Source organism: Carassius auratus, chromosome 48 (assembly GCF_003368295.1).
Source record: "Carassius auratus strain Wakin chromosome 48, ASM336829v1, whole genome shotgun sequence".
Lineage (NCBI taxonomy): Eukaryota > Metazoa > Chordata > Actinopteri > Cypriniformes > Cyprinidae > Carassius > Carassius auratus.
The window spans coordinates 7,854,162-7,978,684 of record NC_039290.1 but is presented as its reverse complement, the minus strand read 5'-3'; the positions used below and the strand labels follow the sequence as shown (position 1 = coordinate 7,978,684).

Here is a 124,523-nt window from a genome sequence, read left to right as displayed (position 1 = left end):
AATAAAACAGAGACAGAGACAAAAAAAAAAAAAAAAAAAGTGAGATAGAGACACAACATCAGCATATGTGTCAGGATACAAGGGATAAACTTTCAATAAAATGTTTTAAATTTGTTTTTATTGTTTTTGTATATTTTAAACTAGGTAAATCTTTCTGATTTATTAAAATAAAAAGTCACATACATGGATCTCCACTTACCCTAGAACCAACCCTGCTTATGGCAACAAACTGTTAGAAGAAAGGGATCATTGGGGTTCTATATAGAACCATAGGGTTCTTTACTCAACTCCAAAGAACCTTTCATGCTAAAAAGGTTCTATAGTGACAAGAAAGAACCATTTTGGCACAAAGGGTTCATATCTTGAATTTTGTGATCATTCACATGCATTCATAAATTCATTTGAATACACCGAATAATGCAGTGAAAGAACGCACTCAAAATGCACATGCGCAATAGTATGACTTCATCATGTAACTTTATATTAGCCTAGATGCATGCACTTTTTAGGCACGATTTGTTTAGTTTTTGAATATACTTGATACTGTTAAAAGGCACATCATTAAAACAAAAAATACGAGTTCACATTTCACACCTAAACAAGCGTGGAAAATGTAATTATAACTAGCTACTAAATTAGTTACAAATGCCTATCCATATACAGCTATGATTTACGAACCCAAACTGACTCAAATGATTCGCGATCCCGCTATGAACTCCCGAACTGATTCAAATGATTCGCGATCCTCAAACTGACTCAAATGATTCGCGAACCCGCTACGAACTCCCGAACTGACTCAAAAGATTCGTGATCCTCAAAATGACTCAAATGATTCGCGATCCCGCTACGAACTCCCGAACTGACTCAAATGATTCGCGATCCCGCTCCAACTCCCAAACTGGAGTCAGATGACTCAAATGATTCGCGATCCCGCTACGCACTCCCGAACTGTTTCAAATAATTTGCGATCCCCAAACTGACTCAAATGATTCGCGATCCCGCTACGAACTCCCGAACTTATTCAACTGATTCGTGATCCCCAAATTTACTCAAATGATTCGCGATCCCGCTACGAACTCCCGAACTTATTCAAATGATTCGCGATCCCGCTACGAACTCCCGAACTGACTCAAATGATTCGCGATCCCGCTCCAACTCCCAAACTGGAGTCAGATGACTCAAATGATTCGCGATCCCGCTATGCACTCCCGAACTGTTTCAAATAATTTGCGATCCCCAAACTGACTCAAATGATTCGCGATCCCGCTACGAACTCCCGAACTTATTCAACTGATTCGCGATCCCCAAATTGACTCAAATGATTCGCGATCCCGCTACGAACTCCCGAACTTATTCAAATGATTCGCGATCCCGCTAAGAACTCCCGAACTGACTCAAATGATTCGCGAACCCGCTACGAACTCCCGAACTGACTCAAATGGTTTGCGATCCCAATACACATAATGCTATAAAAGTGTGCACATCGAGAGAAATAAACAGCAGATGTTCATGTTAACAACTTCTTTAACTTGAGCAAACGCTGCTAATACACATACATGTTCAGTAATAAACTGAATAAAACAAAAAATGAATGTTTTAATGCTACTGAATAAAAATAAACGATCCAGTCGAAAGTCTCTGCTCATCATGACAGGACTTGGATCAGTGAGCTGCGTCTCGGGCTGATGACGTGACTTCCATGGAGGCATGTTGTACACGCCCCCGTCCATTGACTCCGCGTCAAAACCCCACGTCAAAAAAACGGTGCCACAAAGAGTGACGTGCAGAAAAGTGAAGCGCAAAGGAAAAATGGACTAGACTAGACTAGACTCAAACTAGACTGACACGCAAAATAAAAGCAGCGTTGCAAATAAATTAATAGATATGACCATGGAAAATATGTATTGCAAAATCATTGCTTTCGCGCTGTTTCATTTGTTTTGCAATTCTTAATTTTTGTTTGCAAAAAGAAAATGTATTTTCCTCAATACTTTAAATAAAATGTTTTACATTTGTTTTTGTTTTTATTGTTTTTGTATATTTTAAATAAGGTATATCTTTCTGATTTATTAAAATAAAAAGTCATATACATGGATTTTTCTGGGCTAAGCCCCGGATCTCCACTCACCCTAGAACCACCCCTGCTTGAACGTAAGCAATAGCATGACTAACGTTATCGTTTACGTTTTTGTCTTCTCCAAATTTATATATTTTTTTACTGCGCTACCGAGAGTTTCCACACGATGTCACTAAAACACCGTTTACTTTGTAATGCGCTGGTTTGACTCATGTCTCTCAGATTAACTAAAGTGCGTCAGTGTTGTACAACATTACGAAAATATACTAATATATATATATATATATATATATATATATATATATATATATATATATTAAGCATAAGAATTAAAACTAATTAAATTTAATCTACCTACATGCATGTTTTATCTGATAGTAGCCTATGTTTTGCCAGTGTCCTGAATTAAAGTGGATTAACTGAGTCTGTTTGACTACCAAAACGTGACTGACAGTTTCAGGCCAGTTACAATTATTTCTACATCACTCTGAAAAGCTCCCGATATAAAGTCTGCTGAGCAAAGGCATTGCAGTCTACATGGTTTGTCTACTTATTTTATCTTTAGAAATGCATTGGTGTTGCAATATCATATATTATTATTATTACTTTTGAGATTTAGTCTGCAAGCAATAAATATACACCACAGTTCAAAACTTTGGAAAAAAGTTGTGTGTGTGCATTTGAAAAATGTTTCTTGCTCACCAAGTGCATTTGTTTAATTAAAACCACAATAAAATAAATCTAAATAAAAATGTGAAATATATTTTAATAGAAAACAGCCATTTTAAATTGCATTAATATTTAACATGTATTACTTTTTTACTATATTTCATCCAGTCTTGGTGAGCAGAAGTTTTTAATATAATTTTATACATAAAAAAAAACAGACACCGAAATAGATAATCTTGTATTTATATTGGTTCTACAGAAGAAAATAATTTACAAAATATACATTACCATATGATTGAATAACATGAATTTACCATCCATAATAATAATAATAGACTATCAAATCAACCACATGGCAGCCCAAAATGCCTTTTTGACATGCTTTGTGATCTTAGTAAAGGCTGTAATGATTCTTTGCTGGTTCCAGAAGTTCAGGGACTCTTTCTCACGACACACACACTTCTTACAAGGCACCAAATGCCCCGTCTCAGTCAAACACACCACTGGGTATCCCTGTCTCTGAACAGGCAGTTAAATCAGTGTAAATGTACAATACTTACAGTAAAAAAACAACAGAAAACTGCTAACATAATACGCGTAGGGGAGAGTGCTGGTTTTGTATTCCTTGATTCAGATTTAGCCTATTAATAGATGAGAATGTGTGGAAATATACTTTATGACATTCTGCATTCAGCTTGACAATGATAATTAACGAACAGATATGACAGATTTATCCATAAATGACATTTAAAATCAGTTTCTTTTTTTTAAGGACTTAAATGGTCACTAGAGTTGTTGTCGATACAGTAAATCTTGTTTAATTCTTGTCTCAAACTGAAGTTTTAATGTGAGGTAACTATATAAGTGATATCTATGGCTTATGTACATGCTATTTCTGTCCCTTTCCCGAACACATAGGCACATTCACTCATACAATTGGCTTTAAATGGTCCCTAAAATTACCTTTCTATTGTATACATGGTGTACTTGACTAAAGACTGTGTGCTTCAATGTGTAGGCAGTACACAGGAATGACCCATTTTTGGTCTTCAAACGCTCTGTGTAAGCTTATTTATGATAATACGACTGGTGCAACTTTCCCTTGGATAAATATAATCAACAATGCTCTCAAGGCGAGCTGAACAGAAGCACAAAGCATGTATGAAAATAATCCGTGAAAGCTTAAATGGAGATATAGTCTTGTTTAGAGCTTGCTGAGAGCCATCTGTTCATTGTGTTTCTCATTAACACACATAATAACAAATGGTTCGCATGGGAACATGCTCCACATATCTTCTTCTAAATGAGCAGTCTTTCTCTTAACCAGGAAAGGTGTCCTCTGATTGGCCGGTCATGGCCTTTGGTTGAGTTCCAGATGCAGCGACCGATTGCTCAGGGATCGATACGGAAGGCCAGGAGTTTTTCGGAGTGAAGGTTGTTGAGGGTGCGCAGGTCTGGCAGGCGCAGGAGCAGTTTGGAAAAAATAGAGTTGTCATCAGGGCGGCGACGGGAAACTAAGGTGCGCAGCGCTCGGATGAGTCCTTCCTGTAACTGCTCCACAGCTACTGTATCCAAAATGCCAGAGCAATCTGTGGATAAATGAACAACATTTTACATATACATATACATATACATATACATATATATATATATATATATATATATATATATATATATATATATATATATATATATATATATATATATATATATATATATATATATATTCTTTTTTTCTTTTTTTTTACATAATTTGATAACTGTTAACTTTTGTTAACTCCCAAAATAAATATCCACTTTTCATATTAAACATTATAATTTAGTGATGGCTAAATTCACTTATAGCATTTAAAATGATTCATTTTAGTTTCTGGTGATTGATGGATTGAGTTTTAGTGTTTTATGTTTGATTTAAAATTTACTTATTTGTAAATGTATTTCATTTAGTATTTTTGGTCACAGTGTTTTTTCTTCTTCATCATACAGTGAAAGTCAGTGTTGTTTTGGGCCTTAGTGACTGTCATTGTATGGATAAATAATATCTAATATAATATATAATAATATAACAAAATATCTTGGGGAATTTTTCAATATCTCTGTTTCAATATTTCTGTTTCTTTTGTACTGACATCAAATTTGTGTTTGAACGGAGTTCTATTTGAGTTTTAAATTGATATCAACCATTTATCTGTGATTTTTCAGTTATCTGCTAGAACATTAAAAAATAATCAGTTTTTCAGCATCTGTCAGAATTTTAATATTGCTCTAACAAGCATCTCTATTATAAATCATTAGGATTACTTACATATCTGACACTTAGCATGAGCAATAATAATAGTGATGCACACCTTAGCAAATAGCACTAAATAATCCGATTCCTGTGCTGCTCTCACCTGCAGAAACCAGAACCACAGCCATAAAGAGAGCCATCTCATCTGACTCCAGGCCCAGAGAGCTCAGCTTGGAACTGAACTCAAACATGGTGTTCAGCAAGGAGCCCATGCCAAGACCCCTAAGGGTGACCAGCGGGTACGTCTGCCCATTCAGGAAAGTCACTGTTCTTTCTTTGTGGTTGAACAGTGAGCAAAACCTCACCATAAGCACCTGCAAACAGACAGCAAGATCAGACGGAAGCAAAAAGAAATAGGCCCAGGTGATGTATTTTTTGCACTCTCTAAATACTTTCGCCATTTGTAGGTTGATGTCCCTAACGGTGATAACACCTTGACGCTATCGACACATTGCTGTGTTTGTTTCGATTGATCCGACATGTCAAACTTGGGCTTAACCAGTGAGTTTGAGTTAGGCTGATGGGGAAATCTGTGCTGCTTGTGGCCTAGAAATGACACACTTCACCTTTAATAGTACAGAAAGAGAAGTACCTGGAAAGTGCCTGCTTTGAGCAACATGACTTGATCATGCTGGCAAAGCTCCTGGAAGCCTGGAATGCCCTTGGCGAACTCGACCACTTCACGTACAGCCGGGGTGAAGCACTGTGAGAAAGACTCCCACACCTGCTGACTGGAGACCCCAGGTGCTGAGACAGGACATGCGTTCAGTGGACAGGCCTATGTGAGAGACGGTACATCATATTTTTATTAGTACATGTGCTTAATTCTCATGTTGTTTTATAGTTATTGCATTGGATTAAAACATGCTGACTTTGCTCACACAGGGTAAAACAACATATTTTTTGTACTTCTCTGGGGGTTTTTTCCCACCTTAATGCACTTATGATATTCATAGTCAAAAATGACAGACCTACAAAAAAAATTGCTTAATAAATTATCGTTATGATTACTATTACCAAATATTTATTTCAGTCTTTTTGTCAGCTTGTTTTCTGTCAATTAGCAGATGTTTTGTATTTCTTTTTTTACTGACTGACTGAATATTGCCAAAATCTTCCAAAAATAATGCTTTTTTTTTTTTTTTTGGAGGTCAGGCCTGAGACCAATCAGTTCCAAAAAATTTAAAACCAAACTTGTGCTAACCGACAGAAAACAAGTTGACAAAAAGATTGAATTCAAGATTTGGTCATAACATTGCACAATGAGAAATTCATAATTTTTTTTTGAAAAGGCCGGTCCATTTTTGACAGGGAACACCAAATTAGGTAAAGACTTTTCAGCATTGCACAAGAGTTAATTTCCTCTATTTTAAACTTAAATTATAGATTTATATGATAGAAACACTTTTATGACAAACTTTTAAATAACAAAGGTTCCCTAAAGAACCTTTCAGCGAACAGTTCTTAAAATAACTATTATTTTCTGAAGGAAAAACATTGTAATTATCTAACAAACCTTCCATTATAAAGAAACTTTTGTACAATACAAAGTTTCCATGGATGTCCTATGTATATTTTAAGAGTGTATATACAGTGTATCTTGAAACATTCCTCACCAGCACTTTGGAGCCATCAGCCAACTTAAACGGACATGAGGCCTGGCTTTGGGACTCGCCAGCCGCATAGATGTTGTAATCGGCCTGCGTAGGTTGTGAGGGCTGGCTGATTCTACACTGGGAGTGATTTTGGCTGAATGAAGGAGCGTAGCTGTACCGATTACTGTCCACCAATGAGACCGGGCATTTGCTGTTGCTGGAAGCAACTTGGCAGCGAGGCAGAGCCGTGACGCTTTCGTGAGTAGTTGCATGAAACCCCACGAGAGGGTTCACGTGAGGATAGTTACTGTCCTGAGAAGGGATGTTTTGAAAGGTGCTCGATCCACTGCTGGTGTTCATGTTACCCGCACGTTTGCTCAGGTGGTCCTGTGTGTTTGTGAAGATGTCCTGGTAGGCTCGGGATAAGGCCTCTTTGGAGTGGTTCTCGCTGGGGCTGGGAGGTGTTTCGAGAGGTGGGGATGTTTCCATGCCCATGGACGATTCGTTGAGGCTATTCATGTAGTTCTGCATCTCATCCAAAAGCCGCTGTTTCTCTCGTTTTGGGATGCGGCCGAAACGCACAGCTAGAGGGCAGAGAGAAAAACCAATGGTTGACAACAGGAACAAGACAGCATGAAGAAAATTTGCGTTCTTAATAAATGTATTTGTTATTATTATTGTATGCTTTATCTGCACGTTATTTTGAAGGCAAAATATTTGTAATGTTTAATGTTTTTCTTTCAAAATGCAGTAATGTTTTAGGTTAGTTAAGTTAAAAGGATAGTTTTTTATAGATATCCTTTTTTTCAAATTCCTTCTCAGATAAGAAAATAAGTCTGAGTGAGTAATTAATGATAGAATTTTCATTTGTGGGTGAAATATCTATTTAAATGCATGAGGAATTTTCATTTCATATTGGCTTTATTAAATATTAAATTACATTTTAGACAAAATAAATGCCTGGTATGCTATGAAGACAATTAATCTGAAAAGAAAAAGAGTCAAAGTCAATGTTAAAAATAAAGAATATTGTGAAATTACTGCATTTTCTATGCGCTAATCACTGATGAAAAGATCCTGCCTGATCACTAATCAAAATGTCCATGTCCCATTTCTTTTATAATAAAGCACAAGGCAGCATCAGAAATAACGTAGTGTGACAAAATAAATGAAATGTTGTCTGAAAATTGCTTTGGAAGTGAAAAACAAAACAAAACACAAAAATAGCACATCTAATGTGTAGGAGACTTGGTTGTTGTGGTGTAAAATATTGATGATCATTAAATGCGTTAGTGTTCTTTGGCATGCTTTCGCATCTTTTACAAGGCCCTCACTTTTTTCCTCCATCACCACCCCCTCATCTAAGTAAATCTGTCAGCTGTTAAATCTAAAAATAGCACCAGTGTTACAATATGTTCCCTCCCCCCACTCTTCATCTCTCTCTCTCCATCACTACCTCCCCTTCCTCTCTTCATCCCTGTGCTACTCTCACTCCTCTCTGAAGCCGTAAGTAGGGCAGTGGGTCAAGCAGAACACGAGAACAATGCCACGGTAATTGGGTGAGAAACTAATGACTGTGATGAAGAGAAGAGAAGAGAAGAGAAGAGAAGAGAAGAGAAGAGAAGAGAAGAGAAGAGAAGAGAAGAGAAGAGAAGAGAAGAGAAGAGAAGAGAAGAGAAGAGAAGAGAATGTATGTCATTTGGCAGATTGAGGTGGCAGTAGACAAAAGGTTTTATGGTACATGGGTTTACAAGATGAGAGCAGAAGGAAGGCAAAGCGCGGAGATGTTCCATATATCATATATGTCTCACAACACCTGCATCTGAGAAAATTAGATAAGCCAACGGAGGGATACATTTCTTTTCGCTTTTCTGTAACTAACATGCAATGCATGCGTTACACTGCAGGATGATAAATATTTCACATTGCAAAGTCCATAACTGACATGCCATTTACCAATCAGAGTTGTGTGCCTGAAAATGCCTTTTAAATTGCAATTCAATTGCTAAGTTTCAGCTCCATCTTTATTGCTTAGCAAAACAGGATCCATAATTAGACTAAGAATTTGAATGTAGGGAAGCAGAATTAAAATTCATTCTAAACAGATATAGCTGTAATTTTTAACTAGAAAAGCAAAATAACCTTTGAATATTGGACAGTGCCTTATTCTGTCAACAAAAAAAAAGTTTTTAAAAGGCAGTTGTGTGTTTATAGATTGCAATTGAGAGAATTCCCCTTACTGTCCCCTTACTAATTTCAGCTCAGTCTTAAATAGTGTAGCAAACAGGATGCAGAATAGCACTTCGACTTTCAATGCAAGGCAGTGAAATTAAGTTTAACTTAATACTTCATTTCCTAGAATGCATTGCCAGTGTTGAGTTTATTTCAATTGTAATTTGGTAAATTCCTTCCTGTCATTTCAATTATAAATTCCAGTTCAACTTCCGGTGGGGTGTGGCCTATTCAAATTCCAATAATTCCATTCTCAATTTCACTTAAACCTGATGAACCGGGATTCAGGTCAAATTTCTCAGTATTAATCTGATATCAAGAGTGCTTCATCCTGCAAACAATGTGACACACATAGCCCCAGAGTGCTGCACTGATTACTAGTCTATCAAATGGCAAGTTCGTAGAGGAAGTGAAACCATGCCTCCCCACCGTGTCAAACCAAACATCTGTTTGTATCACACAACAGAAATTAAACTATAGACTTCAGTGAAGTGAGATGAAATCAGGGCGTCTACTTTATTGTGGTATTTGAGGCAGTTACATGAGGTTTTCCTGTTTGTGCAAGTGAACCCGTCAGAGAAACAGGTTTCTAGGTTGTGGGCCCTAACAATTTCAGGAACCAGGGTTAAAATGACTGTTTACCTCCTCCACTTTGTACCCAAAAACCTCATTTCTGTTAGTGCCCTTTTAGAACAACATCCAGTGCAATCTGCTATCATAGCCAACCGAACTTTCATGCAAATCCGCTGGCAACGCCGTGTGAAATGATGCTGCGAACCTGACGGAAGTCTTAAATAGGTCACAATGTACAAGTGTCTGTTTTTTTTGCTTAATTTCCTCAAAAGTTCACCGGACAAGATGTATTGTTTAATTCAGTGCTATTCAGGGTTAAACCGCCGCCAAAAGCAATCGGATGAGGCATTGTTCTTCTGAAGAGTTCAAATGCCTGGCTTTTTCTGCATCCCTTGCTTAATTTTTGCTGCAGCACAACATTAATTGCTGAGGATGTTATAAGGGCACAAGCGTGGTAATCAAGTTGCCCGCGTTCCAATTTCTCAAAATAATTCTTGTATTTGCTGCAGTTTTCCAGATGACAGATCGCTTCAGGGACTGCGTGACTCCATCCCTCATAAATCATTGTCTCTAGAAGGGATTGGGAGGCAGAGCTTAGGGAATCTACGAGGGGGAAGGGTAGAAAGAGGCGAGAAAAAGAAGGGACCACAAAGGGCAAACAAGAGATATAAATGAGCGCGCGGCCAAACTAAAAGAAACTTGCTCTAATAAAAGATAGTGGTGCAAGACTAAAAGAGGAAAGTAGGTTGAGGGGGCAGGTGTGGTGCTTCGCCTGAAGAATGCAATGAAAGTACAGATTTTCACATTTCAATGCACTGATAACCTCCTAAAATTCTCACCGTCACGGGACATGCCGACAGCCAGGCATTTTTTGAAGCGGCAGTGTTGGCAGCGGTTGCGGTTCATCCGCGTTATCATGCAGTTCTCGTTCTTCACGCACATCTTGTAGTTAATGTTCTGCTGAATGCTGCGGCGGAAAAAGCCCTGCAAATAATGAAAGACAATATGATAAACCACAACGATATGACAGATAAGTATCATGCATGTTTGTTTGATCAGAGGCCTGTTCTCTCTTACCTTGCAGCCTTCACATGCATGGACACCATAGTGGAACCCTGATGCGATATCTCCACATACTTTACAAAGGAGCACCATGCCTCCGGTCTCTATACAGATAAAGATAGAAACAGAGAGAGAATGGGCTCAGGACGTACAAGAACACATGTCCTTAATATTGGGAACTCGTTATTCCTCTGTGAAAGAAGATGCTGACTTTGTGTAATGCAGAAACTAAAAAGCGCACCCACTTACTGGTAAACGTGCCAGTGTATCCACAAGGCCTTTTAGCGGCGATAGGATGAGAGTAGCTGTGCGAGTTTGATCCCGCAGTAGAGTTGTTGTAGACTTCAGGGAACTGAAATACCAGTTTTGGAGAAGGTGATGTACCCATACTTCCCTGCTGCTTGAGGGCCCCAATCTCAGTGAAGGTGAAGTCCTCTGGGGAAGAGGGCTGGGAATGAGAAGATGGAGACTGGGTTTGATAGCCACTAGAGGGGCTTCCTGGGCTTGGACTGGCACTGCCATTGCTACCAGCGTAGAGTATCACACCCCCTGTAAAAATATAAAAGTATATGAAGCCTTTGACTTGGAAAAACATAAAAAAGGTGCTTTATTTTGTTAGCTGTTCAGTTTGTTGAAAATCTAATTTGCATTGGCATTAAACAGTGCGCTAAATTTAATTTACCTATAGACTGAAAGCCTTTTTGTATATCTTAATAAAACATTATTTATTTAAGCCAGCATATGAGATTGTTTATTTGTTGATAGATGTCATGTTATCAAGTCATATTTCCAGTATTCATTATTTCCTATTTGGCTATAAGAGTAACATCCTTGTTGTTACAGTATACCATCAAATTCTAGGTTAACCAAAAAATGCCCTTAATATTAGTTTATTAATCAGCTCTCTGATTTTCATGAACATTTTGAAAAGAGATGTTCATTAAGTACAATGTTTTCCTGGATAAACATCCTTGTTGGTCCTGGAACAAAGAGCTAAGTTCACAGGAAATGTCAGTTTTAGGTTTACAACCAAGATGAGGTATTTCTACATCCTTGTTATTCAACTATCATTTCCCTCTGATTTTAGGAATGAATAACGGTTAGGGTTAGGTTTAAGGGTAGGGATAGGGTTAGGTGTGCGTTTTTGCGACGTTCCACATTTGGTGAATTAACCCAATATATTTTGTATGGTTTGGTTTAATAGCAACACGCTACTTTAAATGAAAGCATCGGCTTGTTTTAGTTCCATTCCCCCGCAGGTTTCTGCATCCTATCACATCCTCTCAGGATGAGCTGAGACACTCTCACGTGTTCGCGAGCTCTCCTGCCTCTCTTCTCCAATAATAGCCCTGGCATAGTGCCCCAGCCAAACTACACAACACCTGACCGCAGCCTCACATGGATTCCTGACACCATTCTTACCAAAACCAAATCCGCAGTCTCGTGTAAACAGCTGCAACAATCGCGAGTCGCGCGCATCAAACGCATACACAGGGGGCGCGCGCCGGAGGTTGCCTTGTCGGCTTTGCGATGATGTTACGGTTCCCACGCAGATGCGTTTCCTGTGAGAGAGGGCCAACGGGGAGTCACGTTTTGGTAGAATGTGCACCGTGGCTTACAGTTTGACATTTAGTACAACCCGAGGACACAGTCGGTAAGATCTGGGCCAAGAGAATGCGATTTAAAGCCGCAGTGTCCAAAACGTTTCGGGAATCACTTGCATTATGGTGCTTTAACAATGCAATGCAGTAATGGCTTTCAACAGGCAAACTAACTTATTATATTTTTACTAAGTAAAATGGTTCTTCCTTGTGGAAACAAACTGACCTCGCAGTTTTCACAATAATTAAATATTTGAAGGTGGTTGCTTACTGTCAAGTGCTATGTTTGACCCATTTCAGTCCACATCTAGAGATGTTTTCCTAACAATATTGTCACCTTCAAAAATATTTGGTAAAAAAAAAACAACAACAACAACTGTGTCTCCAACATTCTGAATGATTTGAGGTATCATTAATATCTGTACACTCAGAAAAGCTTTCACATGGGCAGTACCCTTTCAAAATATGTAGATTTTATGAACTAATTTGTACCTTGAAGGTACTAATATGCAACATTTAGGAGTAAATAATGTACCTTTTCAAAGGGTACAACCCCATTGACAGCTTTTTTGGTGAACGTATATATGAGTTATATGGCAAATTGTGCACAAACCCTAAATCCCTAAGCAAATATATTAATCCACAATGACACAAACCTAGAGAGCACGGGATAGTTGACCCAGAAATAAAAATCCTGTGAAAATTTAGTCAACCTCATTTCATTGCAAGTACGCATGAGTATCTTTCTTGTGTGGAACACAAAAGGACTTATCTAACACAATGTTCAAGCTGCTTTAATGAGAGTTAGTAATGACCATGGCTGTTTCTGTTTTCTATCCACTTTCATTGCATCTCAGCACGAGGATGATTAAATGATAACAAATGTTGTTTTGTTGTGACACATGCCTTCAATACTGTGTTTATGAGCAATGACATAGGCTAAATATTTCCTTAATACCGTCCTTCAATGTTTGCTTTTGAACTTGGAACCTTTCTGTGGTAAACAAGTTCAAATTACCAGCAAATATTCCTTTGCATGTGTTTTCACATGCTGCACGCGGTATTTATTTAGCTCAAGTGTTTTTGTGATCCCTTCACTGGCACGTGCAGTGGGACTTTTTGTTGACATACTGCAGCGTAAGATTTTACAGCCTTGTGATAGCGAGCCCTTTATCTCAGCCCTACCCACCTTACAAACCCCACCCACACACACACACAGAAATACTCACACTCACACAGAGGTTAAAGAGAGAAAAGACATTATATGGATAACAGGGCATGCCCTTTATTAAATCAAAGCATAGTATCTGGGGCGCAGCTGTTTTTAACACTAGATTCACATGATTGCAAACCAGTCTAAGGCTTAAATGAGATACTAATCTAAAATAGGTGTGATATTATTTTTTCTTTGTCCTGCCAGTTTGTAATACGAGGGACAATGCAGCTAAGATAATACAGTTTCTACAAGCTTAATGAATAGCCGTGCACATGTTATTGCAAGCTGGTATAAATTAAGGTCAGTGGAAACACCAGCATTAATTGACGAATCAGCAGGCCTCTTTGTGAGCTTAGGCGACCCATGCAAACACTAATCTTCTAGTGAGCAAAGGCAGGCGTAGAAACGTGAGGACTTTGCAGGGACAATTATTCCCTCCTCCCTGGTCTCAAACACTGGCATTGTCTCCCTTCCTCCCTCCCTTGAGGAAAATAGCTGAAAGATTTGCTTACTAAGAGATGTGCTCACTTATCTAGGAATATTATAGATTTAATGGGTTAATACAGATAGAACTGCCATTCTAAAGTGGGCCAGAATCACATAAAAAATATGTACCATTTAAGTGCAAGAGTTTTCAGTTCTCCGACTCCCAGGGGGGTTTCATAAAAATATTTAGTATGAATATTATGTTATTTTATATTATATTATATTTTATATTATATAATATACTCGGTATACATGATATACTTAGTAATTATATATCTCTTTGCAATGCACATATTAAGTATAGTTGCTATTTGTGCTGAATTTTTTAGAGAGTTTTCTTCTTGCTCACTGGTCAAATGCAACCACTGAAGCTTTGAAACAATATTTATTATGTAAAGTCTAACAATTTAATTTAATTTAAATACGATAATAAATAAATTAAGGAATTATTAAATAATTACAATTTTGAAACATTTTTTATTGAATTGAAATTGTTTCTCTTATATTCAAGTACTGAAAAAAAGTTTTTGGTACCACTTAATACAAAATAAACATTTTCCATAATGTTTAATATTTTAACAATTTGTTTGCTTTACATTTGGATAAATCATTTCGTACAATGCAGGATGTGCTCATGCTGTCATGAGTCTGTTTATGCGAACTACTAAGTAAAAAGTTGCATGAGGCGGGAAAACGTGATGAGGCGCTGCACTGACTGCATGAAATCGCTGACCCACTGACCAACCCCCCCCTTTCAATCTGCATCAAAACATAGAATCTCTGAAAGAAGCAGTGAGGGCGGGGGCGTAAAAATCACGCGCCGCACGCGGCTGAAAGAGCGCATGCACGTGAGGACTAATGTGGGCGCTTGGGATGCGTTTAGTGGGAAGATACGCGCGCGCTGCGCTTCCTCCAGTAAAGCTAAAAGCCTCGCGCCTCTCTTACAATCGAAAAGCGCTATAAAATAGAGCAAGCGGCTATATAGAATGGAGGGGAGGGGTGGTGGGTGGCCTGATGGTCCGTTACCCTGCATAAATCGCCTCTGGAACTTCTCATTCACCTCGTATGAACTCACTGGCGTTAAGAGATTATAGATTAAATGTGTGGTGTGTATTTAAAACCCTTGGAACGTGTTACCGAGTTCCATAAACTTTTCACGAATAATGAAAATAAAGGGGACCACATAATAAAGTCAATAGTCACAGTTTCAAAAATTTCTAAAGCATCTGAAATCAGTAGGTTAGTAAACCAAACCATACTAGGCAAAGTTTTGCATAAGAGATAAACCTTTCGAAGGTGATTTTGATTCTATTTCATCTGATCTAAACCTTAAAATGACTATGTAACCTGATGAAGTTGGGTCAATGTAGGTTGTTTTGACTTTTAAAAACTGACATGGTTGCATCCCTAGACCTCCATGTGAGCTAGATCTAGTCACATGTTTGAGATGATGTAGTGTGTTTACTTGTTAATGTTACAGAAAATCTGCTTCCTTGTTTTCTGCTGTCTACCACTTAAAGGTCATGTTTTTGAATGTTATTATTTCCCTGTCTTTAATGACTTTATGCAGCATGTTATTGTGCCTCGTGTTTGTTTTACATCCTTTCAAGGCTTTCTGTCAAACACAGAGTTGAGAGGGTGCACCAGGCACGAGACAATGTTTCCATCACCTGTTCTGGAACGTGACTGCAGCTTTTGTAAATGAATCAGCCATCAATTAATCTTGAAGTGGACTTGGTTGACTGAGCCAGCATGTAATTGGCCCTTGGCTAACCTTTGTAATGAACCACTACCAAAATCAGCTTAACCGGTTAACCTCGGCTGACGGCTAGTGCACACTTGAGAAACGTTTAATTATTACAATCTTCATGAAATAAACGAAAAACTAATGCAACTTTAGTGCATTAGTATACATGTTCCTCAAGAGCTCACCAACTTTCCCTTAGTGTTGGTAGGACAGTGAACAATGTCTCTTCTTGAGTCTATTGCTTTTCATTTTCACAGTTGCATGACGTTTGTTTTGAATATCTCATGTGATTAAATTTAATTAATGGCCATATTCTAGTTTACACTAGTAAAATGTACTGATATGTCTGAGCCAAGTTTGACAGCACACTTATTTCTAGCTTGGACCATCCACATACACGTGAGTTTGTTTTCATGCCTAGTAGCAGGAAGTTGTCCTAGTGGTTTCAAGGCAGATTCCATGAAAGCAATCACATAGGGTTAATAACAGCAGTTACTCTAAGTATGACCATGTTTATTGCCATCATTTATGTGATTCATGCATTGGACTAGACTGATACTATATTTAGATGCACTTTGTAGTCTTTATGCTGCACTGATGATGAGTCTGCCCAGCGCAATCATCAAAGCATGCCAATACTTTCATGACACCTGCTTAGATCATAACTGCTAACCAGTGTGAATCATGTTATTCAGTGCAACACAGTAAAATGTCTTCGTTACGAGTAAATTTCATATGCAACTCGCATCTTTTAGATTGAACATGCCTGGGATATACAGTATCATTCAAAAACATAAAACTCTGCACATAAATACTTTATGATACCAGCATTTGTATGAAATGCACAATGAATATGAATATTATTCCATTTATTAAGAAGTGGAACAATATCACCAGTAACACTGCAACCAATAAAAATATTAATAATAATAGTAATCATAATAATATGAAACTTGCCCCAAACCCCAAAGCTTTTAGTGAAAGCATGTTTAATATCCTCAGGTTTTAAAGCATTATCTGTTAATTAAAGTGTGCATTTAAACACCACCTAATCAGAAAACTAATTTATGCAACCTATAAATGAACCGAATTATGAGTTCAGCATTTACATGAAATGCCAGGTTGATTACAATAAACATGATTAGTTATATTTATATTTTGGGGTATAAAGCACAATTACTTGGACTATATTTATGAATAACAATAATAATAATAATGCACTATATCAGCAATAATAAAACATTATTAAAAATAAGAATTGTAAGTAAATCTATCATAATGATAATAACAATAAATGGATTACTTACCAGGACTGCTGTCCATCCTTGATACGTTTTTCAAGATCCTCTGTCTTCAGAAATATTATCTTCAAGAAAGTGTGTGTCAGTATGTTAAAGTCTGGTAAAAACAGGTATAAAAGTCACGAAGAGCCTGGGCATACAGTCAGCAGTCCAAAGAAGGAAGACAGTATCTCGCGCACAGAGCATTTGGCAGAGGAGCCAAACAGTCAGTAAAAATTCAGTTGGTCACAGGTGTGCAGATGCACCTTCCGCGCGCGGCTACCTGTACTCTGCTCTTGATCTAGTATGAAGGACGCATTAGGTATTCTGGGTGATGATGTTTCGCGTCTGCCCATTCATTGCCATCAACGTCTCTGTGGGACTGTCAAATACCACTTCGACTCCTAGACAAGCACACGCCCTTCCACACCCACATCAATCACGTTTTCAGGTGACTGGATAATGTGACTGGATTTAGGGGAGCCGTCAACCTCTGTTGTTCTCTTTGGCGGGGATTTATATCACTCTAACGTGCCCCATGATCTCCTAGCTTTCCCTTTCCTCTTGATCCAAGCGTGCATTTTCATTGGCGGATGTGTGAGCGCAGAGCTGAGCTGGATGCGCTTATTCGAGCGCGCTGCGTGCTGGTAAAGCCACGCTGCATGTGCCCTCTGCATGTGCAGTGGAAAGCGCTGTCCTACTGACACACATTTTATGTTAAACACGGCGTGAGACTAAACAACATGAGAGGCTTGCACATGGACAGCAGGCGGGGCTCTGCGTGACTGCTGCCGCGCGCTTTTTTAAAAAGCTCTTCAAGTGTGATTGATGCTCAAAGTCATGGCATGAACAAGTGCATGAAAAAACAAATTATTGAGCTGTATGTAAGATACAGTATTATGATATTTAATTTGCCCATCCAATATTTTATTTTTATTTTTTATGTTCAAGGTCTAATGTATCTTGTGTTTATGTATAATTTATGTATAATTGTACAATTACAATCAAATATCACACGTTTTTTTTTTTTTTTTTTTTTTGCTTTAGGAAGCTATAATATGAAGGTATAATGTTAGTTCTAAACTGCTGGTGATAGAACTTTGTTAAAAATGGTATGAGTGGGGTAATTTGAGCCAAAAGTCCACATTATTATAATTATTATTTTACTAAAATTCTACTTTATACTTCATTAATTTTAACCCAGTGTCTTGAGCCACACTTCTCTTTGACCACCAGTCCTCTCTCTGTATACAATATATATATATATACACACACACACATATAACATTGAGTGATTTTTTTCTTCTTTTTCTTTTTTAAAAATTTCCTAGTAGTTGGTTTTGTTTTAATGCAAGCATGTTTTTGTGTTGCTGTGTTACAAACAAGTTTTCTGGAATAGTAATTTGTAAACAATAGCCCATTTAAACTGAATGAAGTGTAAAACAGCGTCCTCTTGTGGTAAATATCGCACATCGCTGTTTTCTGCACTTGAATTCAAATTTGATCAATGCTACTGCAGAGGCAAGGCCAGAAAAGGTTGAGTGAGTGGGCCTTCATAAAAGTGAGTGGGAAAAATGTATTGATGAAAAACAGCCAATAACAAAACAACACATAAGCAACTCTGACAAACAAACAATAAAACATTACTCCTTTTCTTTCAACCATAATGACAGTATAAACATTGCAGTAGTACATTGTACACTGTTTGAATTTTTCTGAACTACAAACACAGACAAAAATGTATCTAGTTGCCTCACCTGAGGAAAATTAAGAAATTGCCTTTAGTTGATCCTGAAAACTTTCATAATGTTAAAACTAAATATAGAAAAGTATAATGTGATATGATTTATTATTATTGTTGTTGTTTAATAAATTAAATCTCTGTGGACAATTGCTTGCTTTTCAAAGGGTGGGGCACAATTAAAGGGATAGTTTACCCAAAAATAAAAATTAGACCATGATTTAGTCCCCATCAGCCATCCTACAGTAGGTCTATATAGCCCCATTGGAAAATCCTGGAAAATTGCCAGAGTGCCTTCTGTTTGGATGCAAATACAAGTTTTATTATGGATGCACACGCTTTATTTAACATGTTTTTGACTGTTAAAGAGAAACACCCACCCCTCTGAAATGAAAACGCTTGGAATAGCCAGGACAATTTTTAATATAACTCTGATTGGATTTGTCTGAAAGAAAAAATCATATACACATAGGAAGGCTCGAGGGTGAGTAAAACCCAGGCTAATTTTAAATTTTGAGTGAACTTACCCTTTAATAAAGGCCTTCTGAAGCAAAGTGATGCGTTTGTGTAAGAAAAATACCTATATTTAAAACTTTATAAACTGTAATCTCTAGCTTCCTGTAACTGTCTTGCATTCAGAAAGAGAGTGGATTTCCAATGGATGACGTAGGATGCAGGCATAGCATAAGCTCCAGTGAGAATATCTTGTGAGAACCAAGTTTTATTTACAGCAATGGAAAACCAGTTTCCTCTTGGCCAACATTTTTCTTTACAAACCCTTGTTTTTTAGTTCGAATTCATGACTGGTGTTTTGTTTTGCTCTCTCCTCTGCACTTCCACATTTGTCCCTTCTCACTGAAGCTTACACTACGCTTTTGTCCTACGTCATCCCCTTGAACATCACCCTTGTGATTGCGCATATGACAGTTAAGAAATTACAGTTTTTAAAGTTTTGAATATGGATATTTTTATACACAAATGCATCACTTCACTTTAGAATGCCTTTATTAACCCCCCAGAGATGTGTGTAGTACTTTTTTACATGGATGGATGCCCTTTTACGGGCTTCAAAATCTCCACCACCATTCACTGCCATTATAGCTTGAAAGAGCCAGGACATTTTTTTGACTGTATTCATTTGAAAGAAGAAAGTCATATACATCTTGTATGGCTTGAGGGAGAGTGAATCATGAGATAATTTTAATTTTCAGGTGAACTATCCCTTTAAAAGTTATTTGCCACTGTGGTGGTTTAAAAAACAAAATTTGAAGTATTAATGTAAAATATATTAATGACACAGTTTTATTTGACAAAATATAATAATGTAGACTAGTTTTTTGGCATAAAATATATAATATTTTGTGAAATATAATCATTAATTAATTTAAATGGTTGAAAAGCCTAAACCTCGCATTTGGAATATGTATTGTTTTGACCATAAACTTGATATTTAGTTTGTCAGTGCTTTATAAAGTGTAGCAATAACTCTTATACACTGTAAAGAAATAACAGCAAAAAACACAGTATTCTCATGCATAGTGTATAATAATAATAATGACAACTTAATATTTATCAAAGTCTTCTTGTTTATAGCACTTTCTTACACACTCACTGAACTTGAGGAATATTGAGGGCTTATGTTGTACTTCCAATGTTGACCACTAGATGTAGCTTCAATGCAAGAAGTGGCTCTTAAACTCTGCATCTTAATTTAGCATTAGGCCACACCAATGGATCAAACCCTGTATTCAGTTTTTTTCAGTCCTTAAGATATTATATTCCCTTCTCTCCATTAATAAAATGTGCCTTGTAAATTTGAAAGTAAAGCAGTGTAACAGGCAACAGGAGAAGCTAAAATATGCTTCTACGTCAATATCCAAACCATGCAACATATCATAAACCTTCTTTCAATGCCTTTATTTGTACATCAAGAAGAAGCTCTGTCAAAGTCAGCCACGAATATTCTAGCTCACATTTCTTTTTTTCTGAATCCATAAAAAAAGCTTGATTACAGCTTGTGCGATTGACACGTTGATTGAGATGATGCATTTCAAAATAGAAATAATTAGAAGAAAATGTGGCGCCTTCTGTAAACCCTGTTTCGGTGGTGTTTTGACAGTTGCCAGGGTTAATTGGCTGTGTTAAATTTGGAGCTCTGTTCCACAGCTATGAACCCATGACTGTGGGCAACTCACGCACAGAGGAACATGTTATGGCAGGGCATGCCGATAATTACAGAGGGAGAGCGGCAGTGTTTGGGAACTGAACAGGGGCTGCTGCCAAAATGCACACAGTAGAAACACCTTGTGCCTCGGGCTAGGCAGACAGCCATCAGCGTCTGTCATCTTTCTGTTGCACTCTCCTGCCCACCAACACTTACCTGCTCAAACTTTTTTGCTCTTTTATTGAAAGATCACTGTATGTGAAGTCATGCCAGATTCTCTGAGGCTAATGAGCAATTTAACAAGTTTATACCAAGCTCCCTGTTTGGCAAAGGGCACTAGTATGGTGAAGAGCATATATAGTGCAAAGCTTAGATGCTACTTTTACTTTTACTTTTACCTGTCATGTTTTATAAGTTAAAGAGTGCAGCCATTTTTTGCTATTTTGCCATGCAAGCAAAAAAACAAAAACAAAGTTTAATGGAGTACATTTTACAAGAACATATTATTTAGTATTTCTACTTCAAAATGTAGTATTACATCACTTGCTCACTAATGGATCCTCTGCAGTGAATGGGTGCCGTCAGAGTCCAAACAGTTGATAAAGACATCACAATAATCCACTAGTTACCTACACAACTCCAATCCATTGGTTATGTTCTTGTCAAAAAAAGTTGCTTATTTGTAAGAAACAAATCCATCAAGACGTTTTTAACTTCAAACTGTTGCTTCCAGCTAAAATATGAGTCCTCACTCAATATTAATTTCTTCGCTGAAGAATACAAAAGTAATCTTTTCTGAATCAAGAGAGAAATATGCACTGATCAAAACATCAACTGATCCAAAACAGTTCTAAACAAAAATGTCGGTGGATTTGATGTGAGAGGACAACAGGACATGAATGTTTTACTGGAGGAAGCATAATAATGGATTACAAATGATTTAAAGTTAAAACGTATTTATGATACATTTGTTTTTAAAAAACATGCAGCTTTTCACTTCACAAGACATTAATTGATGGACTGGAGTGGTGTGGATTACTTGTGGACCACTGTGATGTTTGTATCAGACTCTCATTCTGACGGCACCCATTCACTGCAGAGGATCCATTGGTCAGCAAGTGATGTAAGGTTAAATTTCTTAAATCTAAAGAAACAAACTAATCTACATCTTGGATGGCATGAGGGAAAAGTCGATTTTTAGCTAGGTAAATTTTTGAGCATACTATTGTGTTAATCCAATTAGTTACTTTGCATTTAATTGTATGCTAATTATTTGTCAAATATAAGAGCAATCTCTTTGAACATTGAACATTGTTTCAAAGTCATTATTTTTTCACTGTATGGCAGTTTTATTTGCTATGGAGAAGACATTGAGAAGGGGACCTTTCCTCTGGAGCACAAAGATTTGCCACAATTACAGAATTGCTTCCATATGTGGATCTTGCAGCTTCTCCCACTGCCCCCTCCAGCCCCTCTCTGCTTCCTCTCTTTCTCCACCTTCTCTCTTTCTGTCTTTTATTGACTACCTTCCCTGACTTCTGGCTGTTTTTTAGTCGTATTTTTCGGCCATTGCTTTCTTTCTCTTAGCGCCTTTTAAACAAAGCATCTTAATCAGAACATCCTGGTACTTTTGGCAGTGGGCTTCGCTTGTGGTGATTCGATTAGAGTGAGAGAGCCACGGACAGATATGCGCTCAGATCCGAAAACGAAAGGGAGCGAGAGTGAGAGAGAGTTGGAGGGGGGGGAGTGAAGGGAAAGAAGCGAATGAGAAGAAGAAAGAAAAAATGTGGCTTCACCAAAAGAATTCGGACTGGAGGGAGGCAGCCTGGTGAGTGCAATAGGGAAAGGTGGAAAATGAGAAGCGAAGGAGAGGGAGAGAGCGAAATGTTTTTTGACAGAGGTCGGTTCAGAGAGGGTTCATGGTGACATCATGGCTGATTGTGAGGAAAGTATAGACAGGAGGGCCATTCACCTTTCATTGGACACATATGTTGGGGGGTAGGCCGCGCGCTCATTTGCATGCGCTTATTGGCACTCTGTTAGGTTTTTCCGACAACTCTGTTTGGACCTCGCTCAGTTTGACTCGCGCACACAAAATAAGTACAAGCATGCGCACATATGCGATCGCAGATTAAATATGACATATATGGCTTATACATTTACATGAGGTTTAATGCAAAATATTTACCACATCCTGTCCTGTTTTCCCCCCTTATAGCTTTTCCCAAAAGCTCTCTTTGTTGTTTTTCCCCGTGTATGTTATTTCTTCATGTCAGTTGGAGTCTAAATGTGTACATTTTGCCAAGCGGAATGAATGAGGCCCTTTACTGGCCGAGCCGTGCGCTTGACTTTGAAACTGAAAACGGATGCCCAAGTTCCGTGTGCGTGTGTCCGTGTATTTACGTGTGCGTGCTAATGTGCGTTGCGCTTGTTTGCGCGCGTGTGAATGCCCGACTTGCGCTCTCTCCTCAAGTCTCATTGCAGTACAAAACTTCACATGACATCAATCTGCATGCAAGGAAATAGTGATCTCATTACAGGCATCTTGTTCCTGATTAAAACCTGCCGTTGCCACCAGCTTCTCTCTTTATGTGTCTCTCCTCGTTCTCCCTCCCTTTTTCGTTTTCTTCCCCGTCTCTTTTTCATCCAGGCCCGCTTGTCCATGGCAAAAATAAATATACGTCTTAGTGGAAATGTTATTCGTTTATTTATTTTGCACTCCTGACAATTAACTCAGAGGGAAAGAAGGTCATGGATGAAAACGAATGAAGGAGGAAGGATAAAATAACGATGATTTCAGAGGCCTTTAATATGACTAATGATGTCATAGCAAAGAGTGACAAATGCAACCATTAGGGGTGAAAGAGGGGGAGAGGTGGAGCAAATGACAGAGAGCCTGTGCTCAAATACACTGTGATAAATGATTTTTGGATATTCGTGAAGTATTCACGAAAACACTATTTCAGTGTTTTTACTTCAAAATCTCATGTTTAATTAATTATTACTTGCTGTTTATTTTGTAAATAAGTGTGAAATAATCTAGAGTGAAAATTGTTCCTACACCAAATTGTTTTTACAGTGGGTTGTGCTAATTTTACAAATTTTACAACACCCAATTTAGCAATTTACTGAAGGTGTTTCAATAACCTACAATTTATCTATAAGGAACAACTTTCACAGCTTGAAAAGAGCCACGTTTTTTAAACTGTGAATCTTATCGCTCCTCAGTACTGGGACTTCAGAATCTCAGCAGACACAGTGTGTCATCCAATATAGTTCTCCTAATGTGTTATTATGACAACTACTACTCAATCAATGCCCATGCATATTTAAAGGAAGAGTCATTAAAGGGTTAGTTCACCTCAGACATCCGCCTGATCGTCTTCTGCGTACCACAGTCAGTGGAAGTGAGAACAAAGTGTTTATTACATTTGAAATATGGATATTTTATTTTACAAAAATGCATGTATTCGCTACAGGAGGCCTTTATTCACCCCCAGAGCCGTGTGAGGGATGTTTTATTATGGATGTGCACACTTTATTTCATGTCTTCTGAACTGTTGACAACCAACACCCGCTTACCCCCATCGAAAGGATTGGAGGGGCCAGGACAATTTTGAATATAACTCTGATTGGATTCGTCTGAAAGAAGAAAGTCACATACACCTAGGATGATTTGAGGGTGAGTAAAACACAGGTTCATTTAAATTTTTGAGTGATCTAACCCTTTAAGATATTAGTATCTGAATTCCAATTCCATATTCAGACTGTAATTTACTGTAAAAGAAAAAAGAAAAAAGTTTACAGACATTTCTTTCAGCCCTAAAACACACAATGCAATCATTCAAAATGGGTAAACACCTGTGAAAAATCAAGACGTAGACAAAGGGTTCCAGATTTGCAGTGATGTCATGTAAGAGCCATTTTGGGTTCCTCAATGAACCTTTCAGTGAGCAATTCTTAATATAACCACTTTAAGAACCCTTTTCCGCTATAAAAAAGTTTTTGTGCAGTGGAAAGTTTGGATGTTAAAGGTTCTTCATTAAGCCATCAATGCCAATACACTACTAAGTAGGCATAGTCAAATGCAAGAATTCTGTATAAAAGCAGAATAACAGGAAATAGGGAGAGTAAAGCAGGTGAAAGTGAAATGCAAAGTGGGAGACTGAAAGATGAACACAGAAAGACAGACAGGTAGTGTGAGAGAAAGAGGGGCGCGAGAGAGGAAGAGAGAGAGAGATAGCAGTCTGATCTATATTCATTATCCTCGACTCTGCAGTCTCCCAACACAGAGATCATAAATCTCAACCTCCAACACACTTCACTGACAATGAAACACAAACACTGCTAACCTCTGACCTCTCTCCTGCTACTAACACAGAGACACACTCACCCAGAAACACACGCAAAATGACAGCACATACTGTAATATTGTTTGAAACTTGGTAAACTAGATGCTCCAACATGAATGTAAGAGAAATGAAATCCATATACTAAGTATTCTGAAATGATTTAGAGACTCCTAAAGCATTGAATATCTTTTTTTTATCAATTTTTTTTCCATTCGAATTAAATATCCTCATATTCTTTGTGATCTAATTCTAAATTAGTAGTTCTTTTGACAGACATTCAGTATGTTTACATAGAGTGTTATGCAGATAAAGCTGTGTAGCGTTGGTTTGTGTGGCAAAGCAAACCATTTCCTGTTGACTGTGTTTTGAGACCTAGCGCCAGCCCTGCTGAAGTGTCCTACTGCTTCACTTTAGCTGAGCTCATTTTAGTAAAGGGCTTATCTTAGTAAATAAAAATCAGAATGCTGAGAACATTCTCAAATGTTATTTGACATGAAGTTCATATTTAGTCCAATTCAAACTGTATAGAACTTTTCTACACAGTGATGTTGTTTCATGTGCAGCTAACCTTTTAAAACATAAGAATATGATCACATGTAAATATATTTTTGTTGAACTAATAATTTAGTTTAAAATAAAAACAAGTGTTCCATTTGAATTACCATCAGAGCCAAGGCTGAACCTGACATGCCATCTCCCTGAGCTTGAGATGGCACTGTCAAAAAGTTTAGGTTAGCCAGTTAAGGTGTGTCTTCAGAGTGAGGTTTCTGGGGGTTTCTTTTGACCAAAGCCAGTACAGAATGGCAGCTTTAGGAAGAAACCAGGCAAACGCCCAGAACCACAAACAAGCCAGCGCAGAACTGTTCCATACAAACACAAACTGCACATTGTACTGATATAAAACACATATAGACAGACACACCCTCTGCACCATAAAGTTTGGAACTTCCCAGATTTACAGTCTCCCATCATCAAAAAGATTACATTTTCTTGTGGACTTTTGTGGCAGATAAATCATTACTGTTGGTGTAAACCCTAAAATGATGCATTGGTGGATGTTTTTGGTTTATTTAATCCTTTCAATTTGTTAATCCAACATAATTTTACATGTTTTCCTGTGTATATTTACTATTGTTCATGCAAGTTTGTAATTCACATTGCATGAATAGCATGATTTAGTGTTTTTTGCACTTTCACGCGGTGTTTGAAGCACCTCATTGCATTTTGATGACAAAAGTGATTGCAAAGACAGTATTTTTTTTCCAACCGGAATAACATGCACCAATGAACCCTTCACAATAAGACCAGGAACATGTATCAGTCAAGTAAGATTTCATGTAGCCTTAGATAAGAAGAAACTGTATCCAGCATTTTAACTAGAGAGTTCCTCGCTGACGTTCCTACATCACGTGCTACTCAGTGCTTGTCACTTTGTGAATACACAGAGTTCAATGAGTGAAAAGAGGAGAAAGAAAGAAAGAGAGGCAGAGAATTAAAAACAGAAATTTAAGCTTGCCTCTGTTCCTTCCCTCTAGGCATTTTACGGCTTGTGAAAAAAAAGTACTGTATATTTGAAGGGTGGAGTCACGTGACCCAGAGAGGGTTCATGAATCAGAGCGCATAATTATTTCTAAGAGAGACGAAAAGAAGAGAAAGAGGGAGGGAAAGAGAGCGAGAGAGGCAGAGAAAAGGAAGAAGAGGGAAATAAACGACCGTGTAGTGTGAAAGAAACGGAGGGTGCGCGCTTCTCTTCGCGGATTTTAGTCACAGTGGGTGAGTTTAACTTTCACAGAACCGATCAGATTATTTTTTCATCAGTTTACCCTCTCATGTCTGTCAGATATGGTGCATATGCATATGGTGATTTAAAACTGAACTAGAGTAGATGCGATCTAGAGAGTGATTAAATAATCGCATTGATTGTAACTTTTTGTCCGTTCGTTTCGCTCGCGCGACTCGGTTCACTTGAATTCGTTCTAACTGGAGCGCGTGCGAGAGATTTCTGGATCCGCGATGTGTTTAAAGAAATGACTTGTTACGTTGACGCATACCTTGACCTGGTGAGTTGTACCTTGACATATGTAAAACATTTCTTTGACAGGTGTTGTTTTCTTCTGGCCCCTTAAGTGTTGATGCCCTGTGGCTAACAAGTTGATGTGTGTAAATCTGAGATTGGTCGAGACGAAGTGTGTGCAGCTTGTGGTTTAGGGAAAGGTGTTTTCACGAGCATCTCATGCGGTGTAGAACTGTTCTGTCAATAAAGCTAAAATCTGGTAGCAGCTGCATTACCGGTTTTTATTACAGTTTAATAAACAATGTTATACTTCTGGATACATCGAGATGCGTCAAGTTAAGTTCTTTAAAGGGACAGTGGAGGAAGATCTATGAATGTGTTTTCCATACAGTCACAGTGAATGGTTACTATAGATGTTAAACTTCAAAACTGATGCAAAGTCACTGTATATTATAAAAATAATGCTTATAACTCACACTATATTCCAAGTCTTTTGAAGCCATATTTTAGTGATAATGCAAGGGACCAATCAAAATGTACTTTTTATCACTCATCATTTTGAGATCTGCCCTAGCTCTACATAAGAGAAGCAGTCATGTATAAATAAGTTTGATCTTTTCAATGAATTAGTTGATCTAATTCACAAAACTGATCTGAATGATTTGTTCCGGCTCTTGAGTTGACTCAGTAGTCCAGACACAGGCACGTTGTCAGTTAATTTGGGTTTGCTTCGCACACAAACCCATTTTATGGCTTCCGAAGGCTTGGAATATAGCATATGAGGTATATGGACTGTGAGTTTACTATCCCTTAAAGGTAACATCTACATATTGGCTTTGTACAGTGTAGTTTCTTTGACTAAGTTTTCCATTTGTTCTATTGTGAGAAGTAACAAAATACATACATAAATACACATATCAATGGCTTTTTGTGTTGATTTTTGTCTTGTGTTACCTGGTAGCTGTACTTCAGTACTGTGAAGTCCTTTGCATTGACTGTAGCACCTGTTCTTTGTGTTTTTCTGACTCAGTGCTTTAGATCAGTCTATGATCTGAAAGAAATTTGCTTTCTTTTGCTTTTCAACAGGTTGTGTGTGAGATTTTCATGAGCTGAAAGTTTTTTTTTTTTTTTAAAGTTTATGCCAGCAGTGTTTAATAGTGTCAGAGCCAGTCGTGATTTATGATGTCTTCTTTTAACATCTGACAGAATATTCACATCCAAACACACACATCTGGGCCAGAGGAGCAGCTTGAGCATATTACAACATTGAAAACAACAGACTTACTTAGCACTTGCACAAACAAATGTATCCACGGTACTTTATTTTTTTTTTTAATGAGAAAGGAATGGGCCAGCCCTTTTCTGTCTTCAGCTGTTTATGTCTCACATATCAGCAACATGAGTTTACATGAACTCAGACAAAAGAAGCAGAGACAAGGAAAAACAAACTATTGTCAAACCAGATATTCACGTTCCACCAAAACCAAAACTCCCACTCTAACTCCAGCGGGACTGTGGAGTCTGATCTCAGCGGTACAGCAACTGTAATGGAATACGGGAGTGTCTTAATGTGTTTGTGTGTTTGGGCAAACTGCTGTCATTATATTCTTGACTGTATTTTCCCTTTTGAGTGACAGTGAAATATGTTTTTTCTTCACTGTTTATCATCATATCAACTCGACCCCCAACCTTAACCACAAGTATTAGATGTTCAGTGTTACTTCCTGAATCTTTTATAGTTTATTTTTAGTAATGTTTTTATGATAGGTATACTGTAAAAAAAAAAAAAAAAAAAAAAATTCCAGCTTGGAAATAAAACAAAGATTATTGGTGTACGTTTTACAAGAATTACTTTAAAATTTCACTTTTATTTCAGTCTGTTATGTATGGAAACCTGTTTCCGCCAGAGAACAAAAAAATAAAAAAAGGTAATTGTGTCTTTTTATCGTACAATTTGAATTTTTTTATTGCAATTCTGAGTATATCAATTTCTTACAAACAGTTTTCTTTGAATTCAGTGAAAGAAGTCAAAATTTTGGAATGTATACTCAGAAAAAAACAAAAAACAGAACTGTAGTATAATATAATAGTGTTCCTGTAGTTCAATTGGTAGAGCATTGCGTTATCAAGCGCAAGGTTGGGGGTTCTATTCCCCAGAAACACAAAAAAGGATTGAAATTAATAGCCTGAATGCACTGTGAGTCGTCTGCTAAATGCATAAATTAAATTTTTTTAATTTTAAATTTTAATATAAACTCAAAACTGTGAGATAAAAACTCAAAATTCTTTCTTTTTTTGCATTACTGAGTTAATATCTCACAATTCTGTTTTTATTTTTCCGCAACGAAATAAATAATAAAAAAGTAATGACGAATATAGATCAGACAGGTTTTTTTTGTTTAGTTTTTTTCTGAAAATTCCGACTTTTTTCTCACAATTGCTAGTTTATATCTCACAATCCGGACTTTTTTCTTAGAATTAAGAGTTCATATCTTGCGATTTAAACATTTTTTCTTCTCAGAATCTCATGTCTATATCTCTGAATTATGAATTTATATTTTACAATTCTGATAAAAAGAGAAAAAAGTCGCAATTTCATTATGTTTCGACTTTACTTGTTGAGGCACCTGACTAACGAACTCATTCAAAATCTACAACCACAGTGGCATATTACTTAACAATTAGCTAATAGTTCTGTGCCTCAACAAGTAAAGTCATACATACCGATAGCTTTGCCAATCATTAGCTAATGATTAATTAAAGCAGACAACTAGGAGTTGAAATGCATGCTTCAACCCATTGTGGTAATTAACATAAGAATTTACTTTATTAGTTATTAGGGAATTAATACATTATGACACATTTAACTAATAACAATTTATTGATTACTTAATCTATGAATCATATAGAATGTTCATTAGTGGCTGGTGCAGTAATCATTAATAAATGGTTTATTTCTTCATGAGTTATACATTAACTCATGATTAACTGTGCATTAGTTACGCATTATTTATTGCATATTTGTGCACCCGTATTGTAGAGTGTTACCGACCACCCCACAGTCTTTCTGTCTAGATCCCAATTTTACTTCAGTCTTCAGCTCAGCTTCGGCTTCTTTCTGGCTTGGGATCATAAATCCAGGAGTTTATCCATGACTCTCAGGAATTTTGGGGGGTGATAGAATGCAAGTGGCAGGGAGGGGATGAACAGGTGGTTCATGGGGGATCAGAGAAGGTGGGGGGACTTTGTTCTGTCCTCTGTAATTATGAAGGAAACCGTCAGATCACTGCTTCCCCTGTATATTTTTGCAGGTGTGCAGGGATGTATCCCTTTGACTGCGTGTGTATATAAGACTTTATATGTCAGGCTGTGTGTCTGTGAAACAGGGAGGGTGTCCGACATCTGCTTATGAAAGTTCCTGTGTGTGTCAGGGCTTTTATTAATGTGTCTATGTTAGTGTGTGTTTATACTTACTAGCGCGAATGCTCCCTGTGCCAGTGCTACTGTAATGAGCACCATTTATTACCTTCTATTGCTCTGATTAAATAAACTGTGTTCATCTGAAACGGCTAGTTTAGCTCAGCGGCAATGTCATTTGTTTTTATAAATCTGATTTCTTGTCTGATTATGCTATGTAATAAACCACAACTACAATCTAGTAACGATCATGTTAATGCTCTGATCCTTAACCAATTATTTAATCTCATTTCCCACAGAGGAATACTTCAGGCTTACAGAGGAGTACAGGAATAAATAAGCTCACTGGTCGTGTTCGTTTTCCCTCCGTTCAGATGTTTTATGAGTCTATAAATATGTTTCTTTTTTTGTTGTTGTTTATCCGTTCTTTCAGTGTGCCTGCGCTTACCTTGTCCACATCACGTTGTGGAACAGAGTTGTCAGAACTGTCTTTCGTCTACTCTGTTTATCCCATCACTCTTTCCATTGCTCGTCCAAACCTCAGGAGTTTGGTTATTTATTTATTTATTTCATTAAAAAAAAGGAATTTAGAACAAGTGCGACTTACACCTGTGTAAATAATATAGTATAAAAAGGGACTGTTAATGAATTAAAAAGCTTTTTGAAAACATTTAACATTTATTATTAAATATATATATATTATATAAATATATAGAATAAAATAAAAAACAACAATTTTAATTTCATTTTTAAATAATATAACTGTAAAAAGATTTGTTAACGTGATGTTATATTTATAAAATATTTAAAATAATTGTAATAAATAATAATTATATATATATACATAAAATTATTGTTTTTAAATTAGTTTTTAAAATATATCTTTACATTTTTCATTATTTGTAAAATTATGATTTATGATCATAAAATCATATATATATATATATATATATATATATATATATATATATATATACAATTTTAATCATTTTAATAATTTTTAATAATATTTCTATCATTTTTGTAGCTATATAATATTTTTAGGGTAATTAATTCAAAACTTTGAGAGGAGTTACCTTGTCAGGCAATAAAGAGTTACCTTATTGATTGTCTTAGTTTAGAAGTGGGAAATGTTAATGAGAGTGTTAAATGATATCCAGTGTAAGAGGTAAGAGTTGTATGGTTTATAGTGAATGACAGGGTACTTGAGCCTTACATCTGGAGCTGTGAGACTACACAATACACTCCTTTAAATTATTACTTGAGGCGCAAGTTATACCCAAGTGGTGTGATGGAAATTATGGCATTGTCAGTGTTGTACAGTGATTGGGTGTGAAGAATGTTTGTTGGGTGCCAGGAAAGGGTTCAGTGTCAGACGGGTTTTAATTGATGGGATATGTGACTCCGAAGCAGAACATCATCCGTCACTCTTAATGTTGTGCTACCATTTGCCCTGTCAGAAAGCAGAGGAATTTAAATGTGTCAGTTTTATCTCCCACAATAAAAAGGTTTATGAAGGGCTTTCTCGGAAACGACTGCCTGATGACAATTATATGCTTTGTTTAATTTTGCATTGGACCAATTCGGCGAGGCTGTATTTTATTATTGTTTATTATTGCCACTTGACAGCACTGTAACCACTGTCCCCTGCTGTGATGCTGGGATAGGGGATGTAGGGGGGAAATAAAACAAGAAATGAATCATTAAAACGTTTTCTTTCTGAATTAATGTGTGTTTGTATGTGCGTGTTAATGACGTCTGGCCTTTGAACCTTCAGCACTCAGTTCTGACCCTCCTTATGACCATGTGACCTCCACAGCGCCTGGAGGTTCCTCAGCTGCAGACTTTCCACACAAAGCGTCTCGTCTCCAAACATCTTTCTTCAGTTGATTCCATACAGATTTCATTCAAGGTTACAGCACACAGAGCTGTGTCTTATTGTAATGTCTCCTGTGCATAACAAGTAGATATCAAGTTTTATCCATCAAAGCTTGCTGTAATCATCCCTCGGACACGTACGCTCATGTTTTATGCAGGATGCGACAATTATTTTTCAGCAGAAAATATGCAAACTACAAGCAGATCTCATCTTTTTAGGGTCAGATGTGGTTTGTGTTTTGCATATTTAAGCTGTAGTGTCCCTCCAGTTTTTGAGAAGCATTTAATACTTTTACTGTACATGCATTTTAGGAATCTGGTCATCAATAAACACAGTTTTTTTTCGTGAAGCATTTAGTGCATTCCCAGGGAATCGAACCCATGACCTTTTTGTTGCTGGTCCAATGAGTCTGATTAGATGAAAGTGGCTATCTCTCCTTTTCCTTCTTGTTTTGACTTGCTTTTTAGGAATGGAACAATTTATATGTGCTCTTTAAGTGAGCTTGAGTTTCCAGAGCCTTTGTCCATGAGACATTTGATCACTCTTGTGGCCTCCAATATACGGTTCCTTTGCCTTTCTGGAGCTGTTTAAAAGTATACGGTCGGATTTGTCAATCCGTCTTAGCGCTGATCGACAGCAGGAAAGCTAATGTGGAAAGTTAAAGTAGCTTTTAAAGTAGAGCGCCGTGAGCCTAGAACGAAGGAGTGGAAATATTCCGAGTGTAGACAGGAAATGAACCCAAACCGCTGTACCATCCCAAATCCGTCACAGCTTTGGAGGAAGAATGGATTGTGGTTTTAGCCAGGAAGAGGGAGGAAAAAAATAACTCGCCATCAGCTCCGGCGGTTAATGCCTCCTATGACGCCTTGGGTTTTTCAAAAAATACTTTTTCATTGCATACCAGTTAGGAGTGATTTTTGTGATGGCTCAATATGTTGATTTGGTGCTCCAGAAACATTTTCGTATTTATAAAAATGTTGAAAAGATGTAATATTTTTGTGGAGCACCAAATCAGCATATTAGAATGATTTCTGATGAATCATGTGACACTGAAGACTGGAGTAATAATGCTGAAAATTCAGCTTTGCATCATAGGAATAAATGACATTTTACATATTCAAATATAAAACAGTTATTTTAAATTGTAATAATATTTTACAGTATTACAGTTTCAGCTGTGTTTTTGATCACTTACAGTAAATTCACCCTTGGTGAGCATAAGAGATGTCTTTCTAAACATGAAAAAAATTCATAATTATTTAAAACTTTTGACCATTAGTGTATGTATTCACTTGTTGTTTTCCAAGCAAGAATGTGAAACCTTCGGCAACAGGGACACTTGATCGGCAAAAGGCAATTCTCTTTTGAGTTGAACGGGATACTTATCTTCCTCTAAACGCAACCTGCTTACCTTTTTCACAGTGGCAAACTGCAATACTTCAGAGGACGTCACTCGGCCCAGCCCCGAAGAGCCATGAATCACATAGAGCTGATTCTGTCATAGATACACAGCGCATCACCCAACCATGCCAGGAGCATTCTCTCTCTCTCTCTCTCTCTCTCTCTTCATCTCGCTCAATCTTTCTTTCTTTTTCTGTGGCTAATAGGCCTCAGCATGCTCTGCTAATGATGTGTTTGTTCTGTGAGGAGAAATGTAGAAACGGTGGTGAAATCAGGCTTTTGGAAAGTCCCAGCCTGTTCTTATAATCGCTGCAAACGTTGGGTCTGCGGTGGGTGCCAGCCGTTGCCCCCCTCTCAGCCCAGAGTGGGCTAGAGGAGTTTGAATGAGCATGTGTGTAAGGGTCAGCCAGAGAATAGCAGTAATGAGAGAACATGTGTGTATGTACTTACACGTGTGTGTGTGTGTGTGTGTGTGTGTGTGTGTGTGCCAGAGAGAGAGAGGGCGAGGGCCCTAGGATGAGCTCACTTTCTGCACAGCCCGCCTGCCATAAAAGCAGAACATACTCTGTTAAACTCTTTGCCGATGTGACTCATGAAAATACGCAGGCGCCAAGTGTTTTATTAATTCTTTATTGTGTTTGGGAAAATTCTTGGAACACACAGATCCCTTTTCAATCAGTTCCCCTCTTTTCAAATGGCTGCATGAGATTTGGATTTTCCCCGGTTCCCCTATTTTTTTTCTCCTCCTTGTCCACTATTTTTCTGCTTTCTTCTTCTCTCCCTGTAAAAGTTTTTTGGGTGTGATTTTGATGTTTTTCTCCTCTGTCATACTCTCTCTCGCAGGTCATTTTTTTTCTTTTCTTCAGCTTTTTATTTTATTCCCAACGTACTACTTCATTTTATTTCTTGATGTTCTCACTACTGGTGAGAGTCAAGAGTTCAGAAGTTAATGCAACCCCAAAATATTATAGCGAGGGCCAGATTTGTATTTCCAGAAGACCATTTGTTTAGACCATTTTTATTCTATGCTGTATTTAGTCCAGTTTCTAATTATTTCATCCTGTGTCTTATTAATTCCATTTAAAAATAAATACATAAATAATTAAATAAAATGTATATTTAAACAAATAAACAAATAAATACATATCCAAATACATAAAACTGTTTTAAAATGAATAAAATATGCCTTTTAAAAATATAAGTAAATATATTTAAATGTATAATCATTAATTTAAATAATAATCTTTGTTTAATTTCAGAAAATATACAATACTTGATTTGTCCTATCTGGTAATAAATAAATGAATAAATAAATAAGGAATTAAATAAATAAAATATTTAAAAAACATGTACATAAAAATGAATATATGCATTTTAAAAAATAAATATATTAAAATATATATAAATCATAAACAAAATAATCTTACCTTAATCTGAGAAATAATCTGAGAAAATGTACAATATTTTCAAGATTTGTCTTATCTTATTTCATCTTATCTCATATCTTAATTGACTGTTTTAGCATATAATTATATCTGATTATATTTCATGCCTTTTATATGACAGTAGAAATTAAGCATTTCAATTGGAATATTGGAATAGAAATCTGTAACATTCCCGGTGGATATAACACAAATATTTCCCAATGACTGATATGCGTGGAAAATGTAATTATGCTATCATTTTAGTTCACATTAACGCTTTTACTTCAGCAAATAGCACATTTGGCCTGAGAGCGAGCAGCTCCACTTCGCTTCAGTTGTGAAGAATTTATCCTATGCTGCCTCACGGTGATTTCAACAATGTGTGGTTTTGAATGCTGAGCCCTAAATGATATCTGTTACATATGGAACAGTTCTGAGGGGTCATGGACGGAGCTGCAGCAGCAGCGGGAGGGGGTTTTGGGAAGGGGGGCAATATGGGCAGGGATGGGTTCGAGGGCACACAGTCTCTGATGAAAACCAGACCTGGAGAAAAAAAGAGTGGGAGGGGGGAGATGGCAAGGCCTTGTTGTGGCTGGTTATGGGCGTGTGCCTATCTGCAGAGCTCCTTCCTTAGACGTGGCCACCCTAGCTTGGATGCACATGTGGAAGAGTTTACTGTAATGGAACTCTAAATTAGGGGTGGTTTGAAGCTGCCTGCAGCGGTAGGCTGTAATTAACGGGCTCTGCTGAAAGAAACAGAACCAGAGAGGCTGGAGAGAGTGTGTTTTGTGTGTGTGTGTGTGTGTGTGTGTGTTGGGCAGATGTGTACATGGAGCCATGAAAGAAAAATGGCACATTTTGAGGGAGAAAATATCTGTTTTAGCATGTATTAATGAATGTGTTTTTTATTTTATTTTTATGTTGGATTTTAACTTTTTTTCTAAGAAACTGTTTAATCATGTCTGCATCGCTGATTTTTTGCTGCTTTTTGAATGCACTTTTTGTAGGTTAAACAATTAAAAAAATCTATGATTAAAACTATCTTATAAACTGTCTTTAATCTAGTAATTTAATGAATTGATCTGTGAAAATGATTTATATCAATTTGTAAATAAAATTCTCAGTTGTGGCATTAGTTGCACAATTTGTAAAACAATTTTAAAATAAAATAAAAACATTAGTTCACTTGGTTGCTGTGTCAGTGCAGAGCTGGAGATGAAATATGAGTGATGCGTTACGGAAACAAAGCAAAATCAATAAATATTACATGGTTTTATATCCATTTTAAAAAAAAATATGACTGTCCTTCGGCTGTGGTATCATTTGCACAATTTTTAAAACAATTTAAATATATATATATATATATATATATATATATATATATATAAATATATAAATTTATTATTATTATTATTGTATTATTATTATTATAACTACTATTATTATTTTTTAAATAGTTCTTTTGATTACAGTGTCAGTAAAGAGACTGAGAGGAAATAAGAGATATGTGAGGAAAACAGGAAATTAAATCAATCAGTAAATATTACGGTTTTTATTGTGTTTTCGGATAAAGAAATAAGTAGCTAAAGTTTTACCTTAGTAAGACAAAGGAGCCTGCCATTTTATTTCAAAAGGTTTAAAATGTCATTTCCACCCCAGAATTTAGTTAAACACAAACCTTAACTTGATGTGTGATGGAAGAGACGTCTAGAAAAATTTACCAAAAAAAAAAGACAAAGAAGTCTTAGTCCTGTTATGCCTGCCTATCCACTGTTGGGCATTGTTAGTAGACAAATGAAACTAATAAAAGTTTGAAAATGTATTTTAAGTGCCCAAGAAAACCTCTTGAGGTATATGTGTGTGTGGCACTTGGAAAGAGGTTTCTAAGGGTTACATTATGTGGATTACAGTAGAGCTGTGTGCATCTGTTATGGAAAGGGAGCACAGTATTTCTCTCAAAGACTATGTGTTCAGGTGCAACTGTATGAATGTGTGTTTTGGAAAGCCCAGGCTTCTTTCCTGGCCACAGTGCCTCCCCGTAGTGCCCCCCAGTGCCCGGACTCCGTCACTGAATCTGTCTGCTTTTTTATTTCTCTCAGCTTGGTCAATGTTTATGCTGAATACATGAGCATGATTTTCCCCTTGATTTTTGCCCTGATTCTCAAACCACAGCACTTCCAAAAAGCGCTGAATTCTTTGGCTCAGCCCTTTTTTTCAAAAACCACATTTAAACAACAAGCCGCCAGCACCACCCACCCGTAAAAATCACTCAAGGGAGAAGGAACAAAAAACTGAAAGGGACATCCCAGCATTCACTAGTGCAGTGGTGAAGATGTTGTTTATTGAAACGTGTGCGTAAGAGAGACGTAAAGCAGGATTTGCATTCACTGCCAAAAATCATTTTGTTTTCCAGTACAAATACCTAAACATCCTTAAAACAAGACACAATGTTTTTGAGAAGCAAAACTGTATAATATATCAAGACATCATGCTTTCTTGTTTTAAGTATCAGAGGTTTCTGGTTTTATTTTTGACCAACTCCTTGTGTTTGTGAGAGAAATTGAATGGAAGCGTGATCGAAAAGATGCCCAACAATTTGGACAACAATTGTTGGCTGCACCTTCTTCCTTTTACTCCTTCTCTTACAGTTCCTCTCCAGCTCTCATCTTGGGGCCTCAGGTCCGTGAGAGGCCGACTGTAGTCGTGCAGGGCTGAGAGACTGGCAGCACAAACAGAGAAGCTCTTTCTTGTGGAGTTTGGGTGATTTAAATCATATGGAATAGCCTGGAAACACCACAAACGTCTGGACACCTTTCAAAACGGAGCAGAAAAGAGTGCTCTCTTCTCCCTCCCTCTGTTTCTCTTCTCCTGCCTCAACCGAACTTTTTTCTAACCGCTTTTTTATTTTCTTCCCTCCCCTTCGTTTCTTTTTTTGCGCTCTTTCTTTTCCTCCCTCCGTTTTCCCTCAGACTCCACCCTCCTCTCAAACACACAAGCGCTGCTGGGTTGTTGTTAAACTGATGCGAGAAACTCTCAGATTGCTGTTTGTGCTATGTTAGGGGTTCTTAAAAGATTAGTTCACCCGGAAATGAACATGCTGTTATCATTTATTCATGCTCATGTCGTCCCACCACCTTCATTTCATTTCACAATGTAATAGTCACATTTTCCATGCAATGGAACTGGAGCTGTCGAGCTTCATAAAGGATGCGAAAGCACCAGAAAAGTATGATTTGTGCACTATATTTCTAAAGCTGCATGATAGCTTTGTGTGAGGAACAGACAAAGAATATATTCTCTGAAGGCCTTGACATCTGCTTCATATCCTTGATGGATTAATGAGGGAACTAAGTGAACAAATCATTCTTCTGAGTCGTTCTTTTCAGTGAATTGGCTGACCTGATTCACAAAACCAGACTTAATGATTCATTCTCGAATTGTTCTGGTCTATTTAACCCACTCAGAGTCAGTGATTCAATCACAAGTGCTCTCAGATTCACCTGAGTGAAAAATTTTGAGTGAATAATGAAGAAATAAAGTCATCTGGGTTTTGAGCTGCTTAAGTTGAGAGTGAGTAAATGCGCAGTTTGCCGTTTATGTGGATCTTTGACTCATTGAACTGTTTTACTGTTTATAATTCTTTGTAAAAAGTGCTTAACTTATCATATATGTTTCCTCCTGAAGGTATGTCCTGTTGTATGAGTGGAAGCCGAGCCATGACGCAGACCTGAGAAGTTTGCCAGCGTTGTCACACAGGCAGTTGAAGCGCACGACAGGCCCGATCAGCCTTTGGCAACCAAACCTCGCCATGGCAACCAACCGGGAACGGCAGGTGGGTCACATGACCGGCTTCCCACCTGCTGTTTACCCCTTTGCCTTCAATTCCATGCGGAGCCACTCCCCCTTCGACCTGCTGACCAATAGCAGCCTGTTTGGACGGTTTGGGGCGGACCTTCCCAAAGAGATGGCAGCATTGTGTGAGTACTGAACCTGTTCTGCATTAGTTTATTGCTGTTAGGATACTGAATGCAGTTTTCCTTTAGGTTCTTAAAAAAGGCACTTTAGGCACTGGGAGGGATTACTTTTTATTTCTTGAATTTATTATTATTATTATTATTATTATTATTACGTCATGAAGATCTTAGATGGTTTTTATTATTCCTACATCATTAAATTTAGCTACTTTTCAAATGCATTTTATGCATCCCTGAAGATATGCATCTTCCACCGTAAGAATATAAATGTTTACTTTTTTTACGTGCTTTAAAAATATATATATATGTAAAACAGAATGCATTTTGCACCAGTATAATGCAACATGTAAAATAATGTGCTAGGGATGTTCATTTTGGTTATTTTTCCTAACAGACGAACGCTCGTTACACGGATTATTTAAAAATTTCGTTCTTGGGGATTCATTTTACAGAACATGAGGATTCACATGGTCTTCATATCACATCACACACCTGCAGCGCTTCTTCGAGCGGATAAAAACATAATAAAGCTATGCTATATATATAGAAAATGAAGAAAATGAAAGAAAAACTGTGCATCAAGTAGCCTAGTATGTAGTCTATTTTTTGTGCTGCGTGAAAGGAAACCAGACGGCAAAAATCGACATCCAATTTTTCTTTAGTCTTATTTTACAAAAGCACAAAGATTTGTTTTTATTTTGAGTGTACACAAATAAAGGCAAACCTTTTACAATTCCTATTACCTTTATGACAAAAAGGAATAGTTGCTTCCACTGTTAGAAGGAAACAAATAGCGTAGCTATGATTACAGTGATTATTATAATGTGTGTAAACATTTCGGTCTGCATTAGGCCTATTTATGAAAAGTGAAAGTCGTGACATCTGCCAAGTATAGTAAGATCCCAGGGAGCAACTGGGGGTTCAGTGGCTTGCTCAAGGGCACTTCATCCGTGGGTATTAAGGGTAGAAGAGAGCGTTGTTCATTCACTCTCACCACCTACAACTCCTGCCAGCAACAAGCAAAAAAATGTGTACCTGTGCATATATTAACCATGCAGCTAAACTTTTTAAATATTTTGATAAAAAATATTTTTTAAAAAAAAGAAGAATAAGTTTAAAACGTTTTTTAAACTGTTTATCTGATTGTATTAATTGGTCAAAATTCTTACAGTCGGTTAACGGTTAACCAGTTAACATGAACATCCCTACACTGCACGATAAATTGCATGCCATTATCATGTGCATCTCGTAACTAATGCTGGTTCTGTAACTAGTAGTAAATCTTCTTCACATGCTTTCAGATGGAGCGCCATTTACTACACAGAGCTGTAGATCACTGACAAGCTACGCAATATTGCGTTCATAATTGCAGATGAATCGCCTTTGTGATGGAGATTTACTACTAATCACAGAACTGGCTTTACTAACGAGATGCGCATGACAATCATGTGATTTATCATGCAGCCCTAGTGTGCCTGTTACATTACCTGTGATCAGATTTATGACTAATATTACATCCAGTTTAATCAGACTAGATTTGTGGGATTGTGGGATACGTGCACTATGCATTGTTGGATGCTGCACAATTTAGATAAAGTAGTGGGCCAAGCATTCAGTGTGTAAAGATACATAGTATGAGCAGTTTGATATTTCTGAAACATGTTTGTTTACTGTGAATAAGGAAGAAGAGAAAGAAAACTGTTGAAATAATTAAAAGAGAGGTGACTCTTTTACTGTAATGTTCTTGGTTCTTTCAAGTGTTTGTAGCTACCGTAGCTAGTCTTGTTCCCTAGAAAAAGGGACATTTCCTAAAGATGTTTGACTCCAGAGAGAAAATGTTCAGCATTTTAGCTCTATAGTCACAGGGGGCGCTGTTTTACATCTGACAGCAGAAGGAAAGTGTGTGAGAGAGGATAGAGAAACAACAGATGGCTGAGAGACAGGAAAAGAGCCATTTAACAGACATTTTATTCAGCAAAAAATACTTTTTGTCGGTTCAATACATCAAGTTTTTACATTTTATAGCGTTCCAGAAAAAGAGTGGGTTTCTCAAACCAGCTGTCACAGTTTTTCAACAAGAGATATTCTTTGTTTTTTTTTTTTTTTCTTAGCTGAGGTGTAGTACATTCACTGGCTCTTTAGATCCAGAATGTGTTTTGAAGAATGCAAGACGTCTGTGGATTTTCTTGTTTAGACAGTAGCTTAGGGGAAAACACAAGCCACAGACATCTGAAATCTCATCTCACGTCCTGAGGGGAGAATCTGTGATGGGTTTGGATGGCAACAACAAAGCAGAAGACTCTGCGTTCCCCCTCCTCAAAACACACACAAGCACGCACAGATATACACTACTCACCGTCTCCTGCTGTGCCTCTTTTACTCCTCTGCAAGTCTGAACAACACTCCAGCCTTTTAGATGTCAATCAGTACCCAGCCCCCTACAGCTGCCCACCTAATCCAATAGGGATTCACAGAGAGAGGCAGAAAGACAGAGCAAGGGAGGGGTGATGGAAGTACCTCGGGATGACGTCCTGGTGCGGTGGAATCCAAGAACACACCCTTCTGTGAAAACAATCTGACAGATACACAACAAACAAGTCTCTTCTGTATCCTGGTCATGAAAATTAGAAACATATTTCACCTTGCATATGCAGACGACCTGAATATGAAATTGCATTTGTGGAAAACATGTTGTAAAAAGTCACATGAATGTTTGAAAATCTGGCAAGTTATTGGAGGAGCTTGACGAGGCAGATGTTGATTAGCATGCATTAGTTTTAACATCATTTTGAAGCCGGCGTAAAATTAGAATTAACCTTGTTTACATTTCTGTTTTACTTCCAATTTTTTTCCTCTCTGCTTTTAGTCTAAATTATAAAACATACTCTTCCTCTGAAACTATTTTCCTTTCCGCACAACATCGACATTTTGTTTTCGACATCGATAATAATAAGAAATGTTCCTTGAGCAGTTAAATCAGCATATTAGAATGATTTCTGAAGGATCATGTGACACTGAAGAATGATGTAATGATGCTGAAAATTCAGCTTTGCATCACAGCAGTGGTGGTAAGTAACGAAGTAAAAATACTTTACTACTTTACTTTTACCAACCCTGCATCACAGGAATAAATTACATTTTAAAATATATTCAAATAGAAAACAAATATTTGAAATTATTGCACATTAGTGTTGTTTTTACTGTATTTTGATCACATAAATGCAGTCTTGGTGAGCATAAGACCCCCAAATTTTTGAATGGTAGTGTATAACATCCACTTTTCATGATCCAATCAAGTCCCAGGCCTTTTTTAATCTGTTTCAGACTGAAATCTGTAAAAATTTGGTTGCAAACGGTAATTCATGTTGATTTTTAAAAGTCAAATTAGGTAATTTTTTAGGAAACCATTTCTGCCTCTCTCTTTTTGTTTACATATCCAAAAGCACATCGGGCCCTAAGCAATACCAGGAATTGGGTGAGAGTCGAGACCACAGAGGCCCTAATTTGCTTTTGGGAACGCCGTTTGACATTCTTTTTAGACAGGCATGTCACAAGTTGTTTTACTGAGCCATTCTCATCCCTGGTTCTGAGACGAGAGGAAATGAAGGAAGACGAGCAACCGGCCCAGTGCTCTTATTGCTTTTTTGCGGGAGTTGGTTTATCAGGCCTCTTCATTGTGGTCAGAGCTGTCTGTCGGCTAGACTGTGAAAATTCCCAGCTCATAAAGACCTGACATACTGAGATCCCTTTCTTTAAATCTGCAGTAGGTAACTTTTGACGCTCTAGCAGTTAATAAACAGAACTGCTTGTGTCTTGCGGAAGAACATCGTAGCCGGAGCTACTTCTCTCTGTTTATGTCTATGAAGAATCACAAAGGTACTGGGTTACTCCGCCGCGGTGCCCCCGAAGCAAAATTTATTATAGGTATACCCTAGTGATTCAGGACAAGCTAAAAACACGGTTTGGAAAATGGATTCATGATGTACTCGCTTATTATGTACATTTTTCTACATTTTGAACACAAACAAAGTTACGGACCGCAGCTCTGATTGGTTGTTTTTTACCGGGAGCGGATGACTTTCTGCAAATGGAAATAGGACCACTGGGAGGAGCCAGAGGAGCTTGATTTTTTACACAGATTATCTGTCTCATATTCTACTGTCAGGACATAATGACAGGTTTAAATAAAAAAATGTAAAAAATATATTTTTACAAAAGTTCCCTACTGCAGCTTTAAGTGCGTCTGTGTTATTAGTCCTGCATTCTTCCCTTGACCAGTAAGTATTATTTCCAAGAGAAGACTGTCATGCTTTTGGCGTACTTCAGATAGGTTTGTTCAAGCACCTTCCAGAGATGTGCAGCTAGCACAGAGCTCTTAGATATACTGATCTCACACTGACAGCTGACACTATGACTATTTTTAAAACTGAAAAAAAAAAAAACTTTTTTTAAATTCTGTTGCAATGTTTTGCAGTAACACAGTGATAAAGTGTACAATGTTTGGACATTTACTTTTATGCATTTGACAGATGCTTTTATCCAAATTGACTTCGAGCCAATAGGTTTTGTCAAACTTGCGCATTCCCTGGTAATTGACCCCATGACTTTGGCACAGTTAGCGCCATGCTCTACAGTTTGAGCTACAGAAATTTTGTCACAAAATCAGAGACCTTGCCCTTGAAATGGTGATCTGTCTCATATTTTTATACATATTCTTATACCAGATGAAAACGGATACATTTCCTTACACCAGCAGTTCTCAACTACAGGGGAAAAACAAAAAGTGTTATATTAGTATCGTTAAATTATTGTTTATTGTTTGTTACATTTATTATACTTTTTATTTCATTAATATTTTGAATTAGTTTTTATTTTTATATTTTTTCATAATGTGTACATGTATATGTTAAAATCCTGAAATCGAGTAACTAAAGTAAATGAGTTGGAAATGGTAATTCACAATGACTTTTAAAAAAGCAAACTTAACTAACTGGAGATAATTTCTGCTTCAATCTGGCTGGTTTGTGTCCCCAAAAGCAATGCTAAATGCAAATAATACAATAATATAATTATATATTGAATTTGTTTTTGTTTTTATATTTTCATAATTTTATTTTTATTTATTTATTTATTCTAGTTTTTGTAGTTTTGTTATGTACAGTATATGTATCTGCAGTGTGTTTTTCAGTGGCAGGTATTCATTTTTTTTTAAACCATTCCTAGTCAGCATGGAAATTCATTGCTGTAGTCTCTTGCTGTATTTGTTTTTTAGAATGTTTTTTTTAGCATTATTTTTGGCATATAACACAGAGTTTTCTCTGTTTTACTCAAAGCTTGTGATGATAAAATGTCCATGTGCGGAGCTCCGCTGTTGCTTTGACACTGAGTATGTAAAGCAGCTGTGCACGTGGGGCCACCGGTCACTGCGTGTGAGGCTCCGAGTGGGAGTCTTACGTGCCGGCGTGCAGAAGCCGTTATCAGTTGATCCCTGTCATTATCGGAGCTCTTCAAACAAACAGTTGGAAGCCCATTATCAGCACTTACCATGTGATAGCATCTCAACTGAGCTCTCAAAAAAACGCTCCTGAAACCTTTTACCAATCAGGGGAGGAGGCCTCAGTTCAAGCCGCCAAGAGGGATGTTTTGAAAGGCTGCTTGGTCATTTCCTTTAACCAGACAGAAACCGTGTGGCTTTAATCTAATAGTCCTGCTAGGGCCGTGCACGGTCCAGCTGTCTCTCTTGCGCTCTCGCCACACATATCAATGATATTAGTTCCATTTCGGGCTTGCGAGCTCGGGTTTTTATTGTTGTGACTGGGGCCAAGCTGTTGTGTGAAGGCATTTGAATTGTATAAAAAAGAACAGCATGCTTGTTCCAGCTTGTCATCGAGAGAAAGGCAAACATTTTGTTGTTCGCTGCCCCCACAGGAATGAATCAGTACAGTCACACACTTTCACACAGTAAAAGCATAAATATGTGTAGCCTACTTATTGCAGTCTTATATAGCTTTTGTGGATGGTTATATAATTGAGACCATATCTGGTGATTTATTTGCATATGGCAAATGGATTTAAAGGCTCCGGGAGATGTGAAAGTGGAACATTATATGATAAGGACTGATTTTAGGGCTGCACAATAAATCAAATAAATAATTTTGATTATTATTTAGACTGCAGTAATTCGTAAAATGACGAGTACAGCATTCAAAGTTTATTTTATTTTATTTGTTCCTCAATTTTGCAGTTTTTGCCTCAATTCTGCTTTTTTAAACAGACATATTGACTGCGTGAAAGCAGAGACTTTTAAATGAGTATATAAGCCTTTCAAGTAATGGTCTTAGTTAACAATTTATCTATTTTGCGATCTGATCTACAAATGAGTGTTTTATGCACTTATTTTTCTTTTAGTACCAAAGTGAGAAGCATTGAATGTTGTGTAACTTGCTTGCAATGTAGATAGGGCAGCAATATACACTGCAGTAAAACAAGGTGTAGATACAGTGTAAATATGAGGTTTATTTTAATAGCTTTATTTATTAGAATGGGTTTCAAGCATTATTACACTGATCGTTTTCTGTGTCATTTCTGTTCAGGGGTTTTGATTTTTATGCTGCTAAGAGGACCTTGATTTAGTATAAAAATGCAAAAGACTTAAACATTTGGTCATTTTCAACAATTCATTATATTTATGATGTAATTGTCAGTAAATTAATATCAATTAAAAACATTATAATTGTGATTATAATGTCATGGGAAATAATTAACAGTTATGATTTTTATCATAATCGTGCAGCCCTAAGTGATCACACATAGAATACAGGATCGTTGAAAGGAAAAGTGTTTATAAAAGAGGAAAAAACGGGTCTGTGTCAGTAAAAGGGCAAGGCACAAGTACTACATTGTATCTTATTTATTTACAGAAACATTTTCCCGTCAAAGTGTTGGCTTTCCTTCACAGCTGGCATGAGTTTGTTTGCAAGAGGGATTAAACTGAAATGAGAGAAATGCATGTGTCTGAACACTTCACCATTTCCTCCGAGGTCCCACCATCTTTCATCTCCACCTCTGCTTTCCTGCCAGGTTCCTCTCCTTTCCATCACTCATCACCACCAGCACTTACTTCTACTGTAAACAGTCAGAGTCTGAAACCTTCTGGTGGATGAATCAAATATCTAAGGATCTTAATATTCTTCTTGTGCATTTTCCAATATGTTGTTTGATGGTTTGACTTTTAAAGTTAAAGTTAAAGTTTGGCTGGAAGCTGATGAGGTTGGCCAATGATCAACATCAAATGGTATTCAAGAACACATTATACTTTCTTAATATGGCATATTTTCCGATTGAGGAAGTGGAAAAAATGTAGGCCAGGACTTGATTTTATCCAGTGGGAATTGACTGGATTATGAACAGTGGGCGTTTTGCACCAGAATAGAGGCAGAAGTGAATACAAGTTTGCAGTTTATCACAACACGACTGACACTCATGTTTGAGGAAGGTCAAGGTCACTCAGAAGAGCATCTCAGTGATTCTCAGTGCTAACAATTCTTTTTCAAATCTAGTCTTTATTGGTTATTATTAACTGGAAAAATGTTTTCCAGTTAAAATATCTAAATTTATAAAAAGACTTCTTTTCACAGATTGTATCTTGAATATAACGGTCATTTGACTCACTGATCTGGCAGATTTTTCACTTGTTTTTACCTGGTTTATACCTTAAAATCTGCCAGTACAGTAAGACAAAATACACATATAATAAAGAATGATTTTCTGAAAATAAGTCTTGGTATCTTCTACAGTGTAGAAACTAAACTAAAAAGACAAACGAAAAAGTAAATTAAGAAGTAATGTTTCACTATTAGTAATATATATATATATTGTTATTATATATTGCAAAATACATTTAAATAAACATGACGTTTTTAAGTAGAAAAAAAGAAATGAAAATGTACTCCAACAACCTTTGTTTTATTTGCAACTTTAGAAAATATTTTTATTTTATATTTACCTTGTATACATATAATTATTTGCACTGACACATTGTTCACACACAGTTTACTTTGCTGCCCTTTATTGATAGAGGATTGTTCTATTTTTTATTCTTTAGTATGCTCTCTGTATTGCTGTAGCCACATATGCAATGCTATGCCCTTTATGTAAAAGGGAACCCATAAAGTCTTTGTTAATATTTTGGCCACAACTGCCTCCCACACTAGTCTGTTTTCGGGAGAGTTGGCGTAACCGCAGTCCGAGTGGGAGACCGAGTCAGGAGTGGCCTCACTCTGCCAGGTCATTAAGAGCTCAGTTTGGGAATTTTGCAAATTGTTCACAAATGGAATCTCAGCTTGACTGACTTTATCCCTAAAATCCGGCGGATTACTTTCCTCTCCTCTGCCCCTTCTATAGTCCTCCAATCCTGTGTGGATTTCCTTCCTTGATCCCACTGTTCTAGGCAGACATACTGAAGCGGAGGTGAGAGACGGTTTGTCAGGATGAGGTACAGAGTGTGAGCGAGCATTGAAAGGTAAAGAGTGCACCAGCATGTTAGCACGATGACAGATGAAGATAAAGAGCGTTGAGAAGGGGGCGGAGCTTCACTGCTTGCAACATGCAGGACTGGGCACGTGCAGTATGAGGATTCTGCCATGGCGACATGGAATGGGAGGGGCTTCCTAGTGGAAGCAGGGAGAGAAATTGTCAAAAGGGCGTGGCCTCAAAGTTAAAGAGAGGAGTGGGTAACTTTTTGCCAGTCAATCATTACAATCATGTGGTTTCCAATTTTGAATACTTCATGTCAAAAGTCGTGAGAATACTAAAGAAGCAGGAATACCTAGAGAGAGGATGAATTGGGAGGTGGGAGAGAGAAACAGGCACAGAGATAGAGCGAAGGCTTGTTTGAGAGATGGCCAAGTTTGATAAGTTTGTGAAAAGTTTTACTGTTTCTTTTTTATATGGCGCAAAACACGAGGAGGCCGAGTGAGGACTGGAACAGCCTGTCTTCTAGATCTGTTTTCCCCTCGGGTCAAGTCTTCAAGTGACACTTCCAGAATCTCGGGGGGAAATGTATTGTGTGGACAAGTCAGGATAAGATTACATGTCTCCTCGGAGCCAGACATGTGTACAATATTGCTCGAGGTGGACGCCATGATGAATGTCCGAGTGATGGCATTGAGATGGGAGTTTTGGAACTGATTTAAGTCTCAAGCGGCTAATGATTTTAAAGTAGTTACATTTCAGTCACACAACTTAAAAATGTTACTTTAAAAAATATATATATTAAATATAATTTTTTTAAATATAATCAAATTGAACTTTTATTAACTTTAAGTATTTAAAATGCTGCACGGAAACTTTTAATAGCATTTATTTATTTATAATGTTTTTACAACAAAATAAAATGAAAAAAATATTTTACAGATTTTAAAAACATTATTTGTTTTAATTAATTTTTAAAGAAAATTTTTAACTTTTTAATTTTAAATATTATGATTATTAAATTATTATTATTATTATTTATTTAATTAAAATTGTTATTATTTATTTTATTTTATAAAATTTAACTATTTTTATTTATTTATTTATTGTTACATTTCATACATTTTATAAAATTACACATTTGATTTGACACATTTTGAAACTAGCATTTATTTTCATTTTTCAAATCCAATATAGAACTATTGTTGTTTTAATTGATTATTATTATTTTTTGTATTTTTATTGATTTATTTCTGACTTATTTTGGAGCTGTTCTCACATTACTGACAATGTAGCTATGTTAGTAGCTTCGCTAATTTTACCTAATTGCTGAACTGGTGTTAGCAGCTACAGTTGCTCATGTGAGCCTCATATGCCAGGAATTCTGGAATGCGTCAATTTGTTTAAACATCCATACTTTTGTATAGGCTATGCTGTTGAGATCAAGCATTGTAGAGTGTTTAGTGTGTGTTTCATGACTCAAAATGTGTGTTTGAATTGTTTTTTGCATGTGTGTCAACATCTCCGTGTTCCCTGAGGGAGCTACAAGGACTAGTTGTTGTAATTTGAGGCGTGTGTGCACAGACGGAGCTGAAATGAAGTGGTGTTCTGTGTCTCTGTCATCACTGGCAATCTGTCTGGACATATCCATGCACACAGAAACACATGACTCTCTGTTGCTTACACTCTGCACAGACTTCCTGAGCTGTATAACATGCTGCACGGATCTAAAAACTAGCAGAATAGGCAATGCATGCTCAATCAATCCTTCCTATAAACATTTCAAGCCCCAGGGGAAATTTTCTTGCTCCGAGGTTGCTCTTTCATAGCTCAGGAGACATTATGAAGTTTCATTTAAAGGGTAGTTCATCCAAAAATGAATATTCTGTCACTTACCCTCATGTTTTTCCAAACCAATTTGTTTAGATTTTTTTCTCTTTGATACTTACATTTTTTATATTGGGTTAAAAGACATTTAATATTCAGTATTATGATTGATAAGACTGCACTGACACTATTAGGATGAGAATAAAACATAAAGTAATTGAGCTGAGTATACTATAGAGCTGCTTTTTAGTTGAACTGCACTGAAATAAAGTGGTGAATCAATTTTCACTCAAAAATTGCTAGCAAATTTCACAAAAGAAATGGCACAACAAATCAAATGTGAAATCTTGAAGACTTGAATAGTATTTTCTTGCAAAACATACTCCAGTAATCTTTATTTTATTTGTAACCTTTAAATATATATATCTTCTTGAGCTCACTCTGTCAGTGAGCTATACTGAATCAAATCGAACTAAATCGAGTTTATTCAAAGCGGATTGTATTCATTGCATAGTTTAAGAAATGTGCAACATTAATAATGTAATTTTCTTGTTTAATGCTGGGAAGCTGCTTTGAAGCAATCTGTATTATATAAAGTGCTATATAAATAAATCTAACTTGGCTCGAGTTGAGAGTCAGTAGCATCCAAAAACACTGGACATCATTCATTTTCATTGTATGAAAAAAAAATTAATGTTTCAAAATATTTTCTTTTATTTCTGAGAGACGAAAGTCATACAGATTTGGAATGACATCAGGGTGAGTAAACGATGAGAGAATTTGTATTTTTGGATGAGCTATCCCTGTTCCAGATGTCCTACTTTTAAAAATGCAAACGGATGCAAAAGTTTTAAAAGGTTTTTATCCTCAGGATAAAAATCTGAGAAGCAGGCGGCTTGGAAAAAAATAGTCATCATTCGCCGTCCATTTAATCTCTTTGCTGTCTATGAGAAACAGTTGAGATATTAAAGAGATCTCTTTTGTGATTTGTCATTCCTTTGAGGCCACACACAGGCAAACCAGTCTTGCCTAATATCTCTAATGCATTGTGTCTGCTATCTGAGGTCCACATCAGTGAGTCATGCGGCAGTTAAACTGATTCTGAGGCCCGGTGACTAGACGCCTGACATCGGCTCATCTGGTGCGGCTCGTCTGGCCTGGAAAGCAGAGATGACAGGGAACCAGCTAAGTGAGATGGATTTCCAGCAGATCTGGGTCTGTTTGTCATCTGAGTTTTGTCACATGACAGGAAGGAGGGAACAGTGAACGAGCGGGCGAGCGAGAAAGAGAGAGAGAGTTAGAGACAGAAGTATGGAAGAGCCAGGCCTTTAAGACAAAATTGTCTTTAAAGATGTTCCTCTGGGTTGTTTAAAAACTGTAGAAGGGTTGGACGAGTATAAGTTTGAAAACAGAAGGAAAACGAGGAAGTGAAGCAGAAGTGGTGGAGAGTGATAGGGAATAGCTTGGGCTCCAGAGAGAGAGATAGAAAGAGAGGGCGGGAGAGCAGGATAAGTTGGGGGAAAGTTAGTGGCCCAGTGGGGATTTCTTCTGGAGTTCAACCTCCTTGGCTGGGGCAGGGAGGGAGGGAGGGAGGGGGAGGAACTTGGGTCAGCACTATGAAGTTGGATTAAATGTCCAAGTCAACTTTTTTTCTTCACCCTCAGACTACACTAAACAGTTTCTAACAAAAGATTTTCAGCAGGAGAGAAGAAATCGCAGAGTTAGAGCTGTTTCTGTCTTCGAAGGACAATATGCAGGCACTTTTATCCACGAAGGAAAAAAACAATCAATTTATCACACGGGAGCCAAGCATTTAGGCAGTACCACAATATCAGATTTCATGAGTAAGAAGTGTATAGCTATGGAAAAAGTTGAGAACAGAGCTGAACAGAGAGTGAAAGAAAGAAGTATTTAATTGAAAAAAAAAGTCTGTGGTCATAAGGATTATTTTATATACATATACAATGCTGAAAATCATCATCATTTTTGTTTAATAAAAGTTTTAACATCCTCAATACTCAATACCACAAAATCAAATACTCATAAATTCAAAATAAAATTGTTTATAAAAATTGTATGTATAAAATATGTAAACATCCTTAAAATGGGATTAGTTCACTTGAGAAGCAGCCATCTATTTATTAATAAAATATATATTTTTTAGATTATATCTTGAGCTATTTGTTAATATTCATATAATTATTAAATATTTAAACCATTAAACTTTATGTTTTGTTATATTTAGATTTTACATTTTTGTGATAAAATAAATAAATAAATGATGATATTGAATATATACAGTACGTTTTTTGAAGAAATTGTATACTTTTATTCAGGAAGGACGCATTGCATTGATCAAAAGTTGCAGTAAAGACTTGCTACAAAAGATTTTTTTATTTCAAATAAATGCTGGGGTTTTTTTTAGTACCTATTAATCAAAGAACCCAGAAATGCATCAGAATTTCCACAAACGCATTATGCAGCAATACATTTGTAATAATATAAATGCAGATTTTTTCTTTTTATAAATGTTTTAAAGCGTGAACCTCAATAATTGTTTTTTTTACTTATTTCTGAAGCATCTCAAGTAAACTGATTTTTTTTTATTTTCTTTTTTTTTTTTTTAAGTATTTTTAGATATTTTACTAAAAAAAGAAAAGTTTTGCCCTTATACTTAAAAATACTTTGTTTTTATTAGAACACAGCTTCCTACTTCTACCATTGTACTTTTTGATCTGTTCCTTTGTCACACTTGGCCTTTATGACACAACAATTACATGAAGAACCTCAGTGTTGCAAGTGATGCACTTTACTGTCTGCTCAAACAAAAGGGCCATTAAAGTACCCTACTCTCTCTCTCTCTCTCTCTTGCTCTCTCCCCAACTCATATTCTCTTTCTCTCTCTCCTCCTTTCTCTCTCTCTCACTCTTTCTTCCTGTCTCTGTCTATGAGGGTCGCCTAAAGAAAATAAATGAGAACCATAACAAAGTCAAGAGCCACAAGATCAATAAACAGCCTAATGAATACCATTCTCAGCGCATGCCCCGACGTGCTCAGAGAAGGACTCTTTGTTTCTTTGTAAGTGTGAAAAAGCAAAGGGGGTTTGGGAAAATGAAAAGCAGAACTCCACAGAGTGGGAGATTGTGAGTGTATTTGGAAGGAAGGCCAGTATGTGTTTACGGAGAGCCTGACCAGCAGTGCAGATTGACAGGAAATAGTGTCTTTTCTTAGACGGCTGGGCCATACCACCATCAGAGGGCCGACAGGGGTGGGGAGAGGGGTGAAGATGGATGAGGCAAGGCCGAGACGCAGGCACCTCTGTTGCTTCTGGCATTGTGTTCAGCTGTTTGCTTGACTTGAACCCTGGTATGGCTCTGTCCACTCCCCAGCTGCTCACTTATTGAAAGCCATTGGCACTGACACTGGCAAAGCTATTTATTTCTTTGTTTTTTTTGTTTTTCAGGTCATGTAGTACTGATTGCCTGTGTGTGGTGGAGGTATATGTGGTTTATTAGGGGTAGGGGGAGTAATTTGTGGCAGCTAGGGTTGTGAGGGTTATTGTCAAGAACTTGTTGAATCAATTGGTAGTCTCTGAGCTGCTTGTTAATTGGTCTAGTACTTGTACATCAAACTCAATGATCATGGTCTTGAAAACATGAAAAACCAATTCCAGACCTGAATTTTCATTTCCAGACCTAGAAAGCTTGGGGGAATAAATAAAACCATAAATGGGAAAACACATGTTTCTTGTTGTGCTCTGCTCTGAAGGATATCTCGCCCGCATGTTGCCACAAATCACCAAATAACCTTAGTTTCTCTTATTAATGTACAAATGGCGTTAGTATGTATAATAGCTTACTTCAATTGATGCAGAATCTTGGTATCTGACATGCAAATGGAAATCTGTTGCAGCAATCTCTATGAGATGATTTTGAAAAGCTTGAAAGGTCATACATTAAAGGTCATTAGTCAAAAACATAGACAGTAAAAGAAATGGACACAGCGACCCAATTGGAACTCAATTGAGACAATTGAAGCCCATTTTTAGCGTTTTTTAGCACTTACGTTACTGACGCGCAGACTCAAACGAAGCTTGACAACGTCAGCAACCTGTCTGACAGATGTAAATCTTCTAGTAGCTGTGCGTGCAAACTGCCATCGTTAATCTTGCAGAGACGGCGAGCTTGAGCGGGGAGTTCTTTGTCGTGAGTGAGCAGGAGTAAGTATTCTGATTAATTATTTTGTATAGTATTTTAAAATGTAACAACAGTACGCCATATTAAGTTAATTGCCTGCGAGCTTCTCCACCTGTCTGTACGGTAATGCGACTAATGAGAGCCGATTTGTATATTTCACAATCGTTAGCCTATTTTTTACAAAAACTGTTTCTACGGGGCCATAATGTAACATAGAAGGTAATGGAGCCCTATATACATTGTCGTGTATCTTTAGAAATAATTAATGGACAAATGGAGTCTTTAAACGCCTCAGATGTAAAGTTATTCGCTGTCAAAGTGACGCCAAAATGAATGGGAGTCAATGGGAATGCTAACGCAAGTGAAGTTCTGCTACAAGATGGCGGCACCCAGCCGACTTCAACTTCCGGTCGACTTCCTTGCCGCCTGGTCAAAAAAAGGTCAAAGTATTGTGGGAGCCCTCAATAGTCAGTGTTTTACAGTTGTACTCAAACAAATACAAGGCTCTAAGAAATAGAAGTACAATTTGTTTGATAGGTTGTACTGTAATGTTTGGTAAAGTTTTAATTATTTAAGTGTATTTAATAGACATATTTTTGTTTATTTCTTTATCTATTTCTTTTATTTTATTGAGCATTTGGGGCTGTAACAGAAATCAAATAGGGTTGATTGGCAAAAAGTCATGCAATAATCTGGTAGTTATAAATTATACTGCTAAACCAGTAGACTATTATCAGAGTTGATATCCTATTTCATTACATGCAAATGATAATGAGGCTGTGAGAGATAGATGTACAGTGCATTCAAGGTCTTAGGTCATATCCAGGCACACATTTAGAAGCTGAGCAGAACTCTGTAGAGAGCTCATTAGAATTACTCATTAGAATTACCAATTAGAATCAGATCGCATGCTTGTTTAAATAGTTGACTTATTTGACATTGCTGTCAGTTACCAATAAGATATTTAAAAATAATTTAAATGTAAAAAACAACCTATTTTGACTTTTTTTAATTCACTGCGAATGTATTTAAAAAGTTATTTTTTTTGTAGTTCTGTCAGCTAAGCAAGCATCTTCAGTGTACACATCAGTCTTACATTTAACCGACTGTACGCTTCTACCCCTCACAGCCTAATTTTCACGCACGTCAAGTGAAGTATGCCGTCTACTGACTGTAGTCCGTGGGAAATGACTCAGATTCATCATGCCTTGATCGCAAGTGTGAAGACAAGCCCTGACATTCCTTCCCAAGTTCATCTTCCTGTTGGTCTCCTGCTTGGCGTCCTCTAGCGCATGGATTCTCCCCACGCAACTGAATAAAGTTCCTCTTTTAAAAGCTTCTATGAGGGCCAGAGGGGGCTTTGAATATTTGCCACATACTTAATGAGCTAGAGACAGCAGCGGCCATCAGTCATTTACTCTGTTTTTGTGGAGACAAAGGCAAGAATTTTGCCCTGGCATCTGCTGCTTGCACAATGCTTTCTCTCTCTCTCTCTCTCTCTCTCTCTCTCTCTCTCTCTGTCTTTCTCGTGTTCGCTTGCTCGCTCTGGACTTTAATGTGGTTATGATTAGAGACGGGGCTGAGGGTCGGGTTCGGGGAGTGGGGGGTTCTCATATGTACTGCAAGGGAAATAAGGGGGAGGTGCACAAAGCGAGAAAACGTGTTTGTATGCAGTGTGTGCTAAAATATGAATCACAAAAGAGACAAAAAGAGGCCAGAGAGAATCAAATAAAAGTTTGTCCTCTAACCAGATCAGAGCTGGCAATACAAACACACAAACACACACTTTGGCTCCTCCCTGTGGCCCTCTCTCTCTCTCTCTCTCTCTCACCCCCAACCCCCCACCCCCCAGTCGTTCTCTCTCTCTCTCTCTCTCTCTCTCTCTCTCTCACTCTCTCCCTCCACCCCCCTCTGTGTGCACAGGACTGAAGCAGTTGGTTCGCTCAAGAGTGTCTGAGAGCCGCGAGTGCTATGTGGGGCTGTTATTTAGGTCTGTTACAACACGCTAGGAGCAGCTCACCCCGAGCAACCAGCACCACAGATCAGCCGGAGAGGGAAAGAGAAACAAGCAGCGTGAGAGAGAGAGAGGAAACGCTTACAAGGGCAAAAACAGCGGGATCAGGCAGCACGTATATCCTGACTAGAGGAATTCCAGCAGGGGATTTAGCGCTGTCGTAGCTGCGGGTGTTGTTATTGTTTCTTTTGGTGACGCGAGGCATTCGGAGGCGGGTGGGCGACGGGGACGCAGCATGTTCGACTGTATGGAGGCTCTGGGCATGGGTCCCCGCCAACTCTACGATGTCACCAACCGGGGTGCATGCATGCTTCGGAAGGCGAGCCCCTTCTATGCAGGACTGGACCCTTTTGCTTGGACGGGGACAGCCAGCGTACGCTGTAAGTGTCTTTTCTTCTTCTTTTAAAGGAGGCTCCACTCTCACGTTGACCACAGGACGCTCTGTGCCAAACGAACCACTCGAGCTGCATTCATCAAGCTGTGTTTGTGTGTTTTAGAGATGCTGCTTGAGTCGGTCATTTCCATGATTGTCACGAACAGAGTCTGGTTTCACCAACAGTTTGGGTAACCTGATTTTTGACCTTGTCGGTTGCTGAAAAGTTAAACAGAAAGGAAGTAATTTGAGAGGGAGAGATGAAAGAGAGGGTGTTTGAGAAAGAGAGAGAGAGAGAGAGAGAGAGAGAGAAGTGGGTGGGGGGGAACCTGACACTCTGCTATAATTTCAGTCATGCAGATTGCATTTGTCTTCTTCACTTCACAATTGTGCCTGACAGCTCTGGTATCCCAGCATGCCTGACCACGGCTCAGCCCACACAACAGCATCAAACAAGCATAAAAGTAGAAAAAAACAAGAGGGACATTACTCATGTATGTGTCACTGTTGGAACTCTCAGATCAGGAATTGGAAAATGAATTGGGTGATTAGACTGTGACAGGAAGCAAAATTGTAAATTACATTAAATAAATAGTAAAGAATTGGTGTGAATATACTGAGTGGAAAGTTCAGTAAGTATGGGAGCTTGAAGACCTGGACCACTCTTCGATTTTCTCCCTTTTTCATTTTCTGACTCTGTTTCAAACATTTTATTTTTCCTTCCTCCCTTCCAGACCTTAGACAGCCTATGGCTTTAAAAACAATCATGCTTCAGCTTAGACAAAACTGGGGTCCGTTTTCGTTAGGGATCAGTCTGAAGTACCAAATGATACTTCATGAGATTCTCTGAAAAAACTCATATGTCCAGTTCAGTAATCATCCCTGTTACCCTTTTCCCAAAATGCACGGCACTCTTGCTGTTTTCCATTTGTATTTGTTGAAGCTTCTGCTTTTTGTTCCTCCTTCTCGGCCTCTGAGGGCGACTCATCTGTCTTCATTAATCGTGAAAGACACAAACGTTTCAGTGGCTGTCAGCCACACTGGGTTCTCTTTAATGAAGACAGATGCCCTGTCTGAGCTCGACCCAGAGGGGAGGGTAGGGAGAGAGGGAGGGAAGTCCATAATGCTTCTTCTCCTTGGCCAGGGCCCTGATGATAACAAGATGAAATCTGTTTATTTAATCAGTCATGTCTCACCAATGCTACACAAGCACATGATCAGGTCCCACGTTGGAAGTCGAGTCCCCCGATTGCATCGCCACTGCTTCTCGAATTCTGTTCCTTCCTGGTTCCAGGAAATAGCAGAGAAGGAGAGGTAATCAGACAGATCCCGCTGCCCTCAGGGAAGTGCAGGAGTGGTGTAATGTTACAAGCCACCATGCCCAGTAACCTCTGTAAACAAGACCGGCCTATCCGACCACAGGATACACTCAGTTGTTGCTCCTAAAGTGATACTCCATCCCAAAATGAAGATTTTGTAATTAGTCACTTACCTCTATGTCAAGATATTTTGGAGGAAAATTGGTAGGCTTGAGACTGTCTCATAGACTGCCAAATAAATAACAGTGTCAAGGTCCAGGAAAGTATGAAAACATCATCAGAATAGTCCATCTGTCATCAGTGATTCAACCGTAACATTATAAAACACTAGAAAAAATTTTGTACATGAAGAAAACAACAATAATGACTTTTTAAAATAATTCCTTCCCTCTGTGTCTCTCCAAATCAGTGTAGTAACATTTTGGCAAATCTGAGCTGTACAAAGATGGGTACGCTCGTCTGTATCTGCTGCGCCACAAGGATACGTATTTACGTGTATTTACGCTTTGGTTTGAAAGCAAACAACACATTGGCACAGCACGGCTGACACATAAGAGTGTACGAAGCTTTTACGTACGTGTGGCGAGTGGGGCGGGGCAGAGAAGCGTGGGAACGAGGAGTGAGGCCAGGTGTAGTGATTGGAGATGAGCTACACCTGCACCCCACCGCCGGTCTCGAGTCCCACATAGGAGATGGAAGGATATAAAACTGGAGCGACCACAGTGAAGGACGAGAGAGGACCAGGCCTGGACAATATTTTATGTTTGCTTTTTATTTATGCGCACCAGTCGTCCATGAGGGGCTGGTGCGCTGTTTTGTGTTTATTTGTTATTAAAGTCTTTATTTGATTGTGCGTCGGTTCCCGCCTCCTTCTTCCGGATGATTAGGAAGTTAATATTATTACAGTACGTTTTGGTTGTACGTTTGGAATGACATGATTGTAAGTAAATAATGACAAAAAAATATTTTTGGGTGGAGTAACCCTTTAATTGTGCTCTTAAACCAGATTCATCAGTGTTTAGTCCAGTATTTCATCAGGAGCAGGCCAGCTGCAATGTTTGTGGGTAAACTTTTCTAAGAGTTAAATTTGTCTCACCGTCTCTTAAAGTATTGGCCTAAAGTTTTTTGTGTCTTAATTTGATTAGTAAGCAGCAGAGAGTGCGTGGGGACACATTGCAGGCCAAGATTCAAACCTGTATCAGTAACAGTATGGCTTAACACATCTATGTGGGAGATTTTAGCACTTCTTATTTTGTAATCTCTAGTAAGGAAGTATCCTTCTCATAAAAAAACTTTTTCTGCATCTGGGACTTTTTGTTTTTAATGTTTGTCGAATTTTGCCACCATGTGCCTTTTCTAGGCTGTAGGCTAAGCGGTGTCTGTTTCTGCCTGATGTCTTTATAAATGCTATAAATATTCTGGATTGTGCTGGTCATGTGACTCTACACTAATCTTCAAATATTTAGTGTCCATAATATATATATACTTTTCAATGGTAGTATATATATATATATATATATATATATACATACCATTCACAAACCACACTGCTGCCTGTTAGAGGTGAAGAGCAAGAGAATCACAGCCTGCTGTCAGTGTGGCCAGTCTTTCCTGTTTTTATGTGAAGAAGTTCAAGAAAGTTTGCAGTTTTTTTTTAATTCAAAGGCAGAGATGCTTTGCACGGGCCAGTGTCAGCTCTCATGAATGTGAGCTGCTCTTGTTCCATCCCTTACAGGGAAGAGTGCTGAAAGAGCTTTTTTATTGAGCAATTTTTAAAGCACCATGGATCTATTGAGCCATTTGTTTTTAAAAAAGGAAGTTTGCAGGTGATTTAGTAATCTACACATAAGAAAGATATCATCATGTTCCTCTGAACTGCACTTGATGTCCCTTTGTAATTGCTAAGATGTTGCCCATGATGTGCAACACTACAGTTTCACAGTTTTGCTGCATTAAATTTAGGACTAGAATTCAGGATCGTCTTCCTGTCCTGATCATTCGTGCTCATACACACACGCCATTGTTTTCTGCAAAGTGTGCTGTCCACATCAGAGTCTGATAAGCTCTCTGAAACAGAGCTCTGCGTGAAAGACAGGGAAATGAGGGCTTCCTGTGTCTGCTGTCACGCGCAGCCCGATCTCATTTTTTATTTTAATGGAAGTCCTCAATTATTTCGTTATAATTACAAAAAGATTCAATTAAAAGATTAGAGCGCCTGACAAGGCAGGAGAATAAAAAATGGTACTTGATTGATTCAATGCTTGTGTGTGTGTGTGTCTCAGAGTGTGCATCTGTTTGAAGAAATAGGAAAAAGTGGCTGGCCATGAGGGATTCACACTGATCGCATCCCAGTTCAACAATAGAAACATACTCTGTTAATGTTAAACAAGCTGTAAATAATATTTTTACTTCTTAACTTGTGTTATTAAGTATTGCACTTCATTGCAAGGACATTTTAGCCTACAGGCAAATAAACTTTAGAGCTTCTGGGCTAAGCAGTATCGCTTCTGATGTATTTTAGCCCTCTGTTTCGTTTTATATATAATATTCTTATGAACTCTATAAATAATCAAGCTTGCACTCACTTAGTATGGGTTGTTAACTGTACAAATTAAGGATGCACTGATAATAGAATTCTTAGTGATAAGCCTATAATTATTTTCACGTTACGGCTGATAACTGATGAATGGCTGATATTTAAATGTTATAATATTTTGTCTACATAAATTAAATATAGAACACTAAAATCTGTTTTTTTTTGGATGCTAAGGCAATTTAGGCAACAAACCATTGCAATGCACAGCGAAAACGTGCTATTTTTGCTAAAGTGTTATTAGTGCTAACTAAATAGGGATTAGATGACAGCAAAGGTGATCTAAATGTAAAAATAGGGAAAATCAGAAACCACAATTATATATCCAATGCATCCCTAAATGTCGAATGTCATAAGAAATGTGTCTGTGCTGTCATTTTGTGCTTTTTTGTGTATTTTTATCTTCAAATTATGTACAGGATGTTTCAGTGCATTTTGATGATTTAAAGGTGGTGCAGTAGCTCTGTATGGATGGCCGATGAACTCTGTCTAAGAGGGAGTTGAAGGCAAACCCAAGAGAGGAGGCCTAGCACATCCACTGAGATTCCACAGTCTGCCGCTGGAATCCATTTGCTGCTGTTTAGGTCAAGGAACCGTAAATTAAGAGAGATCCGCCTCATATTGAACAGCAATAATGACTGTTTTGCACTGCTTTAGGGATGTGAGAAATTTTAGAGTATACTGTCTGTGAAATGTTTAGATTGTGCAATTTGAAAGAACATGGCACATGGCACATCAGAAGTTGCCTCACATTTATTCAGGAAGCATTGTTAAATAGCTAATCTTTCCTCTTCACTTTCATGGGTTTCTGAGAGACACAAACAAGGTCAGGCATCATGGGGTTGAATACTCTGGGTGAGGCTCAATGGCTTTCATAGTTTGGCCATCACCTCCCTTTTGACCAATGATTTAGTGATTTAGAAGAAATGTTTACTGACAGCTCTGGTGCCTGGTTGGCAGTTTCTCTCTGGGGGTGAGGCGTTGGCAGGATCTTTGTCAGTCTGAAACCATGTGTGAGCTCAGTGTGAGGGGAGAAGTTTTGTTACCAGTGTGTTGTTGACTGACAGCTTGGCTCCGTCGTTACTAGCGCTCACTGTTATGTGAAAATGTATGGCAAAATATAGCTCAAACCCCCACTATATTAGTCTGCAGCTGGGCTGTAGAAACTCCCCGTCAGTCAATCATTGGTTTTATCTAAAATGAGAATCAGGTTGAGGGGTTGTGTTGATGCTTCTCAGAAGACATTGATTCTGGTATTGTGTTGTATTACTAGAGCTGAGATCTGGTGCATGTTTCAGTGTTTAACATTATCTCAGTGCTTTTTTTATAAATCTGCACTTCGTTTCAGACATTGATTTTATCAGTAGTTTCATGTCACTTTCACAGAAAAACAACTTGTACTGTGGGGAGGGATGGTCAGATGGTCCACCAACCGACTAGTTGATATAGAGTTTTAGTATTTTCTTTGGTAATTTTTGTTGCAATGCTTTAAAGGGGAATTAAGACTTCTCTGAGATTTTCATGTGCTGAGTGTGTGCTGTGGTTTAGCATGCTAAAACTCTCTGTGTGGTAAAGCTCTGAGAGAAGTTGCGCCTTTATATTCATTCCTTTTAAAACACCCTCTCTACTTCCATCAAAGCACTGCTTGAATAACAAACTACCTTTGTTATTCTCAAATTTGCTAAGCAAATTGCCAGCTGTGAGCAATGTAACCATTGTTAGCCATGGATATTTTTAAAATGTTAGTCCCTGTAAAATTGAAAATGGACTGAATTTTGCCACATCTTTGGTATTTTTAATAGGGCTGCACAATAAATCGCATGCGATTGTCATGCGCATCTCGTCAGTAAAGCCGGTTCTGTGATTAGTAGTAAATCTCCATCACATGCTTTCAGATGAAGCAGCATTTAAAACACAGAGAGCCGTAGTTTGCTGACAAGCTACACAATATTGCATTCATAATTGTTTTTGCAACTAATACTGCGATAACTGATTATGAATGCGATATTGTGTTGCTTGTCTGCGGGTCTGTGTATTAAATGGCACTCCACCTTAAAGCACATGAAGGAGATTTACAACTAATCATGGAACCGGCCTTACTGACGAGATGGCGCATGATAATCACATACGATTTATCATGTAGCCATATTTTTCAGACAACACATAAATATCAAAACAGTAAAAATGTGTGTTAAAAACCCTCTCTTGTCTTCTAAAGCTGTTTTTGATCATTAGACTGCATTGAATGTGAGCACCATAGTGGCCACAATGTTCAAAATCATCCTTCAAACAATTACAGTTATGACATGTAGACTGCAAGATAGGTTTGTAGATGATATATGATATGATATTTTATACATTTTATATAAAATATTAAATTTTATTTATATAGATATGTAGAGAGAGAAAGAGACACAGCATTTCTATCATATATAGTAATGTAATAGTATAAGTAATGTAATATAAAAACATGTACATGTATTTTGCATTTTGTGTGTGTGTGTACATGCAGATGGAGGTGAGAGACCATCCTAAATCAGCCATAAAAGATGAATGGATACAAGAGCCCAAGGATGCTTGTTAGGGAAGACCATCTGTACTTTACCCCCACAAATCCATCTTTTTAAACGATCGTCTGCAGTCTAAAGACTCAGCGCAGTGTTTAGTATGAGCAGGGATGACACTGTCTGTCTGTTGGACAGTGTCTATTGCTCAACTGGTCTACGCTACGGTTTAGTCAAAGATGGTGTTGAATTTGTCTCTCAAGGTGACTTCCTACACAGATGAGCCCTTCCTGTTGCTCTTCAGGGTTACCAGAGTACATCAAACCGCACACAGTATTGTTTTGAAACTTTGCAATTGCCGTTTTCCACGAAGTATGCCCATCCACACCCTAACATCTTGGGCAGTTGCTGAAGGCGTGATGCCACACTAAAGTGAAAGATTCCACACACGTAAGAACACATCATATTGTAATTTCCCCTATAGTCAAAGCAGAAGTTTCTCACAGACTCGCCCTTGTGCCATTAGAAAGAACAGAACTGTGCCAGGTTGTTAAACTGATAGTGAAAGAGCCGGTATTTATACACAAAAGACCCACATCTACTACAATCATCGACCACAAATCACATAAACAGCAGGAAGCCACAACTCTTTTGGGTCCTGTCTTTATGCAAAGCAAAGTTTTGCATTGAGCTCATGCAGTTACTAAATAATTAGCGAACATGGCAGTTAGATGAGGCCTAAGCAAGTCACACAGGCTTGCACTTCATTTTTCAGAATTAAGGTGTCAGTCTTCAGACTTCGGCTGCTTCTTCTTTTGTGGTTTCTATTGTTTGTGGAAGGAAGCAATAAGGTACCGAGTTCTGCCCAGTCTTGAGCCGAGAGACACTTGAGGCTGTGACTCAAGCTAAGTTGCATGTCTTAAAGCAGGTGAGTGCAGACAGATGGTTAGAGGAAGTCTGCGAGGACCAGAGGATCAAAGATAATGGGTAGATGAGGCTGTCTCGCTGCCTGTTGGCTTGATCAATGGTTGTGTCCATGGAGGATGCATCCAGCCATTGGAGTGGAGAGGAATTAGAGGAGACACTCTCACTCAGGGGTTGACGGCACAGATGAAGCCTGGTGGGGGTGCTGGAGATTCAATGGAGTTGCAAATTTGGATGTCTGCACCAGAAATCTGTCTCCTCTGAATCAGGCCTTCATTCCCTGTCTTTGTGCTCTGATTACCCCTCACTGTCAAGTTTGGATAGAGTCCTACTAGAGGAATAGGACAAAAGTTCCATAAACGGTTTACTAAATGGACCATGTTTAGGACTAAACAAAAGCTTTCTGTCAATAAACTCGTCAATTGTTCTTTTGCAGAACTGTTTCTTGGCTGTATGGTTCTTTAGAGAAAAAAGTTTAGTAGGTTCTAGTTTCGGTAAAGAACCGCTGAATGGATGACTTTCTAAAGACCTAGGGAATTAAAAAGGTCTTTGTGAAGGTTTTCCCATGGCTTTGGGCTATAAAAACCATTTTGATTCTAATTGAAAACTTTATTTTTAATTAAATAGTCTTTCAGTGGACGCTTTTATCTAGAGCAGCTTGCATATTGCAAATTACATTTATTATAGAGACAAGCCCCTGGAGCAACCCAAGGGTAAATGACTTGCTCAAGGGCATGATGGATCCAATGAAGATCAATAGAGTTTGAGAGGCTTAAACCAGCAACCTTCTGGTTAACAGACCAGAAAAAAGACACCTTTGGTAATGACGAGACCAGTATCTGAGAGGGTGTCTGATTGCTGTAACCCAGGAAGGACTCAAGTGTGTGCGATTGATTCTCGTCATTGTGTTAGTGTCACTCATTCAGGGATCATTCAAGCCAAATGCTGGCTCACCTTGATCCAGACATGCCTCGGGGTCTGTCTATGAGATGTTACAGTGTAGTAATGCAGATTGAGGGTAGGATAACTTTAAATGGATATTTAATCCAAAAATAATGTTCTAGTGCGGTCATGTCAGCAATAAAAAGAGTCCATTGTCTACTGTCAACAGTGTACAGATGTAGGAATCATTTCTTAGACAGAAGTCACTTTTAAACCAAGCAACTTCCTTTTGGTCAATGTGGGTAAATCACGTGAGCAAAATGAGCAAAGCTGTTTTGCATTTACCTTCACATTGTTTCAAACTTCTATGACCGTTTTCTTCTACAAAAAAATCCATCCATAAACTGAGATTTAATGAATTCCGGAACAACATTGGACCCCTTTAAGGACAAAAGACAAATATATTTCAAATGATTCTCTTTTGTTGTTCCAGTCATGCAGGTTTGGAATGACTTGATGGTGAGTAAATGATGACAGACTCTTCATTTTTGGGTGAAGTAACCTTTTCAGACAGATCCAGCTGTTAAGAGTGCACATACCTGTTGCCCTTTTGTTCACCTTGCGTAATGGGGCTGACCTACTGAAGACCTAGTCCTGGCAGACTCCATGACTGAGAATGATAACTCTAGGTGTTCATGTATGTATTCATGCCTGTGTGCTGGTTATGACATGGGGGTGTAAATTCCTTCAGTCTTGTCCAGTCTGGGCTGTATGTAAGTCTTTTTCTGTCTTTCCCTCTGAGCCATCTCTTGGATGGCAGCCCAGTTTCATCACAGGCCTTCTTTTCAGAAAGGGCTTTACTGCAACAGGAAAGACTCCTCCTTTTTTACAGGCTTGGGACGGAGCGCATGAGAGGGAGGGATTTAAAGTAGAAAAATGGGAGGGGGGGGGGCAGGGAGATCAGGTAATGAGCTCTCAGATAGCTGTTGACAGCAACTGCTTCTGCTCTGCACCTTTAGTGAAAAAACCAACACACACCTCTCATCCCCATAATTTAACACTCCCTTTGCACTGCATCTGTGGTGTATAGACATTGTTTTTAAAACTGGCCTCCTGAAGTTATATAGGAGGTAGTGAAATCCTAATAAGTAGGGTGTAGATTATATCAGTTGTTGTCTGATATTTTATATTTTTAATTGATAACTGTCTGAGAATATTGAGTCATCATTTTAGATTACCTTGGTTTAGGCTAATTTAATTTAATTTGATTTTTTTTTTATTTACATGTAAAACAAGTATCTGCTTATTGGCATTGGTCAGACCTCTTTTTTATTTTATTTTTTATTTTTGTGAGTATATTTTGGATTTCAAAAATAGTATTTTGTCCATTTGCATTGGATTTTTTGGATTCATTGGATTCATTTTATTTTATTATATTTTATTTACACAAAAACAATTATCAGCTTGCTGGCTTTTTTATGTATTTATGTATTTATATTTTTTCTATTAGCATTCAGAATTTTCCAAGTAATTAACAAAATATTATCGGAATTAGCTTGATTCTTTATTTAAATGATTGTTCATCTCAGTATATCAACATGTTTACTCTCACTGCAACATGTGGATTTTTAAAACAGCTTGCAGTAAGATAAAGCCTGCAATCAGTGAAAATACATCCAGCGGAAAGAAACTGTGATGCGGTGGAGAGGAAGGAAATGGGGTTGTGTAGTATGAGCTGGTACGATGACAACAGCATGTGAGGAGGATCTGGCTGATGGCAGGAAGCCGTGGGCAATGAGACACAGAGACAGCGAAAGAGCCATGGTCGGTTCCCCTCATCAGGAATTTGGCAGCCAGAGGAGGACTGTGCGTCCTTGCCCATCAGGCACCGTTCAGAGAGAGGGGGGCCCTGCCAGTCAGTCTATCAATCTCACCGCTCCAAAAAACCTGCCCAATCTGTGGCCCGTCTGCCACACTAGCTGCACATACAACAAAGCAGTCTGTCCACTCAACTCGCCTGTATGGAGTTGTAATATGAGGCACTGTGAAATCGTTGAGCTTTTAGTGGAGGGAAGCAAGATATGTTCTGAGAAATGCAAAGCGAGTGACACGCAAATACACACCCAACACGCTGAAATACTTAAGAGGAATTGAGACGCAGAGAACTATATTTGCAAATCAAAAGGGAGTCTTTAGAGACACTCATTGGACGAGCGCCCATGCAGAACTGAACACACACACGCTCACATGCCAAGACTAGATTTGGGAACAGTGCTCCACTGAAGATTCAATCACACCCACAGTCACGTACACAAAATCTGCTCTTCTATTGTGAAAGAATAGTTTTTCCTCAGCCAATGCGTCATATGCTGCTCAGCTAAAGGTAGTGTTGCAACACTTAAAACACATGAAGCTGACACTTGTTATTTTTTGTCCTTTTAGACTTGTATACTTACAAATTTTTATACTTTCATTCTGAACCAAAATAAAGAAACTCAAGGTCACATCTCACTTCCTGTTACCCATGTCGCCTGATTTTTTTTTTGTATTTTTTTTTTTGCACTACTTGTTTATTGTGTTACCAAAGTCAGTTCTTCAGGAAATGGATTTGAACCTAGACACCTTTTTTAATTTTAAATTATTTACTTTATATTTTTATAAAAAAAATAATAATGTTTGAATGTTTATAAATAATATTACATAATATTGACAAAATAACACAATAAATATTTACATGTATTTTATTGTAATAATATGTTTATAAAAAGACGTTTCTATGTTATATTTACGTTTATATTTTTTAAAAATATTTAAACTTTATATTTTTAGTTTAGTATTTTTAATATTTGAAAAATATTGAAGATATTTGTAGTAAGATAATAGTAAGTGTAATATAAATATTTAAATGTTTTAATATATTTAAATGTTTTGTTTATAGCACGTTTATATAAATATGTTTTATATATTTTAATATATTTATTTATATTTATTTATATATTTATATAATTACTATTTGTAATTAAAATGTATCAAATATAATTAAAATAATAAAAATATATATTTAAAAATATAAAATATGTTTTAATAATAATAATAAATTAATATGAATAAATACATTTAATTAATATTATATTTTAAATAATAATATATTAAATACTGTAAATGTTTATTATTATATTATGTTTTTGTATCATTGTGAGCATGTTCGTATATTTACTTAAAAAAAAATTGCATTTGTATATCTGCCTGTAAATATGGAAATTTTCCTATGACACAGGGGCCCTTTTCAAGGTTGACACTAGGATTATCATAGGACCGTCCACCTGGAATACTTGTGTACAGAGGATACAGAGAGATCTGTCCAGGACAGAAACACAATACCAGGCAGGAAATGAACAGCGTCAACTGATAACTCCACTCGGCTTCTACCTGTCCCTCCATCAGCAGCCATCCGCCCTCTGCCTTCGCATTGTGATGCAAATCAAGTCCCTGGTTGGAGAGTTGATAAGGAAGCCTCTTATTTCAGGGTGCTTTGTTTCCCAGACAGAGGAGAGCTTGGCGGAGGGGACAAGGAGAGGGCCCCTGGGCTGACATAAGAACCCATCCCATTGTGCACCCTGGAGAAGTGTTGAGTGATATTTGGGAAGAGGTGTTAGAGGGAGGGAAAGCGACCAGGGTTTTTACAGCAGGAACCGTCTCGGGTTGTTGAGAGATCCTGATGGATTTTAGTCCCATCCTTTTTACTCTAAGCTACTCAGACAGTGTCAATCAGTAGCCATTTCTTCACGCCATCTGCTGTTTGCCGTCCTTTTCAGGTGCTTGTCATTACCAGCATTTTGCCAGTATTGTTATATAAACAAATGAGTTCACGCTACGTTCAGTGGAGAGCATTGATCCTGCTGTGCAACATGTAGTTTAAAGCGTATTCAAAACACGTATATGTTGTGATAGCATACATGTTTTGGTTTTATACAAGAAATATAACTTTAATGTGACCTATATTTTTTTAAAAGCCTTTTTGTGATAGTTCTTCAGTTATTGTGATATTAATTTGCTAGTCAACAAATCATTCCAAAGCAAGTGATGAACTAATAAAATTAGGGACGCATATATCAGCTAATAATCGGTAATAATCAGAATTCAGTTAAAGAGAGTTAAGAACATTCAAAAGTTAAGAAATCTTAATTTAATTTTCATTATTCTGTTCATTTGAGTAATGTTACTTTGAAACATGGAAAACATGTCAATATGGAGAGAGCAAAAGTTATTTACATTTCTTTCAGAATTATATAATGAATTATCATTCATTTAAAACCAGGTAAAAAGCAGAACCAACAAACAATCATACACATATCAGTTTAAATAATCAGATATCGGTTTGGACACAGCAAATTTGTATCGGTTCATCTCTAAACTAAACTGGAACCTGTTCTGATAACATTCCTCTGTCGTACTTCAAAGTACACCAGTAAAAAAAATAACAAACTTGACATTGCACAACATTTGGGAAACACATGTCATTTGTTCATTGTTCAAATGCTATTAGCTGTTTTACACATCATATACTCAGAAACTTGTGCATTTCTCACTCGCGACTGAAGAATAAGCAGTTTCTTTGTAACCATGGCCATGAACAGAAGACCCTACTGTATGTGAGCTCGACCTTAAATGGGACTATTTGCCTCTCTTCATTCACCCCTCCACCCTCGTCCCTTTTTCTTTCTGTGCTCTATGAAATTCCTCTTTTTATGCCCCCTTTTCTTCTTTTGAATTCTCCAAACCCTTGTAAAAGGCCAGACTGGTGCTTTTTGCTGAACCCTGTGGTGGGACAGGGAGGGAGGGGTTGTAGGTTAAGTTTAGGCTTTCCATTGAAGGTGGTTGAAGAAGGTGGGGCAATAAAAGTTAGAAGATTAGAGCCTCCCCGTTTTTTATTTTATTTTTATGATTGGGCTTTTTTTTTCTTACTAGCTCCGGCTACAGCTGGTGGTGTGAATGGCTGCCTGAGGTGTCTGAGTCTTAATAAAGATCCCGCCAGCCGGGCTGGGGCCTCCAGTCCAGCCATGAGACCACCTTTATAGGCCTAGCTTACGAGCAGGGCCCTCTATTAAAACCTAGAGGAATTTAGGACCAGGAAACAAGAGAAAAATACCAAAAAGTGGCAAAAGTTAAGGCTGGGGGGTTGAATTTAAAGTGACAAAGTGTAAAAGTTGACTTTGGCATGTGAAACTGTGAAATCAAATGTCTTTTAGGGTTAAATCTTTTATGATATCTCAAATTCATGACTAGGTGTGTAACAATACACTTAAGTCACAAATTGGTTCATTATGTGATACTGATCTCACGATATGAAACTATAAACAAAACACCAAAATAATTTTTGCTTTTAAGTCATGATAAACAGTTTTATTTTTGTAATTAATACATAAAATTTTATAAAATGAAAGCTCAAATATGTGACCTCCTAGGTTTACCATATTTGATGCTAAATAAATTTGTTTTTGGGTGAACTCTAGATGATACATGCCGCTCAGTTCACGATATATATTGTAATTCTTGACGCAGAATTAGTGAAACATGAGACACTCGTCCTGCATGCAAGACGCCCAACACAGGGTGGAGATCTCCCCCCAGGCTGTGACATAGATGAGCTACCTGTCTTATCGGCTCCACTTATCTGTCTGCTAGTATTAAACTGTTTGTGTTTTCTTTTCTTTCCTGTGTCAATCACCGCACCCTAATCCCCTAAAATACTGGCCCCCTAAGGACAGGGTTTGCGGAGCTAGAGGGAACACGTTAACTAGACTTGACTTTTACCTAGTTGGCAGATGCCTCTCATACAATAACAGATTAAAAAGCAGCGATAGGTAGCGTCTTGTGAGTTTCTGCTCAAGGGCACCATGAAAAAGGTTTAGCGAGGAATCACGATGGTTTTCAAAGCCCTCAGGGGTCTTTGAAATTGGATACGGTTTAAAAGGTTCACGGGGGAATCTTTTCTTCTCTCCATGTGGTGTTTAATGTCTTCCTCTCATTAAATCCTCCCGTGTTGTGTAAATAGTGTGAAGTGATGTGATTAGGCGAAGCGTCTGATTTTCTTTTCTTTCTTCTCCAGCGGTCGAGACCCAGAGCACCAGTTCAGAGGAGATGGTGCCCAGCTCCCCTTCTCCCCCACCTCCACCGCGCGTTTACAAGCCCTGCTTCGTCTGCCAGGACAAGTCTTCCGGGTACCACTATGGTGTCAGTTCTTGCGAGGGCTGCAAGGTAAACAACAGAACTCCCATCGTCTGTGGCCTGACGCATCTCATGTTTTTCATGAGTCTGTTACACAATTTGTCTTGACGTTTGGCAATAATGTGAAAAATACAGTGAGAGACATGGAGGTTTAGCTCTCACATGTTAAAAAAAAATGAATATATTAAGAACTTTTGCTGCTGTCAACACCATGAAACTGAGATGGACAGCATAACTTAGTGGAGGGAGCAAAAATGTTTATGAAAACATACAAAAGGTCACTTGAAAAAGATACAGTTGCACAGTATCAGCTTCAAGAGACACCAAGTAATGTGGACAGTATGTTCACGATCCACTTTTTCCTAACCTGTTTAAGTTTCTTTCTTCTGTTGAACATAAAAGGAGATATTTTGAAGAATGCTGAAAACCAAACAGCTGACTGAACACTTCATTTTTGGGTGAACTGTCCCTTTAAAGCAATGAGAGGCAATCCAATTTTAGTGTGCTTAAGGGGTAAAATAGGTGTTGTACCATATACCACTGTGGTAAAATACAACTACGGTCATGAATCAAGCAGCTTACTGCTTTACACTAAAATTATAAATTAATTGTGTGTGTATATATATATATATATATATATATATATATATATATATATATATATATATATATATATATATATATACATAAATACATGCACATAGTGTGTGTGTAATATTAATAAAAGAAAGAAAAAAATATATACATATATTACTTCCACATACTTCCACTAAGTATGGGCAATTCGAATAGAAAAAAAAAGTTTTGTTAAACAAACAACTTCTGACTTAACAGAGCATCTTAAACATATGACCTTCATGGCACAAAATGTAAAAAAATAAAAAAACTGTCTAGCACGTTTACATACAAAAACCATTTAATGGACATGAGAACATTTCCTGTGTGAGCAGGTTTAGTGAGTTTCATTAACCCATTTGTAAGCTTTTTGCCGCAAGTAATAATAGAATTTGATAAAATAACAATATTTCGAGTAATTCAGTTAATGTTTGGTCACAGGTAAAAGGGCCATCACTTTGAACATGACTTATTAGATTTTTGACTATCCATTTATATAACACTACCAAAATCCTTAGCAAAAAACAGTTCTGGATCAGGACCTTTGAACAATATATCTACAGCTTGTGTAAGAGAAATGATAGGAGGGGGACGGTGGTTGACCTAGTCTTTAGCTGACCTACTCGCTCTCTCTTTGGATGTCTGTTGCAGGGTTTCTTCCGTCGCAGTATTCAGAAGAACATGGTGTACACCTGCCACCGTGACAAGAACTGCCAGATCAACAAGGTCACACGCAACCGTTGCCAGTACTGCCGGCTGCAGAAGTGCTTTGAGGTTGGCATGTCCAAGGAAGGTGAGGGTTTAGGCCTTTACCAGGCACACGGGCTCCTTGGCATTCAGCCAAGACCCACATACACGAACACAAATATAGAGACGGGACAGGAGACAGATGGGGACACGCTGATATAGGTTAGAAGCTGTGAAGCAGACATACAACCCAGAGACACACAGACAAATTTAGAGTCGTGAGACTCAAGTGCCAGGACACAGAGGCATAAAAACCGAGTCTGGGGCATGTGTTTGTTCATTTGACAGGGTCACGGTGATGATGTCACGGGGAGAGTGGCACATTGGCCCTTCTATGTGTCGGCTGGGACATGTATGTGTGCGTTTATATGTATGGGATGTGTGTATGGACCAGGATCACATTGTGCTTTTGCTATTACTGGATATCCTGAGAGGAAGGAAAGAATGGGGGGAGGGGGGTTTAGGGTTGGCAGGGCTGCTCTCCCTTGGGTCAAACTCACCAAAACACCCACGTAGTCTGATCTGAGGTCAGTTTCCATGTATTAGTGATTACATTTGGAAGTCGGTATACGGTAGCATTGTGTCTTAACCAAGTAAAATAATGCAACGTGTGATAAATGGCTTAATGTTGATTATGAGATTTTCTGAACAGGTGATGACGAGATGAATCTCTGTCAGGAACATTTCCAGGCCATATTTCAGCTCACTTGTATTATACATTATTTTAATGACAATTAAGCATATTTCCCATTGCAATTATATATTTTAGTTATATATTATATATTATGGTGGGACATGTTTTTATAAGATTCACCCAACAAGATTTTTGCTGGGTAGCTAAGGTCCTGCTCCGCATAATTGTATATTAAACAAATTGTTGTACTGTTGCAGAAATTCTGAGAAATGAAAATGAAGTTTTTTCTGGCACATCATTTTGTAGAGTTTCACTAGTTTGCACATCCAAGTACTAGGATCATAGTTTGACAGTTGAAGCTAACTTATTGTAAAATTAATAAGCAGCCTCTCTTTGTGAATCTCAGCTGTGCGCAATGATCGGAATAAGAAGAAGAAGGACGTGAAGGATGAGGTTGTTCCGCCAGAGAGCTACGAGCTGAGTGGGGAACTGGAGGAGCTGGTCAACAAAGTGAGCAAAGCACATCAAGAGACCTTCCCTTCACTCTGCCAGCTGGGAAAATACACCACAGTGAGTATTTTCTGAAAATGAGTGGATCTGTCAGCAATGGAATGTGGAATTTATTTATAGTGGTGTAAACGGACCATGTCAGATGTAGTGTGATAAACACGTTCCATTTAAAGGAACAGTGCACACAACAGATAAATATTGTCATTTATTCCACCTCATGTTGTTCCAAATCTGTATGGCTTTTTCTTCTGTGAAAATGTTTGTAAAAACAGTCTCTTTTTTTTTTTTTTCTACATTCTGCTAAAATTCTCCTTGTGTCCAAAGGATTAAATAGCCATATGGGTTTGGAATGACATGGATGAGTACATTATACATTTTTTTATTTCATTTTAACGTATATTAATGCACACATATATCAAACTCTTCTCTCTTTTTCTTTTCATCAGAACTCAAGCTCAGACCACAGGGTTCAGCTGGATCTGGGCCTATGGGACAAATTCAGCGAGCTTTCCACCAAGTGCATCATTAAAATTGTGGAATTTGCCAAACGCCTTCCGGGCTTCACCACTCTCACCATCGCAGATCAGATCACCCTCCTTAAATCAGCCTGCTTGGACATTCTAGTACGTCTGTCTTCCTTTAACAATCTCACCTTGATGTAGAACATGCATCTACTACATTACTTTCAGATAATTCTTAGCCTCATAAATGTCTGTGTCTCTTTGCAGATGCTGCGAATCTGCACACGATACACACCGGAACAGGACACAATGACCTTTTCAGATGGATTGACCCTCAACCGGACTCAGATGCATAATGCTGGCTTCGGCCCGCTCACTGACCTGGTGTTTGCCTTTGCTGGTCAGCTTCTGCCCCTTGAGATGGATGATACAGAGACTGGCCTCCTCAGCGCCATCTGCCTCATTTGTGGAGGTATTACATGATGCAATTTTGTTGCAACACTGCTGCCACCTAGACGAAGCAACAGGAAAAATGTTAACATTATAGATTTAGCTTATATTCAAAATTTGGGTGGTTTTAACCACCAAATCACAAAAAAAATGAATGGATGTACTAGCATGCTAATGCGAATACTATTTCTCTTTTAGACCGAATGGATCTTGAGGAGCCTGAGCGTGTAGATCGTCTGCAAGAGCCCCTGCTGGAAGCTCTGAAGATCTATGCTCGCCGCCGCCGACCCAACAAACCTCATATGTTCCCTCGCATGTTGATGAAAATCACTGACCTGCGTGGCATCAGCACCAAGGGTCAGTTTACTAGCCGTAAAATATATGGAAATCACTTTAGCATTACTATTCTGTTGGATTTGCAAGATTTAAATCTTAATGAAAATTTTGGATTTTAAGTTGTGCTGCAAATATTTTTGTGGAAACTGTGGTTCTTTTTTCAGGGTTCTTTGTTAAATAGGACATAAAAAACAGCATTCATTTTGAATCAAAATATTTTATAAGATTATAAATGTTTTTGAATAAAAGTTTAAATTCTTACATTTCTTAAATTTGATGCCTAAAATTTGAATAGACTTTCACTCTCTGCTAGGTACTTTTTAACTTAATACCTTATGTACTGTAGACTACACCATCCTGAAATGAACTGTTTGTGTGTAACAGGAGCAGAAAGGGCCATAACTCTCAAGATGGAGATCCCAGGCCCCATGCCTCCTCTCATCCGAGAGATGCTGGAAAACCCAGAGGCCTTCGAGGATCAGTCCGAGTCCACAGAGAAGAAGCCCGAGCTCGAACAGCCCGCTCCTCCACCCGCCCTCCTTACTATGAAGAAAGAGCAGGAGGATGAGGACGACAGCTGGGCCACAGAGAATGGCAGTGAGCCTTCACCGGAGGAGGAGTACGACGATGACGATGACGGAGAAGAGGAGAGGGGTACAGACAGCGACAGTGAGGCCTGGGCCGGCCAGGAACCCAATGTGGACGTGTCCAGAAAGAGCCATGGAGGAAGAGCTCAGTGAGGAAGCGTTCTTCTTCCAGCCTTACCCATGCAGACACTCCTAACTCAGGCCACTCGGTCAACGATGAGAGACATCAGTGAGGAAACTCGCATTAAAAAACTCTTCTCAGGACCTCTCCCGCAGAACGAGAGGGAAGGCAAAAGACAAAACAAATGGCTTTTCAAACAAAATAACTGCCGCTTTTATAAAACTTGTTTGTTTGCTTTGAAAAGGAGAAGCCAAATGGACGTATACCATTAACAGCTGACTCTCAACGGGTTCAAAAAAGTCTTTCAAAAGAAAATACAGGATGAGAACTGAAAATGCTAACCTTTTTCTGTCGTCGTTGATGCTTTTGAATATCATTTTGACTTTTCAGCCTTGAGATAGTTTGTTCTCTTTACATTTTATGAATAAGCCCATACATATCTATATATACCTTTATATATTTTTTTGTCCTGTATTCTGTTTTCTTAGTTATATTTTGTTTTGATAGCTTTCCTGGGCAGACTTACAGAAAGATAATCGGATTGCTATAACTGGCAGTCCTATGCTGAGTCTTTATCCAGCTACTTGGTTGGATTCTCGGGCACTTTGGCTCAGCATTAGATGTCATTGATAATCAGTTCATTGGCTGGGTATCTTCCGTCGAATGATCTGTGTTTTTAGGGGAATGCCATTACGTATCGGCTTTTATTTGGTCATATGATTCGCTGCCAATTGAATGGTGTGTCTGTGCCAAAGTTTGCAGCTTGTAAGGTTCAATTCCTGTCATGAAGCCCAGCTCCAAACAGAAAACAGTCTCTGCATCATGCATATGATGTCATTCTGGACCGGTTTCATTCAGAGTGCTCAGGCAGAAGTTATGCAGCATCAAATTAAAAGACTGCATGGGATTTGACCTCGTCGGCCTAGACAATTATTCAGGATTACTACACAAATACATCTGGACAAATTTTGAATTTCATATATCACAATGAAATACAGGAATGCATACCTGTACTAACACACACACACTTGAAAAGCATGCTACATATTTTCAGATCTCTTGCTATAAAAAAGAAAATCATGAAATTCAGACTCAGGGCATCTCTGTAAGGACCAAACACTTGCTGTCTGGCGGCAGCCTAGAAACAGGCAATATGTATGTGTGTCAAGTTTCAGAAATCCGCCGTGGCACCATGAACTAAAAAAATCTGCGTATCTTACACAGTCATTACAGAACTTTCATCTTCGTTATGGAAATTAAGTTCCTTTTCTAATTTTGCCTAATTCATTTTATTGCCAAAAACACACAGTATGCAATTTGGTGGTCGTGTGCCACTGAACATTAAAAGGTATCAGTCTCAGTCAAGCAATACGACTATGACCAGAACTCAGCTGTGTGTGTGTGTGTGTGTGTGTGTTGAATGTGAGGATGGCTGCACTCAATAAGCTGTAGTGTAGTACTTTGTTAAATGAATGTCATCACTGTGGTGCTGTCAGAGAGTGTGTGAGCTGTCTTACTGACCTCTTCAGTTGCACCACAGCCACACGTAAAGCAAGGGGAATGTTGAGATTACTTTAACTCTTCATCATATTTTCCTTGTTCTCTAAACTTGGCTAATGTATTGTCAGTTCTTTTGTTCGTGTTCAACAAATTCTGTTATATAAAAAGCCATATAAACAATAAGAGGCACAATAAACGTTTTTTTGAGAATCTCTCTCTCTCTCTCTGTTGTTCATTTATTGATTGATTGATTGATTTACTTACTAAATGTACTTTATTTTCTTTAGTATGGGCTTTCACTCAAGTAAAATAATTATAAGAATTTAAAATAATAAAATATTTTTATACTGTATTACATGTAATACAAAGTTTTCTAATTTCAGTTGACATAAATAAAAAAAAATACAAAATATCATCAAGTATGAATGCGTTACAATTGAATTCTGTCCATGTGTCCATCCAATCACTGAAAAAAAAAAGTTCTGTTGTGACAAACGGTAATGACGTCAATCCGCTATGCGTCCACGGCACGCGCCAAATTTAAAAAGCAGGGAATAATAGTTGAATGCTGCAGCAGAGGATTTTGCCGTGAATAACGACTCAAATTTCGGTCTGTGCTACACACAATAGTACAAATAATTTTAGAAGACTTGAAATATAGTGTGTTAGTCGTATAGCCTATTATATTTTATGATGATGTTGTCTTTCGTGACGCTTAACAGGCCTTGGTCCCACCGTTCTAACAAACAAGGAGAAACAAAATCAGCGAGGACTTTCTTCCCCCCAAAAAATCCTATTCTGTGTTCTAGAGAAAATCATACTCTTCTTGAACGACACAAAGGTGAGTAAATGATGACACTATTTTATTGGCAATATTCACAATGTAACAACTGGTGTGAAAAATCTAAATCCGCAAAGAATTAATCCAGTAGAGGGCAATAGTGCGCCACTGATGAGCTCTAATTACCCTGCTGGCTGGACAAATGTCATCTATCAAACCTAACCACACACAAACACTTCTGAGGCCAAACCTAATGGATCCTGCCGGTGTGCCCTCATTTGTCTGCATGTGTCATACAGTAATGATCTGAGGACAAAGAAACATCCCTGCATTACTCATACAGGAGCATTAAAGGCGCAGGCATGAGACAGCATGGGGATGGTTATGATGAAACTCTGGCTTCATTAAGAATAATGAATTTAATCTTTTAGATAATTAAATTTGTGATAACTGTAAATTTTGAAATAACATACAATTTTTTTACCAGATCAAGCGATGTTTGTTTATTTATTACTATTAGATACTATGTTTCATATTACCAGGTAAATTCATTTCAGAATGTTTTTATTAAGTGTTTCTGAATTATGAAGATGACCACACCTTTTCTATCATGTTTTCATATTCTCAATATCCATAAAAGACAAAGTTCATATGGATTTATTCATGCCTTTTCTGAATTCATGGACGGCCACAGTACTTGATGTATTTAGACTTGGCCACTTTATTTGTAAAGCGCATACAGGGGCTCACAATATAATTCTATTTATTCATAGCTCAAGGGTATTGTAGTAAACTGGGCTATGGTACTCTTAATTAAGAGATTACTATAATTAAGTTTCATTAAAAAGATCAATAAACTAGGGCTAAGATTAAAAACAAGGCCCATACATTATACACTGGTTTACAAGGACCCCATATATCCAATCCCAATGAGATGTTGCCATGGGAACACAAGGCAGATAGGCTGAGGTGATGGATTTAAAGAGGCAGGACATGTTTTTCTTTCCATGACAAACCCTCATCTCTTCCTGTGGTGTTCTGTGCATAGTGCTGCTGAGTGAGAATAAGGAGAGTTAAATAAAAGAGAAAAAAGTAATAATGAAAGGAGTGAACAAAGTCTAGGCTATGATTGTTTCAATTACAAAAGCACAACAAGAGGTACTTGTGAAGAAATATTCATTTATTCTGATTAAAACCATTTAAATGGCTATCAATGAAACCTCCAAAAAAAAAAAAAAAAAACTACAGTAGATTATTTTGAGTGGAGTGATGTTTGGCTTGGCAAAAAATTGTTATGGTGTTTGTGAAGATGAATTATGGTCAAATAATAAATCCTTTTATTATGTCTCTTATGTAGTCTGATAACTAATTTTCATATTTCATAACTGCAACTCGAAATCTGTGAGTTTATTCTTAGAATTATGATTTAAACTCACAACATTTTATACTTGAAAACAAAGAATTACAGCTTTAGCATCTTTGTTTTTGCAGCTAACTGTATATTTTGTAAATGTGACTTTTCTAGCGGCTTATAAAAACTGATGTAGGCATTCAGTATCATACTGCAGTATCTTAATTGTATTGAAGAGTTGTCTGGGACAAATACAATGTCATTAATTCTCATTTTACATTGTGAAAATGGTCACACACTAGTTTTACCTAAAAATGAAAACCTGCTCAAATGTATTCACGCTCAGGCCATCAAAGATGTAGAGGACTTTGTCTCTTCATCGGAACAGATTTGAAGAAATTTTAATTACATTACTCGCTCACCATTTGATCCTCAGCAGTGAATGGGTGCCGTCAGAATGAGAGTCCAAACAGCTGATAAAAACATTACAAAAATCCACATGTAATCCAAATCCATCAATTGGCTTGTGAAGTGAAAAACTTTGTGTTTTTAAGAAACAAATCCATCATTAAGACGTATTTAACTTCAAACCATTACTTCGGCTAATATACAAGGCCTCTATTTATAATACTGCTTTGTTCAGTGAAAAAGTCATCTTGTCTGAATCGGAAAAGAACAATATGCATGGATCAAACACTGTTTTCAAGCAAAAACAGTTATATTCAGTTCTTCTTCACTGGAGGAAGCATTATCGTGAATTGACTCGTATTTTGTCCAAAAGCAACAGATTAGGTGAACTATTCTTCCAATCACTGTTCATCTGTCAATTTTGTGTTTGCAGTACCTAGTTCTCTCAACTTGAGGCTCCATGTAGTCAGTGAGCCGGGCCATAATCCATCTTTAGTTGGAAATGGTAATGGGGACATTGTAGTTGTTAAGGTATTCATAATATATCACTAGGGTCGTCTGGCTGGTTGCTAGGTGGTTTCTCACTGATCTACCCCATGTCTATATTATGTTCTACTAGTCTGCTATAGATGCGTTTCCTTTAATGAGATTATCTTTCTTTTGTTTTATTCTTTCCCTGGCAAAAGTTGAAAATCTATTCACTAGAAATGTAATGACTCCTCAGCAGACTGCATGATTTGAGGTGTCATTCGTGTCAGTAGCACAAACATGTAGCATTATTAATAATATGAATAATTAATATTAAAGTTTAGGAAAGTTATTAATAAATAAGTTAATAATAAAGTTTAGGAAATATTACTTTAAAAATGCGGAATGAAAATGAGGAAAAGAAAATTCAGACAAAAATGAACTCCAAATAAAGTATTAGGATGTAAAAGAAAAGAATGACTCTAATATCTTGCCCAGCAAGTGGAGACCATACAGGCTGAACTGGTTTAATGCTGTTAAATCAACTAAAAAATAAAATGTGAAATGACCCCAAATATATTTTGCATTTCTAAAGTAAGAGAAAATACTCTGGCTGGAGGTGATTGGAGAAGAATAGAGACATATAGAGGAGATTATAGATTATACATTATATACACATCCTCTGCAGAAAACCGGGGCAGTGCCTTCCTAGACGACATGAAAATGCAGAAAAGAAAAGAGTGAGAGGAAGATAGCTAGGGAAGAGGGAAGGAAAGAAAAAAGGAGAGCAGGTAAAATGTTGTAATGCAGGTTGCAGTGCTGTAGCCCCAGGCTCTTCATATCTTTTACATTTCTAATTAAAAGAGATAAAGAGTGAAGGAGTCATCAATCCTACAGTGATTTCCCTGTTAAGGTTTTAGAGGCAGCCGTAAAGCAGGCAGCCCGGCTCCATTGATTTTATAATTAGCTCCAGTCATGCTGCTAGGGGAGTCAGTGTGTAGAGCAGAAGAAAAAAAACATGGGAGAGCTAGAGAGGGAGTGGTATAAGAAAAGCAACAGAGGGAAAAAATGGGGTGAAGGTCAGCAAAAAGTTGTTAAAAAGCAAGAGAGGATAACAGGAGGCCAATGGTCCAATTCTACACAAGTATCTTTACAGGTAAATCAAAAGCCAGCGTAGAGCATCCATAATCTAGTGTACCTTTAGGACCTTTTACATATATATATTATACACACACACACACACACGCATACATTATACAAAAAGACTGATTTTGGCTCACAATCACATTTAACAAAAACCCACCAATTCACTACCTCAACAAATTAGAATACTTTATAAGACCAGTAAAAAAAAAAATTGTCAATTGTTGTCCTTCTGGAAAGTATGTTCATTTAAGGTACATGTACTCAACACTTGGTAGGGGCTCCTTTTGCTTTAATTACTGCCTCAATTCGGCGGGGCATGGAGGTGATCAGTTTGTGGCCCTGCTGAGGTGGTGTAGAAGCCCAGCTTTCTTTGACAGTGGCCTTCAGCTCATCTGCATTTTTCGGTCTCTTGTTTCTCATTTTCCTCTTGACAATACGCCAATAGATTCTCTATGTGGTTAAGGTGAATTTGCTGGCCAGTCAAGCACATCAGCACCATGGTCATTTAACCAACTTTTGGTGCTTTTGACAGTGTGGGCAGGTGCCAAATCCTGCTGGAAAATGAATTCAGCATCTTCAAAAAGCTGGTTAGCAGAAGGAAGCATGAAGTGCTCCAAAATTTCTTGGTAAACAGGTGCAGTGACTTTAGTTTTCAAAAAACACAATGGACCAACACCAGCAGATGACATTGCACCCTAAATCCTTACAGACTGTGGAAACTTAACACTGGACTTCAAGCAACTTAAGCTATGAGATTCTCCACCCTTCCTCCAGACTCTATCTTGGTTTCCAAATGAAATCCAAAACTTGCTCTCATCTGAAAAGAATACTTTGGACCACTGGCAACAGTCCAGTTCTTCTCCTTAACCCAGGTAAGACGCTTCTGATGTTGTCTGTGGTTCAGGAGTGGCTTAACAAGAGGAATACGACAAATTCCTTGACATGTCTGTATTTAAATTTCTTTATTTGAAAGGGGACAGTGTACATTTAATGAACATTAAAACAATGTAAATGTACCCGAGTTGGCTCAAAAGTACTAATTTTCATCGGTAGTCCCACAGCCAGATTTAAACGAGGCAACATTTAAAAATAATCACAAGTACAAAATAAAAAAAAATATCTGAAAATCATACAACACATTATTGTTAATAAATACAATTCATATAAAAATGATATAATATTTAAATACACACATAAAAGCACTAGTGCCCACAAGTTTGGCTCTCTACAAGCCATTTTTTTTTGCATTCTTTTTGAATGAAAAGAATGACAAGGAATGGTTGCCGGCACTGTGTTCCATTGCTGAACTGCTCTTACGGAGAAGACGGGCTGACCAAAAGCTGTTTTTCTCCAGGGTATGATGCAGTCTTCCCTCACTGCCCCTCTATTATGCCTTGACCCCAGCCTCAGTCCATTTCTTGAGAAGTTCTCTAAAATTGTTGAACCGATTTTTGCTTGACAATCCTCATAAGGCTGCTGTTCTCTCGATTGGTTGTGCATCTTTTTCTTCCTCACTTTTTCCTTCCACTCAACATTCTGTTTACATGCTTGGATACAGCACTCTGTGAACAGCCAGCTTCTTTGGCAATGAATGTTACCCTCCTTGTGAAGGGTGTCAATGATTGTCCTCTGGACAGCTGTCAGATCAGCAGTCCTTCCCCATGATTGTGTAGCCTAGTGAACCAAACTGAGAGAACGTTCTGAAGGCTCAGGAAACCTGTACAGTTGTTTTGAGTTGATTAGCTGATTGGCGTATCACAATATTCTAAAATGTTGAGAAGGTGAATTGGTGGGTTTTTGTTAAATGTGTGCCAAAATCATCACAATTATAAGATCCAAAGACTTAAACTACTTCAGTCTGTGTGCAGTGAATTTATTTAATATACAAGTTTCACAAAATAAGTTTAATTTATGAAATAAATGAACATTTCCACGACATTCTAATTTATTGAGATGAACCTGTATGTAAATTCTTTTTTCGGTGAACTTTTCGTTTAACAATAAACAATATGAATAATATTATTTAATAAATGATGTACAAAAGTTAATTGTTAATGTTACTAATGCATTAACTAATGGTAACAAATTACCCAATATTTAAGAAGAGCCAATAGACACATAACAAACATTATATTATTTTATTAATGAAACCCATCCTGCACCCTGAAAAGAACGGCATAACCTAAAAACAAATTAGATAAGTAAAAGATGGAATAACTGCACAAAAAAAAGCAAATAATAAATCCAATTCTTTCATTGTATTGCTCTGAAATTACCTGCTATCTCTCAGACATTATTCAATCTAAAAAAAATGAACAACCATTATTTAGGACTAATTTTAACATATTCCTTGCCATAAACAGGTTTCTGGCTGTAGTATGATGGGTAACAGTAATCTTTCAAGTGAAGTGTTTCTCATGAAAATGAGAACCATTTTCTCTGACATCCTGATGCTAAGATGATGCTCTAGAATACAGATTTAAACTATCATAGTAAAACATGGTCAAGCATACAATAAAAAATACAGTAGACCAATGAATACACAGTGACCACAAAACCTGTTTCAGTGAGGTGTAAGGGTTACATCACTTTTAAAATCAGTACAGATTATGGCATGTTGTACAAAAGGCAAATAACATATAGGAGCTTTTTAAACTTGACCCTATAGCGAACAGCAAGAACAAATCTACCAAACAAATAAGTTCTGCAAGCAGAGTGAGCCCAACAGGAATACATTTAAAACATGAAAAGAGAAAAGAAAAGAACAGACTTTTTAATGTATGTTACCTTTTCATACCCCCCCCCCCCTTAATTATTTATCTTTTTAATATATGCATTAAAATATTCTCCCTGTGAATGTAATTAAAATTTAATCATGGTGTTGAAATTATGAATTTTTCCTCAGAAAATGAGCTTCAGCAAAGTTTAGACATGGCCAAATAATGTTCTCCACATGATCCACGTGACGCACCATTAAGCCATCACACATTAAATTGAATTAAACATGAGATTCCTTGAATTTCGTGAGGGAAAATTTAAAGCAGTTCAATTCATGCTTTAAAATTAAAATTCCTTCTTGCAGTACTGCAAAAACTGTCTAATGTATCTCCAACCTCAAGAGGAACATTAAGTATTAATCTGTCTGTTTTAGTACATATTCCACACAGGTAATAATTTCATCATTTTTGTAAAACGGTGTTTCAATACAATGCATGAAACCACGATAAAGCACCAAATATACATTTAGAGGAATTAAATTTAAAGAATTCAATTAAAGTGACTAATTAAAACATAATTTCCCCCAACCTCCATTGTAAAGTAGATTTCCTCCAAAGAACATCTGGTGCATATGAATTACAGGAGGATGAGAGTAAACATCCTGAAAAAAAAAATCTAGAGTGCCACTCTTTACTCTTACATCTAAAAGGATGATTGATCAGTCGCTGATGTATCCCATTACACATAATCAATCATTTAATGTGTGAACTTACACACAATTTTTCTTCAAAAAAAAAAAGTTAAAAAATACTTCTATAACAAGACCCACAAAATCAAGTGCACCCAAACTAAATCTTACATTTAAAACCTGAAAGAATCTCTATGACATTGTGCTTTACATTATTGCTGATGTAGATTAATGATAATCGTTATATCAGTACAAGTCTACTGACAGAACACAAGAAAATCAAAAGTGAAAAAACAACCCTAACACACACACACACACACACACACACACAGAGAAACAAGCTTTACTTCCTCTGCCTCAAATACAACCTTTCTGTCAATCTGCTCATTAAAGACATCTTCTGCTTGTCAGTTGATATGTGTAAAATAACACATCCGTGCAAGTTACTGTAAAACCGTGTGCGGCATAAAGAGGTCTAATAGCTTATGTGTATTCTAAGTGCATACAAAGTGTAAAGCAAATTGCATATTTAAATACTCATGTCAATATAATATAAAGCGCAAATGCTTCTAAATAAAAAAAATTGTAACGTGTTCCACTGGTGCAAAGCAGTCCACGCAGCACTGGCCCTCGGTTCCTGCAGTTATGCTTCTCACCACAAGGGACTCTCTGTCAGATCTCTGCATGACAACACACAAAAGAGGACAAACGTGAGTTTGGGAAGAAATGGTGCATTTATAGGTGGCAGAGGTTGAAAGAGATGGATAGAGAGAGGGAAACAGACGGAGGGGTGGTGGAGTAGAGTTAAGGAGGAGAAAGAAAGAGGGTGAAGGAGAGAAGTGAGGGAGAAAGGGTTTTAATGATGCTGAAAATTGGCCGGTGAGCGCTGTCTATCCTCTCAGTAAATCATTGCTACAGCTTCCTGTCAACTTATCTGTCCTCTTGTCCTCCTCTCACAGAACTCCCCCATCCTTTCTCTCGCTCTCTTCCTCCTCACTAATTTTATGAGGTGGTATTCAAAACTTCCATCTCCTCACCATATTCGGACTGTCACCATAAATAAAGGCCTGCATTAGTCTGTGTGAGTGTGCAAAGACAGAAAAGGAGACGGACTGTGACAGGGAGATATAAAGAGAGGCGTTCGGGAGAGAGAAGGGCCGAATGTTTTTTGCAACAGTGACATATTTACTTGTGTGGGTTGTGTAAGAGTATATGTGAAAATCTATCTGAGCCCGTGTCTGCAGGTCACAGATAACGACAGTGTGACCGATGGGGTTAATAGACAGTGAATGTGTGTTTGTGCGTGCTGTACCCGAGGGTAGTGTCTCTGTTGTCAGGGAGGAGAAGAGCTGTCTCCTCTCCAGAGCTGTGCCCTCCTGACAGAGCGGCCTCGTACTCTTCCTCCTGTAAAACATACGCAATCACATGCACATGAATAAAGGGCCTATTCACCACAAGTCTGAAGAACGAGCACAACCAGATTTTTAAAACTGCAAAGTGCAGTGAACTATTTCACATTGAGTTTGAAATATTATGTGACATCAATGTTGTTGTTGTTGTTGTTGTTTTTTTTACACCTGAACACTACAGGTTTTTTTTTTTTATCAGTCAGTGCCAAAAGAACCTTGCCAACAATTCAGAGAACTAAAAATCTGGCTCAATGCATCGTGAACTCCAACACACTGAGCCTGAAATATTATTATGCAGTATTCTGTATTATTTTATTTGGATAGGTTTTTTCTTATTCTCTGTTGAGATTTATTTAGCTTATGTGCATGTTAAATCATTGAATTTGAATCCTAAACAAACTCAAGCAGACAGATATTATTATAGCTTAAAACATACAAAAATCAAAATGAACAACTGGCAGTAGTTTGTACCAGGGTAGGGTTGCACCAGCCATTCGTAAGACCTTATGTAAATTAGAACGTTAAGTCTACACTAGAGGCTTAGTAACATCTAGCTAGTTTGTAACTACATCTATGTTTGGTTGCACCAGTTGTTCGTAAGGTTGTCTCCTTAAAGTAATGTGTAGTCGCATAATGACGTTTACCCTAAATGATCCAATAGAAGCCTACAAATACGCGATCAGAACTTATTATATGCTGTGAATTTCAATTTATCCTTCATTCTAACTTCTTTTGCCTCACACAACAGTAAAATAATTTTCCATAAAAAAACAATACTACTTAATCATGAATAACATTAGCCTATAAGTAAGCTGTGTAAATAATACCCAGAAACTGTAACTGAAACAAAAAAGGAACAATAAATTATGAAATATAAGAAATAGCATTTATTTATTTATTTATTTACTTGTATGAATTTAAGTAATTTGACATGGGAATCCTAACCACATGCTTCCGTAAATATTTAGTTAAAACATAGTTAAGCTTGTTAATTAATAAAATTAATTGCATTTATTTATATTTCATATCTGGGGTCTCTGAAACCCCCAAAACAACAATTTTTAAGTAATATCTTTCATAAAGGATGTTGAAATTTTATGAAAAATAATTAAACACAAGATTACGGAGAGTTATGATGTATCAACCTCACTTCTCAAACAGAACATGAGCAATTAGCATTCAGATCCCCAAGAAAATCAAATTTTACTTAAATTTTGATATTCAGAGTTGATTTGGATGATGGAAAAAATTATTGGTTCAATGCCCAAGGAAAGCAAAAATCGATAAAATGGGCACCTTCAATGCAATACAAGTCTCTTTGGACTAATGTGTCTGGCAAATGCATAAATGTGAATAACCAATCATTGTGCCAATTTTTCCCTAAATATTTTCTATGTAGCCACAAATATTATTTATCATTTTTGGAAATTTGGAATTTGATAATAACAAACCCTCACCGACTCAGAGCTGTGAGCGTGTGTGTGAGCACTGGGCTGATGTGGAGATGAGAGGGGTGCAGGTTGGCTGATGACCACCATGTCCATTCCCGAGGGGTGTCTAGGAGAAGGTGGAGGGGTGGCCGGGAGCAGCAGGTCAGCATGGGGCTGCTCACACAGACTATAGTGGTTCAGAGGACCAGAAGAGTGTGCGTCCTGCAAAGCCTCTGGGTTCTCATCCTCAGAATCAGAAAGCAGTGGGCTTTCTGCATGACCTGAAACCAGGAATAGCAGATGAGCTTGTGTATGGCTGTCCAGTTAGAGGGCAAAAATGATATCTTATTTTGTGTCATGTGAGTTTCTTTTTTGCAAAAAAAAGCTTATCTTGACAGTAAACAGGTCCATCTATAAAAAATTGACTATCATGGAAAAGTTCTTTATTTTTTGTAATTTATTTTTAAAAAAAAGCAAACTTCTATTCTAGAGTCATTGCACACAAACTGATTTTTTTTTTTTTTTTTAATTTTGATGGTTATGACTTAAAGCTTAAGAAAATAAAAAATTCAGTATTTCAAAAAATTCCAATAAAAAAAGACCAATCAAAAAAAGATTTACAAAACAGAAATGTTCAAGGTTTAATTATGTACTCAATACTTGGTTGGGCTCCTTTTGCATGAATTACTGCTTTGGCTTGGCATGGAGGAGATCACCCTGTGGCACTGCTGAGGCATTATTGAAGCCCAGGTTGCTTTGATAGCGGCCTTCAGCTCCTCTGTATTGTTTGTCGGTGTTACTTATCTTCCTCTTCACAATAGCCCATAGATTTTCTGTGAAGTTCAGGTCAGGTGAGTTGGCTGGTCAGTCAATCACTGTAATATCATAGTCATCAAACCACTTGGAAGTGGTTTTGGCACTGTGGGCAGGTACTAAAGTCATGCTGCAAAATTAAATCAGCATCTCTATAAAGCTTGTCAGCAGATGGAAGCATAAAGTGCTCCAAAATCTTGTACACAGCTGCATTGACTTTGGACTTGATAAAACACAATGGATGAACACCAGCAGACGTCACGGCACCCCAAATCATCACTGACTTTGGACACTATACACTGGACTTTTGATTCTGTGCCTCTCCAGTCTTCCTCCAGAACTTGATTTCCAAATTAAATGCTAAACTTTCATCTGAAAAAGGGACTTTGGACCCCTGAGCAACAGTCTAGTTCTTTTTCTCCATACTCCAGGTGAAATGCTTCTGTCGTTTTTCTGGTTCAGGAGTGGCTTGGTTCTAGGAATGTGACAGCTGTAGCCCTTTTCCTGAAGACGTCTGAGTGTGTGACTCTTGATGCGCTGACTCCAACTTCAGTCCACTCCTTGTGAACCTCTCCCAAGTTCTTAAATCGGCTTTTCCTGACAATCTTCCCAATACTGTGGTCATCCCTGTTGCTCGTGCACCTTTTCCTACCACACTTTTTCCTTCCAGTCAACTTTCTATTAATATATTTTGATATAGCACTCTGTGAACAGCCAGCCCTTTCCACTTTCTGTATCTTACGGTGTTGATTGTCTTCTGGACAACTGTCAAGTCAGTAGTCTTTGCCATAATTGTAGTTGCATGTTCTAAACTAGCCAAAGAGGTGCCCAATATTTATACTCAAAATTAATCAAACTAATCAAGCTCAAAATGGAATATACATACTGAGCAAGTCGTAACCATCAGAATTAAAAAAAACAAAACTCTTGAAATATTTCAGTTTGTGTGCAATGAATCTAGAATATAAGAAAGTTAGCTTTTTTTAAATGATTATTATTATAATTTTTTTCATTGGTTAAGCTATATATATATATATATATATATATATATATATATATATGCATAATACTGTTGTCTACTTTTTCAGGGCAGACTTTACACTATCAGCATAAAGTCTGGTAAACTTAGAAAGTTATACTGGCCAAAAAGTTGTTCATCTTTACCTACAATTTTTGTAACACAAACAAATCATATTGTAGCTTGCCATTTGCCACTGTGGTAAAACTTTCAATTTTTTCACGAAATATGTCAGGTGTGAGCACTTGGATGTAAAATATGGTGTTTCTATAATAAAGCAATGATATATTCTGATGTTGTGTAGTATGGCAGAGTTGTATGTGCAGAAGGTGGGGTTGGTGTGCTGTGTTGTACAGTGGTGAAGTCATATCATTGTGCATGGCCGTATAATGCAGTGGTGTGTGGCATTTTATGATGTGGCTGTCTGCTGACTGGAGTTCTGTGGTATTGTTGTGTGAGGGCAATAAAGAAAAGAGACAGACCCACAATAGTGTCGTTGTGTAGTGATGTATGTACAGAATTAAAGAAAGCACAAGTGACTCACTGCTCTGCAGCAGCACCGTCTCACTCCATTTAGAATCACTCAGCACCTCCAGCCTTCTCTCCAGCTGACGGCTGTACTCCATCACTTCCTGCAAAAACACACAGTTAACAAACCTCACAGTTAAAAATAATGTTACACTGTAATGTTTAAAACACCATACTGTCCGTCATCCTCTTCCTAAATAATGGGTGTCTTAACGGGTCAGATTTCAGTAAATAGTTGGTACTTTGCTTGTTAGGGTTCCATTCCCAGACCATGCATTTCTGCCTAAATGCATGACCAAACTCTTTATTTTCTGCAAACTCCATTCACAGCCTTACATAGGTAACATACTAACCATATGTTCCTCCACCTATAAAAGATAATTAAAAGATTATAGCTGACATAATGTTTCTTTACTTAATAATTCATGCAAAGACTAACAAAAATATAAGTGTCATATTCCTGCATTTAAATCCCTCAGCCTGATCAGGTTCCAATGTAAGTGTATTTACTTTGTGGAAAATTGCTTTAAGCCAGGAGCCCAGCACTGTCAGACATTCAGAGAGCAAAACATAGAGAGAGCTTGCCTCTGGTGATTAAGACTGGTACAACAGCATGTTTCTGCTATGCCTTCAGGCTCATGTGAATGAGATGGTTGTTTACCAAGAAACTGAGCAAACTTTGTAAACTTGTTGGATGAGCTGTGAGAATTTTTGAGATGGCTTTAATAAGAATAAGACAGAACTGAGCACTTGAGAGTTTTGTGAGAACGGCAGAGATCTTGCCTGTATTTCTGTCTGCAGCTGCTCCTTTTCTTTCTGAGCCACCCTGAGACTGGCCTTCAGCTCCTGCAGCTCACGACGAGTCTCGCTTAGCTGAACCTGACCACACAAACACAAATTTGACATGAGTATCAGAAACCATAACAGTACATATCTTAAAACATTTAGATTTCATTGCAAATGTAATTCATTCCTCAATTTACATTATATAAACATGTAAATGGTCTAGGTCACTAAACAAATGTAGGCAAAGTTGTGATACTACTGACCATGTTAACTCCTACTAGGGCTGTCACTTTTGAGAAAAATCTAATTCGAACAGATACCGAATATCATGCAGTGTATTAGAATATATTTGAATATCTATGAAAAAATAAAAAAATAAAAAAAAACGGTCTAATCATAGACTGTAAAAAAATGCGCTTACACATGGTATTTTACTTACAGTTCGATTACGGATATTTCAAGTTCAAATGCATATTCGAATATCGAATAAAAAGTGACAGCCCTAACTCCTACAGAGTGTGCTGTTAACACTGTTAAACAGACAGGACTAAAAAACATATTGACAAGAAAACCACTGCTCTTCATTCATTTGTTTTATTACTGACTTTTTACTTAGTTACTTGAAAAAACTTGAAAATGTTTACTTAAAATTGGGCTAAATGCCATTGTTTAAAACCAATTTAATTACATATTTAAAATTATTAAATAAAGATTGTTCATTAGCATGTTAGCTTTTGCGACAATGTGTGTGTATATATATATATATATATATATATATATATATATATATATATATATATATATATATATATATATGTATGTATGTATTATGTATGTATGTATATATGTATGTTTTTATAATTGTAAAATCTAGAAAGAATCTTTCTTGCTTTGCTTTTGTATTTACCCGATTGCAGTCTTTCTCTCGTCCCAGCTCCACCACTGCTTTCTCTCTTTCCATCCTTGCCTCTTGCAACATCTCCTCCTTCTGCTGAATCTCATCATTTAGACGTTCCAAACGCACCTTTTCCTTCTGACAATTCATGCAATTACTTCAAAGAACTACAGTCTCAAAGTTGCCTTTGTGTTTTTAAAAAAACATATTTTTCAAAACACACACCTGTGCATTCTGCTGCAGGGTCTCTCTCTCCTGCGCCCAGTTAGCCCTTCCCTCTCTCAGAGCCAGACTGGCATCTGCCAGCTGAAGTGTGAGCTGTGCGGCCTGAAGACGGGCCTGATGAAGTTCGGCATGTGCGGTGTCCCTCTGAGCGACCATGTCTCTCAGCTCCCCCCTCAGAGTCTCCACGCAGCGTTCACTCATGTTCAGACGCTCTTGAACACTCCGGAGTTCACTTAAAGCCACTTCATTGGCTGCCTGCTCAACAATGACAGATGTCATCTCATGCTCAAAAGATGGTGTCAGTCCAGAGACAGTTAGGAGGACTTGCATACATGACTTGTAGCATCCATCTGGATCCTTTTTTTATTATTATTATTATTTGCTGGACTATATAGACATTGTTCAAATGTGTCACATCTGCATTTACAATGATAAATCATTTAGAAGTGGTTTTATACAGCTGAGGATATTTAATAAAAATTTATAAAAATGAAATCACTAGCAAATTACTTTTTAATACTTGCATTCAGCTAGGATGCATTAAAATGATAAAGATTTACAGTAATCCTTAAATTAGCTATGTCTATCTATATTAGAATTTTTCTGAAGGATCATGTGACAATGAAGATTCAAGTAATGACTACTCAAAATTCAGCTTTGTCATCACAGGGAAAATATATCATATTTAGAATATATTCAGATAGAAAGGTTATTTTAAATAGTAAAAATATTTTTGATTTAAATAAATTCAGCCTTAAAAAAAATAAATAAATATATATATATATATATATATATATATATATATATATATATATATATATATATATATATATATATATATATATATATATATATATATTATATTATATTTTTTTCAGAATACATGGCTACAGTATGACATGCTTTTTACCCCCATATAGTGTATTTACAACATTTACCAGCAGGGGCTTATTGTTTTGCTACGATTAAATTTGTTTTGAAAAATAGGAATCGGGATTTTGAATAGAAATATTACCAAATAGTTAAAGATGTGACATGGGCAGTGGAATATGTACTGTATTTTTTGGACTATAAGTCGCACCTAAGTATAAGTCACATAAAAAAAAAACATACAAGTCGCACTGGACTATGAGTCGAATGTATTAAGAACCAGGAACCAAGAGAAAACATTACCGTCTACAGCCGCGAGAGGGTGCTCTATGCTGCTCAGTGCTCCTGTAGCCTACCACTGAAAACTGTTAACTGAAATATTAACTTAATATATTTAACAACAACAAGAACAGATATTGGTAATCTAGAAAGGCAAGTTATTCAGCTAACGGTACACAATAGTACACCGAACAACAGGCTGAATCGGTGCCCGGTTTGTTAACATAACACATTAACAGTTAGCTACACAACAGCATAAAGAACATACCCTGAATAGGCTAAAATTAAAATAACAAGCCAGCGAGTCCAACAGTTACCGTTAACGTTAAGCAAGTTCACCATGCTCCCGCGATCTTATTCCACTTAGGCTACAGGAGCACTGAGCAGCATAGAGCGCCCTCTCGCGGCTATAGACGGTAATGTTTTCTCTTGGTTCATTTCTCTTGGTTCATGTCAAATTAATTTTGATAAATAAGTTGCAGGACCAGCCAAACTATGAAAAGAAAGTGTGACTTATAGTCCAGAAAATTTTGTAAAACATCCTAGAAGATGGGAGTGAACTTCTTTTAACTTGAGCACAGTGTTTTTAGAATGGCGTTTCATACATGAGACACTGCCCTACTTGAATCCCTTATATCTAAGGTGAAAGCTGGGGTGTGAAAACTGTTGGAGTGTTACCTCCTTCCTGTGAGCGCTGTTGAGTTTGTGCGTGAGGGTGTTGATGGTGTCTCGTAGCTGAAGGGCGTGTGTATCTCTCTGGGCCAGCGAGCTTCTCAGACTCTGGAACTCTGCTGACAGACTGTGCAGCTCCTTCTCTGTTTGATCCATCTTTAACTAGTATCATACAGAAAAAAATGACACCATTATGACCATGTACCTGTTTTTATACTTGTGTATAAATGGATAGGTGTTAGCTGACAAACCTTCTGGTTCTTGTGTTCATCCTCATCTGCCTTCTTTTGAGCTGCTGCCTTCTTGGCCCGTTCCCTCATCCTACACCGATACAACACACCAGAGGAGCAATGCAACCATGTGGTTCATAGAGACAATGAGACACTGTTTACAGTGCCAAACAGAGCTCTAGAAGGGGTCCAACTGCCCCAACAACATATGGATGTAGTCAAGGATACATATGGCCACACTGTATGAAACCCTATCATGTCCTAATGTGCCCCAGAGAACAAAGTAGGACATGTATTGCAGAAAAACAATCATTTTAAATTTCAGAATAAGTAGAGCATAAAAAAATGCTCTATTTAACGCTCACGTCATCAACATGCAGTAACAATTATGCGGTATCTGTGTGAAGCCTTTTTAGGCCTCTTGTTAAAGTGATGTACAGTGTGAAGTCATTAAGAGAAAATCTTGAGAAAACTGGATGACAAGTGGACACTGGAGACACATTTAAGACATGCTAATAGCAGCTGTAAAAAACGTGCAATTCAACCAATGTAGTCTGAATCACAAACATATAACTCTTATTGGTTATTTTTAGCGAATCAAATAAAGTAATGCACTGCACGCACACACACACACACACACACATAATATATATAGAAAATTTGTATTAAATTTTTTTCAACCAAAGCACCGAAATCAAAATGATAGTTTATTTAACCAAAATCCGAAACCAAACATAAAGTTTTGTAAATTAAACTCATTAGGCTGTTTAGGTTGTCTTGTTCACAGGTGATGAACCAGTTGTAGTAAAATCCTTTGGCAAAAAGCCACTTCTCCATGTTTTAGCCAAACAAATTTTTCATAATTTTTGATCACAGCTCGCCACACAGCTGACGTTTACCTTTTGTAGCTTATCTGTGTTGTGTATGAAACCGACACTGACACCAGAGTGTTACCACAAGCCAAGGGCCTTTCAGAACTATTTTTGAAATTTCAGGGTATCACTAATCAAAAACATACAATGCGACTGCTTTTGTAGCTGCCATTGTAGCCTGATTACTAAAATGAATGTCTCTTATGCACTAATTCTAAATCATTTTAAATTAGTCTGAACCTATGCCCTCTTTAATTTAAAACATCAACCGATAGACAGTCTCTTTCATATGTAAATCAAAATGTTCATTATAACTAATATACACCCAAAATAATTCGAATCAAACAGAAAATCTGAATTAAAACTCAGTCCTACAAACTATAACAAAGCAGATCTTTCAAAGATTAGAAGACACAAAGCCTCTCACCTTTCTAGGTCAGTCTCTCTCTCCAGGCCTCTCTGGGTCAGTACTTTAATGTCCTCCTCTAGCTCTCTGATTCGCTGCTCATTAGCTTCTTTTTGAGCCAGCAGGGCTCTCTTCTCCTCTGTCAGGGCTTCACCTAAATCCTCAACTTCCTAAAAGAGAGAGGTGTGATGGTAGTGAGGTGTTTACACTAAAGCGTATCACTAAAAATCATTTGTGTGTGAACGTATACACCACAGTAAACACAGTAAAGACAAAATATACACACAACCGTGACCCTGGGGGTGACCACACATGCTGATGGAATGAGTGTTTACACTACCTTCTGCTGCTTCTTCATCTCTTCTACTTTCTCCCTATATTCTCTCACTTCCTCCTTCAGCTCGCCGATCTTCCTGTCCAGCTCCTTGCGGCTCTGCTCCCAGGAGCTTCTGTCTCTTTCTCTCCTGCCTTTCTCCCTCTCCACGTTCTGGTCTGCTGCTTCCAGAGCCTGGAGCAACTGGGCACGCTCCTTCAAACACTCCTGCAGACGTCTCTGTTAGGGAAAACGGATGGAGATCCAGTTTTAAATTAGGTCTGTCAATCGATTAGAAAGTTTAATTAATTACCCTATGTGGTGATTAATCAAATTAATTACATATACAAATATTTGCTGTGAAAACCTGACATTGTGGCAGATCAAGTAATTCATTAAATACTTAATCATTCATTAATAGCATATTATTATGTGATATAAATAATTATCTTGACTTAAAAAAATTTCTTACAAATGCTTAAAAAGACATTACATCTGCAGTCAATCAATTAAAAAGAAAGAGATATAAGACCGTAAGAATGCTGCTGACTCAGTTGGAAAGCTAAACACAGACTATTTGGCATCTAAAGCTGTTCATGTGATTTTTAAAACCACACAACAAACACACACATTGTGGCAATGTTAAATGGAGACTCTCTGTCTGACGTCTGCAGCTTTCTGTGGATTCAAATATCAATACACTGGGACGTCTCTATTGAATTTTTACCCTTACTTGCACAAACAAACAGTTTTTTCTGCTCATCAAAGACTGCATTTATGTAATCAAAAATACATGAAAAAATATAATATTGTGAAATATTATAATGTAAAATAATGTTTTTCTGCATTAAAATGTTATTTATTCCTGTGATGCAAAGCTGAATTTTCAGCATCATTACTCCAGTCTTCAGTGCGTCATGATCCTTCAGAAATCATTCTTATATGATGATTTATTATCAGTGCTGGAAACTGTTGTTACTTAATATTTTTTTGAAATCTGTGATACTTTTTTTATATATATATATATATATAAATGCTGTTCTTTTTAACTTTTTATTCATCAGAGAATCCTGAAAAAAGTATCACAGTTTACAAAAAATATTTGGCAAAACAACTGTTGCCAACAGTGATAATTATAATAATAGATCAGCATATTAGAATGATTTCTTAAGGATCATTAAACACTTTATACTGGAGTAATGGCTGATGGAAGTTCAGCTTTGCATCACAGAAATAAATAATATTTTAAAGGATATTAAAATAGAAACCATTATTTCATATTGTAATAACATTTTGCAAGATTACGTTTTTTTTTTTTTTTCATCAAATAAATGCAGCCTTGAAGAGCATAAGAGACTTCTTTAATAAACATTACAAGTCTTACTGACCCCGAACTTTTGACCGATAGTGTACATTTATATTTATATTACAATTAAGTGAAATAAACTTTTTTTTTTTGTGATGTGATGAACCTGACATGTACTGTACTGTACTATTAATGGGAAAAGACAAAAACGAGTGTGGACCTGAAGTAAAACATAGAAAGTGACTCTGAAAAAGGAACCAGCTAGAAAACACATCATTAACTATCATTAATATATGTCTGTGATGGATGTGAGTGGAAGCAGCAGCTCATGCATCTGCAGAGAATGCTGCCACCCTAGGCAACTGTCACCTGGATATGGCATTGTCTCATTTGTGTGAAATGATGGACTGAATTACAGTCTTAACACATTCTTTAAGCTCATCTGACCTGCAGCAGCTGGGCTCTGGGAATGACCAGCAACATGTCCTCGCCCACTTCCTCCCCCTGACCCTCCTCTTCCAGAGTCACCAGCTCCTCTAGGGGCTTTGGGGCTGAGAAGGTGAAGGCAGGGCTGCGAGAACAAACCTCTTCTCTTCCATCCACATACACAAACTGGTATTGTTGAGCACTAGGCCCTGGTAGGTACGAAGCTGAAGAGAAGAGAGAAGAGGGAAGCTGTGAAAGGCCAAATACAGGCCAACAAAACTATGAACAAGACAACTGTATTGTGTGGGCTCTGGTTTTGAATACAGATGAAGTATATTTGAATATTTTCTGTCTGGTTATTCATAGTAAGTGAAGTTCAGAGATTTCCAATGAAACCACTGAATCCTGGGGCATTGATAATGACCTCATGTAGTTTTTCTCTGAGGTCTCCATCACCATTACTCACCACAAATTACAATGCTGCCAGTCTGTATTGTGCAAATCTCAGCCCAGACAACACTTTCACTGGCACACACACTTGCCAAAACTGATTTACACTACCATTCAAAGGTTTGGGGTCAGTAAGATTTTTGTTAGTATATAAAATTAGATTTATTCAGCTAGGACACATTTAATCGATGAAAAGACCGTTAAGATATGTATAATTTTACTGAAGATTTCTGATTTCAAATAAATGCTGCTATTAAATAATCATTAAAAAATAAATAATTAAATAAATCATTGTTTCTACAAAAATATTAAAACACTGATGATCAGAAATGTTTCATGAGCAATAAATCAGTTTATTAGAATCATTTTTTTTTTTTTTTTTTATAAGGATCATGTGACATTAAAGACTAAAGAAAATTGAGCTTTGCCTTTGCAGGAAGAAAATTAGATATTTTTTAAATCTATTGAAACATAAATGTTACTTTAAGTTGCAATGATATTTCACAATATAACTGGTTTTACCAAATTTTTGATCAAATAAATGCAGGCTTGATGAGTATAAGAGACTTCTTTCAAAAACAACCAAACAAGAACAAAAAGTTCCTGACCCCAAAGTTTGAACCATAATTTATGTTACTTTAAATGGATAGAATTCACTCTCTGTAGAATTAATTACTACAGATGTGCTTTTAAAAAAATCATCTGGTCATTAGCTTGTCTCAAAGATTAGTCGATTATTTGGCTATAAGGAAGCCCTGAATAATTAGAAAATTAAACATGTTTGCACACAACAATTTAATGGTTTTATGCAGGGATTTACTGTGTTGATAGTACTGCACACTATAGCACAGTATGGTAAAGCCTTTTCAAATGAATTGCATCTCTGAATTTGTTCTTTTTAAAGCATCGCCAACTCTATACAAGTGATGCAGAAAAACAAGTCAATCTAGGGTAATTTGGGAACATCCTGCCCATCCCTACTAATAACTAACTACAGGCGAATTCCTTTGTGGCATTTTATCTCCCTTACAGGCCATCTGATGATGAACGTTTGCTAATGTAATGAATGCACCTCAGTGAATAAGACCAGCAGTTGCATGAATCAATGCAAGAAACTGTAATGAGCTCCTTTTAATGTCCCTAAAGCACTCTATTCTTTATTCATACTGTATTGAGACCATCAGCTGACATAGGGCTTGAACATCCAAAATCGCTGCTTCAGAGACCTTGGAAATTAACACAGCAGTTCACAGAGATCCCCTCTTTGTAGCTGGATGGAGCTACTGCCCACACAAACGTATGGTAGTCCTTGACTGATGTCCAGCCAACCTGAGGATAAAAGGAAACAGATCAGCTTTAATTAAGCAAAAGAGCTACAACAAAGCTGAAGTCTGGTTCTATCTCTAACCTTAAACAGTCCAATCCAGTCATTACTGGCCCATGTGTGCTGTGGGTTGATGGTGTAGTGGCAGTCCACTCTGCTCTGAGGAAAGTAGCAACTTCCAACATTTCGAAACTCCACCCCCCATGTCTTCTCCATCGCAACAGAATAGTGATGCACCTGGGTAAATATTAAAATAATCTAAAACTACTTCATTTTCTTCATTCTTTAATTATGATACATGTAGTTTTATGGCATTATTATATGAGAGGTTAAGTGAAATATTAGTATTTAAAAATAATAATAATTCTGAACATTGAACCAAAAAAAAGTTTATAAAAAGTTTTTAAAGGGGGGGGGGTGAAATGCTCATTTTCACTCAATATCCTGTTAATCTTGAGTACCTCTAGAGTAGTACTGCATCCTTCATATCTCCAAAAAGTCTTTAGTTTTATTATATTTATAAGAGAAAAATAGTCTGTGCCGATTTTTTTTTCGGAAAAACACGAGCCACTGGAGGCGTGACGTGTGGGCGGAGCTACAGAATCACGAGCGCAAGTAGGCTTTTGCGTTGAGAGCGTTTGGAAGTTGTGACATTACCGTGAGGGGAAAAAAAAACCATCATCCAAAACAAACCATGGCTAACGGTCAGATTCAGCCATTTATTTATGATCCAGAATCAGATCTAGAGGCTGAAACTGAATGAGAGCAGCAGCAGCAACGACTCGCTCGGAGCGGGGCTCGAACCCGGGTCTCCGGCATGGGAGGGGACGCACTAACAAGGAGGCAGAGACATCTTAAGCAGTTTTACTCACCGCCTGCAGTTTCAACACACGATCGTGACCCTTTTTCGTTGTGATTGCATCATCCTTAAGAAATAAACGATGTGCAAAGCCGGCGTCAAACTGGGCCTTGTTTGTAAAACAAGCATCTTCGAAATGCAGGGAACAAACAAAAACACTTGCAAAACTCCGTCAATGCTCTCTAAAAATAAACTCCATCCACTGGTCCCTTAATGTTTTTTTTTTTTTTGCTAATCTGTGCAGGGTTGTCTTGCCCTGGCAACCAAAAACACACTTCTTTTGTGACATTTCGTGACGCTCTCGCTCTGATCAGTGAATGTCTGTTGTGCTCTCTGTTCTCTGCTATACGGGAGCGCGCGCTCTTCCGGCAGACGCGCCCTCAGGACCCATATAAGGAAATTCCGCTCCATCTAACGTCAAACAGAGCCATACTCGAAAAAAACTTTCCGAAACTTGTGACAAACCGGAAGGAGTATTTTTGGAACAAAAATACTCCTTCAAACGTACAACTTAATTTTTGAAACTTTGTCCATGTTTAGCATGGGAATCCAACTCTTTAACAGTGTAAAAAACTCAGTATGCATGAAATAACATTTACCCCCCCCCCCCCCTTTAAAAACAATATATACAAAATACAATATATTCTAGATTCATTTTAATATCAAATCTTGATGTTAAGAAAATGTTCATAGACATGCCACTTACACTCTTTTAGAAATGCATACCTGAGATTAAAAACAATAGTAATTTTTTTTATCTTAAATGTGCTATATCTTCACAATGTATCTAAAAGTTGTTTATTTTTATTTTTGTACAACCTCTAACATCCATGGAACCTGTACGTTCCTCATAATGTGGTTTTATGGTGAAATTTTCTTTTTTAGATTTTTAAAATGTTCTTCACGCAAAGAAAAAAATGGTTCTTTAACTGGACATTGAAAGGTTACTTGGGGAAGCAAAAATGTTCTTAAGGCATCATTGTGAAAACACCCTTTAGAACCTTTATTTCTAAGATTGTGTTAGTTGGCTATTTCTATATATATGCATGATGTATTTGTCCATACAAATATACAATATACTGTAATTCTAAACCGGCTTTAATTAGTTTTATTATGGACATTATTATAGAGGCTTATTGAGGACAGTAGGGGAGAGGGGAATGTGTTGCAGAAGTGAAGAGGAAAATAGAGTGACAGGTTGTCGGGCGCCACAAATGCTGTGACTGGCTTTGTGAACTGTATGGATTACATGCAATGACAGGTGGGTCCATCATTAGCACTTCATAATAAACTTCACACTCCATATTTAGACTCCCCATGAACAGGCCAAGGACGTTTTCTTATGTCATCTGTCTGATGTCAGAAACTTGCAGCTTAATTTTAATGCTCCGTATCAAGCTCATTTATCTCAAAAGATCAAGGATAATTTGATTCATAATTTGAATCGTTTGAACTGTGGTAAAAAAAAAAAAAAAACTGAACTAAAAAAAAAAAATGCACTAATTTAATGTACTTAAATATTACTTGATAAGTGACATTTGATTGTTGATCAATAATACAATTTTTTTTTTTCTTTACAAACAATCGCGGATGGCTATTGCAAGCGAGGCCCAAAGTTAGAAACAATCTCAAGTAACTCGATGGAGCGTCGAAACAAACAAGAAAAAACAATGCATAGGCAGATCTAACACTTTGACAAAGCAATTTAAAAAAAGAAAGAAAGAACATGACAACATTATAACTGTTGTAGTCAATACACATTCCCTGGGAACGCCTCAAAGTAGACTGGATGTTATAAACATGGCATGCTTTGTCTTTACAGTAGCTGCGTGCTACTGAACATGCAGCAGGTTTTTTTTCTCTCTCTCTCTCTTTTTTCCTTTTCTGGAAAAAACAAGCGTCGTATAACAAAACTCACCGGATTTAGCTTAGATAATGAGAAGGATATCCTCTTGAAAAACGATGCTCGATCATATAGAAGAAAACATTTATGAGATTGATGACAAGCGTAATTTACACCGACACATCCGCCGAGATGAGCTGTGCCACGAACCTCTCACAACAATAACAAAAACAGAAGCATGGGTGCTTTGGAGGGCCTCGCTGCATTATGGGAAATGAAGTTCCATTACTGGTTCTGAATCATGGCTCAGATACTCAAAAAAAACTCAAATCCCCATCTATAATGACGACATTTGGAAGGTCGACGTGAGAATTTAGACGTCATGGTAACGGTACCGCTATTGGATATTTGATTGCTTCATATTTCTCATCGGATTCATCGACTTGGTTTCTATTGGTGAAATATGTATGTCAATCAACTGATGGCCAATGCGATAGGTGCCATAAGAAATCATGGAGCAAAGCAACGCTATTGCGACATGACCAAGTGATGGGAAGTCTGACTCACTTCCGCGAATCGGTCTTTCGAGCAGACCACAACAACAATGCAATGATTCGTTCAATTATGTCGCGACTGAAAATGCTATTTATAGTAGTGAAATGCTATTATAGGATAAAATTAAACTTCGTCGTGTATGTGTGTCAATACAAATGCATTGCATGGAGTCAACATTTGCAGTAGCCTATGTTCTATTTGTATTTCTATTGATTGCTAATTAGCTCATTAAGCTTGAAGTAGCCTTAAAGTAGGTAACGTAAACTTAAAATGCTCAAACTATAAGCTCACTTATGGCCTTGGTTATGTCATGTCAGAAAGAGACAGTTCTTGTTTAGTTGGCTCGAGAACTGCTCGATTCGGTTCGTTTCGAACGATTCGTTCGGTCTGTTGTAAAGTTTCAAATGAATCGTTAGAAAGACCCGATGCAAAAGAACTATTCGAAGGTTCCAGGTTTGCAAGAGAAAGTTTATATAACAATAAAGCACCTGAGTCAGACATGTTTCGTTTGCATTGTCTTTCCCCATACTTGACTGATGTCTGCAATGACCTAATGTCTTTAAACGCCCTCTTTTCGGGGTTATTCTGCTTTGATTCCAGCAGATTCAGCTCGAGTAAATGGCACTCTTCATCTCTTGCTGACTCGCAGAAACTTGAAGCTACAATGCTTGCCTGCGAAGCTGAAAAGCATATGCTAAATGCCTATCGTGCTTCAATAACTTCTACTAATATTTGTCTCACTCTTAGGTTCGAGTAAAATTAGCTGTCCTAATGGCAGCTCAAAAAGAAATAAAAGCATTTAGAATATATTTAATAGATGGTTAATGGAAAAGGATGTTTAGAAGTGTTAAATTAGAACTGATGAGATTTATTTTCCAAAACATTGGTTTGTCTGATGTTCTCGTTTTGAACACCAGATGGCAGTATACTTTTAGGAAACGCACTGCTAAGAGGGAAGAGATGCAGGTGTGTGTGTGTAATTTTTTTTTTTTTTTTAACCATTACAATAATTTAAAATAAATGCCCATAAATTGTAAAATAGCGTTGTCATACCTGACAATCTTTAAGATGTGTTTTAGTGTCTTCTTTACAATTTAGAAGGAAAATTACACTTTTTATTTTTCATAAAGCTGGAGTAATAGCTGATCCAAGCGTGTATCTCTCGTATTTGTGGCAGGCTTAAATGGAAGAATGATTATATTGGAGAAAACATTTCTTAAAGAATTTGGCACATATAATACAATACAATACAATGGTGCTATTTGGAGGTCAGACGTCAAAGTCATATCTACATTCTAAATCAAGTGCCGATTTAACACTTGCATACCTTTTGATGTTAAAGATTCAGGGCTTTAGTGAATCTTTCACTATTTTAAGATCTTAGACGCTGTCCATTGCACTGCCTGCACAGTTTTGGAGTCCACTGAATCCGCTTCAAAATGCTGAAATGATTTAACCACTGATAATCACCTTATTTTCTGTGTGGTTTTAAGGCATCAGAAGAAGTTTGCACTGCAAGGAAGGCAGCCATGCCGCGGCCACTGCAAACAAGATGGCCACCCTGAGCTTGTAATGCATGCAGGCAGTAAATGAGGCAGACCTATAAAGGTGCTGAGATTGTTTTAACAGAGTGAGCTTGGCTGAAATGCGTCGAAGGCTGCGTGAGAGGCAGGCAGGAAGGGGGAAGGGGGAAGGGGAGAGGCGTGTGATTGATGGCACACAGACAGTGTGTTACTGACCTTGGTTGATGACGAGTCTCCCTCAGGCCCATGACACTCCTAACCTCGCTCCTCCTCCCAGGCGCTCCATGTCAAGTGTTTTTGAAGGGATCAATGAGAAGATCTGGTGCAGGCCAGACTTATGTTGGCCAGTCATTTTATCATCTCATTACTAGCCTGGTCTGGGATTCCTCTTGCTTGTTTTATAGATGCAAAATGTATAGAATGACGACTACTGAGTTTTCTTGGTAAATCAGACCTTTGTAATCTGTATAAATGTAGATGGATCTAACATGTTTTGTTAGTTACCATCAGCTGGCAAGCCAATGAATATGGACATTTTGATTATTTCATGGTGGCATCTTTAGCAAGAAATAGTAGGGAGAGTGTAAACCTCAATAAAACACACCAACACACCCTGAAAATATAGTCCTTCCTGATGGAAAGAGAGTGAAACTGAAAATGTTAGCTAAAGTGAATTTGTGGAAGGGCAGGAAGAAGACGTAAAGTAAAATGCACGTACGTAAGTGACAGATGTACAGAGATGCATGTACGTAAGTGACAGAGATAAAGGAACGGAGATAGGGAGCTGGTGTGCCAAAGAAAAAGGGAGAAACATGAAGGGGGGCAGTGGTATTTAGTATGCATGGCCAAGCTGCCCCATCTGCTTAGCACAGCAGTCCCCGTCGTATAACTGTCTGTAGACTGTGGGCCGCATAAAGAATGTATCCAATTTTGATGTAATTCCGCAAAATTAATGACAGCTTTACCCGGGATGGGCCGTGAGGGAATGATTAGAGTTTGATCATCCATCTGATCTGTGGTCATGCCTGGTCTGAGCAGTGCATTGACGCATACTGGGTACAACATTTGCCAGGGATTCGTGCGCACAGAGCCGCTGACAAACATCCCGAAAGCTGATGCCAAACTGGCAGGCTTCAGCCTCTCATTCGGCTCCTTTAAATGAGGTTTGCAAACATACCTCCGTGCAAACACACCGTTATGGCAGGGGGAATATCTCTCGTGTGCAGTGGCTGGGCTGACCTCAGTTTTAATGCTACTCCAGGCAGACCTGCGCTGTATTTCAAAGCAAAGGGGTCCAAGCGGCATCTAATTTACTGAAGTCTGAGGTCGCATTGTGGTATTTTACAAGAGAGCTTTACTGTGGCCATGATTGGAATTGGGTATGAGTTTAAGAGAGATGCGGGCAGATTGGGAATTGCAGAGGGGATTGATCCAGGCAATGGATAGAGGGAGTTAATTCCTGCATGTGTGATTTTCCTCCTTCCCTTCCTTACATTGCTGTTCCTGCCCATCCCCCACTCGCTCTCTCTCTTTCTGTCTTCCAGGGATCCTACTTTTACAAGCGAGCAGGGGCATTCCTTTTACTAGGGGGCCTGGTACATCTTTCTGTGCTGGGGACAATAAAGGGAAAACCGGTGTGTTATCAGTGCAGAGTGCAGGCTTTAGATCAAGGTCTGTCGTCTGGCTCACACTGCTCTTCTGGGTTTGTGCTGTTGTGTGGTGCACTCACTGGGCTGTTTAAGTGAACCCACAGATAAACAAGTGATTGAGTACAGAGGTGTGTAAAGGACTAGCTGCCAAGGTGGTTGGAGAGATGATAGAGATTATACTGCAACAAACAACCAGTGCTTGAACAGCTTTGCGCAACACCTACGTTGCAACCTTTGAGCAAAGGAAATGGCTCTAATATTGAGTCAAAAGTGACGCCATTAAGAGTTTTTTCTTTGAAACCGTAATGATGGATTTTGTTCTTGCCGTATAATTGAGGAGTGGAAAAGATTTATACGCGGGAAGGAACACAGTGAAATTAATTTCCCGTCTGACAAAGACTCTGGGTTTTAACCAAGCTGGAAAAGCATGACTGCCAGGTACCTGCATTAAAGGCAGTGTGCCAATGCACTTTTAAGGGATGGCTCTGGTGCAGATTTCTGGGCATGTTGGCATATTTCCTAAAAGCGTTTTGATTTTGTCCGAAGGGCTGTCCTGAAAAATAATTGCATGTGAAAGAACGAACATGGACAGAAAGAGAATAAGAAAATAATTTTCATTTGGTTGGAAGGAGTTGATTCACATAAGCTCATTAGAAAAATACAGTGTTCTGTTTGCTTTTAATGATTTCATCATGTTTCTTTCTCTCTTGTTGTCTTTTTTTCTTATATTTCATGTCATTACATTTGGCTTGATTTGTGTTTTCTCCTTAAACTTGTTTTTTAATATATTCGGATTCATCAGTTGCCATTTACCACCTTGTATAATTTTACTCATGCACTCACGCCCCTCACCCTTCTCTCTCTCTCTCTCTCTCTCTCTCTTTTCTTTCTTTCTCTCTCTCTTTCTCCACCTCCACTTTTTTATATTTTTGGCTGAGCCGGAGACCTTTCTCTGTGCTGTGACCTTTAGGTTTTAGACGAAGCCCCTCTGCGGCTTCTCTCTCTTCATAGAACACCAGTTACGAGCCTTGAGAGGACCGCAAAAAACTAACGATTCAGATGAAATGGCCCCTTTAAAAAGCTCTTCCAAATTCCATTTACATTTTTCCTCCCTGTCCTTCGGCCTTCCCTCTTTTTCTGGCCACATTAATATTCATACTAATGAGGAACATCCTAAAGAGCAAGCTTTGGAAAATTTCTGCCAGACCTAAACAAGTATTCATATACACAAGCTAACAACACATGCACGCAACATGCAGGCATGGTACAGTTAGGCATACTAATACAGTTAATGCTCATTACTGATGGATTTCAGATAAATGCAACAAATGCCAAAGGATTTATATAATTTCGGAAAACCTGTGACTTATGATTAGCCAAGGAAGTAAGGAAGTTTTCCCCCATTTAAGAACCCTTTAAAGTTGCCCTCGATAAAGGGCAATCTTTGAGGCTTTACTTTAATGCATACATTAGCAAAATGGAAAATGAAATTATTTCTTTCATCCAAGATGTAGGCTGTGTTTGAAATAACATACTTTAATTGGAAGCAGTTTGAGCTTTATGCTTGAAGTTCTGTTTATGCTTTATGCTACTAATTTTTCATCATATCTTAAGACAGATATGAAACCTAGGGACATTTATTATTATATATGAGCTACTATAGACTGGAAATCATTAATTTCCAATGGAGAGTCTTGAAGAGGCATTGCAGAGCTCCTACAAGCTGCAGATGTTGGTTTTTGAGATCTGGTTTGAAATTGAAAGTTCACCACAATTGCATAGGGGGATTTTAGACTGGCAAAAGTCAGCGTTAGTATTGATACGTTTGAGTGTTAATACATTTACATCGTAGATGTTGACCAGCTCTGTTTTGTGGGTCAGTGCAATATAATATAAACCTATCACAGAGATAACATTCCCTATATTATTGGTAATATATTATAATTATATAATGTATATAGTATATTTTAGTAAATAATATTTATTGATAATAATATCAATAACAACAAAAATATTGAAAAAAAAATATTTTATATAGTATTTTTATATAGTATGTATTTTTCACTTGAAGTTATTCCTGGCCTTTTATTCTGTATTTACCAACTTCACCTAGAAATCTAATTGAATTAGTATTGGAGGAAGAACAGTGTTTTGATTTTTGTCTGAAGAAAAAAAATTATTGCTTGTGAAAGAACTAACATTGACAAAAAAGAGAATAAGAAATGTCTTGCATGTGGTTGGATGGAATCAATTCACATAAGCTTACTAGAAAAATCCACAGTGTTCTGTTTGTTTGAATGATTTCATCTTGTTTCTCTCTCATTAGTTGTCTTTTTCTTCTGTTTTTATTACATATTACATTTGGCTTAATCTCTGTTCTCTCTGTTTTTAATCTCTGTTCTAGTTTCTAAATAGATTCACATTCAACAATAAAACCCAATTTTAATCAAGATTTTTGTTAAAAAAAAATTTAATATTAATGATATCATTTCATTTAATTAAGTGTTTCAATGATCAACCTAAGCCAAGATTTATATGACAGCATAAGCCATCTAAATGAAAATTACAATATCAATTAAACATCCAATTTCAACAAATAGTGATAGAGACTACAATATCAGCGTACAACTATTGTAACTTATATATCGTGCATCTTTGGCAAAGTGGAAGTTCAGAAGCATTTCAATCCAGCAAAGTTCACTGCTAAGCAGAACAATGCCTTACTATGAATAATGGCTGCTGTACAAACAAAAATCATTGTGAGTACAAACAGCACTCCCGTATGGCACAGAATTAGAAAGACCGACAAGAACTTGTCCGGTTATCAAAGAAAATGAGAGCAATTTGTTCCGAGAGCAAGCATGGAGGGCGAACACATTTGTGAATACCTTGGGTGAACTCCAGATCTCAGTTTAACACCAGACAGTGGTCAGTGGGGTTCCTATAATGGGAGCCAGGTAATCAGCAGGGCCTGATTACAGAGACTTAGATGTACAAAGTGAACACACACAGAGCTGCTTATGCAGTAATTTGTGTGGCTAAATTAAGACAAACAAGCTTGTTTCGCACACCTGCATAGTGTTATTCTGTTTACACTGATGCTCCAAAAATGACTTTAAACACGTTTAAATGTACATCAAGGACACAAAAATATATATATGAACTGTAGTTCAGTGCGCTGTTAACCAATCAGGGCTATATTTCTCAAAAGCATTGTGTGCTAATTTGATTGTAGATACCATTGGTGCAATGCAGCCTAGGACATCAGCAAAGCAGGGACCATCATGTACTGCATGTTGGTGTTGAGCGTTTTGCTCTGGAAGACATTAACACTCCAATTTACTGAGTAAGGAAGATTGTTGGGTTTAAGCACTTTAGAAACACACTTTTTCCATTTTCAGATTCCTTCTCGGAAAATTCCGACCGCCACTCTAGACACCCAGAATGGAAAAAAGAGATGGAAAATTTCAGGGAGAGCCTAGGTGGAGACAGATGAAAAGAAGGGTGTTGATTCTGCAATTACTCAGTTTTAATAAAAAAAGACAACCCGCCTGGGTTTTGAAAGCATCTGCTAAAATAACACTTCAAGAATTAGCATCATGCTAAAACTGAATATACTCCTGTTTTGGCTGGAAAATTTATTTTTCAGATCCATAAATATTTATTCCAAATTCATATTAATTTATTTATCTTTATAGTTACAGATAGGAATTAAAATGCAATAAATGAACGAAGAAATATTGATATGCATAAAAAATATAAATACTGGTAGTTTTGTTTTGGGGGGGGGTCAGAGGGCGCTGGATGTCTGTGTTGAAGAGTCGGGTGGAAAAGGAGTGTGACTAGATCTCATTCCTCTGTAAATCCTGCATATGATTTGTGGTTATGATAAGGTAAGGAAACATCATTCTACACTGAGGTCCACTCAAACAGTCACTGTTAAGAAGAAAAAAATGGAGGAGTTGAGTAGAGAAGAGAGAAGCAGCAAAGAAAAAGTGAACTAAGAGGAGAGACAGAAGCAAGCATGAAGATTAATGAGAACATTCTTGTAATGTTCGTGCAGCTCAAACAGTAGCTTACGGGTTTGATTCCCAGGGAACGAAGAAAAAAAAAACACCTTGTGTACGTGCGTGATTTGTAGCCGAAAAGGAAATTCTCCAGTGGTGTTCTGTAAGGCACTGCCAACACATAAACAATACCTCACCAATTCAGGAGGAAATGTTGGTTCCACTGACACATAAAAAGAGCAGTTTGCCATGGAGACATAAACACTGAGCACATAAAAATTTAGCCACATAAACTCTGCACTTAATGTCTGTCGTGTTTACGGTTAAATCGGACATTTCATCAAATTCATTGTCACAGTTTAAAGAGTGGCCAAATGAATGCCACATTTGGGTAATCTGTGGTTTTTGATGATGTCTGCTGGTGAAGAATACTTAAATACACAATTAAAACCAAACACCGTCGTTATGGCTTACAATAACTGGAAAAAAAAATTGCTTTTTAAACCATAATAACCCAATAAAGGACAAACTCATGATAAGGTTTCGAGAACCTATGAGCAAATCAAGATATCAATAGTATTAATCAAAACAACTCTGTTGTAGATTAAATAATATAAGACTGGAGATTCACTGATGAAGAATCGAGGATGCCAGTATTGCATATTCAGAAGGCAGTATTTTGGTACATGTTTGAGCCCCCTACATGTCACTATAAAACTATGTTGATTGAACTGCAAATCTCCCTGAGAGGTCCAATAAATATAAAAGTGATTTATTTCAGCAAAATCAAAGTCAGTTTGACCAGGCGGACAATTAATTTCAGTGATATTTCGGCGAATACGCCATGTAATTCATGCAGATCGAAAGACCCTCCCTGTGAAGGCATCCCTTCGCTCTGAACACACCCCACCATTGTCAGAGCGCTGGAGCCCGGCCACCTCACAGAAGCCTCTAGTTCAGGTTTAGTGGAGCTCAGAGCCCGAGGGAACCAGGAGCACAACGATTCATGCCCCTCACCCTGCAATGCGGTGCCACTGCTCGTCACAGACAAATATACGTTATCACGGTGCTTTCTTTCAGCTTTATGCATGTGTATGTGTGTGTGTGTATATATATATATATATATATATATATATATATATATATATACACACACAGACACACTCACCCTCCCTTCCCTTATTACAGAAATAAGCATTTTTACAGAGTTTTAGCTATAAAAAGGCAGGAGCAGATAGCCCATAAATCTGGTCATAAAAATGTTAAGTTGTCAGAGGTGCCATCAGCTATCAATCGTGCGGTGGGAGGCTGGTGGAGGGGAAATCGGTGATAAAAAACAGCATTTTAGGGAAATTATGTCTAGTCTTCCATTTGCAAAGTGCTGCAGTTGTATCCCACCAGAATCTTAATCACGGGCTCCTATGCGGGTGAGTAAGAGAGAAGTGTGTGTGTGTGTGTGTGTGATGCAGGAGATCCAGGGAGGGTGGGCTGGTGCCTGAGGTGGAGTTGGAGATGGGGGAAAGAAATTATACAACTAGCATAAATCTCCTCTACAGTCTTTCGGCCCCCTACACACACACACACACACACTCTCATCTCCCACTTCATCGCATCTCTTTCCTCCTTTCTCACCTCATTTGCACTCTTCCTCCCTTTTCCTTCATATCTTCCTACATCTGATCCCTTTTTCATTTTCCCCATCTATCTGTTATTTTCAGCTCCACTGTGATTTAGTTTCTTTGCTTGTTTCATCATTTTGCTGTTTTGTTGCCTCTTTTACCATTTCCAAACGGATTGGTGGATATAGACTGACATGAGTGAGATTTTTTTTTCTGTAGGATGGAGGGTGTGTTTGTATGGAAGTAAGAAGATTTCCTTTTATGTTCAATTTATTATGCATTCTGTCACAAGACGGCATTTGTGATGGGGCTCAGTTTTACATGTTCATTTATTGCCACTGTATTTTAAGAGCGTAGATAGGTTTATAGATGCGGAGTAAAAAGCACATGGTCCTGCCAGCGTTTCCTGATTCTCATTGTTTTTCTCACTGCAAACCTGTAAGCCCAAGTGATGCTCATTGACTTGATGGATGCCTGAATTTTCAGATCTGTGGCGCCATTTTTTAATTTAAGGTAATTTTGTTAATTAATTTGAAATGGCTCCAGAGTGCTTACAAGATGAGTGATGCCCCCTCAGAAAAGACGCACAGATTACAGACAGAGAGAGACACACATTCAAATGCTCCATTTAGGCCTCAAAAACATAAAAGAAAAACTCTACAGATAGTTAAAGTATGAATCCAAAATCAGTCAATAACAGATTTTGAGTGAATCACATTAATACAAGGCATCATTTGTGTCCGTATCCAAAATACTAATTACTGGTGAGGATCTCAGCAGTGCATCCTCGCTCTTTTGTAGTTTGCTTGTCTTGTTTATCATGAGAGTATTACTATTCATACTTCTTGCTCATTTTACATACTGCATTTTGAATAGTGTGTAGCAGGGAAGTAGGCATATTCTTAAGCGTCCTATTTCAGTTGAGGCTCCTCATTCATGATGAAAGTACCACTAGATGTCTCAGGTGTTGTGCTGCCACCTATAGTCTCACCAGAGGACTGCAGGCTGAAATCAGTGGCCTGAATATTCAGAATTATGAACATCAGTTTTGCTGTATTCAACCTGAACACATTCTCACTAAAAGTAAAGAAACTAAAATATTTTGTGTGCTGGTGCTATTGATTCTGTTGGCTCTGTTAGACCAAAATACAGCAATTAATGTCATGTCAAACAGGATTTCCTGTAAATCTTACTAAAGGCTCCTTACTAAGTTTTATATATATATATTTATATATATATATATATATATATATATATATATATATATATATATATATATATATATATATATATATATATATATATATATATATAATATGCTTGTTTGTCTTAAGTCACTGGGATATATGTAGCAATAGCCAAAAAAACTTTGTATGGGTCAAAATTATAATAAAAAAAAATAATATATATATATATACATAAACTCGATATTCAGATTATTTGTAATTGCGTTTTGGCGTCCTGGCGTTTATTCATATATATATATACATATGCCAAAAATCGTTAGCATATTAATTAAAGATCATGTTCCAGATGTTTTGTGAATTTCCTACCGTAAATATATCAATACTTAATTTTTGATTAGTAATACGCATTGTTACTTCATTTGGATAACTTTAAAGTCGATTTTCTCAATATTTTGATTTTTTTTTTGCACCATTGGATTCCAGATATTCCAATAATTGTATCTTGACCAAATATGGTCCAGGGTCAAATATAGTTTTACTTTATCTTTGCATTAATTGTATTGTTTTAAGAAATGAAGTTTATTTTAACAAAACTACATATTTTGCAAAAGTGTTGCTTCATCCTCTGCCATTTTAGATTAATTCAACAAACTAAAAACACAAATTATTCCATCTAAAATCCATCAAAATATATTAGCTTTATTACATGCAAAAAGGTCATCACAATCCTTTAAAATGTGTTTGTGTGTGTGTGTATGTGTGTGTATATATATATATATATATATATATATATATATATATATATATATATATATATATACGTAAGAAAAAATCTTGCATTCAGGAAAATGAAATGCCGGAATGTGAAAGGCTGAATATTTCTGTTTGCAGACTAAGATTTAATTATAACTGTTGAGTAGATTAATGCCAAAAGACTGTCAAATGTCTTAACACTTGCGTGTCAACGTTGCTGCTTTAGAGCAATGGGACACATCACAATACTACAATTTTTGAATGCCTTCTTTCTCAGACACACCTATCCCGTGTTTGAGTCTCCACTAGCAAGCTTATGAGTCAATTCAAATGTGTTTGACTAGAAAGAAATACAAAATGTGTACTGTCGTGGGTCTTCAAGAACCAGGGTTTATGAGCCACCACTTGTGGAGAGGTTTGGAGGAAGGGCAGCTTGCTGCAGTACTTTATGATTCCGCCAGAGGGCGGTGAAATATTCACAAACACACATTCTGCAGAATGCAGTTCGTCCAATGTGTATATCTACTGGAATGTATTTTGAGAAGTATATTTTACAGTTGTTAAATTGTATTTATTATTTTTTATATTATTAGTAGTAATAGTAGCAGCTGTTGTTGTGATAAAAGCAGTAGTAGAAGTGGTGGTGGTAAAAATATTAGTGGTCATAGTATGATAATAAAATATTTATTTCTTCTGTTTATGAGTCTTAAAGTTTTTAGATTACCAGCTGGACACCGATATTTGTGAATGAAATGGGCCATGTTACGAATTATCTCAAATCTTAGACTGTAAATACATATATTCATGGTTCATGTCAGCTTATAAACCTTTAACAAGGTATTACTCCCACCATTTATCATTTAAGAGTTTGTGTTACATAAAAAGGTCTTTGTTGGGGCTATCTTACTGTGACCATCCCAGTTCGCAGCCAAATAACAAACTGCCAAAGCATTTGAGATGTCTTTGACTTTCCAAAATAAGCCCGTAAGCTGCAGCTCAATGACTCTCAAATGTCATGCTATAATTTTTCCAGACATAAAAATGTTAATGGATATGTATTTCTTTTTAATGTTTAGGCAGTTTATCACTGATAATTATTAGAGGCAATAATGTAACTGTGCATAGGAACTGTTCAGTTAACTGATCACAAGGCCCTTTAAAATCAAAATATTATATAAAAAGATTCATTGTGGCTTTATTTTCATTCTTAACCATGTAAAAAGAAGGCTAAGGAGAGCGAACGGATAATTTTAGCTAGTGAAAGACTAGTTATGCAGTATGAAGAAATGGAGAATGTTTATCTGATAAACATGAAGATTTACACACACCATTTATACATATAACTTTCTGACCAACACTTCAAGAGAATGATATGTTGTGAATTATACGAGAGATTTTTTACTTTCCTCTGAAGTAATCTCACTATCTGTGTGTGTGTTTGGTGTCTGTGATCATGGGTACGTGGTTTTAACTCGTTTTGTGGGTCTGTGTCACTTCTGGTTCCCCAGGCCTCCACACAAGCTTGGTCATAAAATGCTTTTTTTTTTTCAGGGCAACTGTGTTAAAAGGAACACCTGTAACTCGATTCAGTGTTCTAGGCCAAGATGCCAACGGCATCTTTACAACTCTTGGAATGAAGACACACACCTAAATAGACACTTTGTGTATACGAGCGAAGCAGCGCACAAATACGCATTCCCCAGCCGGAGAGAGGCCGTGATGTCTTGAAGTGTGCATGTGAATGGGCACCATTTTGCCTCATTGTGCATGCGTGTGTGTGTTTGCACAGGCCCAGTGCAGAGGGGGATGGGGAGAGCATGCGATGGCCCTGAGGATTCCTGTTAATGTTTTAGTTATTCACTAGCCCCTGGGCTGGCAGACACATTCAGTGCAAAAAGCATTTGAGCACCCTCAATGATTTACCATGTATTAGGACATCTGCACTGAGCTTTTGCACCTCCAGCAATGTCTTGCTTTCATCGTGTTTATGCACAAGCTTACAACCTGACCTCTGCACATTGTTGCATACCCCCCCCCCCCATCTATCCCTAGCAAAGTATCTGCGTGCACAGTCATCTCACCTACCCAGTCTTAGCACTCTAAATCACGTCCTCTTCAGATCACACCTAACTCATGCAGCGAGTGCTCTCTGGCCCCTGCTGACACCCAGCACATCTCTACCAGCTGGGCCCATCAATCCTACTGACAGCTGCCTGGTACTGTGCACAGAACTGGATGGCATCCAGAAAAGGAAACCAATATTTTTCTCTCTCTCTACCTCTCTCTCTGACATGACATCCACACCCTGCACAGAAAATACCTATCCACTATTCCATTCTGGTAAATATGGAGGGATATTTGACATTTGCCCCCAGAAGCGGTAGCAAAGTCCTTTGTTGCACTTTTCTGTCACGCTAGGCCACAGCTGCCGAGAGTCTAAGAGTGGGAGAGGGGATGGCCGTCAATGACAGGTCTGAGTGCTGTGGGTGGGACTGCCTGTGTGGCATGTGTGATGAAAGTGATGGCCAGAGGCATTCTGTCTTTACAAAAAATTGGTGTTATTAGCCCCCGTCTCTCCTTAAGAGAGAGACACACTCACGCACAAACACAGCAAGCCATAATTAGCAGAGAGACGGGATAATTGGTGGACGCTATATGTTCACGGCTCTGGTTCTCGTAGGGCTTGCCACAGAGTGTTTTACACCTCGAGAGGACATATAGCTTGAGGAAGCAATGTACGGATGGATTTATTGGTCACCTCTGAGTCTTTTGTTTTGAAAGGCATTCAATAAATCAGAATGTCCGCTTTTAAGAATGGAATGACTTTCACAGTGTTTGAGGAGTCCATTTAAAGATATCAATGATTTATTTGTATTTTTTTCCTGTTTTTTGAAGTCTCTGAAAATAAGTCTTCAAAAGAGAGTTCAAAAGAGCAAAATCTCTGAAATGCACTTGCACTGGCACCCTAAGCCTAAAACGGCACTTCTGATGCATTCTTGGAAAGGCATCAGTAGCAAAAGTGGTTTTTGAGATCGTCCGCTCTGTACCACATGCGCTAGAACATTTCGACCACAGTCAAAAAAAACAAAACAATGATACACAAACACATGACCACTAAATTCCTTCTAGTCCGGACTTTTTAACCGTATTCATTGTGCTTTTCAGCAGTGAAAATATGCTTGTCGTTTTCGTCTGATAAAGAAAGATAGCAGGGAGGAGTTGAAGGTAGCTCAGAGAGAAGGAGGGAGAAAGAGAGGAGAGAAAGAGAAGCTGTGGGGAATGCTGCATTTGGACATGACATTGTAAAACCTGAAGGCCTTTTATGACTTTTAGTGCCAAGGAGAATATACCACAGCAAGATCTCGGCTCACGTCACAAACCCGTCTTTTTGTCTCTCTTTGTGTGTCTGTCTCTCTCTGTCGATCTTTCATTCTCTCTGAAGATATGAAAACTTAAGAATGGTGGATGATGTAATTATTTTCATATGGGTTTCAGGCTCATACAAATGTAGCATCATGTTTTTTGAGACATGTTTACAGCCAAACATTATGTCTTCCTATAAAAGTGTTTTGTGATAAAAGAACACTGGTAACTGTGGGACAATGATTAACATCACAAGGATGGGAGAGGAAGTATGACGTGAAACTGGATTGGATCCAGTTTTTGAGTCATGTGGGACTTTGACTGCTCTCATATTTTAGAACTGTCTTTGGAAAAAGGAGAACAAAAACATCAGATTGCTGCAGTGGTGATATTAATGAACATACCTGAATAATGGATTAGTAAGTTGGTCATATAAATTATATCAGTAGACACAGTATATACATCCAGTTCTTGAGGAACAGCTCAGATTTGGCTGAAATGAAGAGAACATTTACAATGCAGTGAATAGGGAGTGTGTGTTTGTTTCCTGCTTGGCTTGCACTTTCCTCTGGCTTCGAACTGGCTCAATCCAAAGCGGCCCTCGCTGCTGTCTGTTTGCCATCCATCCTCATAAACTGCCTCTCCAGCCACCCCTCGGGTACTCATTCAGCCTGCAGACAGTCTCAGCCAGTCAGCACAGTAAACACCCAGATGTCATTATACCTGAGAACAGCAAGCCATCAGGAAAAGCCATTAATACAAGTGGACTGTACCGCATGGACCAACAGACAACTATGTATGGTGGAAAAGTAACTGATCTGGATTATGTAATGCTTTTGCGTGGTTAGATTTGAAGATACTCTTCAGAATACCTCTTCTATGGCAAATCGGTGTGTTGCAAACCATAAAAAAGAAAAAAAAACACGTTACATATTCTGATTAATACTAATTAGTAATGTATAAAACTGGGTCTGTAATACTATAGGCTCAATTGTGTATAACTGTATTTCATTGCTTAAAAATTGTGGTCTCTGTGTGAGTTAAGATGTGGGCTTTGCTGAGCAGCTCGAATGCTATTTTACAGTTTTAGATAGGAAAATTAACGGACTATTTCATTGATTCATAATAGAAGAATTTTCATGCATATTCATACACAGCCCCTTTGGGTCTGTTCTCCTTGGTTTTGTTTGGGAGTGGCAATACAATAAATGGAAGCCATTGCATGTGGCTTTGTGACAGACGCTGTCCAAATCCAAATGTCTTAGTCTATAAGTGGGAGTCAAAGCTTAGCAAAGAGACACAGATAGTGACAAACGCTCTCTGGTTATTTAATTAGAGGCGACTCTAATGTTTTCCATGTTTCTCTGGAGTGACTGGTGTACTGTAGGAAGGGGGAGCAGTGACATCAGTTTCTTTAACTGGAACCAGATGGAGACTAATTAACAAAAGGCCAATGCTGTAATGGAAACTGAATCAGTGCTCACATACAGGTGTCAAAATAGATAGAGGAACAATACCCAGCCATAACTGAGGGGAGAGAGATCACACCAGGTTGCCTCTGGACCTGGTCCAAGAGACATTTTTCATCCATTGGGTCATGACTGGAGACAAGCTTGAGGATTTCAGCACTGTGACTTGGGTTTAAGGCCTCCCCTTAACCACTTAAGGCACAAACCAAACTGAATTTTCCAAAAAGCATGCGGTGTACCGTTTTGCATGATGATGAAGTCTTTTGTCACTAGGATTTTTGATTTGTTTATTGTGTGTATTGACAAATGGAATAACAATTGATGATTGGTATAGACATGACAGAAGACTATAAAGGAGTGGGTGAAACATGCACGTTGTGATTCATGTAAACTAGAGGTTTCTGGGAAGGACTATAAGCGTGGACTAATTAACACCACAGACTGATGTTGCCATAGTCTGTGGGTGAATGCTGTAGTCAGATGAAATTCAGTATTGTCATATAAAATGCTTAGCTTGGCTAATAGCTGTTCATTTGTGAAAAACTGATGCATGTCTTTAAGGCAAGACGGCACAGGTGAAATGGGTAAAAAGTTTAACTTGTAACCATACTTCTCCAGTTGATTAATCACTGTACATTAAGACAATTGTATTTTGTTTTACAAGTTTTCTGAAACATTATGTAAATATGCAAATTATACATTATCTTATTAAATATTCTCTAGTTTGCATACAATTCCAGAACAGAAATCTGAACAATGGATGAACCAGGTTAAAAATTCCGATTTCATTTTCATATAAGATTTGATGCCATGAAATCTGCAAAATTTACCTAAGTCTCAAAATCTGATGAGTGCATAGAAACGAAGAAACAAATTTTTGCCTTTTATACATTTTTTATGATTTTATTTCTTTAATTTTTTTTTGTACTCCATCTCAAATATTTAGTAAAATTAAACTTAAATGGTTCTAACGCTTTGTATATAGCTTATTTTTTGGATCACTAAAATACAGTACAGACCAAAAGTTTGGACACACCTTCTCATTCAAAGATTTTTCTTTATTTTCTTGACTATGAAAATTGTAGATTCACACTGAAGGGAGTTCCCCGAGAGATGCTTAGCACTTGTTGGCCCTTTTGCCTTTTGTCTGCGGTCCAGCTCACCCCTAAACCATCTCGAGTGGGTTCAGGTCCGGTGACTGTGGAGGCCAGGTCATCTGGCGCAGCACCCCATCACTCTACTTCTTGGTCAAACAGCCCTTGATGCCTTCAGTGTGACTCTACAATTTTCATAGTCATGAAAATAAAGAAAACTCTTTGAATGAGAAGGTGTGTCCAAACTTTTGGTCTGTACTGTACATTATGCTACTATTTGAAGCACATAAATAATTTTACATTAAATAAATAATTTTGCATTAGCATTATTTTCACAGTTTTTGCTGTGATTGTATTTTCTAGGTTCATATCCATATATTCAGTGTTGTACCTCATAAATATCCTGGAGAGGTGAAGTCATCCTGATTTTGCATAGCCTGTGTGATTTATTATTTATATGAAGGACAAATGGTGCAAATCAGAATAGTATTTTATGGACCGATGTTAGATTTGATTAAAAGAATGGTGAAATAAAACTTGGCGGCTAACATATGGGGAAAAAAAAGTGGTTGTTGTGTAGATGACAACGTCACAGCTAGATCACCTTTTTTCTATTATCATGCAAATTTACAATATTCTATGGTTAGTATGCCAAGAACCTCAGTAAAAATAATGTTCGCAGAGCTGTTTAGATATCACACTTTTTGTTTAAAGGCACTTTTTTATTTTCATGTATATAATGTATGTTTGTAAATCCTAACTGCTACGATGCATTAATACAATATCATTAAAAAGATTGTTCCACAATTTAAAAGGATAATGTGCTACCAGAAATCCAGTTGACTTCTTATCCCACATGGACGACCCAGCTGTCAAATATGCCATGAACACTGACTTCTTTTGAGACCACATTTTTTTAGAAATGAAAAACGAAATAGGTCTACCATCTTACCATATTAGGTGCCCAGTGTCTATCTTGACAATACTAGTTAAAATTATTTTGTAGGTTATAGACACAAATGATGAAGCCTTGTACAGCCTCATACTGAGCAATTATGTTTTCTGCTATGTTCGAATTGATGCATTATTTTATTCCTTTTCTTTTGAACATGATCATGTTGTAAAGATTGAAGTTTGGATATGAAGCTCTTGACCAGGCCTTCAGATAGTCTGAATGTGAATATGCCAATGTGTCTTAGTGCTGCAGTTTATCTAAGGGTGTAGTGGTGTTCACTAATCCAGAGAAGGAAGACTGTCTTAATTCACCGCTTGGCTCTTCAGTTAAGAACTAAGATAGCTGGCTAACTCAGGCCAGCTATCTTAGGGTAGTTTAAGGAATGCCTGTCCCTGGCTCCAATGGCATGAGCTGGATGTCAACCACATGAGCACAGTGGTGGAGTCAGAACAGAGCGTAATTGGAGCATATGGGAATGGGATAGCTGTGCTCCATTGAGGCCGGTACACAACTCTAGACGTGGTGTGGCAACACGGTCTCACTCCAACTCGTCACATATTGATGCTTGGTCAGGACACTTTGGTGTAACTTTTTGACACACAGGGTACCCCTTTGCTTTAAATAAGAAACTTTATATGTCCTTATCGTCAATATGCTGACGCAAAAGGCTTATCGTCATGATAAATATACTGGGCAATAATATTTACATTATTGCTTATATGTTGGGGTGTAATTTTTCAATGTAAACAGTCACAACCTTTTTTATATATTGGGACCAGCTGTGGCCTAATGGTTAGAGACTTGGACTAGTTACCCAAAGGTCACCGGTTCGAGTCTCGGTGCTGGCAGGAGTTGTAGGTGGGAGTTAATGAACAGCGCTCACTTCCACCCTCAATACCCATGGCTGAAGTGCCCTTGAGCAAGGCACTGAACCCCCGGTTGCTCCCCAGGTGCTGGATATATAGCTGCCCACTGCTCTGGGTGTGTGTTTATGGTGTGTTCACTTCTCACTGCTGTGTGTGTGCACTTGGATAGGTTAAATGCAGAGCACCAATTCCGAGTATGGATTACCATACTTGGCAAATGTCACGACTTTCACTTTTCACTATTTACACATTTGTGAGCAGGTAACTCAACCCCTGCCCCTAAACCCTACCATTTGTCAATAAGCCACAATATATAACAGACAGATAGAACTACCGTCATGATTTATTAAAAAAATAATAATATTCCAAGTCTTTCGAGGCAAAACTATTTATTTGTGAGAGGAATAGATGCATCTCAGTCCACTGTGAATCTCTTTGTGTGTGCTGTCTTTTTGCGCGAATTCAAATAATGCAGCTAGGAAGAAGCCTTACCTAAGCCATTGGCTCTCGTGTGTCTTGTGACCGATTTGCGTCATGCTGTTGTAAAATGCCATTGGCTGTTGTGTGTAGCATTTGAACCAATCAGACACAGAACTATTTGTTATATTTAACAAATAATATTTAATGCCTTCTCATCTAACAAAAGGGTCTATGGACCCTTCCCACAAAATGGAACTATCACCTCAAAAACTCTTTCTTTGAATAAATTCACATATACTTTAGGGCATTGTGTGTGCTGTTACTGTTCTTTTATATTGTCTTTTGTGTATTGTATGTGTATTATTCATGCCTATAATGGATCACTAGTTAATACAACCTCATCTATATGATGTTTTTTATCTATGAGTTTGTATTTTCATGATCTAAATGAAGAGTGTATGTTATATGTTTATACCTTCCTTGAGCCAGGCCTTCGTCCTTGACTTTCCATTTGTCAAGATCCTCTGACTTGAATTGGTCTTTCTCATCAACTTACTTCAGCAGAGACCAACTGGAGACCCAGAATGCATCAGGACTTTTTCAAACAGGTGAGACGTGCAAGTATCAAACTTAGTTTTATTAATTGATACATTAAGTATCGTATGTACCTTTTACAAAGGTGTGTTTGAACTAAAAAACTGGTGTTTCCTTCAGGCTGTAAATCTGCTGAATATCAAATTGTACAATAGCTTTGTGTCTTTATTTCTCTTCTCTTTACTAAAGCTTTAGCGCTTTTTCCTATACCAACTGTATGCGTGTATGTGTATGTTAGACTAGTTTAAGTGTTTGTAGTTAATAAAGTCTTGTATCACACTTGAGGTTGTTCATTGTTTGCTCATAACTGAAGTCCCTAATCATGCAGATTTTAGCTACATGATCCGAGGAGTTTTGTACAGTAAGAAAGTTATTTTCCCTAAACTGGAACATTTTTAGAATTGACAGACCTTTGATACTGACAGGGTAAAGTAAATGCTTACAAGGGATCTAAATATTTATAATTAATCATAACTAGTTATGACTGATTACTCATATTTCCCCTTTGAGCTGATTCAATACATGTGTTTCTCGTGACTGATTGCGTCATGCTACGGCAGTATCTTTTTGAATGAGACATGATGTGCGCGCGTTAACGGAGCGGTAACATTTTAACCTGTAACATTTATCTCTACAGAATGGGTTCTCTTTCTGTGATTTAGAATAGCACCTGGGCAGAGAGATCTCCTCTAGTCCCCTCAACTCCTCCTCCCATCCGTGCCTCATTGTAAGCGGATCCTTAGGCAGCTGTGGGTTGCCCCAGTCATGCTTGTCCCACAGGTGCTGTACTAGTATCTTAACCAGGTAATGTAAGGGATAAGATAGCTAAGAGGATCATATTGGGTAGCGAGTACTCAGTAAATATGGTGCATTGTTGCTGGGTAAGGGCGCTGGCTTGATGCTTGTAACGCAGTTTGTCGGACCGTCAATGCTAGTACAGTCCAAGTGAAGACTTATGGATATCTTTGTTGGCTTTGACTGAGCCAGAGATCACAGGTACTGGAACTGGATTCAGCGGGGAGGTGAGTAATCTATGATGGACTGTTGATGGCCCACTGTCGAAGCTCGAAGACTCCAGTGGCTAAAAGTGTAAAATGTAAAATTATCTCTCAATTACCTCTCGAAAGTGGAGCAGGACTGCTAGCAGTGATGTGGCTAGTGTGGGTCCTGGTAGGAGGAACTCATTAAGTCTATGGCTTTCAAACTGGAAGAAGCCGTTATAGATGACCTGGTTCTTGTTATTGTGCTGCACCATATGACTCTGTGGAGCTATCCACATCTCTTGGTTCCAGCTCGGCCACATAACCTGCATCCTTCAGTCTGGTGATCTCGGCCTGGTAGGCATATGCTTTCTCTGGGTTCTCAAGCAGTCAACTCTTGACACTGCTAAGCTGAAGGATAAAAGCTTCCTTGGGCAGCGACAAGCGTGGCATTCTCTGCATACGAAGGAGCGGAGCAGTGTGGCATACCGCATAATACCTTCCACTTCCAATCACACAGTCTTCTGCAGGAGTATGATGGCATTTATATCTATTTTGGATCATATCAATGCAGTAGGTAATCACATCCATCTGCCATAGTCTCTCGACATGAGCAAACAAGTCTGTGTTGGGGAGAACATATGTAAAGAAGCACTGGTGTGTGTTGATCTCACAACAAACCTCATGAGTAGGAACTTGAAGAGTCCATCCAAGGCAGGTCTTGACTGCTGCAGGACCCCCTGGTAGGCCTAACTGGACTGGTTCAACGGGTGTGATGAGATGTGAGCAATTTGACCCATTCAGCAACACTGGCTGCACTGGCCTCCCATCTGCTGCAATGGGAGGTCAGCTAGATGTCTGTTTCATATCTGTAAGAAAGCCACTGGATTGGTCTGCTCAACAAAGCCTAGTCTCTCAACTGTAAATGCAAGCTGAAGGAGGTATTTCTTGTAGGGATGAGACACAAGTGATACTGTGAAGGAGACATCAAAGATGCACCCCAAGATGCACTTGCTGATCTTATCTAACTGTAAGGACAGTAGGCACCTGACTTCTCTCTGTTCCTGACCGAGCTGGGTCTGGACTCTGGAGTGGCCGCTCTACATTCACTGTCAGCATTGGGCTTCTCAGCACCCAGCAGGATGCTTGTAGATCTGCCTGGAGGCTTGGTGTCATGACAACCTTCTGTTTTCCTGGTAGGTAAGGGTGTAGCATACATGACTGATTTGGCCGTGTCATCTTGGATCTTAAGCAAATTCTCTAACCAGTTCCCAAAGTCGTGAAGAGTAGGAACTGTGATCCTATTTCCTTAAAGCTGATCTGGAGCTCATGTGGAAGCTTGCCTTGAAATCTGGACACATGTGAACCGCATTTTAATTCAGCTACTCCCTTTGAACCCAACTGCTCCAACATGTGCACTTGAAGGGCAACTTGGCTTGAGATTGAGACCTTCCAATACTTCAGCGATAGTCTGGAGGACAAGCTTCACAAGAGCTTGCATCGTGTCTGTATGGTCTCAAGTTACAGTAGGATTCCGCCACTAGCAAGACCTCTTCTAGCTCCAGATTATCAGTCTGGATCATCTGCTGGCAGAAGGTTCTATAGTGCCATCTCTAGTCTGGAAAACTGTATGGGGTCAGCTGCTGTCAGGCTAGGGATAGTAGGTTTTTGTCCTCGATATATCTGCTCTTGGACGTGCAGCATCTACATTCTATGCGTCCCCTGTGAGTTCTCTCTTTCTCTCTCTCTCTCTCTCTCTCTCTCTCTCTGAAGATGACTTTGTATGGGACCAGGCACACAGTATCATACTGTCCTGCTCCTGCAAGCTGGGCTGAATAGGTATATGACCTCTGAAGTGGTGCAGGATCAGCATGTGGGTCCTACATGAAATTGTAAGGTCCTCCATCTGTCTCGTCAGCTGCTTGCACTAGGAAGGTCGGGGTGGAGGAACTTTATCAGCATTCACCGCAGAACTTCTCTGACTACAGATGAATAGTGGCAGATAAATATGAGGGGCTGGTTCAGGTTTCACTGATCAACGAGGAGTCTCAAAGCTGGTGCTAAACTGCTGGATCTCCTGCTTCAGCAAAGCATTCTTCGTCTTGAGTCCTCACAGAATAGACAGACAGGATCCCTGGTATAATGTGGCTGTGAAGCTCATCATTGGCCCTCTTTATCTTGAACCACATAGACTTTATTTCAGACAACTGTTGGATTTGAAGGGGGTGCGTTTACCATGCTCTGGCGACACATCCAAATGGCTCTGGCCATACATCTTGGAGAACTGGATCATCTGCTTTTGAGAGCTGACTCTTTGGAGAAGACAATCTGGATGCGTTCTCTGACGTGGGTGCAGCTGCTTCCATTTCAGCTTCATTTAGATGTGTAGCTGATGGAAATCTCTTCAAAAGCCTGATCCGTGAACTTGATAGTATGCTAGATGTGCTGGCAGTCATATTTGTTGTCTAGGGTGGACAACAGGAGGATC

General features: G+C 37.8%; 3 protein-coding genes and 1 long non-coding RNA gene across 5 annotated transcripts; 2 read left to right on the top strand and 2 right to left on the bottom strand.

The window, feature by feature from the left end:
• Positions 1-3,309: 3,309 nt before the first annotated feature.
• Positions 3,310-17,407, bottom strand: LOC113065720 (nuclear receptor subfamily 1 group D member 1-like). The gene is made up of 8 exons (XM_026237197.1): positions 16,856-17,407; positions 10,748-11,047; positions 10,514-10,602; positions 10,276-10,420; positions 6,653-7,215; positions 5,629-5,814; positions 5,140-5,350; positions 3,310-4,335 (listed from the first exon to the last, which is right to left on the bottom strand). The coding sequence occupies exons 1-8, from the start codon at positions 16,869-16,871 to the stop codon at positions 4,139-4,141; spliced, it is 1,707 nt and encodes a 568-aa protein (XP_026092982.1). The 5' UTR covers positions 16,872-17,407; the 3' UTR covers positions 3,310-4,138.
• A 9,306-nt stretch (positions 17,408-26,713) lies between these two features.
• Positions 26,714-76,701, top strand: LOC113065707 (retinoic acid receptor gamma-A-like). Of its 2 annotated transcripts, XM_026237178.1 has the most exons (9): positions 26,714-26,858; positions 38,905-39,197; positions 70,408-70,556; positions 71,793-71,934; positions 72,929-73,092; positions 73,479-73,655; positions 73,761-73,965; positions 74,142-74,300; positions 74,664-76,701. In XM_026237178.1, the coding sequence occupies exons 2-9, from the start codon at positions 39,029-39,031 to the stop codon at positions 75,017-75,019; spliced, it is 1,521 nt and encodes a 506-aa protein (XP_026092963.1). In that variant the 5' UTR covers positions 26,714-26,858; positions 38,905-39,028; the 3' UTR covers positions 75,020-76,701. The 2 variants fall into 2 exon arrangements, with proteins under 2 accessions (XP_026092963.1, XP_026092964.1); XM_026237179.1 differs by lacking the exons at positions 26,714-26,858; positions 38,905-39,197 and adding an exon at positions 55,580-56,083.
• Positions 76,702-76,769: 68 nt separating this feature from the next.
• On the top strand, positions 76,770-121,044 carry LOC113065719 (uncharacterized). Its single transcript, XR_003279070.1, has 3 exons — positions 76,770-77,097; positions 77,210-77,328; positions 120,951-121,044. It is a non-coding gene; the product is annotated as an uncharacterized LOC113065719 (long non-coding RNA).
• LOC113065706 (calcium-binding and coiled-coil domain-containing protein 1) lies at positions 82,765-101,230 on the bottom strand. Its single transcript, XM_026237177.1, has 15 exons — positions 101,077-101,230; positions 98,384-98,536; positions 98,202-98,304; positions 96,547-96,749; positions 94,821-95,033; positions 94,502-94,650; positions 93,224-93,293; positions 92,979-93,134; positions 91,152-91,406; positions 90,939-91,064; positions 90,029-90,124; positions 89,262-89,349; positions 86,914-87,167; positions 85,360-85,451; positions 82,765-84,727 (listed from the first exon to the last, which is right to left on the bottom strand). Exons 2-15 carry the CDS (start codon positions 98,513-98,515, stop codon positions 84,700-84,702), a joined length of 1,965 nt encoding a protein of 654 aa, XP_026092962.1. The 5' UTR covers positions 98,516-98,536; positions 101,077-101,230; the 3' UTR covers positions 82,765-84,699.
• Positions 121,045-124,523: the final 3,479 nt, after the last annotated feature.

Excerpts from the sequence above, each read along its gene's own strand:
- LOC113065706 (XM_026237177.1), bottom strand. The coding sequence starts at position 98,515 with ATGGAGAAGACATGGGGGGTGGAGTTTCGAAATGTTGGAAGTTGCTAC. Across the intron at positions 98,305-98,383 it reads ACTGGATTGGACTGTTTAAG|GTTGGCTGGACATCAGTCAA; the intron begins GTTAGAGATAGA and ends TTTTATCCTCAG. Across the intron at positions 96,750-98,201 it reads CTGCTGTGTTAATTTCCAAG|CTTCGTACCTACCAGGGCCT; the intron begins GTCTCTGAAGCA and ends TCTTCTCTTCAG.
- LOC113065720 (XM_026237197.1), bottom strand. Across the intron at positions 10,603-10,747 it reads ATACACTGGCACGTTTACCA|AGACCGGAGGCATGGTGCTC; the intron begins GTAAGTGGGTGC and ends TTATCTGTATAG. Across the intron at positions 5,351-5,628 it reads TCAAAGCAGGCACTTTCCAG|GTGCTTATGGTGAGGTTTTG; the intron begins GTACTTCTCTTT and ends GTCTGTTTGCAG.
- LOC113065707 (XM_026237178.1), top strand. The coding sequence starts at position 39,029 with ATGGCAACCAACCGGGAACGGCAGGTGGGTCACATGACCGGCTTCCCA. Across the intron at positions 39,198-70,407 it reads CAAAGAGATGGCAGCATTGT|CGGTCGAGACCCAGAGCACC; the intron begins GTGAGTACTGAA and ends TTTCTTCTCCAG. Across the intron at positions 73,656-73,760 it reads CAGCCTGCTTGGACATTCTA|ATGCTGCGAATCTGCACACG; the intron begins GTACGTCTGTCT and ends GTCTCTTTGCAG.